Source organism: Heteronotia binoei, chromosome 1 (assembly GCF_032191835.1).
Source record: "Heteronotia binoei isolate CCM8104 ecotype False Entrance Well chromosome 1, APGP_CSIRO_Hbin_v1, whole genome shotgun sequence".
NCBI classification, from domain to species: Eukaryota; Metazoa; Chordata; class Lepidosauria; order Squamata; family Gekkonidae; genus Heteronotia; species Heteronotia binoei.
In genome coordinates this window covers 61,975,169-62,119,347 of record NC_083223.1, presented here as the reverse complement: position 1 = coordinate 62,119,347, position 144,179 = coordinate 61,975,169, and the positions used below count along the sequence as shown (strand labels likewise).

The 144,179-nt window shown below is 43.0% G+C and overlaps 1 protein-coding gene across 1 annotated transcript; it reads right to left on the bottom strand.

Annotated features, from left to right (window-relative positions):
• Window positions 1–86,478: 86,478 nt before the first annotated feature.
• Window positions 86,479–143,032, bottom strand: TINAG (tubulointerstitial nephritis antigen). Its single transcript, XM_060258296.1, has 11 exons — window positions 142,660–143,032; window positions 139,151–139,214; window positions 137,062–137,151; window positions 131,392–131,506; window positions 128,990–129,113; window positions 127,622–127,772; window positions 119,085–119,262; window positions 118,460–118,505; window positions 116,654–116,777; window positions 88,298–88,343; window positions 86,479–86,624 (listed from the first exon to the last, which is right to left on the bottom strand). Exons 1-11 carry the CDS (start codon window positions 143,030–143,032, stop codon window positions 86,508–86,510), a joined length of 1,428 nt encoding a protein of 475 aa, XP_060114279.1. The 3' UTR covers window positions 86,479–86,507.
• Window positions 143,033–144,179: the final 1,147 nt, after the last annotated feature.

Below are 144,179 nucleotides of genomic sequence, written 5' to 3'. Positions count from 1 at the left end.
CTCCCCATTTTGGTCTCTGTCAAATCATATTATAATAATTACTGAACATAATACACAGCGCTAATTGCTAGAATATTAGTTTTTACTAAGATTGAAGTAAGTCTGAAATGGAACCAAACTGAGAAACTTAACAATAAATGGACTAGCTATATACATAAGTCTTCCTATATATCAGCATCCTTTAAAATAAATTTAAAACACTATTCTGATAACTACCATAAAATAATTTTCAGAAATGAACATGTCAAAACTGTTTTGGTAGACTTTAATAAGATAATTTTTAACATTTGTGCTACAAATCAGACTCTTTGTAACCCCTGGATATTTTGCTTTGGTAATATTTTGTGACAGTAATATGTTTTTGTTTTTATTTATTTATTTATTTATTTATTTTATGATTTATATCCCGCCCTTTCCAACAAGTGGCTCAGGGCAGCTCACAACACAAAGTTTCACATAAATAGAATTTAAGCATAAAAACAGTTAAAATAATTAATACATTTAAATTTTAAGACAAAAGTTAAAAACATCCTCTAAAAGTTTCTTGTTTGCCTGCTGCCTGTTGATATATAAAGTGTTAGGGACAAATTAGACATGATAGTGTCCTGGGGTCCAACTAGTGGATACTGCTGCTATTTTAAAAGGATTTAATATGCCACAAAGGCCCAGTCCGTATTTGGCTTACAGTGCAGCAGCCTGAGATGCTCCTGTACCCCACCCCTGTGCCTTCAATTGCAAACACACACACACAAACATGGGTATTCTGGCACTTGAAAAGGGATGTGGGGAGGGGATGACTAGTACCTCAGCCCGCTGCACTGCAGGCTCAGTCAGGATTTTTAATCCTTGTGGCATTTTTAATCTTTTTAAAACAGCAGCAATGTTCGCAAGTTGGACCTGTGTACTCTGTCGTGTCATTCTAGTTGCCCTTTTCTGGACTTTCTCCAATGCTATAAGCACCTCAAAAAGGATATTATAGCATTGAAGAAAGTCCAGAAAAGGGCAACTAGAATGATTAAAGGGCTGGAGCACTTTCCCTTTGAAGAAAGGTTGAAACGCTTGGGACTCTAGCTTGGAGAAACGTCGACTGCGGGGTGACATGATAGAGGTTTACAAGATAATGCATGGGATGGAGAAAGTAGAGAAAGAAGTACTTTTCTCCCTTTCTCACAATACAAGAACTTGTGGGCATTCGATGAAATTGCTGAGCAGACAGGTTAAAACGGATAAAAGGAAGTACTTCTTCACCCAAAGGGTGATTAACATGTGGAATTCACTGTCACAGGAGGTGGTGGCGGCCACAAGTATAGCCACCTTCAAGAGGGGTTTAGATAAAAATATGGAGCACAGGTCCATCAGTGGCTATTAGCCACAGTGTGTGTGTGTATATAAAAATTTTTGCCACTGTGTGACACAGAGTGTTGGACTGGATGGGCCGTTGGCCTGATCCAACATGGCTTCTCTTATGTTCTTATGTTCTAGTTTGGCCCTTACTGAATCCAAAGGATTTTTGCCTGAAGTTGCAACATTGAAAGTTATATGATATATTATAAATCAGGTTGCTGAATTTATTTCTATTCATCACTGGCAGCTCATTTTGTGACTTCGCTTAGCAGCAGCAGAATCCTAATATATGTCTGTCTATCACTGTCTCTCTATTTTCCACAGTATAAAGAGCTACTTTTACCTATAGGGAAGGAAGTTCTGGAAAACACTGGAAGTTTTCAGTTGAAAGGAGAAACTAAAATTTGCAAGGAATCATATTTTCTAGGACTAAAGTTATAAATTCAAACATTTGATTGATTTTTAATTTATAGATTTTTAAAAAAAAAAGTTTAATAAGTGCATTTATTCCTTGAGAAAGAGCAAGGAGGGAGAACACAGCTGATAGCTGTAGCAATGAATGATCATAGGGTTTAAAGAAGTTTCAAGTGATGAAGTTCTATGAAATTATGTAGCATGATTAAACAGTTGACTCAGAGTTCAGTGAGTAATACAAAGCATATATTACCAGTAATTAACTGTCATCCAGAAAAGATGTATTTTTTTTAAAAAAGAAAGAGTAAAGTATTGTTTCAGCACCTTGCTTATAAATTATTGGTGAGGCCACCACTAGCCTTTATACTTGTTGTCTTGTTATCATGTCAAAGTAGACATGTACTCTGGAATGTGACTAGAATATGTTCCCCTTTCCAACTGGAGCCTACACCAAAATTAGAACAAGAAAATCTGCTTCACTGCTGTCCCTCATTCCTTGCTTATTCATTTAAATATCTAGACCTGTGCCTTACCCCTTCAAACTCAAAACAGCTAACAAAACAGCAAAAGTGCAAGGCCCAAACATTGTAAGCAACTAGTAGTGTTAAAACCAAAATACTGTTAAAGCGCACACTTTAAAACAAACACACCATTTTTTAAAAAAGCCAATCTCACTTGTGTAATGAAGTTGATCCTCTTATATCTTTATGCTCCACTACCACACTGAAGAAAACACTGGTGCCTATTCTCCACTAAGTCTCATCTCCCTGGTTTTGTATTGCTGCAATCCAGTAACTGTGCTATGGCATCGCCCTGATTCTCCTGCCCCCACTCAAATCCCTCTTCCTCCTTTTCCATATATTTGGGCTCCATTTCAGTACAGGTTGCAATTCCCTTCCCCCCAATCACCTTGGTTTTGTATTGCCATACTTTAGCAGTTACACTATGATCTTGCCATCCCCCAAAATTAAGAGAAAAAGCTGTTAGGCAGGCATTTCACTGTAAATGCAGAGGATGGGGACAACTCCTTCCATTCAAACACAAGGCATACCTTCTCTTTGGAACACAAGAAGATCACTCTGGCAACCAGGGCTTTTTTTGAGCAGGAATGCAGTTCCGACTGGCTTGGTGTCAGGGGAATGGCCTAATATGTAAATGAGCCACTGCTGGGCTTTTTCTATTAAAAAGCCTTGCACAAAACAATGGTGATGTCAGGGGGTGTGGCCTGATATGCAAATGAGTTCATGCTGGGCTTTTCCTACAAAAATAGCCCTGCTGACAACATTATGCCAGGAAACGTCTTCCACATGCCCTATTTTTTAAAAATGGGATGGGGGTGGGGGGAGGTTGTGGTTCTGCATGACTTGTAAAAGAATGGAAGACAATCTCATGGGAAAATAGGGAAAAACCACTCAAGCTGAGTGGCTAAAAATGAGGAAGTCCTCTAAACTGGGGGCAGCCAAGCACTGAGGGAAAATCAGTGTTTTAATGAACAGATGTGCCAGTTAGCAAGAGAAAAGAGTAGGTGAAAAGGTTCTCAATGACTAAATGTGTAGTATTAAATTTTGCAAGTGGCTAATTAACCAACTTTAGAATTAACAACCAGGCATTAGCAAATATAGCCAGTCTGGTGTTGTGCGTAATGCCTGATGGGATACTTTGCTGGTTTTATTTATAGTTTTAAAAGCACAAAATTCAATGCTGCAGTTGGAAATAACCCTGTCAAGAAATTGGTTGTCACAATTAAAAGTTGCATACATATATTGATGTAATTGCGACCTTAATTCCAATGTTGCTCTTGTCCCAATCTGCTGAGGAAGAGTGTTGGATTTGAAGGAACAAGGGAATGTGTGAATCCACTGAGCCTAAGGCAAGTACCCTACCCCCTTGGATGCACACCTTGATATGGTGAGGGGATTTGTTTGTGTCAATGAAGCATAGCAGAGTCACTCAAGGCAGAATGGTCATAGCTGAGATGCCAGACTAAGATGCTGTGCATCCACTTCCTTAAGGGATCAATGGCTACATTGGAAGAAGAGAACAGACAGTTCCAGTGGTGATTGGGGCAGAGGAATCTTTGAAGGGTAGCAACTGGACAGCAGCAGTAGAGGAAGGTGATAGGATTTTTGGAGGTCATTAATTCTTTAGGGTCGCCACAGGTCAGATGAAACTTGATAGCACTTAGGGAACAAGGCAAGCAAAGTACATGTGATAGTAGAATGGCTTTAGTACTTAAATGGATGCAAAAAACCCCTTCTGCAACTGGAAGGGCTTTGGGTTTTGCCAGAAGTGGAAGCAGTTTTTGCCACTTCCTCCTTCCTGCTGCAGATCTCTTTACTGCATCCATTCCATTCCCAAGAAGAGGAAGGAAGAATCCACTCTGCAAGCTGTAGCTGTTTTGCTTTTGATTGGATTTGTTCCTTCTTTGCTGAAATTTGAATTGTCATGTTGGTTTTTATTTTATTTTTTATAAGTGAACTTGGAAGCCAGTTTGGTTGATTTAATAAATAAACCTCCTGATGGAACCTGGGTTGTGGCTACTGTGTGACACAGACTGTTGGACTGGATGGCCATTGGCCTGATCCAACATGGCTTCTCTTATGTTCTTAATACATAACAAATATTTCTTTAAAAAGCGAAAAATATTCAGTAATGTGGGCTGGGCCTAAATATGTGAGTCCATAGATGTGAGTCCTTGGTCATTTTAAAACAAACAGGTTAAAGCAGGGGTGTCAAACTAATTTGTTATGAGGGCCGGATCTGACATAAAAGAGACCCTGTTGGGCTGGGCCATGTCTGGTTGGGCCATATTTGTACCTATTTAATATTAGGTAGTAGCAGGGCTTTTTTTGAGCAGGAACGCAGTTCCAGCTGGCTTTGTGTCAGGGGGTATGGCATAATATGCAAATGAGTTCCTGATGGGCTTTTTCTACAAAAATGAGCTGTGTGAAGCAATGGTGACATCAGGGAGTGTGGCCTAATATGCAAAGGAGTTCCTGCTAGGCTTTCTTGGGTAGTAGAGATAGAAATTTTATAACGAAAGCGTAACATAAAACTGATGAAACCAGTAGAACTGAAAGAGAATTTATATAAAATGGTCTATAGATGGTACCTTACGCCCGATAGGTTGGCAAAAATCTATCCTACATACTCCAACAAATGTTGGAAATGTCTAGAAGCTAAAGGCTCCTTGTTTCATATATGGTGGAAATGTAAGCATGCTAAAAAATATTGGTCACAAGTTAATATTTGGATCCAAAAAATTTAAAAAATGCAAATTAACCATGTGCCAGAATTGTATTTGTTAAATTATCTGTAGACAAAGCTTGCCTCTTTCTAAATTGAAACTGTTACTGTATATAGTTACCACAGCTAGAATTTTGTATGCCAAATATTGGAAAAATGGGAAAACTCCCAATAGAGATGAATTTATTAACAAATTGTTGGAAGCCGCAGAATCTGACCTAATGTCCACAAGATTAAGAAACGGCAATGTGCAAAAAAGTCAAGAGGAATGGGACCCTATTTATAAATGGGTTAAAAGCAGAGGTGTCGGATCGGAGTAACCATGGGGTTTTTCCCCCTTTGTCTTTTTTGATGCTTAACTCTCTCCATCTCCCAGTGTATATGGTTGGGTAGATGTTAGTTGTTAGATGTTAGATTATAGTTGATTGTTTGTATCTATCTTGTTTGTGGTCTGCGAGAGATAATTGTTTATGTATTCTATGTCTATTTTTTATCTTATTTCTTTGTCTTTTCTTTTACTTGTATTATTTCTTTTCAATAAAACTTTAAAATGCTTGAAAAAAAAAAGAAATTTTATAAAGAACACAAACACAAGTTATTTATATATATATATATATATATATATATATATATATATATATATATATATATATATATATATATATAAACTTAAAACGTTTAAAATGTTAGCACTCATTGGTCTTTAAGGTGCTTTCTTTGTATTTCTCCCATGGGATCCAGGGAACTGGGCAAAAAAGCTCTGGCTCTTTCCTTCCTTCTCCAGGGACTGGGTGGGGAGGAGTCTCAGTCAATAGAAGGAAGAAAGGCTTGGCTCAGTAGCTCTGCTGTGGAATTGAGAGAACCTGGCAAAGCAAGCTATCCCTCCCCCCTTCCTCCCCAAGGGAGGAGCCTCAGCCAGTGGAGAAAATAGAGGTTTTGCTCTGTAGCTCCTGTGCAATTGAGCAAGCCTTGCAAAGCCAGCTGTTATGCAGAAGATATAGGGAGAAGGAAGCAGATGACAACCAGTTTCTCGGGGCCCTGATAGGAGACCTCCAGGGGCCTGATTCAGTCTCCGAACTTCATGTTTGACACCCCTGGGTTAAAGTGTTTTTATCCTATCAGGTTTCTAGAGATTAGTGGGGACTTGTTGCTGAACTTTTTTTTTAATGTTAAATTATCTTGTGAATAAATTTCTGTTCAAAGTAGATTGGTAAATATTGCCAGGAAAAATTATTGGGAAGTTATGCCAAAGCTAGATAATTGTGCAGAGAAAGAATGCTGTAATACAGGCCTGCTTTACTGTTTAAGCTACAGCGTGCATACCATGCAGCTACCAAGAAGACCACTGCCCCAAACAAGATCTTTTTCTAGTTTCCCAGCTTTTCTTTAATTTGACCTGATTTATATCATCAAGATATAACTGCATGGTAATAAGGCTGGTGCTCAGATGAACCTTCCTGTTTCCAATATTTCCTGAACTCCCACGTAACTACACATTCATCAACCAGTCATGCAATTGCCAGGTATCTACTGCTTTTATGCATTGTGAAATTTTCTCTCTGAATACCCAGAGGCAAAGGAGACTATAGGCCAGTTTCAGAACATGTGTTTTAACAGCTCATTCATATTAAATGTTTTTTAGTCAAGAGATAATCCCTTTGACTAAACAACTACATGATCCTTTCTGCCTGGCATTGCCAATGAATAATATTCTTACTTGCAGTGCCATCCTTAGCATACTTACACATTTTTAAGTCTGTTCAGGTCAGTGGACTTATATGGTCATAACTCTTCTTAGGATGGCACTATAAGTCACTAACATATTTGCATGCGTCTCTAAGCTACACAAATCATTATAGATTCTGCTGTGATAGAAAAAGGAAGTTCTCTGATGAGGTTTAGGCTTATTGTTCGGCCCTTAGGAATAAACTAAATTTTCCATAGAGTGTTTCTTTATATACCCAAGAGTATTTTTTACAAAACAGTTGTCAAATTAAATTGATTTTCAGTTTGTTTTCATTTTGAAAGATATGTTTAATGTGAAGTAAAATGTTCTCCATATCATTAACATAAAGCCAATAAAATTGGTGACAAACTGCATAGCTTTGGTTTGGGCCCAGTTGTCCCTAACCTTTCCCCTCAGCACAACAGAGCAGTAAAATCACACCTTCCTTTCCTGAGGTGCCCAACTATCTCACCTCTGTCTCCTTCAGATATCTACCTATGGCATAATATTTTAATCAAGTGTGCATTTGTTGGCCCTGAGGTGTCAGACTATGGCATGAAAGGAGACAATAAAAAATAATAAAAACCCAGGCCAAATCAGAGCTGAATCGCTATCAGTCCAGTCTAGCTGTGGCTGGAGCCAGTTGGGATTAAATCCAATGAAGATAGAGGTCCTTAGGCTTCCCAACCCTCCCGCCCTGGCGGGGGACCCCAGGATTTCCACCCTCCTCCCCCGCTCCCCAAAAAAATGAAAGCGGGGGGAGGGGGAAACGGCGCCGGGGAGCATGGCGAGCCGCCCGATCCTGGTGCCGGCGAGGCCGCCACGCCACTGCCGCCTCTTCTCCGCTTGCCGTGGCTGCTCCTCCGAGATGGGCTCAGGCTGAGCCCATCTCAGAGGAGCAGCCACGGCGAGCAGAGAAGAGGCGGCAGCTGCGGGGTGGCTCGCCACGCTCCCCGGCGCCGTTTCCCCCCTCCCTCCTAGCTCCACCCCAGTGTCTCCTGGCTCCACCCCCAAAGTCTCCTGGCTCCACCCCAAAGTCCCCAGATATTTCTGGGGTTGGACTTGGCAACCCTAGAGGTCCTTTACCTGAGTCATGGGGGCTTGGGATCAAGAATCTTGCTTCCGACGCTTGGTGGAGTGCCACTGATGCCAGCGGCAAGGGCAAGAAACCTTGAGGTAATCCTGGATGCCTTGCTTTCAATGGAGGCCCAAGTCACCACTGTTGCTAGTTCTGCCTTTCATCTGTTCCCTTTCTCGCCTTCCAGGACTTCAATTCAGTGATCTATGCAACAGTCACTTTCAGGCTGGATTATTGTAACTTGCTGTACATGAGACCGCCCTTAAACCTGACCCAGAAACTCCAGCTAGTGCAGAATGCAGAGGCACACTTGCTGACAGTGACATCTGTGGGCACACATTCAGCCAATGCTACACCAACTGCACTGGCTACCAGTTGAGAACCAGATCTGCGTCAAGGTTATGATGCTGACCTTTAAAACCTTATGTGGCCTGGGACAGGCATCCTTTTGGGACCATCTCTCTCCATATATTTTCCAGAGAGCCTTTTGCTCTACAGACCAACATCTACTGGTACCTGACCCAAAAGATGTCTGCTTAGCCTCAGCCAGGGCCTTTTCTCCCCTGGCCCTGGCCTGGTGAAACAATCCCAGTTAAGATCAGGGCCCTATGGGACTTGTTACAGTTCTGTTGGGCCTGCAAAACAGAGCTGTTCTGTCAGGCCTTTGGTTTAGGCAATGGATGTTTCCACCATCTCGGCTTCCCCTGCCCGTAGTAGGCCTACAGATGCCTACTATCCTGGTAACGTCTAACAGGAGGCATATTGGACTGCTCTGGAGTAATGTATGTTTCTTAGCTGCCATCCTGTTTTATTTAACTGGTTTTTAATTGTATATGTCACTTCCCAAGTTCCACCCCATATGATGATGCAACTTCCAGCACACTGGATCAAACCCCACTTCTTCCCGTGATACCGCTTTTCAGGCACTTCCCCAAACCCACCTTTTCCTCTGAAAGCACTTTCTTCTTCCAAAATTAAAATTAAAATACACTGCTGTATATCACTTCCCACCTCTGCCTGGGAGAGGGGACTCTGGCATCGTCCTCCTCCCCAGGCCCCAATGGCTCCAAACAGAGCGGCGGGCCTAGGGACAATGAAACCACCCATCCCCTGCAATTTGGCACCTGGCTGCACTGGCCCAAGCAAGACAGCTTCCTGGGTGGCACAGCAGCAAGGAGGGGCCATGCCTGCCTGCATTTTCTTCTCCCCCATGGCTCCTTGCACTGGCCCCCAACCCCAAGGTAGCTTCCCAATCTTGGATGGGCTGATGACAGTGAGGAGGGACCCAAGCTTGTCATATCTTCCTCACCTCCCAGGCCCCAAAAGGCTCAGCACGGCTTGCTCTGGAGTCCAGGGAAGATGCTGCCTATTTGCCCCTTCTTCAGGGATGGAACGGGACCCAGTGAAGCATGAGGTGGGGCTGGGCAACGGGTAGCTGCAAGTAAAGCTGGGGCAACAGACTGATCTGACCACTAGGCAACAACAACAACAATCTTCAATGACATAACAGCATAGACATGCACAATCAGCAAGGGAGAAAACATACATTACCAATATTTGAAACATTCCTCTCCTCTTAGAAGCACAGCACAGATATTTAGCCACAGTCTCAATAATCTCAGGGTTATGAGTGGACAATAGAAAGAGAATCTTACCACCATCATATTGTCCCATGATTTTGAAGAACAAGATCTAAGTAAATGGCACGAATATCACAGTAAAATGTACAGTGCAGGAGAACATTTTCAGTACTTTCTATATCCCTAGAACCGTAATCACAAAACTTGTTGGAATATGGAATTTTCTTAAACCTCCCATATAGCACAGCAGAAGGAAGGACATTAAAGCAAGCTAACATGTAGGCTCTATGAAGGTTAGGGAAGCAAGAAAGATATTTTGCCAAGGTTCCACTAGAGGAGATCCCCCGCCTCAAAGGGGAACATCTGCCAAAGGCAAGGCTTCTGAGTTCTTGCATTTCAATATCTACAAGTATTTTTTTAATCAAAGCAAATGCTGTCCTCTCAGGGAGGGAGACTAAATCATCAAACTTGAACCCAATTATGGAGATTTTCCCCCCGATATTGGGTAGCCATGCAGATAATTGGGGTTCAGATAGCATGCATGCAATGAGACTATTGGGGCTACTCCTAAAGTGTAAACATAACCCAAATTTAATTGTTATAATCCAGGCTTTTGTCTCTAGGAGTCTTTGATTGGTCTCCAAGCATATAGCTGTATAGGGCACACACACTGGCAGCCCTAATATTTTCCTTAAAAAGTTAGATTGTATTTGTTCTACTGCTTTATTAAGGGCTGTGATACAGATTGGAATGCCATAAAGCAATTAAGCACTGATTTTGTGGTTAAAAACTCTAAGAGCTGCAGGAATGTATTGATTTCCCATAGTATAATAGAAACGAGTGATTGCAAGTATGTTACTATTTACAGATTGTATAGCTTCTTTTTTGTAGGTAATCCTTCCAGCACTATAGTAGAAACAGACTCCTGGATATCTAAAGCTTTTGACCTATTCAATCCTGTTCCCTCTTATATTCCACTTGACAGATTTCCAGGTTTTCCCAAAAGCCATGATTTTGAATTTATCAAAATTTAAGCTGACCACTAGGCTTACTCCAACTGGGGGCCTGCCCAACCCCTTACCACGACCATTCCTGCCTCCTCCAACAAATCTTAGTAATGTTATGTGGTGTAGCAGCTGTGGCAAAACCACAACCACAGCAGCCCCCAGCTTATCCTGGCCCTCATTGACAGCTGCTGGGAGTTGGGGGGCATCTTTGCAGTAGCAGGCGGGGCCACCACAACCCACCACTCTCCAAGCCCAATGAAAACTTGCGGGAAGATTAAACTGGCTGCACAGCACTGAATCCTTCAAGTGACTCTCTAGCCAACACTCTATGGTGACCATAGAGATCAATACCAGAGCATCACTTAACAGATGCCATTTTTGTCTCCCACTGCCAGCATTTTAAAAAGTGGGGAAGGGGCTCAAATTGGGAGAAAACCCGCCCTCATCAAAGGAATAACAAGCCTAGTTGTATTATAGTTTACATAGCTTGTGCAATCAGGGGTGGTGCTGGGGTTTTTACCGTCCCAGGCCGCCCCAATGCCTGTACTCCCCATGGGGGTCAGAGTGAGGCAGCAGCACCTCTTTCCATCCAGGCACTGGGTGGGCAAAAGGGGCCGCAAGGCTGCCATGTCTTGCTCCAGGGCTGTCTTCCCTTGCAAGGGAGGCACCCAGCAGTGAGGCTGTAAGGCCTCTTTCATCTCCCCAGCTACTAGGCGGGCAAAAAGGGCCATGGGGCTGCCATGCCTCACCCCGAGGCTGCCTCCCCTGCAAAAGGAGGCAGCCTCAGAGTGAGGCCATTCTCCTCCAAGCCTGGCTAGAAAGCAGGCTTGGAGGAGAGCACACACTGGCCCACAGTCCTGCCACTCTCAGAGCAGCGGAGCGGTGGGAGAGGACACCTGAAGGCACCCTGTAGTGAGGTGGTGCCTGAGGCAGCCGCCTACCTCGCCTACTCCCAGCCGGTGGCCATGTGTGCAATTTTAGCCCTTTTACAGGGATAGTTGTTAATTGCCATGTTTTACTTTCTTAAATACCAAGACAAAAGCCCCTATAAAATGGTATAGACTCCACCCTGATCAGTTCACCAAATGGTTTGTGTTGCTGTGGCCCTCAGTATGATATATTTGAATGCCTCTTTTCAAATAATACTGTTTAGTCAGCCTGTCCACTTCCCATCTGGGAATCGACATTGAGTGATTGGTATGTATATTTACATAAATTGCATTTTGTATGTGCATATCCTATTTAAACATTATTTTTTTATTTATTTATTTATTTATTTATTTATTTATTTATTTATTTATTTATCTGGGATTTATATCCCACCCTTCCCACCGAGTGGCTCAGGGCGGCTTACAACATATATAAACTAACATAAAAATATAAAATTACACTTTAAAATTAACATTTCATAATATATAATTAAAATCAAACATTTGTTATAACTATACATCATTAAAACAGACAGCGGTCATGGAGCTACACTCTATTCAGCTTCAGATACAAATTCAGTATACAGTATTCAGTAGTCGGTATACAGGGCCGTTAATTGTGGGCCAGCCGGAAGAGGACTGTCTTACAGGCCCTGCGGAATTGGGTGAGATCCCGCAGGGCCCTTACCTCCTCCGGCAGCTGGTTCCACCAAAATGGAGCCATTACAGAGAAGGCCCGGTCCCTTGTGATCTTCAAGCGGGCTTCCTTTGGCCCGGGGACAACCAAAAGATTTTGAGATCCCGATCTCAGTGCTCTCTGGGGAACATGCGGGGAGAGACGGTCCCTCAGGTAGGCAGGTCCTAGGCCATATAGGGCTTTAAAGGTAATAACCAGCACCTTGTACCGAACTCGGTAAGATATTGGCAGCCAGTGCAGCGCCCGAAGTCCCGGCTGAATGTGCTCCCACCTTGGGAGCCCCAATAACAACCGGGCAGCGGCGTTCTGCACCAGCTGCAATTTCCGGGTTCGACACAGGGGCAGCCCCATGTAGAGGGCATTGCAGTAGTCCAGCCTCGAGGTGACCGTAGCATGGATCACCGTTGCTAGATCGTCGCGTTCCAGGAAGGGAGCCAGCTGTCTAGCCCGCCTAAGATGGAAGAATGCGGACTTGGCAGTGGCTGCTATCTGGGCCTCCATAGTTAAGGAAGGCTCCAGAAGTACCCCCAGGCTCTTGACCCTGTGCGCCGCCATCAGCGGCGCACCGTCAAAACCCGGAAGGGGTATTTCCCCCCCCGGGCCACGACGGCCCAAGCAAAGGACCTCTGTCTTCGCTGGGTTTAGCCTCAGCCCACTCTGTTTGAGCCACCCAGCCACAGCCTGTAGCGCCCGGTCCAGATTTTGTGGGGCGGAGACCGGCCAGCCGTCCATAAGCAGATAAAGCTGGGTGTCATCAGCATACTGGTGACAACCCAGCCCGTACCTTCGGGCAATCTGGGCGAGGGGACGCATGTAGATGTTAAATAACATCGGGGAAAGAACCGCACCCTGAGGCACCCCGCAATCAAGCGAGTGCCTCCGGGACAGCTCATCCCCAATCGCGACCCTCTGTCCCCGACCTTCAAGGAAAGAGGAAAGCCATTGCAAGGCCAACCCCTGAATCCCTGCGTCGGCGAGGCGGCGGGCAAGTAACTGATGGTCGACCGTATCGAACGCTGCCAATAGGTCCAACAACATCAGTACCGCCGAGCCGCCCCGTTCCAGATGCCGTTGCAGGTCATCTACTAAGGCGACCAGCACCGTCTCCCTCCCATGGCCCACACACATATGGAAACTGAAATGTTGAGAGTGCCTCACAAGTGGGTCGAGAAGTATGATTTCACTTGATCACTGTGTATAGGAAGAAAGTAGGGGGTGAGAAATATTTGTATAGTGATGAAGCCCCTATTAAGGGATTGATATCGAAAATTTACAAACTGTTACTCCACTCCGTTGACACAAAACCGCACTCCTATCAAGGGGCCTGGCACCGAGATCTGGGCACCGAGCTAACTAAGGAGCAGTGGCAGGTTATTTGGGGCTCCTCCATATATAAAACAAAGGCACTAAATGTGCAACTTCAAGCCATTAAAGTTCTCACGCGCTGGTATATGACTCCAGCAGAATTATCACACTCTTCCTCTACTTCACCTCTTTGTTTTAAGAACTGCGGCCAGAGAGGCACATTTTTCCACTCCCGGTGGCTCTGCCCCGTCATACAAAGCTTTTGGAGGCTAATTTACCAAGAAGTGCATGCCCTCACCTCATACTCTCCACCATTCACGCCAGAGTACGCTCTTCTGAACCTTGCAGGCGCCTCACGCGCTCCTGACCACACAGAAGAACTAGTTTCACACATGTTCGTAGCAGCTAAATTCGCGATTGCCCTGGTTTGGAAGCAACAAACTCCTCCTTCGAGACAGGCATGGTGGCTGAAATTGTGGGATTATTTTGTCTTAGATAAGCTCACCTATGATTTGGATCCTCGTTGCTCCTCCCAAACCGCTTCCCTAGACTTTATGTGCAAATGGCGTCCCTTTATTGATAAAGTCTCGAAGGACAGCAGGAACCCTAATGACTCATACCATGCTATTTTGATGTCATGTCAACTAATGTTGTAATTAGCCTTTAATAGCTAACGTTCTATGTTTCCATTTCCCTATTTTATATTGGTACATTCTACACATCTGTTGATGTCTCATCACTATTGTACCTTGAACTTTATATTAATAAAGCTTTTCAAAATTAAAAAAAAAAAAAGTAGGGGGGAAAGGAGGAAAAGGAGATTGCTTTGCTTCCTCAGCTGGACAGACCTGCTTTCCAGCTGAGGAGACAAAGCAATCTCCTTTTCTTCTGATAATTCAGACAGTTCCAGAAGGGGAAGGAAGCGATTTGCAGTTTCAATGACTTGAAGATTTGCATGACCCCAGTACAAATATCTGATGAAGCCTCTGTGTCAAACGCCTGGCTGCAGCTTGCAGCCCCGTGATCAGGGGTTCAGCATATGCTACAGTTTATCAGGGAAGCTGTTGATACCTAAGCCATTCAGTTTTCACTTATACTGAGAAATCAAACTTTCATTTCATTTCATGCATTCAACATATCCTGCCCTAACCACAAAATGGGCTCATAATGGCTCACATCATAAAACCAACAGCAGCAAAACAATAAATAAGATCAATGATTAATAGCAAAAAAAAGGCTCATATCAGATAAAATAAATGTGTGCATAATCCAAATGAAACAGTGCACATGCACACAAAAGCCGATGCCCAGAATAAAACTTGGTTGGTTCTTAAAGGTGCTGCTGACCTAAAATTTTGTTCTGCTTTTTCAGACCAACATAGCTACACCACCTGAATCCATTAGGAAATTTTTAAGGGCCTCTGATCTTCATGTCCACCCACACTCAATCTCACTTTCCCCCAAAATGTAAATTGGAATCAAGCTAGTATGCTGAATCCACCAAAGAGAGCCTGCAGTCTGACTGTTGGTACATTAAAAGTGGGTGTAGCCAGCCAGGCTTTATTTTCCAACAGACACCAAACTTATAAAGATTGATACGTGCTGGATATCAATACTTTAGTAATTAATCTAGAGAATCCAAAGATACAAGTGAAAACTTTTGCAGATCTCAGTTACCTTACAATATCAAGAGTCCTTCAACACTAGATCGGCTGGATGGATGAAAAAAATAGTCAGTTTTCCTAAATCTCAGAGAGGTCTGTATTTCATGTGTGCTGCAAGAGCTATGCCAGGAAAGAAAGTTACCAGATCTCCTCACCCCCTTGACTCAGGTCTGCCAATGTATTGATTTATCCAATTAGAGCTTCCAACACTGGTTAATATGCACATTGACACCTAGCCTCTGGTGGAAGAAGTTTCTCCATCCCTCTATCTAATTCGTGTTTGTTTTAGCTCAGTTAGCATTTCTAAGAAGCTAAGGTTGTAAAGTCATTTCACCATTGACTTTGCAGCTCAGAGGGAAAATCACACATAGACTTTATCACCCCAGTCATACCTTTGAAGCTCCAAGTCCTGTTGGTTGCCCGGTGGGGGCTCAGCCCCCACCGGGAAAATCCAGGGGGGGCTTGAACCCCCAAGTCCCTGCATAGTTTATGCCTATGTCCGTGATCAATTATTGGAATTGGGGTACAGCTTCATTGCCACTGACAATCTTTGAAAAATGGCACTGGGTTTTGCATCTGAACTTATGGAATGATTGCAGTAGAACCCATTGGATTTTAAAACTGCTGATTTGTTTTCTCCTGGTTGTACCGGGAGTTTGTCGGGTCAAAGTGAAATTTGTATGAACAAACATGTATGAAATTGTTTTTTACTCTTTATATTGCACCTTTGAAATGTTGGATAAATTATACTTTTTGAAATTGTTATACAATTGGTTTGCCCGTAATTGCAGCCATGAGCCTTTGAGGTTTTTTGTGGGCACTACTGTATCATAGCAGCCACTTTATAAAAGCTTATGTGGTGTAGCAGTTACAGTTTCAGACAAGGATCTAGGAAACTAGGGTTTGAATTGTCACTTTGTCATGGAAGCTCACTGTATGGAAAAAGGAAAGGTTCCCTGTGCAAGCACCAGTCGTTTCCGACTCTGGGGTGACATTGCTTTCACAGCATTTTCACAGCAGACTTTTTACGGGGTGGTTTGCCATTGCCTTCCCCAGTCATCTACACTTTTCCCTCAGCAAGCTGGGTACTCATTTGACTGACCTCGGAAGGATGGAAGGCTGAGTCAACCTCGAGCTGGCTACCTGAAAACCCAGCTTCCACCAGGGATCGAACTCAGGTCGTGAGCAGAGCTTAGGACTGCAGTACTGCAGCTTTAACACTCTGCGCCATGGTGCTCTTTCACTGTATGACCTATAGCCTATTACACATTCCCAGCCTAACTTACCGTATTTTTCGGACTATAAGACGCACTTTCCCCCCCCAAAAAAAAGTGGGGGGGGAAGTGTGTGCGTCTTATAGTCCGAAGGTACTTACCTTCAGGGGGGCGATCTGCTGCCTCTTCCTCCGATCCGGTGCTTCCCCCGCGCCTGCCTGCCTGGCTCCATCTTCTTCAGGCAAGCGCTGGGATCGCTCCACGTGGCCCCAGCGCTTCGCAAGCACCGGCTGCGGAGGGGGCAGCGTGCTTCCTCCGCTTTAAACATCACAGCTGAAGGCAGGGACACAGGCAAGGAGGAAGCACGCTGCCCCCTCCGCAGCCGGTGCTTGCGAAGCGCTGGGGCCACATGGAGCGATCCCAGCGCTTGCCTGAAGAAGATGGAGCCAGGCAGGCAGGAGCGGGGGAAGCACCGGATCTGAGGAAGAGGCAGCGGATCGCCCCCCAGGAGGAAGGTGCATCCTATCCTCCGGAGCGCCTTATGGTGCGAAAAATACAGTATTTCACAGGGTTGTTGTGAGAATAAAAAGGAGTAGAGCAGAATAATGGGAGCTTCTTAGAGTTCCCATTGTGGAGAAAGGTGGAGTATAAATGAACTAATAAATATAGTTGAAGGGGAGGCAGCTAAAAGATAGGTTGCTGTTTGAGTGGGAAGAAAATGAGCAAACAAAGGTGAAGATATGGGAGGAGGGAAAGAGGATTTATTGAAGGTCCCCTGTTTCTATTATATTATACATGTCATTTTAAAATTTATTATTACAATAAATTCAGTACATCCATAACACAGAAAAAATGCCAGTGGTTGCAGATTATCTTTAAATGTGCTATGATTCCTGTTGTTAGGGAAGTATACATAAGAGATCCAGGGCATATGTGTGCATGTAACAGAGAACAACAGCCTATGTGGGTCAACTCCGTTATCTCTCTCTTCTATAAAACCTCTCCCCTAACTAAATACAAGAATGTTGATAAAATGTGTAAATATTAGAATATTTTATACTGTACACTTCATATGTATCAAAAATGCATACCATTTGGTTGTTTGATCACTTTCTAACCAACTCATTGTATGCAAAGAAGAACTGGGTAGGGGCCAGGAAGTTGCTAATTTCCAGCTACTTCCACCTACTTCAAAATACACTCTTATCTGCAGATCCTCTATTATTCCCTATGGAGATTTATTCCCATAGAAAATCATAGAGAATTGATCCACGGGTATCTGGGGCTCTGGGGGGGCTGTTTTTTGGGGTAGAGGCACCAAATTTTCAGTATAGCATCTAGGGCCTCTCCCCAACATACCCCCAAAGTTTCAAAAAGATTGGATCGGGGGTCCGATTCTATGAGCCCTAAAAGAAGGTGCCCCTATCCATTATTTCCTATGAAAGGAAGGCATTGAAAAGGTGTGCTGTCCCTTTAAATGTGATGGCCAGAACTCCCTTGGAGTTCAATTATGCTTGACACAGCCTTGATCTTGGCTCCACCCTAATGTCTCCTGGCTCTACCCCCAAAGTCCCCAGATATTTCTTGAATAGGACTTGGCAACCCTATTCTGATTAGATACATTACTGGGAGGATAGGACACAGCCATATGGAAATGACTATACCAGGGGTGTCGAACTCATTTGTTATGAGAGCCAGATCTGGCATAAATGAGACCTTGTTGGGCCAGGCCATGTGTGTACCTATTTAAGATTAGGTAGCAGAGAAATAAACTTAATTAAGGACACACTCAAACACCAGGCCCAGCTTGAGCCCTTCTGGCGACCTAGGCAGCACAGCTCCGCCCGCCTCTGAGTCCCTGCGCCTGCTGCCTACTCTTGAGTAGGCGGCAGGTGCTACTCATGAGTAGGTGACAGGTGCGGGGCTACTCACGAGTAGTCCCGCGCCTGCCAGCCCAAAGGCAGCCCCCCCCCTGCCCGCCACAAGGCGCCCAGCCATACCAGCTCCGAAGTCTGTGTGTTGAATCTTTTTGAAGAGACCTCTGGAGGAAGTTTCTTCCTCTTCCTTTCTGAAAAGGAGGGGGGAGAAACTTCCTCCAGAGATCTCTTCAAAACACACACAGACCTCGAAGCTGATATGGCTTGGGGTGTTTGTGGCGAACTTCTTGGGGCCGGGCAGGATCTGGCTGTGGCACTGCCAGGGTGATCTTTGGGGGGGGACAGGAGGGAGGGAGCTGGCTGTGGAGGTGGCAGGGCAAGCTTTGGGGATGGGGTGGGCAGTGGCAGGACGAGCTTCGGGGGTGGGAGGGAGGGAGCAGGCTGTGCCAGCGGTAGAGCAGAGCAAACTTCGGGGGTGGGGCAGGCAGCAGCAGAGCAAGCTTCTGGGGGGTGGGCAGGAGCATGGCAGATGGGAGGGAGCTGGCAGGGGGAGGGAGGCAAATTAGGCCATTGTCTTGGGTACCAAGAGGGGGGGAGCCCATTTCGGCACCCTCTCGCTCTTGGCACCCTAGGCAACCACTTAGTTTGCCTAGTGGGTGAGCCGGCCCTGCTCTGCCTCCTGCCCTCTTGGGGAGGATCCTCAACCAATGGAGAAAATAGAGGTTTTGCTCTGTAGCACCTGTGCGATTGGGCAAGCCTTGCAAAACAAGCTGTTATGCAGAAGGAAGCAAGAGAGAGGGAGAAGGAAACAGATGACAGCCAGTTGCTCGGAGGCCTGTTAGGAGCCCTCTAGGGGCTTGATTTGGCCCCCGGGCCACATGTTTGACACCCCTGGACTATACTGTTTTTCGAAAGCTCTTGGAAATAACCTTTTCATTCTGGCAAAATGTATGTATCAGTTACTGTAAATGAAGGCACAGAAGATGTACCTTTGGGTCCAGGAGCATAACTGGGGTAGGGGTGCAGTGAGACAGAGGAGTATGACTCTGATCTCAAGGCTTAGGATCCAAGGCATAGTAGCCAGATTCTTGTTTCTGCTATGGGCATGTTGTATATTCCACATATTTAAATTGATCATATGACTATGATCAAATAGTTTGAAAGACATGAAGTCAATGGTGACTTGCTACTGATAGTAAAAACAGTAATGAAAACATCCAACAAACTAACAAACAAACCCCCTTCCTGTTCATTTCTTTCAAAATGTGTTGTATGGACTGAATCTTAAATTACCTCATACTGCCAAGTGGTTCATTCCCTGCTAATATGAATGCTATTACATGTTGTGACTTATTCGGTGATGCAAGTAGATTGCATATTTTGCTAGAACTCTCATAATATTATTTTGATACTTTGTACCTGTCTGTTCCTGTCTTCCCCCCACCCCACTGGCCTTATTCTAAGCAAGATAACTTCATAAATATTTCTACATGCTCTAATGCAACAGTTCCTCATTCCTGAGCACAATGAGAAAAAATATTATTAAATATTATAAAAGCATGGTCATTCCAGACCAGCAAGGATGACCCACACACTGAAAGAGGTCACCTTCTGGATTGTGAACTGTATAAACAAAATGGAGAGTTTAATTGCCATATCCTTTGAAATGAGACTATGCCCAGTAGAAAATGTTCTTTTCCTACTTTAACAGAGTTGACCACTAGCCAAATCCCTTCCTTTCTAACTGTTGACTGCCACTAACCGTGCCTCAGCACTGATGGGGACTTAAAGGGGTTTGCCTCATTCTCCCCTCCTCCATGTTATCCTCAAAACAACCCTGTGAGGTAGGTTAGGATAAGAGTGTGTGACTAACCCAAAGTCACCCAGCAAGTTACCATGGTGGAGGGGGGTTCAAACCGAGATCTCCCAGATCCTAACCTGATACCCTAACCACTACACTGTGCTTGTAGATTGGGGCCAGAGAGAATTGGGGCCAGCTATATTGCATATTTCAATTTTCAAAGTATCGAAGTATTTCATTAGAATGAATTGATAAACAAACTTAGAATTAGTCAGGAGAGGCAGGTAATTTATTTCCTTCTTCTGTGAAGTTTAGTCACTAGGAATATGACTATTTAACAATGCATTAAACTCCAGAACAACAAAAGCAGCCTGCAAGAATAAATTAATCCCATATCAACCGTAAATGTGAAACAAATATTAATGATCACCTGGGTTGGGGTTTGTTCATCTCAATGGGATATTTAAAAACAATTAAATGTCCAGTAAATTTACCAATGTATAGTGCAGGGATGTTCTAGGAATTCACAGAAAACTCTATGGTTCTGTGCAGGGACGCTCTAGCAATGGTACCATATTGTTTTTCCCTAAATTCCTAGGGCGTCCCCATGCAAAAAGCATAGAGTTTCCTGTGAATTCCTAGAGCATCCCTGCATAGGGTTGCCAAGTCCAATTAAGAAAAATCTGGGGACTTTGGGGGTGGAGCCAGGAGACTTTGGGGGTAGAGCCAGGAGACTTTGGGGGTGGAGCCAAGAACAAGGATGTGACAAGCATAATTGAGCTCCAAGGGAGTTCTGGCCATCACATTTAAAGAGACAGCACACCTTTTAAAATGCCTTTCTTCCATAGGAAATAATTAAGGATAGGGGCACCATATTTTGGGGCTCATAGAATTGGACCCTCTGGTCCAATCGTTTTGAACCTTGGGGGGTATTTTGGGGGGAGGCACTAGATGCTATACTAAAAATTTGGTGCCTCTACCTCAAAAAATAGCCCGCCCAGAGCCCCCAATACCTACGGATCAATTTCCTATTATTCCCTATGGGAATCATTCTCCATAGGGAATAATAGAGTGCCTAGTAGACATTTCCCTCCCCCCCACGCTTTCTAAAGGGGGGGAGGGCCTCCAAACTAGGGAATCCCCTGCCCCCTCCCTCTCTCACACACACACTTACCAGATCTTCCTCCGGACAACTCTACTTCCTGTGAAAAGGAAAGCAAAAGAAAGGGAGGGGCCGTTCTCAGAAGCCCTTTCTGCTTCCTGCTTCCTGCCCAGCCTTAAAGGGGCAGACATTTTGCAAATGGCTCAGGAGCTCTACAACATGAAGCCTAAAGGTATGTTCTCCCCCCCTCCACCCCCACCCCCGCTTCCAGAGTTTTGAAGAGCGGGAGATGAGGCTGCGAACCCAGAAGTCTCCCGCCAGAGCGGGAGGTTTAGGAAGCCTATCCCTGCACTACACACTGGTGTCCCAGTGCGACTTGCCAGGTGCAATATGTCACTTCTAGGCGCCACACACACTGCACAGCAATGGGACTCTGGGGGGGGGGTGGCAGGGATCTCCCCCCGGTGGCCTCCTCCCTGCTAGCGAGTTGGGGCCTGCCAAACCACGGGATCCCCCACCCCTGGTAGGAACTTGGCAGCCCTAGAGGACAGCAGGGTTTAGTGAGGTGAGAGGCCTCAGCTGAATATAATACCATAGAGGCCACCTTTCAATGCAGCCATTTTCTCCAGAGAAACTGATACTAGAGTTCAGTTGTACTTCTGGGAGTTCTCAAGGTCCCACCTGTAAGCTGGCAACCCCAGGCCTGGCAGCAACCTCTGAATGATTTGATACCATCTGATTTGCATGATTCAACTAGGCCTAACTGCTTGCTACTGATCAATAGTGATCATCTTATGAAAGCCATTGTTGTGCAGTGGTTAGAGCTTCAGAGTAGAGAAAGGGAGACAAAGGTTCAAACCTCTGTTTTGCTGTGGAAACTCACTGGGTAATTCTGGACCAGTTACATACTTTCATTTTAACCTATTTCACAAGGTCGGCATGTGGATAAAAAGAGGGCAAGGAGAAAAATGTAAGCTGCTTTGGTCCTCACTGTTAATTTGATTTTGTGTTTATTTTTTAATTATTATTTTTTTTAGATTTCACAGTTTTGGGAAAAACTGGAGCCTTTTTCAGGTTTGTAGAAAGATCTACCTTGCCCGCTCACAGCTCCAGTCACCAGATTTAAGTACCATCACATTTGGCCTACTTTACTATTCTCTCTCTCGGCTTGACTTCACGAACGAAGATTTAAGAAGGGTGCAGTAGTCCACGTCTGCTGCAGGCTCGCTGGTGGCTGACAAGACCAACGCGGGACAGGCAGATCCGGCCACAGTGGCTGCAGGGAAAAGTCTGATTTGGGGTTGGTGCTGTAGCAGCGCGATTCTTCCTCAATCTCCTTTTGTCCTCAAGACCAGCTATGCGTGCGTTCTCAAAGGAAGAGACAGCCTGGTGGATGGTGTGCCTCCATGCTTTGCGATCTGAGGCTAGGTCAGACCACTGGTGATGGTTGATGCGACAGGTGCCAAGGGATTTCTTCAAGGAGTCCTTGTACCTCTTCTTTGGTGCCCCTCTATTTCGATGGCCGGTGGAAAGTTTGCCATACAGAGCAATCTTGGGAAGGCGGTGGTTTTCCATCCTAGAAATATGCCCTGCCCAGCGCAGCTGCGTCTTCAACAGCAGTGCCTCAATGCTTGTAACCTCCGCCCTCTTGAGGACTTCAGTGTTGGTCACAAAGTCACTCCAGTGGATGTTGAGGATGGTGCGAAGGCAGCGCTGATGAAAGCGCTCAAGGAGTCACAGGTGATGACGGTATAAAACCCACAATTCGGAGCCGTAGATGAGGGTTGTCATCACAACCGCTTTGTAAACATTGATCTTTGTGCCTTTTTTCAGATGCTTGTTGCTCCACATTCTTTTCTGCAGTCGGCCAAATGCACAGTTTGCCTTTGCCAGCCTGTTGTCAATCTCCTTGTCGATCTTGGCATCTGAGGAGATGATGCACCCCAGGTAGCTGAACTGCTGGACTGTCTTCAGAATTGATTCACCCACAGTGATGCAGGGAGGGTGATAATCTTCCTGGGGTGCAGGCTGGTGGAGAACTTCTGTCTTCTTCAGACTAACTTCTAGGCCGAATAGCTTGGCAGCCTCTGCAAAGCAGGACGTCATATGCTGCAGAGCTGATACCGAGTTGGAGGCGAGTGCAGCATCATCAGCAAACAGTAGCTCGCGGATAAGTTTTTCCATTGTCTTGGAGTGAGCCTTTAGTCGCCTCAGGTTGAACAGGCTGCCATCGGTGCGATAGCGGATGTAGACACCATCGTCATCATCTAGATCTACTGCGGCTCTTTGAAGCATCATGCTAAAGAAGATCGTAAAGAGAGTTGGCGCGAGAACGCAGCCTTGCTTTACACCTGTGCCTATTGGGAAGGGCTCCGAGAGGTCGTTGCAGTGTCTGACTTGGCCTCGCTGGTCTTCATGTAGCTGGATGATCATACTGACGAACCTTGGGGGACATCCTAAAAGTTCCAAGATTTGCCACAGGCCTTTCCTGCTAACGGTATCAAAAGCTTTGGTAAGGTCGACAAAAGTCACATACAGAGCCTTGTTCTGTTCCCTGCATTTCTCTTGGAGCTGCCTGAGAACAAATACCATGTCGGTGGTGCTCCTGTTAGCTCTGAAGCCGCACTGGCTCTCTGGGAGGAGTTCTTCTGCAATGGTGGGCACCAGTCTGTTCAGGAGTATTCTGGCAAGGATTTTGCCTGTGATGGAGAGCAGGGTTATCCCCCGGTAGTTGGAGCAGTCTGACTTTCCCCTTTGTTCTTGTGTAGAGTGATGATGATTGCATCGTGAAAGTCCTGTGGTAGTTTGCCTTGTTCCCAGCAGGTGACAAGTACTTTGTGAAGTGTGCTATGTAGCACTGTGCCCCCATGCTTCCAGATCTCTGGTGGGATTCCATCAACTCCCGCTGCCTTGCCACTTTTCAGTTGCTTGATGGCTTTAACAGTCTCTTCTAGGGTGGGGATCTCATCCAACTCTGTTTTCACTGGTTGAAGTGGGGTGAGGTGGATTGCTGAATCTTGAACTTTACTATTAATGTATAGATAATGTACCTTCATTCTATATCTTTCTATCTTTTGCAATTTTTTATACCATCCTTCCTCCAAAGAGCTTAGGCTCGTATATATGAATCTCCCTTCCTCCACTTTGTTATGAGGGCCAGATCTGATATTAAATGAGACCTTGTTGGGGCGGACCATGTGTGTCAGAAAATGCATGATAGCGGAGATAAAAACTTTATAAAGGACGCAGACAAATACAATTAATTTTTTTAAAAAAAACCCCTCAAAATAAAACAAGCTTAAAAGATTGGCACTCTTGCAATATTTTGTTTATTTAACACTCTGATAACTGATACTTCTTGCTCTGAATTATTACATCAAAATCTGGAGACTATGTCTGTGCTGTAGCAATATTGAGTTTGCTGTTCAGGTGTTGTTCAGGTGTATAACTCTAAGCTGCAAACCTACTTTTGTTTTATTAACAGTCATTACAGAAATCTCATGGTCAATGTTTTGAGCCTAAGACCCAGAAGAAAACATGAAATGGCAGGGCATGGCAAACTTTTGTACAAAAGTTGTTCATGTGGTGGTCAGCCAATGGAGAATATAAAGGATTTGCTCTATAGCTTAACAGAGCAATCCTGGCAATGCAAGCTGTGACACAGAAGGAAGAAAGAGAGGGGAAAGGAAGCAGACAACAGTGAGTTGCTCACAGGCCTGATAGGAGCCCAGGCCCCCGGTCTGCATGTTTGACACCCTTGTTCTAGCCCATTAACCTAACTGCTACACTATATGCCATAACACATTTTAGAAGATATTTTTGAAGGGCCTTGTATGGGGGTAAGAGTCATTCAGGGTGGAGTGTTGCTCAGTAGAGTTTTCTTTTGTTTGGTTTTGGTGGATAGACCTTAACTAGCATAAAACCTGGAGGATGACCCTCCCATGTATTTCTGTTTAGAAATGAAGGAACCAATAGTTTTGTGAATCTCTGAAAAGGATAGACTTTGTATTGATGCAGCTGTTATTCCAGAAGTGGAATTTATTGTTCTCTCACACAGGCTGGAATTATTCTTTTAAGCCTCAGTGTAGTTTCTTGACTATTCTATCTGTCTTATATTTCTGCTAATAAATTTATTTTCATAGAAAATACCTTGCAATACCATTTGTAGCTGTGAAACAGATGCACAGCTTTGCAACTGCCAGTGCTGTTAGCATAGTCCGATGTCACATTGGAGGTAATAGCGAATCCAGGCTGCTCTTTGATGTTGAAGTTCTTCTATGATATACTACCAAATGAATCCCGACAGCATGGGAAAGCAGACAGGTTTGACTAGTCGGGGCTGCTGTCTCAATATCCTCAAGCTAAGCCAAGGTAACATTGGGCTTGCCCCTGCTTTAATTTCATTACAGTTTCAAAAGCCTGGCATTTTGTTCACAGCCTCCTGATTCTTGCCAACTGTAATACAAAGGCTGCTAGCAATCCCTGTCTAATGGAAATCACATAAATCAACCCTTGATTGACACATCGAATGCAGGAAAAAAAATCATTCCAAAAGTTCTTGCAGTGCAGCTCTGTGGAATGAAATCAAATCATCATTGTTTGTTTCAGTAAAGCTGCAGCTGTGTATGATGCCCATAATTCAGAATGGATTATACGAATTTCCAAGCATTTGGCTACTGTCCAACAGCTTTTTATTTTAATTAATCTTATTTGTGGGGGGCCCAAATGATCCTCATTTATCAAGTGGGCATTATTTAACAAATTCTTCCAGAATTTGATTCAAATTTTGAGGAGTTTTTCTACAATTTTAGATCAATTGTACAATTAGATATGAGCAGCTATGGAACAATCATTTGTTAATCTTTTGGAATTCAAAGAATTCTCTTTTCAGAATTCCATAGCACAAGCACTCATGTCAGCTAAGATTATTTGAGATAATCATACTATCCAGACAGGAAAGTCAAGGTCACGTTGCTTAACATAAGATTCACAGAGAATAAACATCATATGTTTGAGAGTTGCAAGACATGAGCACCAGATGTTTGAGAGAGGAAGGAAGATAGATGGGAGGGCAGATGTAGAAAGAAAGCAACTTTTACTTTAAATGCATTCTCCAAGCCAGCCAGTGGGGCCGTGGAGGCTTCCAGAGCCATGTATGAAAGAGCCACATGTGGTTCCCAAGTCACAGTTTAACCATCGCTGGTGAAGGCAAATATTCGTTTAATGAGTTTATTCTCACTAAGTACAACGTTGAAAACCAAGGGCCTGTAGATTTTAGAGGGTCCTTACAGGTAATATATAACCCCTTTTCATTAAGCTATGAACTCCACCTGGGGATGCCAACCTCCAGGTGGGTACAATAAAAAAAGGAGAGAAAAATACAAACCTGTACAATAATGGTAATAAAAAAGGTTGTAACAAAAAGAAAGTAAAATATAAGTACAAATGTACAAAGTATCATATATAATATAACAATCCATTCAGAAGTGCTAAAATATCACTTTAAAACAACAATCCTGTGGTTCAGCACATAGGTACCTAATTTCAATATAAAGACAAATATCCATTTATATAAATACAGGTGTAAAAATACATATTGACCGATTTTGCATTCACCTTATGCCGCTCTCACGTTTGTCTTCTCAGCATGGCTAACTTTTGATTTCCCACTATCTGTGCCAGGGCTGCAGCAAGCATTGGCGTTTTCGCACAGCAAACGGAAACCACTAAAAACCAGTTTCTGTTTGCTGCATGAAAACTCTGATCTTTGCTGCAGCCCCAGCGCAGATAGTGGGAAATTGGAAAGAAGCTGCATTGAGAAGACAAACGTGAGAGCAGCATAAGGTGAGTGCAAAATCGGTCATTGTCTCCATATGCAAGCACCAATATCATTTGTTTCAGTGCTTAGCCTTCCTCAGTGGTACAATTCAAACTGAGCATTCCATTAATGTGACAAAAAATACATAAAACTGATAATACACAGAATCAGGGCCTTTTTTGTAGAAAAAGCCCAGCAGGAACTCATTTATCTATATATCTGTTAATAAACAATATATTTTTTTTTAATCATGGGACCAGGTTAGCTATTTTATTCACACTAAGATGTTCACCCACAGAGTAAGTGGTGCCAAATTGCCTTGTGATACAACATGGGCAACTCAGTAAGATGTAAAATATTTCCTTTGCCCATGGGTCTAAAATACACATAAAACAGCTACTAAGCAATTGCTAATTTAAAATTATCCTAATTGTTTTAGAAAAAAGGGTATGTAGCCGACTGGGGGAAAAACTAAATAGTACAATATTAACTTTCATAGGTCTGAAATGCTCAAAACTCCAATGGAGTACTCAGGTACAGGAGCTTAAGTCCTGGGTCATAGAAAAGCTGCAAGTTCAGTCTTCACAACGAATTCAGCTTTTGAAGAAAAAGGAAATCCTTCTGAATCATCATGTTGGATACTCTGGTGCCAAGAGGTTTGAATGAAGAAATTGATTGGCTGTGTGTCTGATGTACTTGGCTGCTTTTTGGATTGAGGTGTGCAAATAGGCCGATGCAATTTTCCTCTCTCAGGCCCTGCTGATTACGTCTGCATCATTTTTCTGTCTCCTCTGTTGCATCACAATTTCCCCATCCTCACATTTTCCATATATTCAGGCGGGTGGACAACTATGATGATGATTCTTTTCTTGCTGTACCTAAGCACTCCATTGGATGCTTTGGAGGGTGGACTCTCCAGCATTGTACTCCACTAAAGTCCCTGTCCTCTCCAGACTCCACCCCCAAATTTCCAGGAGTTTTTCTAGCGACCGCACACCCCCATCCCCACCCCCCGTAACTCTAGCTTCCCCCCACACCTTATTTATTTATTTTATTTATTCTATGATTTGTATCCCGCCCTTCCCATAAAAATGGCTCAGGGCGGTTCACAACAGACGATAAAACAGAATTTAAATTGACATTTAACATTTTAAAAGTAAGAACATTTAAAACCTAAAAACCTTAAAACCTTAACATCAAATGCAATATAATTAACAGGAGTTTAATAAGCTACATTTATTTCCCAGTCAGGTGTAGGCTAGCCGGAAGAGGGTTGTCTTGCAGGCCCTGCGGAACTGAGTAAGGTCCCACAGGGCCCTCACCTCTTCCGGCAGCTGGTTCCACCATGTAGGGGCCATTATGGAAAAGGCCCTGTCTCTGGTTGTCTTAAGATGGACTTCTTTAGGCCCGGGGATGGTGAGAAGGTTTTGAGTTCCCGACCTCAGTACTCTCTGGGGAACATGTGGGGAGAGACGGTCCTTCAGGTAGACAGGTCCCAGGCCATATAGGGCTTTATAGGGCATAGCCCATGTGGCTCTCTGTACATCAGTCTCTTATGCAGATAGCCATCCCAGATTCCTTCCTTTTGCCTCAGGTATTATTAACACCTCCTCTGAAGCCACTTCCCCTTGCTCTGTCTAAATTGCCTGGAAAATCTCTGGCTTCTTATCTGTTGTGGCTGATAGCTTCATTCTTTCTTTCCCTTTGCCTTGCCATCTTAAGCCTTTAGTCATCTGTGCATATCTTTCTGTGCAGATCATCCATTACATATTCCCTGCCCTCTGCATATTCCATCTTCCTATCTACATCTTCCCCATCCTCTGCATATTCCATCTGTCTCTCTCTGTATCCCCCACCCTCTGCTCTGCTACACATCAGTGACCCAGTTTTAGGCCTGGCTCCAGCTGGCTGTAAGTGATGCCATTCATGTCATTGCTTCCAGCCTGCTCTGACCCCATTTTACCTCTGGACAGTGCCTAGAGACAAATGAGTGATCAGGGTGTGGTGCCACATATTTACCTGCAAAATTCCTAGTGGCTAGTGGAGTAACTGCTATGTTTCTGTCATATTTATTTGTCAGTCCATTCATATTTTCCTGTCCATACATTTATAGTCATAAGTTCCTGACTGTACCCCATGACTTCCTCCCAACATGCTGTTGATTCTGTAAAACCTCAAAATAACCTTCAGAATGATGAAAGCAACTTGATCACATTCATGCGGAATAAGCCAGTATGCATCTATTTAGCCAATCACAACAAATCATTATATGTGATGAATGGGAGTATGCTTGGCTCAGAGCCATGATATCTACTATTCAATTCATTACGACTCAGCCACTTGTTTGTCTGACATAGGTTTGAGGTCTTCAGTTGTTAGACACAACCACCTCCACAATAAGCAGGGTGAAATCCATCCAAGCAATACATTCCATTGGCTAAATGAAAGTACATCTCTGTCTATTAAGAATGGCACAAAGTTGGTTTCAATGTATCTGATGAAGTGTGTGTGCGCACGAAAGCTCACACCCAGAATTAAACTTTGTTGGTCTTAAAGGTGCCACTGGACTCACACTTTGTTCTGTTGCTTCAGACCAACATGGACACCCACGTGAATCTATAAAGAATGGGGATAGGGACTGAGAAGCAGGACAGTGTAAAATATTCTTTTTTAAGCCCACTTTCAGTGTTAAAAGCACTTGTGAGCTAGGAATGAACCACATGCATAATAATGTGAATAATGAGTGTTATGAATGGGCAAGCAAGCAAGCATGACTTCAATAAGCAAAAAAACAGTCAGAGCAGCAACCAATTTCACAGAATTTAAAAGAAACTAATTATTTAGCAGAGAGAAGAAAAACACAAACAGCATGTACCACTACATGATGAAAGCTGTTCAGCCCAGACCTTTAGGCAGTGCCTTGGGGTTCTTCATTTCTATTTAACTATTAACCAAACAGAAGAGTAACAACGAAACAGAAAAGTAACAGCTGAAGATTTTGTTTTGTTTTGTTTGGCATACCTCCGCTCCATAACTGTTTATGGCTCTCGTTTTTAGTTTTGGTATTATGTGTATTTGTGTGTTTATATCAAATTGTATACACACTTTATTTTAAAAGCTGTTTTAATGTTGACATGTTTTGATGTTCACTGCACAGGGGCTAAGTGTATGGAGATGTGGCATACAAAGCTTTTAAATAAATCACAGAAGGGAGGGGTCACCAGTTTGAATTAAATCCCAGAACCCTGTATTTCTCTTTAATACTGTTATTAATTAGGTAAGGTATAGACCAGAGCAATCAAGATGATTCATGAGCTGAGCATATTTCTTATTATTAGACTAGCTGAGTTGCAGGTTCAAGGCACTCTACTGTGGTGGTTCTGCTTCCAGAAATGGCTTCTGGTCAACCCATATAATTTACACTGAAGGTTCTGCAGGGTTCTCTTGTTCCTTAGGTTGCTTACACTTATAAACTCTGCAAAACTAAACTAATCAAGAGGACTTTTCTGTGCAGGTATTAGGGCTGCACTGTACAAAAGAGTTCACAGGCTTGCATAAATGATTGAGACTGCAGTCTGTACTGCTGCAAATTACTGATTGTTAAATAACAATTACATAAATAATAACATGTAAATTCCGCACCAGTTAATGTGTCCTGTTAATACTTATGCTATGCCTCAGTTCTTTCTGGTGATTCCAGACTTCTAAAATCCTCATGCGTTGGTTATCGAACGTCCCATGTTGTTTTACTGACTCGCTATACATACTACATCTTGAATCCCCGAGAGAGAGGAAGATGTACCGTATTTTTTGCTCCATAAAACGCACTTCCCCCCCCAAAAAAAAAAATTGGGGGGGAAAGTGTGTGCGTCTTAAGGAGCGAATACTGCAAAAAAATTCACACAAACGCCTCTAAATTCACACTAACGCCTCTAAAAACCAGGTGCATCTTATGGTCAGGTGCGTCTTATGGAGCGAAAAATAAATTTTAAAAAATTACAAGAAAGTGCTCAGACATGAAATTAAGGAGTTTGGTGCCATCAATGTGCCAGTGACATGCAACTTACTTTCTGCTTAATATCCAATCAGTACACTTATGGATGTTTTGAACAGGAGATTGGAGAAGGTGGTAGAATGGATGCCAGCACTCTAATGCTCATTCCAGACAAAACTGTTTTGTTGGTCACTGGTAGAACCAGTCAGGGAATAAGGAGTCAGCCTCTTATAGGGACCATAAAACTCTTCCTGAGAGAGCAGATCCATAGCATGATATGTTCATTCCGGGCCTATGGCTGCAAATTCAGGTTTTGTTTGTGACTGGTGAAGCTGAGAAGTGAAACTCTGCTGCTATCATACCCAAGTTACATTACTGTTATGTGTTTTATGTAGGGCTGTCCTTGAAACCTGGAAGCCAGGCTATTGTTGGCCATTGAATAAGAGCCCACACCAATCTACTACTATAAGATCTGTCTGTCTAGTGCTGCTCACATGACTATTGCCTTAAGCAGAAGTTAGAACCAAAAAATACTTTAAAAGACCTTACTCTGTATTATTTCTTTTATATTTGATTATTGCAGCTATGAATTTTGTCACTGAAAGGTGATCATTTGTATCTGATAGTAGCCATGACACCTGGGCTCACACATTTAGCAATTCCATATTTTTAAGTAAAGGAGTGACTAAATTATCCTTTAACTCATTAAATATAGGGCACTCCAAAATCATATGTTCAATAGCTTCAATTTTATCATATGAGCATCTGCATGTTCTATTGAAGTATGATACTCTATTATTTCTGTCCTCAAAACCACCAAGGGAAGAGTGCCCATTCTTGCCAAAGTAAAAGCTCTTCTTATATTTGGGACTGTCAATTAATAAAAATATTTTGGCTGGTGCATCAGGAAGGCAAATCCCAAATGTACAATATGCCTGGAGCCTGAACTATATGAATGAAAGGCTGTCTGAATTAATTTCAGTTGAGGTTGTGTGCCCAATTGTAAATTCACAGTCTTTGTCTCTGACATTTTGAGCTTTAAATAGTAATGGACAGTCATGAGTCTCTTTAACCCATACCTCAGCAACATCTGGTTCAACTAACAAAGCATGAGTTTTGCAACCAGAGTCATAAACAGCAAACCCTTGTCCCACAATAAACCTCGTTCCAAGAAAGAATGGAAAAACTTAAATGTTACTACTACATGTTAAATGTCATGTGATTTGACAACAGCTGCTAGAAATTTTGTCACACACACAGGGCAGTTTGTTTGTCTTTGTCTCTAAGCAACCAGGTTGATTTTGTTTCTAGAGAGAGAAAGTCTTGATTAAATAAAAGGGAGAGCAGTTAGCCTCTTAGAACTGAACGTTTGGGGCAATCAAGCAATGATCCACAGAGTTGATTTCATTGCTGCTGCAATTACAGAGTTGATCTGAGTATGAAATCCCTTTTACTCTTCCTGACATCACAGCTGAAGGCAGGACATGAATGTGCTAGCTTGAATGCCCTTCTATACTTTGGAGGAATTATCTTAGAGAAATAGTTTGGCATTGTTATTGGAGGTTCAATGCCTACTGAAACCGGTGAGTATGCTCTGCGGGCTCTAATCAACCTGCTCTCATAGTCAGCCTCATGAGTTCTTGTCTACTTGTGACTTCTATCACATCACCCAGACACAGCCCCAGTGCTAGGGGTTCTGCTGCTCCAGCAGACCCCTGTGCTGCACCCCCCACCCAAGCTCCCTTGAGGGAAATCCTCATACATGCAAAGCACACGCATTGCACGATGACATCACTCAAAGTGACATCATCATACAGGGTGGATGAGTGAGGGACAAGGGAGTGATGGGTGACACACAAGAGTGCTGCCACACCACTGTATTCCCCTAAAGTACGCTCTTCGGGGGCTTCCTCGGACTATGTAGTGCTCCTCCGAGCCTGCCTTGAAGGCAGGCTCGGAGGAGCACTTTGCAGGGGCGAGTAAGGGGGCACCTGGCAGGGCCCCCAAGGCAGGGTAGCACTCTAGGCAGCCATTTACCCTGACTATTCACACATGCTGGCCCTGCGTAGACATAATAGATTATGTTCCAATAATCTGTCCCAATCACTTATGTGATGGTCCAGCTTGACTAGCACTCTACCTATCCTCCCAGGACCTGGCTAAAGTGATCCATGTAACAGTCACTTCCAGGCTAGATTACTGTAACTTGCTCTATGTAGGCTTACCCTTGAGACTGATCTGGAAACTCCAGCTGGTGCAGAATGCAGCAGCTTGGCTGTTGATAACAGTGCCTTTCTGGGCACACATCCGGCTGGTGCAGCGTCAACTGCATTGGATACCAATTGAGTACCGAATCCGTTTCAAGGTTTTAATTCTGACTTTTAAAGCCTTACATGGCCTGGGACTGACATATCTAGATTATGGGACCACCTCTTCCCATATGTACCCTGGAGATCACTATGATCCAGCTCACAACATCTGCTGACTGTCACCGAAGGACATCCATCTTGCCTCAACCAGGGCCAGGGCTTTTTCAGCCTTGGCCCCAGCCTGGTGGAATCAGCTCCCTCTAGAGATCCGGGCCAAACTGTTATCTTTTTGCAGGGCCTGTAAAATGGAGCTATTCTGCCAGGCCTTTGGTTGATGCAGCGGGCGTTCTACTCCACCAACTGACCTTATGTGGCAATCCACCTCTGCTGTAATATAATTTTATTTACTATTTTCGGTTCATATAATATGTGACCAGCTGAACTGCCATTTGTAATTCTGTTATGATTTGTTAAATTGTTTACATTGCTCTAGTTTTAACTGTTGTTTTTAGAATGTTTTTAACTGTTCTGTTTTTAGAATGTTGTGATCCATCCTGGGCCCTTCCCTGTGATGGGGGGACTATAAATTGCCTTAAATATATAAATTAATATAGGTCTGTCAATGTTGTCTGTTACTGCACTGATCCATATCCTGGTGGCATATATCATCTGCCCAGCAACTTTAGTGTTGAATACTTTGACTGCCACAGGAACAGATTGGCCACCTGTGGAATAATAAAAACTTGAGATGGCCTTCCTAGTACTCATAGCAACTCTAACAGAGAATTCAAGTGTATCTTGCAGGAAAGATTTGCTTGAAAGATGGCTCCTAAATATTTAAAATGTTCTACTTGCTCCATAAGTTGGCCTGCTACTGACCATTTATACTTCTTTAACATCCATTTTTTGCTTTTTTAAAAAAAGAACCAATGAACATCTTTCCTTTTTGCTACAAAGGGATTTCTCATCAATTGACTTGAAATATGTAGAAAGGGTTCCAGGATTTATTAAGGGTGAAACATTCAAGTTACATTTCTTTCTCCCAAGAATTCCCTCACTCATACTTACAAAGCAAAAAAAAAATCTTTACTAATATGGAGCCTTTTCAGTCCAGACATGCCTTCATAAGGAAAGAATTCTGCTTGTTAAGGGCTTGGCTCAAAAGAGAGCAGAATTTAATGGTATAGGCAGCACCCTTTCAAATAGAGCTGTCCACTTGCCCTCCTCAATCTTCTGCTGATAATGAACTGCTGATAGACCATATTTCTCTCTTGGTAGAAGAGAGGATGAATCTAGCTAATCACCTGACTAATCTTGCAGTACAGAACCAGTGAAACAGTTCTGCCATTATGAGAGATCTTTCTAAGCGTGATTCCTTTGAAGTGAATCTAATTGCCCCTTTTGGAACTTTGCCCTCCCAAGAACAAGATGCAGGTTCGCCAGTTTACAATCTCTTACTCATGCTCGAACTGCTATAAAAAGCCAAGCACCTGGAACTAAATATGCCGAGCTTACTTATATAAAGGACTTGCCACCTGTGGAGAACAAGCCTTCGATGAACCATTTTGAATCAGATTGCCCTCTAATACCACCAGTATTGAAAGGGAACAGTAGCTTGAGCCCATTTGGGCAACACTACTTAATGGAGTAGGTCATGATTCTTTAACCTCATCAAAAGCTGAAGTGGTTCTGATGCCATCCCATTTGAGAAGGATGACTAATTCAATGTCAGCAAATTAAAACTGAAATTCCTCTCATGGAATTTGGAGGATGGGAAAACAGAATAGGATTCCAAGAAACCAAGAAGTTCCTAACTGATTATGATAAAGTCTTGCTTCCAGAAACCCAGCAGCTTAGCAAAGTCTGTCTTTCTGGCTTCACTGCTTATTCTCTTGAAGCTTTCAAAAGAAATAAACTAGGTTGTCCCTCTGCAGGAATTGCTTGCTTGATCCCTACTAGTTTATTGGTCAATGTTACAGTACTCTGAGCAAACCACCTTATGTAATTGCAGCAAACGTGGACTATTGCACCCTTCTTAAATCTTCGTTCGCGAAGCCAAGCCGAGAGAGAGAGAGAGAGAGAGAGAGAGAGACTCCTGAAATTAAGAAACTTCTCTTTAATTCTGATTAACACATATATTCCTCCAACCACATATAAGCACTGATGTACCACTGGGGCAGATTGAACACCTATATGCAGAAAATTGGAAATATGTATCCATCAGTACCCCCCTTATGCTGGCTGGATCTTAACACTGACTCGTGCAATCTATGGAGAACTTTTCCTTAAAAGCTTTAAAGATCAGTTAATAAATTTTGTTTGGAGCCAAGGAGATTTAAAGACATTAACACTGCTGGGAAAAAGGCTAGCTTCTCTAATTGTTAACAATGGGCTCCTAATTGTTAATGGCTGCTCAAGAGTTGATAGCAAGGGAGACTTTACATGTATTAACCAGCACAGAGCCAGTGTCATTGGTTGTTTTATAGTATCACCTAACATGTTCAGTATGATTGACTGACTGGAGATAAAACATGAGTTGTTCATGGCTGCCTTCTTCCCTTGATGTTTGCAAGCCCAGTATGTAAGCTAGAAAGAAACTACAACTTGTCATTTCATCTGATTTTGGCATACGAAGAGCTTCCCCCCCCCACCCCACCTCAGGCCAAATGAAAAGAGAAAAGAGAGCATGCAAGTCCAGGCCCCAAGAATTTATAAGGCTCATTTTCAGACTATGCTAAACTTGGGTTTGTTTGCTTAGCTGAATGCAACCCTAAGAAAAACAGGTTTCCTACCTGTAACTGATGATCTTCGAGTGGTCATCTGTGCAGTCACACTTGTGGGAGTAGGCGCCAGCTCCGATCTCGATCGGTAAACTTCAAAACTGTGGATTTCCGCGCCTCCGACCCAGTGCGCATGCCCAGAAGCCCCACTGCGCATGCCCACTGGGACGGCCGCGGATATCCCGCCAGTTCCTTCTGGCCGCCGCGATAGCCCCACAGAGGGACCGGCTGCAGCGGGGAAGGCGGGCGGGTAGTGTGACTGCACAGATGACCACTCGAAGATCATCAGTTACAGGTAGGAAACCTGTTTATCTTCTTTGTGGTCTCTGTGCATCACACTTGTGGGAGATTAGCAAGCTCAGGCCTACCTGGTGGAGGGTGCGCCAGTCCATCATGAAGAAACGGACTGCAACACGGCATGGCCCACCGAAGAAGCTTGTCGGCGCCTCAGGTCCAGGGCGTAGTGCGTCACGAAGGTGTGCGCCGAGGACCACGTGGCTGCCCTGCAGATATCCTGCAGGGGAACTCCCTTCATAAACGCCTCTGACGTTGCCACCACCCTCGTCGAGTGGGCCCGCAGCAGTCCTGGAAGAGGCTGCTTCCGAAGAAGGTAACACAAGCGAATGGTCCCTGTAATCCACTTGGACAATCGCTGGGACGAGATACGCTGCCCTAGGGAGGACGTAGCATATGAGACGAACAGCCTGGCATTCTTCCGGGAAGGGCCAGTGCGGTACAGGTAAAAGGAAAGCGCCCTCTTAACATCTAGAGCGTGTAGCACCCGCTCGGAGTCATTGGCTGGAGAGGGGAAGTAAACTGGCAAGTAGATCTCGGAGTTGAGATGAAACGGCGACACCACTTTAGGTAGGAAGGTGATGTCTGGGCGCAACATGACCCCTTCCGCTGAAAATACCAAATATGGAGAGTCGCACCTGAGTGCGGCCAGTTCCCCGACCCGCCTTGCTGAGGTGATTGCCACAAGGGAGGCCGTCTTCCATGCCAGGAGGTGGGACGGGCACGTCGCCATCGGTTCAAATGGTTTGCCCGTCAGCGCCTTAAGAACTAGGGGAAGGTCCCATGCTGGCGCAGGAGCCTTCACCGCCGGGTACAGTCTCGCCATGCCCTTGAGAAAACGTTTAGTGTCTGGGTGCGTAAAGGGCGAGTGGCCGTCAATCGGCATATGTTCTGCAGAGATAGCAGCTAGGTAGACCCGCACCGAGGAGGGAGCCAGGCCTCCATCTAACAAGGTAACTAAAAAGTCCAGGATGATCGATAAGTCCACCCTTTCGGGCACCGCGGAGCGGTCCGTAGCAAACTTGGCAAACCTGGCCCATTTAGCCGCGTACGACCATCTCGTGGAGGACTTCCTGCAGTTCAGGATCACAAACTGGGTTCTGTCTGAGAATCTGGATCCAGATGCCAGGCCGTGAGGCGCAAGTGCGGGATATCATGGTGCAGGACCTGTCCCTGGTGAGAGAGCAGGAGATTCTGCACCTGGGGGAATTGGTGGTAGGTGCTCCCCGACAGGCGGAGGACCAGGGGGAACCAAGGCTGCCGAGGCCACCACGGCGTCACTAGAATTCCCCTCGGCCGTTCCCTCAGGAGCTTCTGTACGACCTTGGTGAGTAGCGGTATAGGAGGGAACAGGTACACTATGTGGTGCCTCCATGGTACCAGGAGCCCGTCCCCCAGTGCTAAGGGGTCCGTGCCTCCCTTGCAGCAAAACAGGTCGCATTTTGCATTTTGTCTTGTAGCGAAAGCATCCAACTCCGGGGTCCCCCAATGGCGGAAGACCGGCCGCAGAAACTCCCAGTTGAGCTCCCACTCGTGAAGGGGAGCTCCGCCCCGACTCAGGAAGTCCGCTTGTACGTTCCAGTCCCCCGGAAGGTGGGTCACTCGGAGAAACACCCCCAGGGAGATGCACATTTCCCAGACCAGGAAGGCTAGCTGGCAGAGCCTCTGAGACACCGTGCCCCCCTGTCGATTGATATAAGCCATTGCTGTGGTGTTGTCTGTCATCACCGCCACCGACCTGCAGTAGAGGTTGAAAAGAGCGAAGCGCATGGAAGATGGCCAGTAGCTCCAGGAAGTTTATGTGGTGGTGGGCGTGATGGCTCGGCCAGCGGTCCCCCACACACATGCCCCCCATGTGAGCCCCCCATCCCCAGAGGGAGGCATCCGTGGTGAGCGTGAGAGCCGGTTCCAGCTTGTGGAAGGGGGCCCCTTCCATCAGGCGACTTTTCAGCCCCCACCAAGAGAGGGACGACAGAATCTCTGCGGGAACCATCAGCAACCGGGAAGAGTGTTCGACGTTGCACCTGAAACTCTGAAGGAACCAGAGCTGTAGAGGCCGCATCCGGAGTCTCGCGAATCTAAGGACAGACGTTGTCGCTGCCATGAGTCCCAGAAGTCGCTGCAGCTTCCGTGCAGGAACAGTTGGGTTCAGTTGGAGTGAGGACACCAGTTGCACTATGGCTTCTGCCCTGTCGGGAGGGAGGAACGCCTTGCAAGCGCGTGTATCCAGAATCGCCCCAATGAATTGTACCCTCTGAGAAGGCATCAGACGAGACTTTTTTAAGTTGATCTGGAGCCCCAATTCGTCCACCAAGATCAGGGTGATGGCAATGTGCCACAACAACTGCTCCCTCGACTCCGCCACCAGGAGCCAGTCGTCGATGTACGGGAAAAGTGTCACTCCTTGCAGCCTCAGGTGGGCGGCAATGACCACCATGGTCTTGGTGAATACCCTTGGGGCTGTACAGAGGCCGAATGGTAGAGCTCGATACTGGAAATGGTCGTCCCCGACCGTGAAGCGCAGATACTTCTGATGGCGGGGATGGATGGAGATATGGAAGTATGCGTCTTTCAGATCGAGGGTCGCCATCCAGTCTCCGCTGCTCAGGAGAGGGAGGATATAAGGTAGTGATGTCATTCTGAACTTGTCGCACCTCACGAAGGCGTTCAGTGCCCGTAGGTCCATAATCGGCCGGAGGCCCCCGTCCCGTTTGGGGACTGCAAAGTAACGGGAGTAAAAACCCCGACCTCTCTGGTCCATGGGGACCTTCTGGATGGCGTGCTTCTGAAGGAGCGACTGGACCTCCTCGCAGAGGGTCTGAGATGGTGCTGTGGAGACGAACCTCGGGGTATCCAGGGGGCGGGAAAACTCTATGCAGTAACCCAGCCGGATTATAGATAAAACCCACCGGTCCGAAGTGATACGGGACCAAGCAGGGAAGAATTTGATAAGGCGGATAGAGTCCGAGTTCAATGGGCCAGGTGTATTGGGGGGAAAGTCAAAGGCCCTGCTTGCCTTGTTTCGCACCTTTCTGGCGGGCCGTCTGGGTGGAAGACGGAGAGTACTTGGGCTTCGACTGGTAGGAGGGTTGAGTGAAAGAGGCCGATTTCGAGCGCCACTGTCTCTCGGGCGACTTAGAGTATGGCTTCTTTTGCCAGGTTTTAGGCCACTGACGCTTGGGTTGAGGACGCGGCCCGGACACCCCCAGGTTTCTGGATGTTTTGATGCTTTTATCCAGCTCCTGGAGGACCGAGTCCGTCGTAGAGCTGAATAATCCCGCCCCATCAAAGGGAAGATCCTCGACATACGCTTGTGTGTCGGGAAGGAGCGCCGTAGACCTCAGCCATGAGTGCCTGCATAAGGAGATAGCCGTTGTAAGGGCCTTCGCGCAGGTGTCCCCTGAATGCCTGGCAGAGTTTAGTTGCTGCTTCGCCAGGATCATACCTTCCTTCTGCAACTTCTTTAGAGCATTGTGGCTCTGTTCAGGGAGGGATCCCATGATGGTGGAGACCTGGTCCCAGAGAGCGTACTGATATCGGCCATAACAGGCCGCATAATTGGTAATCTTAACTCCCAGGGAGCCTGCCGAGTATAGTCGTCTCCCCATGGCGTCTAATTTTCTGCCCTCTTTGTCTGGCGGGGTGGAGTGCGTCTTTTTTGCCTTGGAGGACGATGACACGACCACCGAATTGGGCTTAGGGTGGACGTATAGAAATTCCGCCGAAGCTTCCTGGATTCTATACATATGATCCAGCCTGCGCGAGGAGGCAGGCGTGGAGGCAGGTTTGTTCCAGGAGGCCTTGGCGGTCTGCAACATGACATTTGTAAGGGGTAAAGCAATCGCAGTCGAAGTATCTTGTTGGACGATGTCAAAGACCGTGTCCGTCACTGTAGGTTGTGGCTGTACTGTGGTGAGTGAGAGGGTCTGAGCCATTCTCTTTATGAGATCGCCGTAAGACTTAAGGTCTTCAGATGGTGATATTGGCTGCTCCTCAGATGTCTTCCCGGGAGGCGAAGGTTCACCGCCAGAGGACGCCTCTCTCTCAGGCGATGAGTCAGCCAGAGACCTGGGAGATACCTCCGGGGAGTCAGAAAGTTCAGATAGGTGCCGGGTGGGAGGCTCCTGAACAATTGGAGTAGACTCTTTCACCGATGGGGCATGCTGCTTGGGTTCCCTCTGGACCGGCCTGTCCAGTTCAGGAGGCTTCGATACCGACGCCAACGGCGCGTTTCGCTGCATCCTGTGCGACGTTCGGGATCGATACGAGGTCTCAGAGGCTTGGTCCCAATCCCTCTGGCGTTGTTGGAGCCACGGGAAGGGGGGTTGCATGGGGTAAGCCCCATAAAGGTACTGCCACTGCCTCTGGTCCCAAGGGATTTGGGCCGTCTGACGTCGTGGCGAGGGATCATCTTCTCGGCAGCGAGGGGAATGGCTGCTAGAAGATCGGTCCCGACGGTGGTGTCGGGCCGGTGAACTTCAGGACTGGGAGGCCGATCTGTCGAGTGGACTACTTCCGGTACCGATACGTTGGGCCGACTCAATCTCCGAATCCGAGTCGGAAATAACAAGTTGAGTCGACATCGATGCCAGCTGAGAACTCGGCTGCCGGACAGGGGAGGCGAAGAGTTTCAGTGGCGGAACGACTGGTGCGGTCGGGTCGGCCGGGGATGCCGGTGAAGACTGAGTCACCGATGCACGTTTTGGCTTCTCAGACTTCTTGTGCTTCTCCTTTTCGGAGGGCATCCCTTTGTCCTCTTTGGGCCTTTTGATCCGCACCGAGGACTCCGAAGCAGCTACCAAACCGGGATCGGTCGGTATCGATGATGGGCCGCCCGGTATCGACCGGCGTCGATGGCAACGGATCCGCCTGGCCTGCCGCGGATTCGGCCTGTTCAGCTCACGGGGAAAGCGCTCGCTCCATCAGGGCCGCCGCGAGTCGTGCCGCTCTGTTTTTTCGCGTCTGCTTGGAAAATTTGGCACAGTGCGAACAGGAATCAGGCCTGTGCCGCTCTCCCAGGCACAATAAGCACAGCGAGTGCCCGTCTGGTGGGGCGATCTTACTCCCACACGTGGAGCAGCGGCGAAAAAATCCCCACATTCTTTCCATACAAGGAAGGAAAGGCGGGAAGAAATGGAGAAGGGAGAGGGGTCTCCTCCCCGAAGGGCGGGAAACAAAAAAAACCCCCACTCTCCCGTACTAGAAGAAAAAAACTACTCTATCTACAACTAACTAAACTAGACTAAGAACTATATACAGCTAACTAGATAAATTCCAAATGGAAAGAGAAAAGTTCACCGACCATGGCAGAGAGATCAACCGATCAGCGCGGCGGTCAGAAGAGAACTGGCGGGATGTCCGCGGCTGTCCCAGTGGGCATGTGCAGTGGGGCTTCTGGGAATGCACACTGGGTCGGAGGCGCGGAAATCCACAGCTTTGAAGTTTACCGATCGAGATCGGCGCTGGCGCCTACTCCCACAAGTGTGATGCACAGAGACCATGAAGAAGATTCAATGTAGCACTACAGAAGTCGTCTATACAATTTCATTATATTTGTGTGTTAGGTTTTGCCCTTTACTCCACTTAGCCTGCCTTACATTATGGAGAACTTTAACATTATTTTCAGAATTGGCATAGCTTGCCATGGTTTTCTGTTTCAATCGGTTAACAATGTACTGGTTACCAATTTATAATTCATCAATTTATTTTTTAAAAAATGTGCTTGGATTAAAACATGAGATAGTCAACACATTTGTATAACACTACGGACACCAACGTATTGCAATGATACCAATATGCTATTGCATTAAGACTCCTCTCTCTCTGGTACTGTGCATATGTGCATTGATACAAAAAAGATATAAACTGAAAACTAGCCATTGGAAGTGGTTGAAAGAAACAAAAAAAGTTTATATAGCAAACTGTTAATGCATTAGTGATGCTCCACAAACAAGATCAAGTAATTCAGAATCCTCAAAGCATGCGAGACATTCTTCTCAACATTCCCTATTGAGCTATTCTGCAGAGTTCAAGGAATTCACATTTGAAAAAAAGTCAAATGTCTGCTTTGTCACTGCCTAATTTCCATCAAGATATGAAAGCTCCATGAAAAATTGCTATAAATAGCACATCATAAGGCATGTTGGAAAGATACCCAGCAAACATAAAAGATGCAGATTAAAAACCACTTATCGCAAGCTTTCCATGACTCACCTACTACTTCAGCCACTGCCGTGTAAAGTGCTCAGGCTAACCACTAATTACAAAAGAGTTATCATTTGATTACTCTTTTGTCTCACCAAAACGTGAATTGAGATGTGGATCCTGAATGCAACGCAGCGTGGATGAATTATATTTGCATTTGTACACATACATGACTTATGCTTGCAGTTTTTAAGCCCAGAAAACTAGATTTTCATTTAATACTCTCTAGATTAAAACAAATGGCATAGAGTTTTGTGCTGGTGTTTGTTTGTTTACCATCCTCATATGAAAGGCTACTTTGTTCTGAATTTCAGAATGGCTTTGGCTAGGAAGAGTGGTGTCACCATAGCTATGTCTTTCAGTGGACTTGAAACCATTTTGTTGATGGCAAAACATGTCCTAGTGTTTACAAAGTAAACTGTCCAACAGCCAGTTGCCATCTTACCTTATACAAGCAGCCAGTCATAGGTAAATGAGCAACCTATAATTTAATTGACTGTGAAAGTACAATGACGTTGCTGCCCATTGCTGTGATATAGCAGTATCTCCTAAGAAAATAGTGAACTAACACTGAAATCTGCATAGGTTCATCACTCTTATCCTTATGTTATACGTAGTAGACTATTCTGCTCGAAACCCAATTTGGTTGCAAATTGAGGACAGAACCCTCAATCACATTCTTGAATTATTGTAATTGTATTGCAGCTATTTTACAAATGCTTTTACAAATAGTTGCAATGCTATCTTACTGCTTTCTCAGGGCTCTTCCTGTATCCATTTCCATCCACCCAACTCACCTGACCAAAAAACAACCACCAAATTGTCTCTTCTGATTTTGAAAGGGTGGGGAGAGAAGCTGTGTATTTTGTCTCACTAATATTCCAGCCTTGTCGAGTTTGCCAGCCAGACTCTCAAAGCTCACTGTGTTGGTCATATGTTTTAAATTGTCAATGTTTTAAATTGGATTACACATTCCTGAACATTCTTGCTCTGCTGTCTGAACCTTGTAGTTCAATCCAGTACATTCTGAGCATGTGTCAAGATAAATGTTACTGAGTGTTCCAGTAAAAAACAACATATGTATTCAAAATGCAGCTGATTTTAATTAATTTAGATATGCCCATGAAGATTCAGGCCATACATAATGCAAGTAAATTAGTAAATTGTGAGACAGAATGTGCTAATAAGAGACAACTTCTGTGCTGAAATGCCATCAACTAAACAAACATACATCAAAGTACTGGTTTTCAGTTTTTAACAAATTATTATACCTTCATAAGGAGTGCTCATTTGAAAGCAAGTTAAACTAGTCTTTAAAAGTGCTCTGTGCAAAACACAACTGACTCATTACTAATGTTGCCAAGTCTTTCTGGTCATTGGCAGGTGATGGGGAGTAGAGTTGCCAGATAAAGGCTGGGAAACTCCAGGAAATTTGGGAATGCAGCCTGAGGACAGGGACCTCAGTAGAGAGCCAGTTTGGTGTAGTGGTTAAGTGTGCAGACTCTTATCTGGGAGAACTGGGTTTGATTCCCCACTCCTCCACTTGCACCTGCTGGAATGGCCTTGTTAGCCATTAACTCTGGCAGAGGTTGTCCTTGAAAGGGCAGCTGCTATGAGAGCCCTCTCAGTCCCATCCATCTCACAGGGTATCTGTTGTGGAGGGAGAAGATATAGGAGATTATAAGCCACTCTGAGTCTCTGATTCAGAGAGAAGGGCGGGATATAAATCTGCAGTCTTCTTCTTCTAGAGTACAATGCCACAGAGTTCACCCTCCAAAAATCCATTTTCTCTGAGTCTAGGGGAACTGATACTCTGCAGTATGGAGAAGAGCTTCAATTATGGAAGATCCCCAGGTCCCACCTGAAGGCTGGCTTCCAACTCGTTGCACATCCAAATAGATATTGACAAGTGATACAAGATTGGATCTAGAGTCACGTGTGCTACAGAACTTGCACACAAGTCTTGCTCAATTTTGATTTTGTTTTGTTCTGTAATATTGAAAGTTTATTTTATATATTGCTTTTGAAATTGTAATAAACTTTTTAAAATTAAAAAAGTAGAAATGCGTACAAAAAGACAGTGGTAGCCACATGCACCAGAGCAAATTTATTGTATTCCCACTTGCATTTCTTCTTGCACAAGATCATGTGCAACTAATTTCTGGGCACTATCATATAAAAGGAGGAAATCTTGCGCAAGTGGAACTGTGCAGCCCATTTATATTTCTGCTTGTGTGATGCTGAATCCAAACCCTGGGCAAGTGAGGAGAAGGACAGAAAAGGGGAATAAAGAGCTTATTAGATCTTTGAGAGGAAAACAGAACTGGCAGGCAGCTAGAAGTAGAATGTAAGGAAGGGACGTAGGGAGGAGCCAATGCAAAAGTGAAAGCAGGAAACAATCATCTTCAAGGAATTGGAGGCCAGTGTTGTTGATGTGAAGTGTAAGGAAAGAATAACAGCGGCTAGGACCCCAAAATTAGGAAAACAATTTCAGGGAAAGGTGCAGGCAACAGGGGAATGGAGAACTGGATTTCAATTTGAATTATGAAGTTGACTCATTAGGCTGCAGGTCTCTAGTGTTTCACTGAACAAGAAAATAATTCAAATATGAAATAGAAGTTGTAATGCAGAATGCATATGCTGGCTGAATTGTCCCTTATTATACTGTCATAGTGACAAGGGGCTGGTTTTTTATATGCTACTAAAATATGAACATGGTTTTTTATATGCTACTAAAATGCCGTAGTTAATTTATGAGAACGTTATTTTGAACTGAGCTGAGGGCAGGGAATTTTTGCCTCTTGAAATTTTTCCCCACATTGCCATTTTTTCCCTTCAAGAAGACACAAAAGTGTTTGCAGGGAAGGGATTTAATACATTGCCTTGACAAGAAGACAAACATTTCCTGATTTATCAATGCAAATCAAAGCAGCGCAAGAGCATACACATCAACTGCAATATCCATAGGAATGCGCAGTGTGACATCAGCCAGGGCTAACTGAGCTGTACCAATCTTTTAATTTTGTGATTGTGTTTGGATTCGTTCTTTTACCTGCTGAGTTAGATGGAAACCAAAAAGCCACAAGGGTGTTTTCAGTTGAAAGTAATGGCAAGAAAATTTAAAGTATTAATAAAAATGAAAGAAGTAATAAAATACCAATAATAATGAATACGATGAAATGAATGACTTTTAAAGAATGAAAACAAAAATGAAGAAAACTCATTATTAACATGAAAGCAACTTAATAAAATGAAAAAGGGCAATATTTTTAAAGCATGTGACTGTTTAGATCCACTGAACCATTTCTGTGGATTGAAGGATTTTTATTTATTTATTTATTTATTTATATTGGGATTTATACCCCGCCCTTCGCACCGAAGTGTCTCACTTTCCAGCCCAGGTTGCCCTTGAAATGCAGTTCCTGGAAATCCCCTGTTCTCCAGGAGCGGAAGGGGGGGGGGCACTTGGGAATGCATGTGGAGGGTAAGAAAGTCACATTTTGCAGGTGGAATTTCAAACCATTCTCTTCAGCAGAGGATCAGAAAAGATTAGTAAAGTTTGATTTCTCAAGTAGTATACGTCAGCCTCTGTTAGGACTTGCTTTTAAGTCTCATACAATTGTCCTTATATCAATGTCAATCTCTTACCCCTTTTTTCTTTCATTCAAAAAGAAAAAAAATTTTTTTTAATGGAATGGCTTTCCATTAGGCTTGTCAGCCTCCAGTTTTTTAGGCTTCTCCCTGCTACCAGCCAGCTGGCCAGCAGGGGGAAGCCCTTCCCTGACAGCCATGATGTGCCTTTAGATATGGGCAAGTGTAAAAGAAGCCTGCAACCTGCTTGTGTTTTGGACCGCGTGTGCACCTTTAAATATCAGCAGGACAAAAGCTGCATGGGTGGGGTTGCCAATCCCCAGTTAGGGCAGGGGATCCCAGGGTCTGAAGGCCCTCCTCCCACTTCAGGGTTATCAGAAAGGGGGGTGGTGTTCAATGTCTATTGAGCTCCCCATTATACCCTATGGAGACTAGTTCCCGTAGGGTATAATGGAGAATCAATCCATGGGTACCTGGGGCTCTTGGGGGCTGTTTTCTGAGGTAGAGGCACCAAATTTCAGCATAGTGTCTGGTACCTCTTCTCACCACCACCACCCCCCACAAAGTTTCAAAAAGATTGGGCCAGGGGGTCCAATTTTATGAGCCCCAAAAGAAGTTGCTTCCATCTTCCATTATTTCAGTGAAGGAAAGGCATTTTAAAGGAGTGTGATCCCTTTAAATGTGATTGCCAGAAATCCCTTCAGAGTTGTCATGCTTGTCATAACCTTGCTCTGGCTTCACCCCCAAAATCTTCTGGCTCTACCCCCAAAGTTCCCAGATATTTCCTGAGTCAGACCTGGCAGCCCTAGGGTGAGCACACTGAGCCACGTGGCTCTTCCTGGTGAGTGTGTGATTCAAGTGAGAAAGGAAGAGAAGCTAGCACAGTCCCTCTGTTTGTTTTGCATTCCTTTCATAAGTCATTAGTATAAAAATGGATAATAAATAGTTAACTAGAACCTGATTATGGGATAGATGAAAACTCCACCCCCTAGACTGTTCTGTTTGTTTAGTTTCATTTTCCTTTGTTAGTCTGAAGTTGGTTGAAATACAGCACATAGTTATATTCAGCAACTCCCGTGAGTAAATTACCCCAGTAAGATCACAGAAGTGTGGGTTTTCAAACTGTATTTATTTTGGCTGCATTGTGCGTGAGTGTGTGTGTGTTCATTTTCATTTAGTGGAAGTGCCACTGCTGGGAACCCTTTGAAAGCAAAAAAGAGGAGGAGCAAAAAAACTATTCAAAGGAACTGCATTGCTGTGTTTTTGTTTGTTTATTTTAAGGAATGGGAAAGTCTCCAAGTTGCACCCACAAGGTCCCCAGGTTTTTTCCTGAACTGGACCTGGCAACCTTATTTTCCATTTCAGCATTTCATAATGATAGTAAAAAAAACAACAACTTGAGTTTATGTGATTTCCTGTGGTAAATCAATCTACTTTCAAATCCTCCTGTGTGAAAATGATTTCTTTTTAGAATCAATCAGACCACATTCCTTAGAGCCATATTTGCATTCCCCTGCTGTGTTCCTAATGCAGTTTTGCATCTAGAAGCAGGTTTAATTTCTCTGGAAGGCCCTGCCTTTTGAGGCCACAGCTGATAGGAGGTTTAAACAGGGACTTCCTGATTTGTAGCTCATTTATAACCATTGCATCAGTTCTCAGACTCTTTCCCCCCAGCCATTTCTAAACATACACAACCTTACATTATCCCCTTTGAGGAAGGATTACCAAGCCATTAAATCAAATGTCTTGCAAAACAGAGTGTGTTTCTTTGGAGGGGGGGGGGGGATGCAGAAGTTTCAGTCCCTGCCCATTGAATACTGCAACTAGAATACAGATGCAATATACCATAAAATGAAGTAGAGTACAGCTACATGTAATTGGTGTGTTTCATAACTTCAGGTTTAATGACCATTTTTCATTCTTAATCATTTGCCCAGGGGGTTGGAAACTGGCCAGCGTGATGTCATTGTCATCTTTTTAAAATTACCCTGGAGGCATACTGCTGAAAATTACAGACTGGCTAGTATAATGAAAACAAATAATGAAAAGTTTCTCAGCAAGACAGATTAAATTCATGTGGAAACCTTAAAGTTGCCCTTTTGCTCAGAGCAGTAAATGAGATAGATAAAATACAGCCTAATTCTTCTATCAACGTTATTCCAAATGCTAATTTTATTGCTTAAGGCCAACATACAAGCAAAAGGTCTTCAATAAAATTACATTCAATGGAATATTTTTGTGAAGTTATTTGCTCCATGGTATACTTATAATTGTACGATGTGACTCAATTACTGCAAAGAAATTTTCATTTGCAGTATTCAGGTCCAATATGCAAAATCTACCTTCACCTAGGCATGTTTATAACGAAAATTAGCATCAAGAAAAATCTATGTCTGAGGATTCTATCCAAAGCTACTACCAAGGGCTATTGATAATGGTGGCAGAGTGATCCCAAAGTGAACTCTTCCATGTGCATTGTTCAAAACTGGTTTGGCTTTCACCATCAACAAATGGCATTATCCACAACCACTGTAATACACAGAAATAATAATATACAAAAATAATTTATTAGCCCTCTTAATAACACATGGTGCTATTGCTTGCCTCCCAATCCCAGGTCAGAAAGATGGTCCAAAAGGATACCATGATGGAAGATATCAAACGCCACTGAGAAGTCCAGGAGAATCAACAGAGTCACATTCCATCTATATATCTCGTAGCACAGATGATCCACCAGGGTGACATGGTTGTTTTAGTCCCATAACCAGCCTAAACCCAGATTGGGAAGGATCCAACAATCTGTCTCATCCAGGAAAATTTGAAGTTGTCTAGCCACTACCAGTTCAATCACATTCCTCAAGAATAGAACATATGAGACTAGTCAATAATTATTGAGATCTCCTGGGTCCAGGGTGGCTGTACCACACATCCTTTTTCAAGGTTGGGGTGACCAGTCCCTTCCATAAAACATTAACTTCCTCTTGGACCCAGGGAGACAGGAGGGGGCAGTTGTGGAGTTAAGGAGGAAGGATGAGGCTGGGCCTATCAAGCTTTCCTCTCATGGAAACCAGGAAGGACATTAAAAGCCAGAGTTGCTGAGGAGAGGCTGGCCTTGCCTCTAGGAACAGACAAACACACAGGCCTGTTAATGGGTCCTTTTCCCCCCACCCTAAAAATGATTGATTAATTAATGTATTTATTTATTTACTTTAGATTTATATGCTGCCCACTCCTCAAGCGGACTCTGTACAGCTAACAGTCATAATAAAACATTAAAATTACAATAAAAGATAAAATATATATAAACAATTTAAAACTAACCATATGGTGCTATAAAATTTTTTACTTGCCGCAGGTGATTTATAAATATCTCAGTTCTTCTGTCAACCTGTTAGGGATCTTACAAATGATATTGCTCAGTGACATAGAAGTGGCATTCTCAACGCCCCCCCCTCCCCATTAGTTGTTGTAGTTTTACAGGCCCTGTGGAATTGGCCCTTATGGCCTCTGGGAGAGTATTCCATAACATCAGTGCTGCCACTGAGATGGCCCTAGCTTGTGTAGTGCTTAGCCTGGCCTCCCTTGGTCCAGGAATGGATAATAGATTTTGGGCTCCTGAACGCAGTGCTCTCTGGGGTATATACAGGGAAAGGCGGTCGCTTAGATAGACAGGTCCTTGGCCATGTAGGGTAGCATACAATAAAAGATTAAAATGCAAAAGAATGGCAGCATACAATAAGAGATTAAAATTCAAATAGTTACATATACTGATGGTTATGTACTGTACTGAAGTAAACTGCAGATTAGAATAGAGCAACTTCTGATTTCAAAGGTAAATTATTCTTCCTCCTTTCCCCCAGTGACTTCCACAGACATCTTTAATTTAACCAAACAACAAGTTAATGGTCACTTGGAAGGCCAAGTTGGAAGGCAGTTTCTTTTTGAGTCTTACAGCATCATAGACATACCCCCAAGAGACAGGCTGCTTTGCCATGATGAGACAGGAGTTTTCAGGTTCAATAAAATCTATTCTGTAGCAGACCTATGAGTCCAAAGTAGTCCAATCTTGTCAGAGCTCAGAAGCTAAACAGGGTCGCTACTTACATGGAAGATTCCCAAGGAAGACTGGGGTTTCTGTACAGAAGCAGACAATGGCAAGCCGCCTATGCTAATAAGACATTTTTATAAGACTATCCCCACCTTCTTTTTAAATTACCACCATAAACTGACAAAAGAGTCATTTGCTTCAGAAGATGCCTGATTTCAGGTTTCTTAAAGTCAGTGGCCATCTTGGATAAAGTCCAAAAACCTTTTGAACAAATTCTTTATTACCTCTTGCCTGGTTTGGAGAGTGACTCACAACAACAAAAACCCTTTCACCTTCCACTTTCATGTAATACGGACTGGAAAATTTGTATCTTTCATCTTGTGTTGTCAGGGGCATACACACCCAAAAAGTAAGCGATGAAAAGTTATATAAGGAAAAGATACCTTCAGGATATTTTTAAAATAAATATTATGGAGCTATTTTTCACTCATTATTTTCATTTATTATTTAATAAAAGTGAAATGTTGACAGATTTTTATACTAAAAATTTGCATTCACAAAAAGAAAAAAAATAACTTGGGAAACCTGCTGTACAAATGCTACCTTCTAACATTCAAGGACACTGAGAGACAGTCTAGTTCTCTAGAAAATGAGATCCTATCTTTAGAGTGAATAAGACCTTTGAGGTGGAAGTAATGTTCACTTGTTTTATAAGCAATGCAGACTTAGTGCTTCTTCTGTGAGGTTTTTTTTTTTTGTAAAGACCAGTTGTATATAACAGAGAGTCATTCCAGATGAATTTTAAGAACTAAAATAAAAGTGTAGCTGTTGCTGTTATTGAAGAGCTAAATATCTGTCTTCAAAAAAGCCCTATACCAGATTATTGTAAGGGAATTCAGGTACTTTCTCTCTATTTAATACTTTTCCTGGAGACAATTACCCTTTACTCAAACCAAAACATTTTGTTGGTAGTAGAAATGCTACCCACCCATCCCCTTATGTGTGTGAACACACACATACACCTGCCATGGCTGTTACTCTCCAGGTCCAGCTTGGTTGAAGTGCTTTCCTTTGCTTCAAACAGAGAGGGCTGATCACTACTTATTCCACTTCCTCTTCCCTTGCTCTGCTGCCTTCTGAGCTGGGAACCAGAGCTGACCTCCACCCTTCCCACTTTTAAAGGCCTTAGCTGGGTCTGGAGCATGACCTGTAGCCTCCTCCCCAGAACATTTGTGGTAGGGTTGCCAACTCTGGGTTTGGAAATACCTGGAGATTTGAGGGAAAAACCTGGAAGGGTGGGGTTTAAGGAGGGTAGGGACCTTGCTAAGGTATATTGACATACTGTCCATCCTCAAAAGCAGCCATTTGCTCCAGGAGAACTGGAATAAATGTTTCAAATAATAATAAATGATTAATGTAGCTGGAATCAGTAATAATTCTGGGAAATCTCTGGCTCCTATCTAGAGGTTACAATGAAAACACAACCCTAAAGTTATAGTGACAAATTGACATGTAATGCAAACAATAACAATAACAGTATAATCCCAAGATAAAGTCCAACTTTAACAATACATCTAAAGAATTATAATTAATTGATGGAAGTCCAATCTCATCTTGTTCCTTGAAGAAGAAGAAGAATCTTAGATGTGATGTTGGAAAAAGCTTCTTATATTGATATATCCGCTGTGAAAGGAAAAGTCCTATCGACTTCTGCCACACCTGTTTCAAATCCTTTATCAATGAGGGATATTCCACAGTATCAAATGATAATGTCAATTATTCAACACCATGTAGGGACAAAAAGAAGTCTCCAAAGACATTATCTCATAAGCAGCTCATGCTCACCACTGGCTTAAAGCAATCTTGCCCTATGGGGGCATAACCAAGCCTGTGAGAAACCAACAGTACCTTCTACACCATTTTTGCTCTGTCACTCCTCTTCTGCCTCAGGGTAGAACTTCCCAACAGCTGACTGCAGTTAGCTGAAAGAACGTTTTCAGCCCATGACTGCCTGACCCTTACAGGTCCAGCCGTAAGTCTGAGGATCTTTACAGGAGGCATTTGTGGTTCTGTTGGGTCTGGAGGATTCTAGGCATTAGAATGCGGGCGGCTGAGAAAGAATGGCGATCTTGTGTTGTCTCTGCCACCCCCCCATCCCCCAACAGAACATTTCAAAGAATAATAAAGCTGCCCAAGTACCCCTTGACAGCATCCAGATCACTAGTGGCAGGGGTCATTTTTTTTGTTTTTTTTTAATTTTTAAAATTTTATTGTTATATATTCCAACACCACTACACCTCTGTGAGAGTCCCAGGCCATAGATACATTATAATATTCCATATATTTATAATTATAAACATTTCATCCAAATACAACTCCTTCCCTCTATTTAACCTTCTTATCCATTCATTTCCTTATTAACCAACCAATCGTCTTAAATTGTTTAAACTTTTCCAGATACCTCACCATCTTTCTAAACCAGCCCTCCTCTTGTTCCCTAACCTTTAATCCATTCATTCTTCGTATCTTCATCATTAAATACTCCAATATTATTATATTATTCATTTTATCCCTCCAGTGATTAATTGTCAGTTCCTCAGGTTCTTTCCAATTCCTTGCTATCACTTGTCTTGCTGCTACTAACATCAAATTAATCCATTTACTATCCTCTTTTGATCCTAATCCCACACCATCCAAATTAATAATTGCCATTGCTTTAGATATACTTATTTTCCTTCCCATAATCTTTGTCATCTCTATGCCAACCTGAACCCAGAATTTTTTCACTAAGGGACAATCCCACCACATGTGACTGAAAGTTCCAATTTCTCCACATTTCCTCCAACAATTTTTACTCCCTGATTTAGAAATATAATACATCTTAATGGGTGTATAATACCATTTCTGTATCATCTTCAATCCCTGCTCCTGCATTAACCTAGATGTTGTAACAAAGGGAGGTAATCTAAAAATCCTCTCCCAATCTTCATCTAAAATTTTATCTTCAATATCTGTTTCCCAATATTCCTTCAAAAATTCTCTCGGGGATTTCCCTGTACCTAATAAAATCTTATACAATTTTGAAACTATTTTTGATTTATCTTCTCCATACTCTTTCACCAATTTTTCAAAGGGAGTATTAATTCTTTTACCAATATTTTTAATTTCTTCCTCCTTCAACAATGAGGAGATTTGACTTTTTAACAACCAATTAATATTATTCAAAATATTATACTCCTCTTTCTTCACCCCATCAGTACCCCAAACCTCTTTCAATTCTCGAATCGTAATCCTCTTCAGTTTAACTCCTACTTCCTTTGACAGCGATCCTCTTAATGGAGCAAATTTATCATAATACCACATTTTAGTAATAGATGATATCTCCGGAGCGAGTTCTTTTTTCCACTTCTCCCATACCCTACTGGGCCCCATAAAGGTTGATAATTTATCACCTATCTTCTTCTTCCTTTTCGTTCTATCAAATAAACTTTCCTTTCCTCCTACTACCTCTAAATTTTCCTTTTCTATCCCATTCAGCTCTTCTCCTAACTCTCCCTCCAACCAAGTCATTAAGTGCCTTAATTGATATGCGTCATAATAGTAAATTATATTGGGAATCCCCCATCTTTAATACTATAATATCTATACCTACTAGCTGTCCTTGGTTTCTTTGAAGCAAAAACAAATCTATCTATATCTCCTTGCCACCTCTTCAGTACATGTTCTGGTATATGCCAAGGCAATACATAAAATAAATAAGTCAACCTGGGAACTAGAAACATTTTAACCATAGCATTCCTAGTACTAATTGATTCTTTCCTCTTCCTCCAGTCTCTCATTTTAACTTGAATTCCACTCCAGATTCTTTTATAATTATACTCAAATATTTTTTTAATATTCCTAGGAATATTTACCCCTAGATATTTCACCATTTTATTTGCTATGGGAATACCCAAGATTTTTGAAACTGCTAATTGTAACCCTGGTTTTACATTAACACACATCATCGAAGATTTTGAAAAATTCACTTTTAACCCTGACACTTCCTCAAATTCCTGTAATATCTTTTTTAAGGGTGCCACTGCAGGCTCCACATCCTTAATTGTCACCATCATGTCATCTGCATACATTGTTAAGAGATTCCCATCTATTTTCCCTTTATCTGGAACTTCAAAGCCTATAATTCTTTTGTCCTTTTTTAATTTATTCACTAAAGGTTCCAATGCTAAAATAAATAACATAGGGGACAAAGGGCATCCCTGCTTCGTACCACTCATTACCTGAACATATCCTTCTACTGATCCACCAACTCCTATCAACGCCTTGGATTTAGAATATATTGCCTCAATCACATTTTGAAATTTCTCCCCAAACCTATACTTTTGAAATATAATCTTCATCCACAGAATCAAAGGCCTTATAAATATCCAACGCCAAAAGCGTAAGCGGCAAATCCTGATTTTTAGCTAAATAAACCATACCCATCACCTTCCTAACTGCCTCTACTAAATACTTTTGAGGCATAAACCCAAATTGATCTTTCCCAATCAATTGTGTTATACATTTTTTAAGTCTCATTGCCATAACCTTGGCAAATATTCGATAATCCATATTGGTGATAGAAATTGGCCTATATGAATCCCTTAGAGTCTGATCTTTCCCAGGTTTCGGAATTAACACCAATCTCGACTCCAACCATGTAGGCGGTGTAGGAGATCCATCCAAAATTCCTTGGAACAATTCAGTCACATGAGGCACCAATATATCCTTAAAATGCTTATAAAATACCGCATTAAAACCGTCCAGTCCAGGTGCAGATTGCATATTCATAGAATCTATAGCCATTTTAACTTCTTCTTCCGTTATATCCTTATCTAATTCTTTCCTACTATCTTCCCTTAATTCTAAAAATTCCAACACCTCACAGAATTTTTCTATATCATCATTTTCAATCCCTTTGTTTGCATACAATTTATTATAAAATTCTATAAAATTCTCCAGTATCATTTTAGGTTCAGTTTCCCAAAACCCTGTATCATTCCTGATTGCCTTAATATTTTTCCTTACCTGAAAATTCTTAATTTTATTTGCTAAAATTCTTCCTCCTTTCCCTTCGAACTCATAATACTTCTGTCTATTATACCATAATTTTAACGTAGTCCTATTAACATCCAATAGATTCAATTCTTCCCTTTTCCTAACTACTTGTTCTTTATCCTCCTTCTTCTTAGATTTCCTAAATTTCTCCTCCAATACTCTAACTTCTTCTTCCACATCTTTAATCTTCCTATCTTTACCTTTCTTCAATCTCACCAAATTCTGTATACACACCCCTCTAATAGTGGCTTTCATTGCTTCCCATATTATTGTTAATGAAGTATCTGATTTCCTATTCTCCTCAAAATATCTTTCCATTGCATTTTTAATATTACACTTACTTACTTCATCGGCCACTAACCATGGGTTAAACTTCCAATGATAAGATCTGTTACAATGACCTATTTGCAAAAGGCTGAAACAGGGGCATGATCAGTAATCTTAATCATTCCAATCTCCATATCTTTTACCCAATTCCTCATTTCTTGAGAGACTAAGATTCCATCCAATCTTGAATAAGTTCCATGAACGGCAGAGTAAAAAGAATACACATCATTATTAGGAAACATTTCCATCCATAATTCTAGCAGACCAAATTTCCCGCACACTCTTTTAAATTTCTCTGCCTTTCTTTTTTTAACATTGCCTTTCCCTTGCAAGTTAATATTAAAATCCCCCCCTATTATTTTAGTATAGGGCGAAAATTTTTCAAATTTCTGCAAATATCTGTACAATACATTCAACTGATGCACATTAGGGAGGTACAGAGAAGCTAAAGCCACCGACTCTCCCTCCAAATGACCCTGTACAAAAATAAACCTTCCATCCTTATCTCTCATTACTTTATCTTCAACAAAATCTATTTTGGAATTAAATACTATTCCCACCCCTCTGCTCTTCGAGGAGCCTGGAGCAATAAATTTCTTACCTTTCCCAAATCCAGGAAAATTCATCTCTCTTTCCCCCCCATTATATACCTCCTGCAAAAACACCACATCTGCTTTTAATTCTTGAATATATCTCCCAACTCTTGCCCGTTTCACTGGATTTCCTAGCCCTCTAACATTAAGAGTTGTACATATAACATTAACATTTTTTGTCATATTATACCTAACCATAGCTCATCCCCATATCTCTTCTGCTCTCTACCAGCCTGGAATTCTAAACCCCAACAACCCTTAACCAACCCCACCTGATGTTGCTTATCTACCCACCACCTACAATCCATTACCGATTCTACCCATCCAAGAGAAATGCAATATGCCAATGCTCGTGGCATATCTCTTGTATAAAGAATTCTTCCCAATATGCATTCACACACCTTCTTACTCCATTCATAATCCACCCATTCACCCCTTAGATCCCAATCATCCAACCACACCCCAATCACACCATCCAAACATACCAACATCATCCCAATCAGCCACCATATACCCCTCTTCTTCCCATTCATACCACCAAACACATCAGACATCCAGCTACCACTGACATCCATATTGGGGGGGGGGGGGAGAAAAAGACAACTCTCCCACACTGTAAGCTCAAAAAGAGCAACAACAACAAAACAAAAAAAAAACTGTTCATGTTGAGCTATTCCGGTCCTTTTATCTTCTTTCCTTCTTTCTTAGTCCATCTTTCCTTAATCATTAATCATTTTTTAGTCTTAGTCCTTTCCCTGAAGTCCCAAGTCTTTTTTTCATCCTTCTTTTTCTTCTTCTTCTGTTTCTGAGTGTTCCCCAATTCCTCTTCCAAACTATTTTCCCCTTCTGTCTCCAAGTCAGGGAATTGCTTGTAATCCTTAGGCAGCTGCAGTCCCACACGTTTAAATAGCTCCTCCATCTGCTTCTGATCTTCTGCAAACAACTCTACTCCTTCATGCACCATTTTCAGAGCAAAGGGTGCCATTCTCCAGCTGTATTTCATTCCTTTATCTTGCAGCACCTTGGTAAACACTCTTAACTTTTTCTTCCTGTTAATTGTTTCCTGTGATAAATCTTCAAAAACCAACACTTTTTTATCATTATACAGTAACTTATCATGCCTATCCAAGGCCTTCATGCCTTTAAGCACCTGCTCCTTTAATATATATTTACCAAAGCACATTACCACATCTCTTGGCCACCTCCACTCAGCTGTATGCTTCCCAACTCGATGAATACGATCAAAAACTTCCCTTGAAATTCCTAAGTCCGGGAGCATTTTAGCCATCCATTCAATCACATTATCCATGTCCTCCGTTTCTGGAATATTTTTCAACCGCAAATTTGACCTTCTGGCCCGATTTTCCAAGTCCATCAGTTTATCTTTAAAGTATTTATTTTGCTTTTTCAACTGTCTGGACTGTTTTTGCAACAAGTTAATTTTCTTCTCATTTAGCTGCGCCATTTCCCATGCACTATTCACAGTCTCTGCCATGGCTTCAACGGCATCTGCTAAATTAGTTATTTTTTCATCCACTATCTTAGTAACTGCCTTAATAATGCTATGTTTGGCAGCTTCCACCGCTTTTTTAACTTCTAATTGAAAGTCTTTTGGTTTCATTACCTTAACTTCACTTTCAGCTTCTGAGTCCGAGGTCGCCATTGCCGTTTCTCTCAGCACCAATTAGTTTAAAACTTTATCCTCTAGCCAACTTCCAGACTCCCACTTCACAATTATCACCAGCTTATATTAAGGTCTTCAAGGCTTTGTTATTTTTATCACCAGAAGAAGGAATACTTAATTCCCTTTAGCATTCAACCGGGAGCTCAAACAAAACACATCTTCCTCTCAGCTGAGCATGCCACGCCCCCCGGCAGGGGTCATTTTGTAAAAAAAAGAGGTGCAGGAGCTCATTAGCATAACTCATTTGCATATTAGGGGTGTGGCATATGTAAATATGTTGCTAATGAGAAAATCAGAGAGAGAATGCAAATAGATGGGGAAGGAAGGAAGGAAGGAAGGAAAGAAGGAAGAAAGGAAGGAACCACCCTGCAAGAGAAGCTGGAGCCAGGATTTCCATGCAGCAAGGAGAGATCTCCCCACTGCGGAGAGACCCTGCTTACAGGCTTCTCTTACCGGGTGGTTTAAGCTGCCCGGGAAGAGAAGCCAGCTCCAGGATCCATGTTCAGTCTCTCCCCACTGCATGCAGACCTTGCCTGAAGGCTTATCTTCCAGGGCAGCTTAAACTTCCTGGGAAGAGAAGCAGGCCCAGGATCTGTGTACCGCAGAGAGGTCTCTCCCAGCTGCATGCAGACCCCACCTGGAGGCTTCTTGTCCCGGGCAGCTTTAACCACCCAGGAAAAGAAGCTAGCATCACATTGGCTGTGTTGTTTGAGAGAAGCTGGACAACATGGCCAGTGTGGGGCCAGCTTCTCTTCTAGAGTGCTGCTCTGTGGAGCTCCACCTCCATATGAGGCCTGACTACTGGCAAATAGGATTGTCGGGGGACTCTGGGGGTAGAGCAAGGAGAGTTTGGGAGTGTAACCATGACCAAGGTTGTGACTCTGAAGGCATTTCTAGCCATCACATTTAAAGGGAGTGTGCTTTTTTAAAATGCCTTCCTTTTGTTGGAAATAATGTAGGTTAGGAGACAGCTTCTTTTGAGGCTCAGAGAATTGGACCCCCTGGGTCTTTTTGAAATTTGGGGAACTTTTTGAGGGGAGGCATCAGATGATATGCTGAAAAATTTGTGCCTCTACCTCAAAAAACACCCCCCCCAAGCCCCAGATACCCACAGATCAATTCTCCACTGTACCCTATGGGAACCCCCTCCCCCACTTTCTGGTAACCATGAAGAAGGGTGAGGGACTGTAAATCTGGGGATCCCCTGCCCCCAACTGGGGATAGGCAACGCTAGTGGCAAATGACTTGTTGGTGGCATTTTGTGTGTTTTTCTTTTGCTTCTAGCCATAGCACTGAGCTATCCTGTCTAATCTCATCCTTTAGAATTCCAGTCTGCGATAATCATCTAGTTAACAGGAGCTTAATTACGTGCTGCTTAATTTATCTTTAGTAATCCCAAATAAAATTTTAAAACAACATCAATTTATGGTAAATTAATTTGTGTGGGATAGCAAGAAATCTAATAAACTGGGCCCATAACTCAGTTTATGTATAACAAAGGGGGTCTCAGCATGCCCAACATTATGTTATATCATACTAATGGAGGCGCCCAGTACTTCACCACCCCACAGCATCAATATCTATCTCGACCCTAGACAGAAACATAAGGCACTTAATAACATCTAATAACACTACAGCAAACAGCGCTAACCAAGAATTAACAGCAATGCTATCTAGGGACTAAAATTGTATATGTTAAGATGTTTGAATGATTTTTATGATTTTAATGTAGAAATTTATTCTTGTGTGTTTAACAGTTGAAATTTATTCAACTGTTGTTAGCCGCCCTGAGCCTGATAGGGGAGGGCAGGATAGAAATAAAATAAATAAATAAATCATGATGCTGCAAAGCTGATATGGATATCAAAATGGAACTGTGGAAGACATGACTCCTCAGAGTTAGCTATTGAACAAATTTATGTGACAGTGCCACTAAAAATGCTTTTGTGGCTTTGGAAAATTGAGAGGCAAAAAGTTTATAAGAATGATAATTGGATTATAAATGGTTTATTCAGGCTCTGGGGAAGATATAGGAACAAATTATCTCCTAGCGTTTCTCCGTTAGCTTCAGCAGTTAGAGTCTTAAACAGAATACAAAACTCTGAATTTAAATCTGTGACAAAGTAGGAATTATACAGCATCGATACCTATAATTTACTAATAGATAACCATAAAATATTGGGCTTTGATGTAGTGCAACAAATTAGTAATGGTAACCTAAAATGGTTTGGATATATACAGCTCAAAAGTTTTTTGTGTAGGTGCATATACATAGAAAACTAACAACATTTGAAGAAATTGTAATGCAGGAGTGTGACCGTATGTTCTCTAAAGCTTATGGAATTGTTCAAAGTGTAACTGTTAATCATAGTGTAAATTACTCTTTCTAACTCAGATAGGGAAAGAAATCTCAATTATATAATTCCAGAAGACATATGGAATTTCATTTTCCCCCAAGGTCTTGTATTCTCTATTATTTAGACAAAATTTACAGCGAATGCTTTACCAATGGCATTAGACTCCACATAAATTGGCAAAAATATATAGAAACACTTGCAATACTTGCCAGCTCTGTGGGTCATATGGTGGTCTTGCCTGAGGGCAAAAAAAATATATTGGTCATCAGTGGTGGAATGTATTTTTAAAAAGTGAGAATTTCCTTATATCCCAGAGGTCATTATGTTAAACTATACACCTATGTTTCAAAAAAAGTAGTGTAATGTAATCTGGAATTTAATAATAGCAGCTAGAACAGTATATGCATGTTACTGGGAAAGAATGCTACTCCTGGTATAACAGAATGGATTATTAAATGCAAACAAAATGTAATGGCTGTTAAACTGACTGCCATATCTCAATTAGGTAAGATTTGACCATCATTTTTTCTTTCAAAATTTGTTAAACATGTCTTTCTTTCTTTCTTTCTTTCTTTCTTTCTTTCTTTCTTTCTTTCTTTCTTTCTTTCTCATTTGTCTCTTCTCTTAAATGTGCATGTGTTTTTGTTTCTCTTCAGTTATTATTTTTTTCTAAATAAAAATGATAAAAATATTGAAAGCTTCAGATCACATATACATAAGAATAACAGTTAATCCCCTCTCCAGCAAACTGTTGTTGTTGTTTTTTAAAAAGTACCCCACACACATACACATTCATGCATGTGCACCACTTAAGTATTCCAAAACCAGCAGAGAACTCACATAATGTTCTCAAGTGATAATTTTAACTCTTTCTAAAACAGAGACACGTTATCTGCCCACAGTTTGACAATGACCTTAAGTTAGGGGTACCCTTGAGAATGTCAGCCTGTTGTATGGAAGAAAGGAGTTAGACCCAGGAGAAAAAATAGTAATAGAAACTATTATCAGACAAACTAATGTATTTTGCTTTAATTCCAATATAAACAGGCCTACTCAAATTTAAAATAAAAAAACCTTTTTTTACACAACCATCTAAACTCAGATTTAGGTATCATGAACAAAGCTCAGATGTGAAGCCAGAAACTCCTTCAGGTGTTTGAATACAGCTTTAAAAAGACTTTCACCAAGCAAACAGATTCTGAATAATGAGCAAGAGATGAAGAATTTTGCCTAAGACCAAGGCAGGGTTAATGATTTGTTACATAGATTTTTGAAAGAGTCAGATGCCACTCCTTGATGCCTTTGTAACACTGCCTAACTTCTGGAGATGTCAGTTGTTTGCTTCTGCCCTCCCAACAATAAAGAAGCCTAATTGCTTATAAAACTTTATCCTTTATCCTGTCTTCCTGAAACTGGCAGGCATGGTGCCTTCAGTGAACAGTAAAGTTCCAGAAGATGTCTTCCATATTGATGGGAAACAAAGATCTTAAACCCAGAAATCCATTTTCCATTGACTTCAAGAGAAAACCTACAACAAAGGAAATTAAATGAACTTAAATGTTGTAAACAATCCATCTCCTTCAATTCAGTTTGTACACCTCTACTTGCTGGTCAGGACAGTAATATTCAAAAGATGTGGATGTGAACACACTGTTTTCTCCAGGTGTTGCAATTAATTTTGTAGTCAGACAATGTAATATTGCTTAGATGATAAATAGTACCCCTAAAGAATGAATCAGAAAAGGTCTTCTAGGGAGCGTTCAGATGTACCATTAGTGGTGACACAGCTCCGTCTCACTGATGGATTAAATATGTTCGTCCAGACATCCACATCTGGTAATTGAGCTTCATCTGGGGTTATCCCGGCTTGCTCCAGATCAATGCCGCGTTAATTTGATAGTGCAGGAAGTCCAGCCCTTTGTCACAAAAGTTTTTTTCTGTTTGGACAGCACATGCGCAATACTGCCCCTTGGAATGTTTACTGCCCCTCCCACCTTTTTTTTTTAAAGCCCCAGCATTGCCAGATCATCAGGGAATCTGAGGTGACACTTCTGCTTCTCCGATCAACACAGGATCAGAGGGGAGGGTGAAATGTTATCCCACTATTCAGAACAGGAAAAAAATCTTTTATTTCCAATGTGGAGGATTTCCAGATCTCATTGTCACTGCCAATTTCCAGGAAAGTAGTTCCTGGCAGTCCCCTGGTTTGAATCGGCAATGTTAATTCTGGAAACTTTCCCCCCATTCCTCCCCCCCCCCCGCCTCTGAAGCAACGTTTGATTTCCCACCTCCAAACAGTTGGGCACATGTTCAGTGGACCCCTCCCCCTCCCCAGGAATCACCATCTGATCACGCATGCTCCAAGAAAAGAGTGTGATACTATTGGATGTCTGATTGCCCAACAACAGGATGAGTTGCATTCTTGCATGCTCGTCTGATCGGCCCTGCATCAAATCAATATTCAGCGGTTCAAATTTGAGCGCTACACACCTGCTTTTAATGTGATGTGTGACCGCACCCCTGTTCTACTGGGCTGGATACCAAACACTTCTCTGTGTTATACAGCTATGGGCTAGACACAAAAGCTGATACAGAGCCAAAAACACTTGGATGTCAAACAATTTGGCCACTGCCATTTGTCTCTCTAATTAAACAATGCTTCTGGCTTTTTATCTCTCTGCTTACTAAATTAACTGCCACAACCCTTGCTCTTGAGCATCTTGAACAAATTTATCTTTGCCATAAGGAAATAATTATCCAAGCTGAACCATCAGGAAATGAATCAAACGGGCATTAAGTAAAGTGCTGAGGATGTCATAATACCAGTATTCTGTAGTGCCACTTTTGCTCCCAAATTTCAAGCAGTCAACCTGTTTTCTGCAAGGAGCAGGATTATCTAGACCACTTGCATCACCACAGTTTGTTTTATTTCCCCAAAAATAGACAAACAAAAGTGCTGTACCCAATGTGGAAAGGAACTTGGGTCTGCCATTCAAGTAGGGTTATGAACCTCAATGAACCTCAAGGATCCTAGAGTTCTCTTGGAATTATGTGTGACCCCCAGATTACATAAATCAGCTCCTCAGAAGGAAATGGCAGCTTTGAAGGGCAAAATTATGCCATCATACCCTCACTGAGCTTCCACCCTTTCCAACTTCTCCCTTCTTGGGCACTGTCCCCAAATCTCTAGGAATTTTCCAAAGCCAGAGTTAAGAACCCTACATTCAAGAGAACATTCAGCTGTCTAGTGCCCATGGAAAGGCATATTTGCAAGGGTTGAGGTGTTCTCCCAAATGAATCTTTGTTCAGTAGTGTTGCTTTGTGTATATGATGAAGTCTGCTCTGATGATTTACTGCTTATATTGACATTTGGCTAGTCTCTAAGGTTCCTCTAGGTTCCTGTATCATTTATTACTACAGACTGACATGGTAAGATAAGGTAAGGTAAAATTTTATTTGTATCCCGCCCTCCCCGCCTAGGCAGGCTCAGGGCGGCTAACAACATCTTATACATATACAATAATAAGTGTAAAAACTTTAAATTTAACAATAAAACTTAAATTTAACATCATAAAAACCCGTTAATGTATTTAAAAGTTCATAATTTAGTTTAATCTGGCAGCAATGGTGACATTCTGACGCTAATTTCTGCTAAAGTGATTAATTCCATGTTGACACAGGTCCTTGGACAGGACCATGTTGGCGGATCTTTAATTAACAGCAATTCAGCAGTCGATGTATGCTTGTTTAAAGAGGGCAGTCTTGCAGGCCCTGCGGAACTAATCAAGGTTCCGCAGGGCCCGCACCTCCTCAGGAAGCTGATTCCATAGGGCGGGGGCCGCTATTGAAAAGGCCCGTGCTCGGGTATTCTGAAGCTTGATCTCTTTCGGCCCAGGGATAGTCATTTTATTTTTTCCAACTGACCTCAGTGCCCTCTGGGGTTCATATGGGGAGAGACGGTCCCTCTAACAGTCTGGAATCTGGCTAACAGTCTGGAATCAATTTCCAGGAGATGATGAAAGTACCTTTGGGGAAGCAAAAAAAGAAATCAGATATCCCACTGTCCCTTCCACTTTCCCCACAAAGTATACCCAATGTCTCCATGGTAGCAATCCAGGTGGATTCAGATGATGGCCAGTTTCACCAGTCCTTGGGAATGATCGATAATAAGTATTCTAAAAATGAACCATTAGAAATTACATGTTATGTTGTTATCATATCATTATACATATGTCAAGCAGCATTTCATCTAACTGATGCAGAAGCAGAAGTTGGGCATGTTGCAGAGAGAAATGCGGGTTCTTGAAATTGTTCCAATAACACAAATGTTTTGGAAGAAGTCTTTCTGATTTACTTAGAAGGTTTAACCCAGAGTTCAGCTGGTTTTTCACACTAGGGATGGGCACAGACCCAAATTCTGAGTAGGGTTGCCAAGTCCAATTCAAGAAATATCTGGGGACTTTGGGGGAGGAGCCAGGAGACTTTGGGGGTGGAGCCAGGAGACATTGGGGCGGAGCCAAGAACAAGGGTGTGACAAGCATAATTGAACTCCAAGAGAGTTCTGGCCATCACATTTAAAGGGACAGCACACTTTTTAAAATGTCTTCCTTCTATAGGAAATAACAAAGAATAGGGGCACCTTCTTTTGGGGCTCATAGAATTGGACCCCCTGGTCCAATCGTTTTGAAACTTGGAGGGTACTTTGGGGAGAGGCACTAGATACTATATTGAAAATTTGGTGCCTCTACCTCAAAAAACAGCTCCCCCAGAGCCCCCAAAACCTCCAGATTAATTCCCCATTATACCCTATGAGAATTGATCTCCACATAGGGAATAATGAAGACGTTTCCCTCTCCTCCTCCCTCCCCCCCCCCCCTTTCTGGCAACTGAAGCGAGGGACTGGCCTTTCTACTCACGAGTTGCTGCCAGCTTCTTTACAGCAGCAGTCACACCATCCCAAAGTGGAGCCTTGCAATCAAGCCTCCGGAGGTGCAAAGGCACATGGTCCTTTGCAGGCGGGGCTTCTCTCCTCCCCCCCCCCCCAGCCAGCTGACTGGGCGCGGGAAGCAGCTTGCGAAAAGGAAGAACAGCTGCTGCAACGGGGCTGGGTGGGAAGGGAAGGGAGGAGGAGAAGCATCGGGCATTGGAGTCCGTCAAGACCCGCCTGCGTTCGGCAGCCACCTCCACCCGCTCGCTGGCGAGCCAGCCTCCCTTCTCAAGATTTCCCTTGCCAGGCTCAGCACCTCCTCCCCGGACGACGCAAATGCTCCTTGGCGCCATTCCCCCCTCCTCCCCCCCCGCTTCCAGAGTTATGGAAAGCGGGAAAAGAGGCTGAAAATCCAGTATTCTCCCGCCAGGGCGGGAGGCTTGGGAAGGCTAATTCTGAGCCAAAATCTGACCTGGACTTTGCCCGGTTTAGAGTTCATGAGCCAAGGTCCAGGGAAGGTGCCTTCCTCAGACACACCCTGAACTTTTTAGGCAGGTTCAGGATTCCGTTCAGCATGATGCATGCCCACCACTTCTGGGTGGTATTGGGTCCCACCCCCAGCATGCCCACATTTTCCAGAAGTGACACAAGCACATCACTGACATGCTTGTGTCACTTCCAGAAAACACAGGCATGCCAGGGCAGGGCTGAATGCCACCCAGAAGTGGTGGCCATGCATTGCTTCTGGGTAACACAAGCACACCAAAGGCAGGGCCTGACTCTACTCAAATTGGTTCTGTTTGGGCAGGGTTTGGGGATTGGGGATTCAGTCCGGGGTTTGTTCCAGGGTTGCCTGGCTTGTGAGCCCCAGACTGAACCAGGATTTTCCCGTCTGTGTCCATCCCTACTTCACACCATTCACAATTCCATAATCATTTTCTTAGTTTAAGTATTCAAGCAAGCCAGGATGACAAACTTAACTTTGGATATTGATTCTTCCCTTTCCCTTAGTAACTCTTTGAGGGAAGAGCAATATTTCTGTGTACCTCTTCTCAGGTCACTAGAAGTGAGACAATGATGGGAGCTGCTCTGCAAAGTTCATAGATAGACAACAAAAGCCTTTTCTCTATAATTGCTGTTTCCACTTCTGTCCCCCCCCATTAATTGCTATCCACATTCATACATATTCATTTGTATTCGTACACGCTTTCACTTACATAATAACACATCAAAAAGATAAATCAGTTAGACATCTATTCCCCCCCCCCCCTTCTAACAAAGTTTTCCTCTATTCGAATTTCATACTGTAGGGCACAGTTCACCACTCTGACTTAACAGCCATGTATTTGGAAAGAAATGGCACTTGGTGTACAAAGAATCTATTTATGCTTCAACCCTTGATCACTATATTCAACCTTTAACTACTGTCTTTAGCAGTGGCGTAGGAAGGGGGGGGCGGGAGGGGCGGCTTGCCCCAGGTCTGGGGGCTCTGGGGGGCCCCTTGGCAACCGAGATGCAGCAAAGCAAAGCAAAACTAAAGAAAAAAAAGACAAGCCCTCCTTCTCGCCCTTCTTAGTCAGTTTCCTGGAGTTGCAACTTAGGCGCTCACAAGAGTCCCCGTTGCGAAGCGAGGCAGATGGCCAGGGCTGCAGGAGGAGGAGCGAGCGGGTCATCAGCATAATGAGAGCCCCTGGGCCAATCACAGGCAGCGGAGGAAAGGCGCCTTCCAGCCCTCGTTAGCAGAAAGCAGCCCTCGTTAGCAGAAAGGACTCCTCGGAAGGCGCAGCTGCCGCCGCGGCAGGACTTTCCACGCTATTTGCATCAGCCTTGAGCAAGGGGCCAGGCAGAGTCGCTCGGAACGGTGGGATGCTGGCCTGGCTCTGCAAAGCACGTGGGTTGCATATCATTAGAGAGCTCCAGCCCCGATCCGGCTTCATGATTACTGAGAAGTCCCATGGGGTGGGCCAGACTTGCTTCACGTAAGAGCAGCACAGAATGAACATCAGATGTTTGAGAGCAGGGAGGAGAGAGGGATTGAAAGAAAGCAACTTTAACTTTAAATGCATTATTCAAGCTGCTGGCTGGTTTGGATAAGTGATTTCAAGAGAGAAATGATTTCTCCAAGCCAGCCAATGGGTGGTAGGGGCTTTGGAAGCCACACAATATGTTTGGTGTAGTGGTTAAGTGTGCGGATTCTTATCTGGGAGAACCGGGTTGGAGTCCCCATTCCTCCTCTTGCAGCTGCTGGAATGGCCTTGGGTCAGCCATAGCTCTCGTAGGAGTTGTCCTTGAAAGGGCAGCTGCTGTGAGAGCTCTCTTAGCCCCAGGTACCCCACAAGATGTCTTGTGGTGGTGGTGGGGGGGGGGCAGTAAAGGAGATAGTGAGCCGCTCTGAGATTCAGAATATAGGGCGGGAATATAAATCCAATATCATCCAATATCACCAATATCATGTGTAAAAGAGCCGCACATGGCTCCTGAGCCACAGTTTGGCCACCCCTGTGCTAGAGTGTTGAACTAGGATCTTGGCGATCAGGGTTTGAATCCCACTCTTTGTGCTTCCTCCAAAGCAAATCCCATGGATGTCTCTGAAACTTATTCCTAAGTAAGATGTACAGACTTTTGAGCAAAAGAGCTTGGAAGGAAAAAAAATAGGGTCCAAGACATGGGATGTCCTCATTTAAATTTTCTGCCATGGGAACCCACATATTTTGTGCCCTTTTGCGACTGTTTGAAAAAAAAAAAGAAACCTGGCTGCAATATTTCTCCTGTCAGGTTACTGTTGAAAATGTAGATGCAGTTCCCAGTGAAAAAATGCTGCCAAACTGAGTTACATTGCTCTTGCGTTCTTTATGAGAGAGTGAGCATTGAAGTCCGTTGAAACGCTGCTAAAGCTGCAGTACTGCAAAGCTCTCTGCTCATGACCTGAGTTCGATCCTGGCGGAAGCTGGGTTCAGGTAGCCACAAAATAAGAGTGGCTGCACAGCAACAGACCAAAACAAAAACAATTGTGCCAAAAACAATTACAAACAGTCTCTATTTCATTAGAAAAGATGCCACTCGGCGTCTTAAGGCAGGGAAGCCCCCCCCCTCCCCTCAGCCACACACATAGGGGGGCCCACATAAATCTTGGGCCCCAGGCCCCCAAAGCCCTAGCTACGCCCCTGGTCTTTAGCCCACTTGCTCTTAATGGAGCCTGTGAGACTCAGGGTCAAACTCAATGTGAGAAGGGGAGCAGCCACTTTTGGGAGGTCCATCGCTGTGTGCCTGCAGCAAGGGGTGAATGATCTGATTTTTGTAGTAGCACGGGTGCTTACCTCCCCTGGTGTTGCTGCTTCTCCTATGGGAAGAAAGCCACACTGGGATAGAAGAACCTATAACAATGACCCACAAGTAAGGCAGCTAAAAAATACAGTCCTCTGCCCATGCAGACAGACTAAGCGAAATGGCTTCTCCTATCATAGCTAGATTATCAGAAATGGAGTGGTGTGTGTGGCAAGATAGGGGTTACATATTACAATTTAGTTACTGTTTTTAGATTCTCAGTGCATGTAAATATTAGGCTTCATTTTTCATTGTTTACAAGGAAATAGATGTGAGGAATTTTCCAGGGGAATAATAGATAATTCCATCCAGTGTGGCTGAAGCTGTTCATGTTCTGCATGGTTCCCTTTAAGTATTCACTTCAGCCCACTTGGCTCTCAATGGAGCTGGGTGGGTCTGGGTCCCAGCTTCTGTTTTACAGACATAATGTCCTTGACAGATAAATACAATAATCACGCTGAGATATTCTTGGCTCTACAGTTGATGTAATGAGAAATAATATCACAGTTCTTCTGCTTCTCTGTCCATAGAATTCTGTGCTGCTCCATCTAAAACATGCCTAATTATCCTTCCAATGACGTCCTACTGAACATCAATCTTACACTTCAGTGCAATTGACTTTAGGCAGTGCTGGATTGTTAGGAGCTCAGAACACCACAGTAGTATCTGGTAATTCTGCTGGATAGGCACAAAACTTGTACAAGAAACAGTCATAATTCAAGATTCTTACTCTTGAAGCTGTAGAATAACTATAAATCTATCAAATGGATTCCGTTGCATATATTCAGCATCTGCTTTGTTGCGTTTTGTGAAGCTTTATGCTTTCTCTTGAACAAAAATGGCCTTACACATTGACTATTCATGTCTTCTATTCATGTTCTTTCTTATTTTCTTTGCTTTATGAGTCTTAATGGCAGTAGAAAATGCCACACCATTGAGAATTGCCTTCAAGAGCAGATCTGTTTTAAGTTTTTAAAGTCATTGTGCCCTTGAAGTCAAACTATATCATTAGTTTCCTTATATTGTTTACTAGTCCTGGTATGTCTTTGCTTCATTGACTAGTTCTAGTACATCTTTTCTGTGTTCTCTGTTGAAATAGTAATTTCACAATGAGTTGCATTTCTGTCATGCTACAGTCCTTACTAAGGAGCCCCATGGCACAGAGTAGTAAGCTGCAGTACTGCATTCCAAGCTCTGCTCACAACCTGAGTTCAATCCCAATGGAAGCTGGTTTCAGGTAGCTGGCTCAAGGTTGACTCAGCCTTCCATTCTTCTGAGGTCGGTAAAATGAATACCCAGCTTGCTGGGGATAAAGCATAGATGACTGGGGCAGGCAATGGCAAACCACTCCATAAAAAGTGTGCAGTGAAAACGTTGTGATGAGAAGTTACCCCAGAGTTGGAAATGACTGGTACTCACAGAGGAGACTACCTATACCTTTTACAGTCCTTAACATTTGAAGCAGCCCTTATTTGTTTCTGAATTATCATTATGACAGACTCCCGAAGTTATCAGGGAATGCAAATCAAAATCAATACTAAATATCTTAACCTTTCATTGAAAATGCATTTTTGCCAAATAAAGTGTAGAAATGCAGCAGCGCATATCTCTTCCTTAAACTCTAATGCAGTGCAATTCTAAGCAGAGTCTAAATCAATTGGTCTTAAGATTGCACTGTTGGCTTGGCCATCCATGGCATAAACAATAAACAAGTTCATCATGGTTTGAAACCTTCAAAACATTATTACAGTTCTCCTGCCCCCCCTTTTTGGGGGTATTTTTGTATTTGTGTGTGTGTGTGCGCGCACACCTGGAAGTCATAGTGACCTCTGGTGACTGACCCCTACTGAGAGCCTGGAGGACATTCAGGGAGATGGCTGAATAAAGCCTCCCCCATCCTCCCAACTCCTGGTATTCCAAGGAGGTCTTCCATCCAAGTACTTGCCAGAGTCGACCCTGCTTAGCTTCTGAGATCTGACAAGATCGGGTTTGCCTGGGCTGTCCAGATTATTATAATTCTTGAAAGATAATTCATAGTATCTGTTATCATTATGGCCTTTCACCCAAAAGTTGTAGCAAATGCAGGTAAATCATTGCCAGTTCACCTGTTTTTTTAATTAATACAAAAGCTGATAATGGTAACATCAAGTCTAGTCTGCTATAATACAATCTGCAAAGGTCTGCCCTTAAGTCATCTCAGAGACTCCAGTTGGTACAAAATGCCACAATTTGGCTACTGTCAAGAGCTAGGTGGGGTGTGCACATTACATCCAGTCTGCAGAGATTCCATTGCCTGTCCTTCGGTTAATCAGCTCATCTCAAGGTTATCATTCGTTGTCACATACAAAACCCTCCATGGTCTTGGACCTTCATATCGGCAAGATATGAAGCAAATGTAGGTAAATCACTGTACCTACATCTCTGCATATGTAGGTAAATGCACTGCATTAGAGCTTTAGGAAAAGATATGTGCTGCTCTATTTCTACACTTTATTTGGTAAAAATGCATTTTCAATGAAAGGTTAAGGTATTTAGTATTGATTTTGATTTGCATTCCCTGATAATTTCAGGAGTCTGTCATAATGATAATTCAGAAACAAATAAGGGCTGCTTCAAATGTTAAGGACTGTAAGTATAGGTAGTCCCCTGTGTGAGTACCAAGGTAGTCCCCTGTGTACCAAGGTCCAAGGAGTTTTAATAAAGAGAGTGGAACTATGGGCTACACTACTTTGTATAGTATATACTGTTTGCCATATATATTATGTTGCTCTTGCTAAACTGGTTTCTGTCTATGCAGTTCTATTTTTTGGCATTAAGGTGTCATATTTGATACATACTTTATTTTCAGATGACTGCTATCATTTTCATGGTGTAAACTGCCTTGAGTCTCAATGGGAAAGGTGATCTATGAATAATGCAAATAAATAACGCACCATTTATAACTTGAGGAAGTACCAGTGTCTACCACCAGAAGAAAGAAAACATAAGCATTTCCAGTATAGCGTCTGGCCATGGATTATTCTAAAGTGCAGCTAGAGACATTTTGCACTGTGGAAACAGTGAAAGCTAGATTTTTGTACAATTAGACTCCAGCATCAGGAGTCCAGGGCAGTCTCCACTGCCAGAGTACCTTTAGTAGGGCTTGCCCTGAGAGGAAAAAAACCTCAGAAGAAAGCAAAGAGGGGAGTTTACAGTACCTTCTTCCCACTCCTGCCAGTAACCTCTCCCTAGTCGCCTTAGGTGAGGTCTGACCCTTCTTTCCTGGTTCTCTCAGGGTGTACTAGGGTTGCTAGGTCTGTGCTGCAAAATACCTGGAGACTTTGGGGGTGGAACCAGGAGAGGCCGGGGTTTTGAGAGAGAAGGAGCCTCAGCATAGTATAATGCCATAGAGTCCACCCTTCAAAGCAGCCACTTTCTCCAGGGAAGCTGACCTCAGCCAGCTGGAGATCAGTTGTAAAAGTGGGAGATCTCTAGGCCCCATCTGGAGGTTGGCAACCCTAGGGTTTATCTTTTAAAGGAATGCCTGGTGGTGGAACAACTCTGGCCTCACCCACTCCCTCTGTTCTGAGAAATGGGCCTACAGGAGTGATGGGCCTTAGGCCCAATGGGCTGTTGCCTCCCTGAGATCATATTTGTTTATTTATTTTAGTTAATGGATTTTTATTCCCCCTTACCCCACAAACGGGCTCAGGGTGGATCACAACAGGTGCATGGTATTATAGTTAAAATCAATAATTAAAATAATTAAAACATCTAACTTTGGAGCAGGGGACATCTCAAAGTGGAGCTGTGGCAATGGCAAGATGCCATCAAACTCTGATCAGACTGCCCAAAGATGGAGTACTTCAGTAATAGAGGCCGATTTAATTTGGATGCCTGCTGCCTCATTTGACAGCTCTGTTTTGCAGGCCCTGTGGAATGGTAGCAGATCTGGCAGGGCCCTGATCTCTAATGGGAGCATGTTCTACCAGGCCGGGCCAGGGCAGAGGAAGTCCTGGCCCTAGTCAAGGCTAGGCAGATATCCCTTGGGCTGGGGACAACCAGCAGATATTGATTTACTGACCATAAAGCTTTTCAGTGCATGTATTTCCCCTGCCCCTTTCCCTGAAAAGCCTTATAGGTAGTAAAGGTGCAACCTGGGGTTGCCAATCCCCAGGTGGGGGCAGGGGATCCCCCGGTTTGGAGGCCCTCCCCCCGCTTCAGGGTTGGGGGGGGAGGGGAGGGAAATGTCTGCTGGCAACTCTGTTATTCCCTATGAAGATTTATTCCCATAGAAAATAATGGAGAATTGATCCGCGGGTATCTGAAGCTCTGGGGTGGCTGTTTTTTGAGGTAGAAGCACCAAATTTTCAGTACAGCATCTAGTGCCTCTCCCCAAAATATTCCCCAAGTTTCAAAACGATTGGACCAGGGGGTCCAATTCTATGAGCCCCAAAAGAAGGTGCCCCTATCCTTCATTATTTCCTATGGAAGGAAGGCATTGAAAAGGTGTGCCGTCCCTTTAAATGTGATGGCCAGAACTCCCTTTGGAGTTCAGTTATGCTTGTCACACCCAGGTTCCTGGCTCCACCCCTAATGTCTCCTGGCTCCACCCCCAAAGTCTCCTGGCTCCACCCCCAAAGTCCCCAGATATTTCTTAAATTGGACTTGGCAACCCTAGTGCAACCTTTAGCCCCTGCTGGTCTAAGAAGACCACTGCAGCCTGTTGCCTGCCCCGCCCTTCCAAACAAGCCTTCCTGGCTGCTACAACCAGTGTGGACCTGTGGTGGGTTCCACTGCTCCTTTGTCACCCTTGTTGCTTCATAACTCTGCTAGCTGGCCCTGACTAACCCACTGTCTCTGAGTGTTGTTGCAAGCTGGGAAGCTCCAATTCAAGAAATATCTGAGGACTTTGGGGGAAAGCCAGGAGACATTGGGGGTGGAGCCAGGAGACATTGGGGGTGGAGCCAGGAGCAAGGCTGTAGCAAGCACAATTGAACTCCAAAGGGAGTTCTGGCCATCACATTTAAAGGGACAACACACCTTTTAAATGCCTTCCCTCCTTTAGAAATAATGAAGGATAGAGCCACCTCCTTTTGGGGCTCATAGAATTGGACCTCCTGGTCCAATCCTTTTGAAACTTGGAGGATGTTTTGATGCTACGCTGCAAATTTGGTGCATCTACCTCAAAAAAAACAGCCCCCCAGAGCCCCAGATACCCGCAGATCTATTCTCCATTATTCTCTATGGGAATCGGTCTTCATAGCAAATAATGGAGTGTGCAGCAGGCATTTCCCTCCCCTCCCCCTCCGCTTTCTGATTACCCTGAAGTGGGGGGAGAGCCTCCAACCAGAGGATCCCCTGCCCTCACCTGGGGATTGGGAGCCCTATGGGAAGCTGTTCCTGTGGTATCACGTTTGTGGTCCTCTAGTCACAGCTCCCCCATCACCATCTGAAGACCTTCATCTCTTTAGAGATATGTGCAAGACTGGGAGATCTAACTCTGGACATGAGTGTATAGAGTTTGGATAAGGAATTATATGCTTTTATAAAAACAAGGGAAAAGATGATAAAAGAAAATGAAGATGAATGCTTTCAATGGCATTTTCCCATCCTTCCCCTCTCTCCTTCCTTATCATTCTTTCTTCATGTTGATCTTTCTTCTTCCCACTTTTTCCCCATTGTTTTTTCTGCCATTTCACTTTCCTTTTTCAATCCAGTCCTCTTTGTTTTTCCTTCCTTCTGATTATAAAAAGTTCCAGTGTGTATGTTCACAGACTGGAGTGGTGGTAATGATACAATCATGGCCAAAGGTGTAGTGGGGAGGGGGGGGCTTAAATCCTGTCTCTGGCCATAAATAGTTGTAGTCTGCTTATTTATTATCAGCAGTCATTTCCAATGATGTCTTAACGACTATTTTGCTGTGAGGTGGGTTTGGCTAAGTTATCAACTTTTTTTTTCTGAGTACAAAAATGTTTCCCTTTGCAATTTGTTCAAGGTAAACATAGAAAAACACTTCAGAACATTTTGTACATTTTTGAGCACTGATTTAAAAGAACAGAGGAGTTGCAGATGAACTCTGGAAGCCTGATACATGTTTTGTCTACATGATCATTCTTAGCTGATTGCAAACTAGTTGTGCAAGCGACGGCACCACATGCCCTTGGTCTTACCTCCATCACCTATGGTTGCCAGGTCATCCCTGGCCACCAGCGGGGGATGGGGGATAGGGTTGTCAGACCCAGACTGGGAAACTTTTGGAAATTAGGAGGTGGAGCCTGGGGAGAACAGGGTCCTCAGTGGAATACTATGCAATAGAGTATTCCTTCCAGAGCATCCATTTTCTCCAGGGGAGCTGTTCTCTGTAGTCTGGACATGAGCTGTAATTCTGGGGGATCTCCAGGTCACACCTGGAGGCTTACTATCCAATCACCTTTAACTAAGAAGCAGGGAAAATATGTCATTTTTTTTTAAAAAAAGTAGACCACCTTGGTTCACACAGCTTGACCTAATCCTGTATGAATTTATAACAGTTTACTAATCAATTTAAGATCTAGCCCCAGAAAGATATTTTTGTCAATGTTCATGACATTCTAATGCTTTGTCAGTGTTCCTTACATTCCAAATAGTCTTATTATTATTAGAATCTTTGGTATTTCCGTAATATGTTTGAACATTTATCCTTGAAACAGATTTGATTTTTTTTTTTTTGCTCATAAGCAAAGAATATCAAAGAAAATACCAAAGAAAGTTTCATAAAGTACTTGGATAAGAAAATAACAGCAAGGTAATGAGTCTATTTGATTTCAAGCAGTTTAAAACCTCATCCTGACAGGCAATTATTCCTAAACTGGCCTCAGACTGATAACTGCCAGACTTCAGTTCATGCTGCCAGGAATATTATTTAAACATGATTAGAACAACAACACTGAAGAAATATTCCAAGAATTTTTCTGCTGCAGGAGTACTCCGTTCAATACCCATGCATTTGTATTCAGAGATGAGAAGAAGCAGAGTGGGTTGTTGCTGTTTCTTATCTGCCCCTTTAGGAGGAAAGGCAGTAAGAATGTCATCTTAGAAATGGAACATCATTATAATCACAACCGCAATTAATCCCTTGCTTGACAATCTGGTCCCTCAAAGCTTCAGACCATCCCCCTTAGATCTTTTGCATACTAATCATGTGCTCAATGACTAAGCTACAACCCCTTCCCAACGTATGATTATTTTATGAATCTATAATTCTTCACTTTCTATAAGCCATTTTGACATGCACAACAAAAATTCTATGATGATGTGATAAAAACTTCAGTTATAACCAAAAAAACATGCAATAGGAAGAGTAGCTTGTACATTTTCCCCACAGGCAAAAAAGAAAGCACCAGTGTATTTGTAACAGCAGAAGATGGATAACAGCAGAAGATAGAGAGGTGAAGTCAAAATCCAAAACCATTTCTGACTGATGGTATTTGACCTCCCGAAGACTAAAGCATATATTTATAGGCTGGCTTCAGCACAGTGTTGGCTGAAATTGAGGGTATGATGTATATTTATTAGAAGAGATAAGGTGTACCTTTTTGGGATCAGATATGAACCATGAGTTATGAGACACCAAAAGGTCATATAGTATTGTTAGCAAGGGTTGCAAAATGGTGAGTCAGACCCAATGATAGAGAATTAGAAATGACACTGATAACAGTACATAATGTGAGAAAAAGACCCCTAATTTCAGAACATCGTAGTCAACCGTTTGGTTGCCAGGGTGCCTGGAGACTCAACTCACACACATCTGCCAGGAGAACGTGGGTTTTGTCTACCAGAATGAAGGGACTTATGTGTGAGTACTAACAGCCACATCCTTGCAGCAACACTCTGTCAGAACTTGTATCTGCTATGTATGCTGAGCTTGGTGCTCTTAGCCTAACCGACTCCATATTGTAACTGCCTACTAATCCTATGTCCTTGTTGTCAGGCCTACTAACCAAATGCTTTGCATTTCAAACAAACTGTAACCACTGAAGGGTGACAGATAGCCTCTGGGAAACATCTGCAGGTGTCCTTTGAAGCTAGCCTGCCAGAGCATCACAGCAGGGCTCCTTCCTCCTCCATGGAGATAAGGGACCCTGGGAACAGACAACTGTCTCCCAGAGTGTGAGAAATGGTTTTATTGTTTCTGTTACACTGCATAAAGAATGTATTGATAGCTGAACCCGTTATCAGAGTTAACTTGTGCTTTCCCTGAACACAGTTCTCAATAAACGTCTTATACTTTTGCAACAAAGTAATGAGTTTCGTTTGAAGTTCTTCAAGTTCTGACATTTTGACTCTGATCCTTTTTGGAGCTTATCCGAACTGGCAACTTAGCTGAATGGCAGCGAAGGCTCCAGATAACGGAGAGCCCAGCACCCCACCAAGGGAGCGACCGGTCGAGCCTGGAGTGACGGTGGTGAGGCGCAAGGTGAAGGAACCGGCGCACTTCTCCACGCTCATCTTTACCCCAAGGAGCTGGAGCCCGCGAAAGTCAACTACGCTCATGGACGAAGCGGACGAACGCTACAAGACGTTGGTGACGGGCACCGGGACCGAGACCGGGCAAGACCCCGAGAGACAGGAGGGCCCGATCCCGCAAGGGGAGGACTATGCCCAGGCGCTGCGGAACAAGTTGTTCCAGTGGGTGAGAGAGATCCACGATGAGGTCCATGCGAGCCGCGTACAACTCGCCGGGGAGATGCACCGGCAGATGGACGCCATCCAAGAGCAGATCCGGGTGCTACAGGGAGCTGGGGCGCCCGGCGAAGGGGCACCGGCCGGGCCACCCGACGGAGCACCAGGCCAGCCGGCAGCGCCGCCCGACGGGGGGCCGGGGCAACCGGCGGCACCGGACGGCGGAGCGCCGGGCCAACCGGCGGCCCCGCCCGGAGATGGGGGTCCCCGGCAGCCAACCAGCGGGACCTCCGGCGGGGCAATCGCCGGTGCAACCGGCGGGGCCGCTGCCGGGGCCAGGCCCAGCACCCGCAGGCCCGGCGGCACTGGGTGCACCGGGAGCCGGAGAGGGGGCACGAAACCGGGAACTTCAGATCACCTTCGACGGGGATGCGGAGGAGGTGGAATATTTCACCATCCAATGCAACAACTTCATGACCCACTGGGGAGCGAGTTTCCTGTCGGAGGCGAGCCGGGTAGACCACATAGCCTCTAAACTGAAGGGGGCCGCGAGAAAATGGTACGTGGGATTATACACCGGGAGGAAGCCGGAGCTGACGACCGTGGCGGAGTTCCTCCAGGCGATGCTGCGGCAGTACGGCGACCCGCTAAAAGAGGTGAAGGCCATAGAAGCCCTCCAGAGGATCGGGCAGGGGAATCGCACCATCCGAGAGTACGCCACCGAGTTCATGGCGCACTGCTCCGCGGTGAGGGGTTGGAGCGAACTGATGAAGTACACCGCGTTCAAGAACGGGCTGAACGCTAACATCCTAGACAGGTGCTACCATCAGGGGAGGCCCAACACCCTGGTAGGTGGATCCAGCTAGCCGGTGAAGTGGAGGCGAACCTACAACACGTAGGGATCCGCCGCCAGCAGCAACTGGTGAAGAAAGGGGAAAAACCGTGCCCCTCCCCCGCCAAACCCGAAGGGAAAAAAGCTTCGGCGGCCCCAATGCCACCAGGACCACCGGGTGGGAGGAGATGCTTCCGATGCGGAGACCCGGGGCACCTAGCCGCCAACTGCCCGGAGAAGCCACGGCTCGCGACCCCACCACCCAAGCCGCTCGCCCCAGCGCCAAAGAAAGCAGGGGGGAGAGCGAAAGAGCCCAGTCGGGGCGCCGTCGCCACATCCATGGCGATTGACGAGGATGTTATAACCATCGAGTGAAGAGTCCTGGGACCCCGAGCTGGCGGGAAACGACAGAGACCTGCTTTAATGGATGCCGCGAAGCAGGTCAAAGAAACGACGGCACCGATGACGGTGAGAGTAACCAGGGAACTATTATTTATGGCCATGACTCTATTGAACCCCAAATTAAAACGATTTATGCACGCCCGGGCCCTAATAGACTCGGGGTGCACCCGAGACATCATCACCCCCCGCCTGGTAGAGGCGCTAGGGCTGGCCAAGTCCCGTCTGCCCCACCCAATCCAATTCGAACAGATGGACGGGACGGTGATGAAGAGGGAGCCCTGCACCGAAGAGACACAGGCGGTGCCGGTGGGGACGAAAGAACACTGGGGGATAGAGGTGTTTGTAATAGCCCCATCCTCCCCATTCGATGTAGTGGTGGGGGCGGGATGGCTAGCGAGGCACCAGCCCGACATACAGTGGAAAGCGCAAATTGTCAACTTCCCAGACTGGAGGTGCGAGCACCACCATTGGCGGGGGGAATGGGGCCCCAACCCCCCGCCGCAGAACGAGAGACTGTGCCTAACCATAGAGGAAGTTAAGTCAATCCCCAGAGAGTACCGGGACTTGAAACGGGTGTTTAGTGAGGAAGAGGCCAACGAACTGCCCCCGCACCGCCCCACTGACTGTGCTATTGAGCTTATACCCGGTCAAGAGCTACCAAAGGCCAAGCTCTACTCCATGGGGTGGGCGGAGAAGGCGGAATTAAAGAAATTCATAGACAAAAACCTGAAACGGGGCTTCATACGCCCTGCAACCGCATCACACGCAGCCCCGGTCCTGTTCCGGAAGAAGGACGGGAGCCTGAGACTTTGTACCGATTTTCGCGGAATAAACGGGATTTCTATGTCCAACGCTTACCCGATCCCGCTGATAAAAGATTTACTAAGCACGGTGGCGGAGGGCAAGGTGTTCATGAAGCTCGACCTCAGGGATGCATATTTTAGAGTGCGGATCAAGGAGGGGGACGAATGGAAAACGGCGTTTAACACCCCCATGGGGCAGTTCGAATACCTGGTGATGCCGTTCGGACTACAGGGGGCGCCGGGGGTGTTTATGAACTTTATAAATGAAGTGCTGAGAGAATACCTATACAAGGGGGTGGTGGTGTACCTGGATGACATCATTATTTATTCAAAAGACTTAGAATCGCACGTACCCTTGGTCAGGAAAGTACTGACAACCTTGTACCAGAACAAACTGTATGCTAAGTTGACTAAATGCGAGTTCCACCAAACGGAACTAGATTACTTGGGGTTCCGGGTGTCCGGGGAAGGGCTGACGATGGACCCCGCCAAAATCCAAGCGGTGCTGGACTGGGAAGCGCCCCGAACCTGACGGCAGCTACAATCTTTCTTGGGGTTCGCAAATTTTTACCGCGGGTTTATAAAGAGGTTCGCCAGGGTGATGTTGCCACTCACTGAACTCCTAAAGACCAAGGGGAAGGGGGAGGAGGCAAAGAAACCCGGGGCCCGCCTGGACTGGTCGCCCAAATGCCAAGAGGCGTTCGGTGAGTTGAAAAGGTTGTTCACGAGCGAGCCCGTGCTAGCCCACCCCAACGAACTTAAACCGTTCGTGGTACAATGTGACGCCTCTGACGTTGCCGTCGGGGCAATACTGATGCAGAGGGACGAGGAGGGGGGATTGAGGCCTTGCGTGTACATCTCCTGCAAATTTTCCAATGAGCAGCGAAATTGGTCAGTATGGGACAAAGAAGCATTCGCCGTCACCTTCGCCCTAAAGACCTGGCGGTCGTGGCTGGAAGGTGCGCGGGTCCCCTTTGAAATCTGGACCGACCACAAAAACCTAGAGGCGCTGACCGGGCGGCGCAAGCTCACAGCGAAGCAAATCCGGTGGGTGGGGTTTTTTGCCAAATTCGATTTCGTGCTGAAGCACATACCCGGAACTAAAAACTTTTTGGCCGACGCCCTCTCCCGCATGCCCCAGCATGAAAGTCAAAAGGAAGAGGTGATAGACTCGCTCATCCCTCCCTTCCAGATTGCAGGGGGGGTCACTACCCGGTCGGGGAAGAAGACGGGTGCCCCGGAACCGAAAGAGAAGGAACGCCTAGTGGCCGAATCAGAAGCAGAGGGAGAGGAGAGACCCGAGGGCGTGGAGAAGGGGGAGGGTGGGCTTTGGTATTACAATGGGAAGATATATGTACCAAAATGCTTGAGGGGGGAGATCCTGACGCAATGTCACTCCAGCCGCCTAGCAGGGCATTTCGGCTACGTGAAAACATTGCACTTAGTAGCACGACAATTCTGGTGGCCACAGATGAAAAAAGATGTCTCAGAGTTTGTGAGCTCCTGCCCCACTTGCATCATGGCCAAGCGAAGGGGGGGGAACCACCCGGGCTTCTTCAACCATTGCCTACTGCCACGAGGCCATGGGCGGTGGTTTCGACGGACTTTATAGTTGAACTGCCACCTTCCCAGGGAAAAACCGTGATTCTGGTGGTGGTGGACACCTTCTCAAAGCAGGCCCACTTTATTCCATGCAAAAGGTTGCCCACGGCTAAGAAGTTGGCCTATTTATTCTTTCACCACGTGGTCCGCCTTCACTCATTTCCAGACAAGGTGATTAGTGACCGCGGGCCTCAGTCCGTTGCCAACTTCTGGCGGGAGCTCTGCAGAATCACGGGCATGGAACAGGGGCTCAGCTCCGCCTACCACCCTCAGACTGACGGGCAGACTGAGAGAGTGAACGGGTTATTAGAGCAGTACCTCAGGTGCTACGTCAACTACCAGCAGACTAACTGGGTGGAGCTCCTGCCCTTCGCGGAGTACGGATACAACAACAGCCTGCATAGCTCCACCAAGTCCTCCCCTTTCCAGATCGTTAATGGCTAGGAAGGGAAACCCTTCCCACTCCTACCAGCACCGCCTGGGGCCCCGGAACCGACCTCGTGCCAGCAATGGTGGGAGGGAATTCGGGAGGGGTGGAAGGTGATACAGGAGAACTTAGAGAGTGCCAAAGAGGACTATAAAAAACACTTCGACCAAAAGCACTCCCCCCAGTGGACTTTCAAGGAGGGGGAAAGCGTATTCCTCTCCACCAAGAACCTCCCCCTTCGCCAGACATGTCGGAAACTGGCGTACAAGTACTTGGGCCCCTTCAAAATAAAACGGGTGATCAATGAGGTTACCGTAGAACTGGAACTACCCAAAATGTTTAGTAAGATCCACCCTGTTTTTCATTGCAGCCTTCTTCGCAAGGATCCTGGAGCTACATCCTGGCACCCTCGCCCTCCAGAGCCACCACCTACTCAAGTGAAGGGCCAGAGCCACCATGAGGTGCAGGAGATCCTGGACTCCAGGGTCCAACGGGGGGTACTGTACTACCTAATAAGGTGGAAGTACTTTCCCCCTAGCTGCGACGAATGGGTCAAAGCTAGTGATGTGTCTGCTCCGCAACTGCTTAAGAAATTCCACCTACTGTAGCCGCACAAGCCCCGAGCGAAAGCTAGGGGGGGGCAGTATGTCAGAACTTGCATCTGCTATGTATGCTGAGCTTGGTGCTCTTAGCCTAACCGACTCCATATTGTAACTGCCTACTAATCCTATGTCCTTGTAGTCAGGCCTACTAACCAAATGCTTTGCATTTCAAACAAACTGTAACCACTGAAGGGTGACAGATAGCCTCTGGGAAACATCTGCAGGTGTCCTTTGAAGCTAGCCTGCCAGAGCATCACAGCAGGGCTCCTTCCTCCTCCATGGAGATAAGGGACCCTGGGAACAGACAACTGTCTCCCAGAGTGTGAGAAATGGTTTTATTGTTTCTGTTACAACTGCATAAAGAACGTATTGATAGCTGAACCCGTTATCAGAGTCAACTTGTTCAAGCAGGCCTTTGATGCTTGATGGAAAGATGGCTGCCACCAGACATCACACAGAATGCCGGTGATCACTGTTTGGAATTTTAACGCCGCTTATAATGTATAGATTCAGCACTATATAATGGTTTTAAAATTTGTAATTGTAATATGTTTTAAATTGGAAAATGTAAATTATGGTTTTATATATTTTATTGGTTTAATTGTGTAGATGATACTGTGAGCCGCCCTGAGTCCGCTTGCAGAGAGGGCGGGATATAAGTCAAATGTAATAAATAAATAAATAAATAAATAAATTTCCCTGAACACAGTTCTCAATAAATGTCTTATACTTTTGCAACAAAGTAATGAGTTTCGTTTGAAGTTCTTCAAGTTCTGACACACTCTGTGTCTCTGAAGGAGTGCTAACCAAGAGAACAGATGGATTTCCAGTCGCTCCATGCGATCACCATCTCGGCCGTTGCAGCGGAAGAAGGTGCGCCTCCAGGAACTGTCCAGGCAAGCGGTTTCCAGCCTTGACTATAGAATCCATATGGGAAGGCTAACATCACCAGCAGCTATCTTCCTGCAGTGCCAGACCATTACAGCGAAGCGAGAGGCTCAAGTACTCAACAGATGTCACCTGTGCACAAGACCATCAAGCTTATCTTAGGCATGGATCCTGCCAGACTGCCTAAGCCTTTTTTTCAACAGAACCCAAGACAAAGACTGGTGCCAGTAGAGGGATAAAGAAGAGGAACATCTTCACCTAGAGCCAAGTGTCTTTGTATAGACCGGGTGTTACCTTAGGTAGCAATTTGGCCATCTATTGTCACCTTTTTAGAGAAGTTTGATAGTTTTAATCACCCCCACCCCAATAATTTCTCCCATTCTTTCCCTTAATGGTTATCCTGGAGCCTCCCTCTTTGGCCCATTGTTACCTGGAAGTCCAATTAGGTAACTAAGGCCAAGTCTCCTCATTGGCCAGGTATGTGCATCCAATCAGGTGCCCCCCAAAAAACTGGCTATTGGCTACTGCATAAGTCCAGCCCTTATGGTCATTGCAGAGCCTCCCGTTTTCTGAGGTCATGTATGAGCTGACCACCTGTCATCCACCCCTGTACCTCCAATTCCCTAAGGGCCCAAGGTAGTCCTTATAACTTGTGGTCCAGCTCCCCACAGGTGTGCATCTAGCAGTACCCCAGTTCCGCTGTCTAGATACATCCCTGATTCCTGATCAGTTGAGGGTCCCTTCCCCCTAGTCCTCGTTCATCGCCATTGGAGCCTTCCTTGAAGACTACGATCGGTAATTATCACCCTGTTTGTCCATCCTTATGTTACCTCTATGCATTTCTCTCTATTTTTATTAGGACTGTATGTATGTTGTATGTATTCATTACCTTATATGTGTGTTCTATATTTTTCTGTAATAAATTTTTAATTGTTTTACTTAATTAGTGTCCTTGGCAAATTTAAGCAATAATTTCTAGAAGTGGAATCCTGTATACATAGATTCTAGATCCTTTTTAAGCCGTAGGTGCTCATCTGTCAATTCCCCAACCTCGTTTTGAGGGATTTTGGCTTACAGTAGTCCATGTGTGGAAATAAAAACAACATTGGCCCTAATGGATTGGTACAAAAAGATATGGGCAGTTATCTTTTTAACTAACAACTTGCTACAGAAGAGGATGAGGAGAACCCAATTAAATAAGTTTGTTAAAAATTGGGTATTATTTATTGAATATTGGAAAACACATGTGGCTGTTTTTATGAGACTGAATGTATTGCTTTCCCTGAATAAATAAATTTGAATAAAACATACCTTTCAAAAAAATTGTCTGATGACCTTTCTGTGCTAGCATTATATAGTGCAGAGCTACAAGACGAACAAGATATTCAGCTGCTTGCATCTGTTTAGGCTCCAATGGACTTTAGCAAATGTTTGTCAACAGATGTATGCCAAAAACATTCTCAAATAGAATGCCAGATCTCTTCTGCCCAGTGATTTGGAATATGAGTAGGGGTTAGCTCTAGGATGTCATTCTTTTCTTCCCCATTAAACATATAATGGTTAATTTCATAGGATAATTATCCATGCCACAGTAATACAAATGATGCAACCTGACCTTAGACCTGATAATGACATTTGACTACAATCTGGCACAGGTGATTGTATGATGTGGCCTCACACATGAGAGCAAAAAAGTTATCAGAAATGCCACACACAGAAAGAATCTATTGGTGTCAAAAATGTTATGTGTGAGTAGCCACATCATATTCATGCATGATGTCATCTCTGAGTGGAGGCATAACAAACAATATATCACTCCATGAAAGATAGCCTCAGTTTTTGAACCAACATAAGAACATAAGAGAAGCCATGTTGGATCAGGCCAATGACCATCCAGTCCAACACTCTGTGTCACACAGTGGCCAATATATGTGTGTGTATATATATATATATATATAGATACAGGCACACACATATACATACATACATACATATACACACATACACACACACATATATATACTGTGGCTAATAGCCACTGATGGACCTCTGCTCCATATTTTTATCCAATCCCCTCTTAAAGCTGGCTATGCTTGTAGCTGCCACCACCTCCTGTGGCAGTGAATTCCACATGTTAATCACCCTTTGGGTGACGAAGTACTTTTTATCCGTTTTAACTCGATTGCTCAGCAATTTCATTGAATGCCCACAAATTCTTGTATTGTGAGAAAGGGAGAAAAGTACTTCTTTCTCTACTTTCTCTATCCCATGAGTAATCTTGCAAATCTCTATCATCTCACCCCTCAGTCGACGTTTCTCCAAGCTAGAACCCCAAGCGTTTTAGCCTTTCTTCATAGGGAAAGTGTTCCAAAGCTTTAATCATTCTAGTTGCCCTTTTCTGCACTTTTTCCAATGCTATAATATCTTTTTTGAGGTGCGGTGACCAGAATTGTACACAGTATTCCAAATGAGACGGCACCATCAATTTATACAGGGGCATTATGATACTGGCTGATTTGTTTTCAATTCCTTTCCTAATAATTCCCAGCATGGCGTTGGCCTTTTTTATTGCAATCGCACACTGTCTTGACATTTTCAGTGAGTTATCTACCACGACCCCAAGATCTCTCTCTTGGTCAGTCTCTGCCAGTTCACACCCCATCAACTTGTATTTGTAGCTGGGATTCTTGGCCCCAATGTGCATTACTTTGCATTTGGCCACATTGAACCTCATCTGCCACGTTGACGCCCACTCACTCAGCCTCAACAGATCCCTTTGGAGTGCCTCACAATCCTCTCTGGTTCTCACCATCCTGAACAATTTAGTGTCATCTGCAAACTTGGCCACTTCACTGCTTACTCCCAACACTAGATCATTAATGAACAAGTTAAAGAGAATGTGACCCAGTACTGAGCCCTGCGGCACCCCACTGCTTACCGTCCTCCACTGTGAAGACTGCCCATTTATACTCACTCTCTGCTTCCTATTAATTAGCCAGTTTTTAATCCACAAGAGGACCTGTCCTTTTACTCTCGAGCTTACTAAGGAGCCTTTGATGAGGAACTTTATCAAAAGCTTTCTGGAAGTCAAGGTAAACAGTATCTATTGGGTCCCCTTTGTCCACATGTTTGTTCACCGCCTCAAAGAACTATAACAGGTTAGTGAGGCAAGATCTTCCCTTACAGAACCCATGCTGAGTAACCATAAGTTTGCTCCCTCAGCTATACTGTTTAACCATCCAAGTGTTTTGTAGACAAAGGAAATAACTTTTCATTATGTCATTTTATTGATGAACAAAAGCTTGTGCATACCATTCAAAACAGAATTTTGCAAGGATGAATCTATGTTTGTATGTCTGCTTAATTCAAAACTTAATAACTCATGGGCAAACGTGCTCATAAAACGCAGATCATCCATCTTTGCATAAAAGTGTCAGTAATGATCACTGTTGTCTTCACTAGAAGATGTGCATGAAAGATTTCTGCTTCTGAAATGTTCCAGAATCCTGAAATGTTCCAATTTTTTCATATAATTAGAAACTCATGAGAGCTAGATAAGATCCATTAGTCACCATCCAGAAAAAGCTGATACATCCAATGTTCTCATTTCACCAAAAGGAATGGGACATAATTTGTTTTTAAGCATGACAAAGGTATCTATCTCGATATGTAGCAATAGTTAAAATTCAGTGCATATTCTCTAAAAAAAAAAAAACCATACACAAAAAAACATAATGAGAACTAATTCTCATGGACACTTACTGATATTTGGATTGTTTCAGTAATTACAAAAACCATTACCAGAAAGAAAGACAAGTAACAAAGCTAGATACTGCTGGATATATTCCATGTTGCAGTTTCCACCAAAACATACTTTTAGTTAGGATAAAGCAATTATTTAAAAAAACAAAGCACAGGGGTGCATATGGATGATTATACATCACATTGTGTTGAGGAATATCAAAAAGGGGAACTTTCTAAAGGTGGCACTTGGTAGTTATAATCAGGTTTTCAATATCACATTCATTTTGTCCACGTACAGTCCTGAAGTAGCCATTTTCTCCCCAGATCTTTCCCCAGGAATTTGCAGCAATCTGGGGAGATGAGAAGAAGAGATGTAACACATTATGTTATGGGGGAGCACAGTGGAAGGGCTTCTAGTCCCACTGGTGACTGGTCCAACATCATCGAGTAAGCTTCCCTGCCAAATGGGGGTACCAGCTGGGATCACCTGGTCCCAGAGTCTACAGTAGACCAATAATCTAACCTCTATGTCACACTGTCTCTGTCAATGCTCATATTGTAACACTGCAGTGAAAGATGCTGTGATATATCCCTAACATAAGTGATGAGATATTGGTGTCCTTTGAATGGGTTGGCAGTGTGGCACTTTCCCATGCTTCTTACAAGGGGCTACTTTACATTAAGCCTAACTAAATTAGACTTTATAAGAGACATGAAGTTATCACCACTGTGCTGCTTTCCTTGTCAGAACAAGTACAAACATGTAATACATTATCAAAGTGTTCCCCCCACTCACTCAGTTGGCCAATGACATATGAGAGATGTAAGGGAGTAACAGCCTGTGCAGGCAGTGATTTGGAACTGATGAAAGGCAGGTGAGTAGTGGGTATTTATCTTTGTCCTCTGATTTTTAAGAGTAAAATCACTCTGGACCAGGAGTGGCCAAAACTGCTTAATGTAAGAGCCACATAGAATAAAAGTCAGATATCTGAGAGTTGCAAGACATGAACATCAGATGTTTGAGGGGAGGGAGGGAGGAGGAAAGAAAGTGAACAGATGATGGAAGAGGTGGAAAGAAAGCAACTTGAACTTTAAATGCATTCTCCAAGCTGCTGCCTGACTTGACTTGGAGAAATGATTTACAGAGAGACAAATGCCTTCTCCAAGCTGGCCACGGCCTTTGAGAGCCACACAGTATCTTTGAAAGAGCCACATGTGGTTCCCAAGCCACAGTTTGGCCACCCCTGCTTTGTACAAGCTGTTTTTTTACTTAAAGGAGAAGGGGTAAAATGCAACAGATACCCTTTTCCCCATGAGCAAAACTACAACCCAAGGAAGGTGATTTTGAGTGGTAAAAGGTCCAGAGAAGGAGAGGTTAAGTAGCCACAGTGGGTAAAGAATTCCACATCATATTGTCATTTCAGCACTGAGTCGCTGGTACAATCATTAGAGCTTTCATTTGATCATCAGACTGCCTGCACTGAAGGTGACTATGCTCTTGCTAACACAGGAAGAAGGCAAAACTCACATTGCTGTTAACCCAAACTCTATGTGTGAATACTGATGGCCCCAGTCATGAAAGATTAAGGTGACAGATATAGAGCAATGGAGGAGCTCCAACAATCTGGATAAATGTAAAAAGGTAAAAGTTGTTTCCAACTCTGGGATAACGTCACATCACGTTTTCATGGCAGACTTTTTATGGAGTGGTTTGCCATTGCCTTCCCCAGTCTACACTCCCCCCCCCCCCAAAAAAAAGCTGAGTACTCATTTTACTGACCTCGGATGGATGGAAGGCTGAGTCAACCTTGAGCTGCCGGGATCGAGCTCAGGTCATGAGCAGAGTTTAGGACTGCAGCACTGCAGCTTTACCACTCTGCGACATGGGGCTGCATTTCTGGCTTCTTTAAAACCCATTGAAATCAATGGTGATCATTTTGTCTGCAATCACCTTGTTTTTGTTGGTCTCAGTGGGATAATTTCATCACAATTGTTCTTTTCTCTGTTGCAAATCTCAACTTACCCAATATTTCTGCCTTTGCTCTTCTGCATCTTGCATTACACCCCACCTAATAAAAGAGATGGCATTAGTGATATATGCTACATTTATTTTTCTTATATATCCTGGTTGGGGGGGGGGAGAGAGAACTGAACAAAACAAACATTAACAAGAGAACTTTATTGAAGTGATTTTTAAAAAACCTGTAAGTAATCAATATGAATAATAATAAATAGGAGTGCAAGTTTTAAAGTCTTTGGAGGACGTTTCTGCTATGCTGACTGAGACATGACACAAACCATGACGTGGCGCAAACCATAAAGATACTTCCTGACTTTCAAGAAAACAGCCTAACTATCCCTTAATGGGTGTTCTTCTGTAGAAAGCCTGCAAGTTAGCTGAACAATGTGGAATGAGACGAAATAAAAGTAAACATATTTTCCTTGAGCATCCTGCCTATGTGTTTAATTTATTTCCAAAACTATCTCTTGTTTTGCTCAGAATTTAATTTGTAGAACTGAGACTATGGGTATTATCATGGATTTTTTTTGTAGAAAAAGCCCAGCGGGAACTCTTGCATATTAGGCCACACACACCCGATGCCAAGCCAGCCAGAACTGCATTCCTGCTTTTAAAAAAAAAAGCCCTGGATACTGGTGATAGCTCTTAATTGTAGCTTTTTAACTAAAGGTGAAGAAACTTCAGGTAATGAGCTACGCACACAGAGCTGTGATTTTTGCAGTCATCTGGCCAATGAACTTTTAAAAAAATAGATTGTGTGAAGGGGGGAGAGGGGATAGACTGCAGAATTTCCACTAAGCTACATTTTTTTAGACATATCCAAAGATTTCTATCTGTGGCCTGTAAGTCAGACCCATCTTTTCTATGCAGTGACCTTTGTTCAAAAAATAAAAAACAAACACTGAAGAATGTACAGTTGCAAGGTGGATATGGAAAAATTCAGGGCTGGATCACTAAGTCTCACTAGGCAAGTGGGACCAGTGGGAAGAAGCTTGCTCACTGGACAAAACTTTGTTTCAACAGAGAAAAACTCCTCTCTTATTGGAAGGGTGTCACTGGATCCATCCCAGATAATTTTACTAGAGTATAACCACATCTGGCATTGTTTCTGGGTTTGTCACAGGTTGTATCAAACAAAATGTGAATGGCAAGTTATGATTTCAGAGCTCCCAGTGGTTTTTGAAATCAATTCAATTCAATAACCTTTATTGGCATGATATTTTTGAAATCAATTTGGACTGGAATGATGGAATGCAGGGCTTTTTGGTGCTTTTTTTAAAGCAGGAACGCAATTCCGGCTGGTTTGGCACCAGGGGTGTGACTTAATATGCAAATGAGTTCCTGCTGGGCTTTTTCTGCAAAAAAAGCCCTGATGGTACACATAGAGAGGGAGCTTAAGCCTTCCCCCTCCAACGTTGTTTTCCCAACCTGAAATGATCCAGGGGAGCTGCTCTTTGCCCTGTTGGGGGAAGTGCGTCCTGAAGAGCTACCTGCAAGCTTCTCAAAGGTGGTCAAATAGCAGCTCCCAAGAGCCATTTCAGACCAGAAAAATTGTATGAGGGGAAACCATAAGTCCCCCTTCCTGCAGTCCAAATTTGAATTTGAATTTGGACTCCTCCCACATGTCTGAGTCTATGCCAGAAAGTTGCTATCTTTATCACAACAGAAACAAAAAAAAAATAAGCTAACTGTTGCTGAAAGACTAAATGGTTCATTTTCATGGGACAAAGTTTACCATCTTATGGATGTTTTCCCCTCCCCTCTAAGCCTCTGCAGCTCTAACCTCATTTGGCAGATAAATATGAACAGCACAGTGTGGGGGGGGGGGTCTCTTTTGGCATTGGTACTTATATCCATATTTGATTATGTATAAACTACTGAGCAAGTAGAAGCTTAAAAGAGCAGTTTAAATTTTTGTTGAAACACACACACACGAGTATACATGAAGCTGCATTACATTGAATCAGACCATTGGTCCATCAGTGTCTACTTAGACTGGCAGCAGCTTTTCATGGTCTTAAAGCAAACGTCTTTCACATCACCTGCAACCAGATTCTTTTAACTAGATATGCCAGGAATCAAACCTGGGAGCTTCTGCATGCTGAGCAGATGCCCCACCACTGAGCCACAACCAGTTCTCAAACCCATTAGTATGTAGCAACCATGAGAACCTGTAGAAACTGTGAGAAATGGGTGAAGTTTGTAATTTCCTGCCCAAATGGTAATTTGTTGCTGTCAACAATTTCCTAAAACTTTCATTGCAATATGTGGAAAAACATTCAAGTCAACATGGTAGAAGTTATAGACATTTCACAGTATCCCTTGACCAGGGCTTTTTTTTGTAGATGGAACTCCTTTGCATATTAGGCCACACACCCTGATGTAGCCTCTTCCAGGAGTTTACAGGGCCCTTAGTACAGGGCCTACTGTAAGCTCCAGGAGGACTGGCTACATCAGAGGGGCATGGCCTAATATGCAAAGAAGTTCCTGCTACAAAAAAAGCCCTGCCCTTGACCAATTCTATTTGTAAAATTCACTGTTATTTATAACTAAATAGCAATAAATGGTCACAATACCAAATATTACTAAATAGTCACAATGCCAAAAAGGCACATAATATCACAATAGCAGCTGAAATATTTTTTTCCTACAAAGGAAGGTGACATACAACCATAATCAAATAGCATCTCTACAAGTCTCCAGCACTTTTTCTTCCTAGGAAAACATGATTATAATAATAATGTTTGGAAATAACATGCTAAGGACCTGCCTTATGTTGTTATTCCTCTAAAAATAGCGTTCTTGACCTCATTTGTTTCATCACTTGACACTTTGACGTATATCCTCTCAGCTTGAGTTCTCGACCATAAGCATCCATTTTATCTGATTTAATATTACTAAGGCAAATAAATTCTGAAGCACTCTGGTTAATGCTGAAACCAATCCACTGAAAAAATGCTCATAGCTTCTCTTGCTATTAATCTGTATATTGAGCCAGCGTGGTGTAGTGGTTAAGAGCGGCACACTCTAATCTGGAGAACCAGGTTCAGTTCTGCACTCCTCCACTTGAAGCCAGCGGGGTGACCCTGAGTCAGTCACAGCTCTTTCAGAGCTCTCTCAGCCCAAAAAATAAGTCTAATTTACCACCTAGCGATGCATAATTCTAAAACAGCTAAAAATTAAGGCTGCCAGACAAGCTTAGGATCTCCTGGATAAACTACACACAATGCCACATCATCATCATCACTGTTGTCTGTATATATAAATTAGTGCTTAACAACACATTCAGATTGGAGTTTAGTTACAAATATACAAAATCAAAAAGGGAAGTGGCTTGGAATCAAAAAGGGAAGAAACCTACATGGCTTGGACATTCCTTAAATGATTTTTTTTTCTCCCAATGTTTGAAGATGTGTAGTAAGGAAAGAGCATATTAGTGCAAAAACACACTCATTTTATTGCTGCAAGATTGAAGCCCAGGTTGTGCCCTATTCCAGGACAACAGCAGTTTTTACTAGGACTTCTACGTTGTTATTGGGATTGTATGTGCCTAATGGTGCAAAGGATGCCTTTTTTAAAGACATTACACAACAGTGTAGCCTCTCCTCTCCCGGTGTAGTGAACGCCGCGTGGTCACTGTCTGGCTATGCCTGGCAGATGGTCACTGCAATGGCCTCTCCTGCATTACTGCATCCGTAGCAACACCTTCTCGCTGGTCCCCCCCGTTTTTCACAGAGTTTGCTACGTCATGGTGCGACCGAATTGTCCGGCAGTATAACCGGATGGGCAGGCTGGGCCCACCAACCTCACCAGCCTAAGAGAAGGAAAACTCTAACATCAAACCCGGGCAGATAGAGCTCGTTAATGTAACACCTACCACCTGGAGGACTCGCTGCCGGCGTCCCGGCTTACTGGGCCATGGCAGATGACCCCCAGGTGAAAGGGTGGAGCCAGTACCGCGCACACTGCGCTTCACCTAAAAAATTCCTCTGCGCAGGCCTGAAGGGCATATCCACATACACAACCCACAACTCATCAAGTCCTGCAGCGATGGGCTAGGGGCGAAACGGCAGGTGGAAGGTGCCACTGGAAGCCGCAGTCCCGATCCTGCATGTAGGCGGTTCAGGGTATTGGTCGCCTGATGCTAACCCGGAGACGAAAGCATTTTTCAGCAGCACCCTGAACGACCAAGCAGCCTTATCTAGGGACAGCACTGCTTGCTCCACACGGAGAGGGGCCTAGAAAAGGTGGCCTAAACAAAGCTCGTCTCCCCCACTCCAGTTGGCTAGCCGCGGTCAACGGGCATCCTTACTTGCGGTCAAAAAAATAACAACAAAGAAAAGGCATGCACCTGCCTCACAAAGTGTGCAAAGACTAAAGCTTGCGTGTTGGAACATCAGAACCATGCTTGACACAGTAGACAGTGGTCACCCTGAACGACACTCTGCTCTAGTTGCCCACGAACTTCTCAGGTTGAATATTGACATAGCAGCTCTCAGTGAGGTCCGTTTCCCTGAGGAAGGTAGTCTTCAAGAACACGGTGCTGGCTATACCCTCTACTGGTCAGGTAAGTCAAAGGCTGAGAGCCGCCTTTCTGGCGTTGGCTTCATGGTCAGGAACTCCATTGCCTCCAAACTCGAAAACCTGCCAACAGGTCACTCAGATCGCATCATGTCCATGCGCCTCCCACTTCAAAGAGCAGCATGCAACACTCTTCAGTGTGTATGCCCCAACCCTTCAAGCAGATCCTGCAGAAAAGAACAAGTTCTATGCTGATCTACGCAACCTCGTACGGAAGACCCCTACAGAGGACAAGGTGATCATCCTTGGCGACTTCAATGCCAGAGTAGGTAAAGACTCGGAAGCCTGGAAAGGAGTACTTGGCAAACATGGCATTGGCAACTGCAATGACAACGGACGCCTCCTGCTAGAATTCTGCATGGAGCACCAGCTCACCGTCACCAACACTATCTTCCAGCAGAAGAACAGTCTGAAGACAACCTGGATGCACCCACGGTCCAAGCACTGGCACCTTATAGACTACATTCTGGTGCGCCAGAGAGACCTTCGAGATGTCTTACACACCCGAGTAATGCCCAGTGCAGAATGTCATACGGATCATCGTCTTGTACGCTGCAATCTCCGTCTTCACTTTAAACCCACACCCAGGAGAGGAGGTATCCCTCGGAGGAAGTTTCAGGTTGGCAGTCTCCAGTCAGCCGAAGTTAAAGCTGCCTTCCAGGCAAAACTCCAGTCAAGAATTGAGGACCCCAGTTGCCCCACAGACCCTTCTCCAGAAGCACTCTGAGAACACCTAAAAACTACCATCCTGCAGATCTCTGAAGAAGTCCTCGGGTTCCCCACAAGGAAGAAGGACTGGTTTGATGAGAACAATCAAGAGATCCAAGGTTTACTGGCGAAAAAGAGATCTGCCTACCAAGCACATCTTGCTCAGCCCTCCTGTCCTGGGAAAAAAGCAACCTTTCGCGCTGCATGTAGCAACCTCCAGCGCAAGCTTCGAGACATTCAGAACGATTGGTAGACCAAGCTTGCAGAGAGAACCCAGCTGTGTGCAGACACTGGTGATTTAAGAGGGTTCTACGAAGCCCTGAAGGCAGCATATGGTCCATCATATCAGGTTCAGAGTCCCTTGCGTAGTGCAGACGGCCAAGTGCTCCTCACAGACAAGGCATCCATACTGAACCGGTGGTCAGAGTATTTTCAGGTTCTCTTCAGTGCCAACCGCGTAGTTCAAGATTCAGCAATCCACCTCACCCCACTTCAACCAGTGAAAACAGAGTTGGATGAGATCCCCACCCTAGAAGAGACTGTTAAAGCCATCAAGCAACTGAAAAGTGGCAAGGCAGCAGGAGTTGATGGAATTCCACCAGAGATCTGGAAGCATGGGGGCACAGTACTACATAGCTCACTTCACAAAGTACTTGTCACCTGCTGGGAACAAGGCAAATTACCACAGGACTTTCGCGATGCAATCATCATCACCCTATACAAGAACAAAGGGGAAAAGTCAGACTGCTCCAACTACCGGGGGATAACCCTGCTCTCCATCGCAGGCAAAATCCTTGCCAGAATACTCCTGAACAGACTGGTGCCCACCATTGCAGAAGAACTCCTCCCAGAGAGCCAGTGCGGCTTCAGAGCTAACAGGAGCACCACCGACATGGTATTTGTTCTCAGGCAGCTCCAAGAGAAATGCAGGGAACAGAACAAGGCTCTGTATGTGACTTTTGTCGACCTTACCAAAGCTTTTGATACCGTTAGCAGGAAAGGCCTGTGGCAAATCTTGGAACGTTTAGGATGTCCCCCAAGGTTCCTCAGCATGATCATCCAGCTACACGAAGACCAGCGAGGCCAAGTCAGACACTGCAACGACCTCTCGGAGCCCTTCCCAATAGGCACAGGTGTAAAGCAAGGCTGCATTCTCGCGCCAACTCTCTTTACGATCTTCTTTAGCATGATGCTTCAAAGAGCCACAGTAGATCTAGATGATGACGATGGTGTCTATATCCGCTATCGCACCGATGGCAGTCTGTTCAACCTGAGGCGACTAAGGGCCCACTCCAAGACAATGGAAAAACTCATCCGAGAGCTACTGTTTGCTGATGATGCTGCACTCGTCTCCCACTCGGTATCAGCTCTGCAGCATATGACGTCCTGCTTTGCAGAGGCTGCCAAGCTATTCGGCCTAGAAGTTAGTCTGAAGAAGACAGAAGTTCTCCACCAGCCTGCACCCCAGGAAGATTATCACCCTCCCTGCATCACTGTGGGTGAATCAGTTCTGAAGACAATCCAGCAGTTCAGCTACCTGGGGTGCATCATCTCAGATGCCAAGATCGACAAGGAGATTGACAACAGGCTGGCAAAGGCAAACCGTGCATTTGGCCGACTGCACAAAAGAGTGTGGAGCAACAAGCATCTGAAAAGAGGCACAAAGATCAATGTTTACAAAGCGGTTGTGATGACAACCCTCATCTACGGCTCTGAATCGTGGGTTATATACCGCCATCACCTGCGACTCCTCGAGCGCTTTCATCAGCGCTGCCTTCGCACCATCCTCAACATCCACTGGAGTGACTTTGTGACCAACACTGAAGTCCTCAAGCGGGCGGAGGTTACCAGTATCGAGGCACTGCTGCTGAAGATGCAGCTGCGCTGGGCAGGGCATATTTCTAGGATGGAAAACCACTGCCTTCCCAAGATTGCCCTGTATGGCGAACTCTCCACCGGCCATCGAAATAGAGGGGCACCAAAGAAGAGGTACAAGGACTCCTTGAAGAAATCCCTTGGCACCTGTCGCATCAACCATCACCAGTGGTCTGACCTAGCCTCAGATCGCAAAGCACGGAGGCACACCATCCACCAGGCTGTCTCTTCCTTTGAGAATGCACGCATAGCTGGTCTTGAGGACAAAAGGAGATTGAGGAAGAATCGCACTGCTACAGCACCAACCCTAAATCAGACTTTTCCCTGCAGCCACTGTGGCCGGACCTGCCTGTCCCGCATTGGTCTTGTCAGCCACCAGCGAGCCTGCAGCAGATGTGGACTATTGCACCCTTCTTAAATCTTCGTTCGCGAAGCCAAGCCGAGAGAGAGAGAGAGAGAGAGAGACAACAGTTGGATGAGCTGACTTATGATCAAGTATTGTTAATGGGAGACTTTAATGGAACAGTTAAGAACTCATTGGATAGATCTGGAGGGGGGAAAATGATGGAAAAGAAGGGAAATTGCCAAAGTCTTTCTTTGAATTGGCTAAACAAGAAAATTTAGAAGATATATGGAGGAAATTTAATCCAGAAGTACGGGATTACACTTTTTTTTTTCAGCAAGACATAAAACATTTTCTAGAATTGACATGCTGTGGGGAACTAAAGACTTAAGTCTTATAACAAGGAAGATAGAGATTTTACCTAAAATTAGGGCCAACCATAACCCAATAATGTGGATTACAAAACTGTCCAAGAAATTGAGAAGATGGAGATTGAATGAAGATTTGCTACAGAATAAAGAAACAGTGACATTCCTAGAAAAGAAAACTAAAGCTTTTTTCCAAGTGAATGATAAGATATTGATTTTCAGCTGGTCTGGGATGCTTATAAAGCAGTAATGAGAGGGGTGTTAATTACTTTGAATAATAAAGACAAAAGAAAAAAAGAAAAACAGCTGTTGGACATTCAAAATGAAATAAAGAAAAAAGAAGGAGAGCTGAGAAAAAGACCAGGGAAAAAGACAATTCTAAGGGAAATTTCAATATTACAAACTCAATTGAGACATTTGTTAAATAAAGAAGTGGAATGGAATTTGAAAAGACTTCAGCAGAAATCGTTTGAAGGGGCAAATAAAACGGGAAAGTATTTGGCTTGGCAATTGAAGAAAAAGAGAGAAAATAAAATTATTAATAGAATTGTGATAGATGGAAGAGAAGTGGTTACTCAAGAGGGAATAAAAAGAGAATTTTTAAGTACTATGCCAAACTGTTTAAAGGTGTTAAAGTAAAGAAAGAGAAAATGGATAAATATTTACAAAAGTTAAAAATAGAGCCCCTAACTGAAAATATGCGAAAAGTTTGAATGATCCAATTGAAAAGACAGAAATTGAAGTAGCAATCAACGCAATGAAAAATGGGAAAGCTCCCGGGCCAGATGGATATACAGCTAAATATTTTAAATCTTTTAAGGATGAATTAATACCAAAATTGCAGAAGTTAATGAATATAATAAGAATAAAAGGGAATGTACCAAATACATGGAAAGAAGCTGTTATTTCCTTGATACCTAAAGAAGATAGAGATGCCACGAATGTAAAAAATTACAGACCAATTTCGTTACTAAATAATGACTATAAAATATTTACAAGAATCTTGGCAGAACGGCTTAAGCAACATTTGATAAACTTTATAAAGGAAGATCAAGCAGGGTTTCTTCCCAAAAGACAAATAAGAGACAATATTAGGACTGTTGTAAATATTGTAGAATATTATGAAAGACATCCAGAAAAAGAAGTAGCGTTATTCTTTGCAGATGCAGAGAAAGCATTTGACAATTTAAACTGGGACTTTATGTTTGCGGTAATGGATAAGATGGAGCTGGGAGAAAGTTTTATAAGAATGATAAAAGCAATATACTCTGAACAAAGGGCAAGGCTGTGTGTTAATGCAGATCTCACAGAAGAAATGAAAATTAGGCAAAGGTACTAGACAAGGTTGGCCACTCTCACCATTGTTGTTTATAATGACTCTTGAAATTTTATTGATGCAGATTCAAGAAGAAAAAGATATAGAAGGCTTACAAATAAAAGGATGTACTTACAAATATAGAGCATTTGCTGACGATATAATGTTTATAAATGAAAACCCCATACAAGTTACACCTTTGTTGTTAACAAAAATACAAGAATATGGGGAGTTGGCGGGACTTTCTATAAATAGAGAAAAATCTAAAATTCTGTGTAAGAATATGCAGATGAACAGACAACAAGAATTACAAAGACTAATGGGCTGTGAAGTTACCTCCAAGGTAAAGTACTTAGGGGTGGAGATAACAATGAAAAATATTGATCTGTTCAAAATTAATTATGAGAAGTTATGGCATAAAATGGATGAAGATATGCTAAAATGGAACAAGTTTAATTTGTCATTGCTGGGCAGAATAGCTGCAATAAAAATGAATATTCTACCAAGGATAATGTATTTGTTTCAAACTATTCCTATTGTGAAGGATGCCAAACAATTTGATAAATGGCATAGGAAAATTTCAGAATTTGTGTGGGCTGGGAAGAAGCCAAGGATTAAAATGAAAATTCTTTCAGATGCAAGAGAGAGAGGCGGATTTCAACTACCAGATTTAAAATTGTATCATGAAGCAGTTTGTTTAGTATGGATGAAAAAATGGATAACATTGTTAAACAAAAAACTTTTAGTGTTGGAAGGTCACAGAAATAAATTTGGCTGGCACGCATATTTATATTATGGAAAAAAGAGGATGGATGGTCTTTTCTCTCACCATTATATAAGAAGTAACCTATTAAATACATGGATAAAATATAAGAAATATGGAGATGAGAAAAGACCTTTATGGATAGGGCCAGCTGAAGTGATAAAGATAACGGCTAAGACAGGCGAAGAAAAGTGGCTGTCATATAATCAATTATTAAAAATACAAAGTGGGAAAATAGAACCGAAAACTGCTGAAGAATTGAGTTATAAATATGATTGGTTTCAAATGCAACAAATAAAAAGTTTGGTGGAGAATGATATCAAAACTGAAGGAATAAGGAAAGAACAAACAGAAATGGAAAAAGTTCTGCTTGGAGACAATGAGAAACTAATTTCAAAAGTATACAAATTACTTTTACAATGGTCTACAGAAGATTAAGTATTGAAATCTCAAATGATAAAATGGGCAATTAATGTAAATAAAGAAATAAAGATGGAATCTTGGGAATATTTGTGGAAGAATTCTATGAAACTCGCAACATGTCAAAGTATTAAAGAAAACTGTTTTAAGATGATGTATAGATGGTATCTGACTCCTAAAAAATTAGCAAAGATGAATAACAAGATGCCAGACAGGTGTTGGAAATGTAAAAAGTCCATATGTGGTGGACTTGTGAAAGTTAAAATGTTTTGGCAGATGATCCAGCAAGAGATGTCTAATATCTTGGGATATGAGTTTAACAAAGTTGCAGAGACTTTTCTGTTGGGATTACAAATGGAAAAATTTCCAAAAGAAGATAGAACTTTAATCTGGTACTTGCTCTCAGCTGCTAGGACATTGTATGCGCAGTTGAAAGCAAGTGGAAGCAAGAAAAAATACCAGAGAAATGGGATTGGATTATAAAAGTTATGTCATGGAGTGAAATGGACATATTAACAAGAATATTAAGAGACTATGATTTAGAAGTTTTTAAGATGGAGTGGAAGAAGTTTAGAAGATATGTAGAAAAAGAGTGGAAAATAAAAGGACATTGGACAATCTTTGATAATGATTAAGTTTTTTAAAACAAGAATATAACTTTTGGTTTTTTAATAGTTAAGGGTACCTTTAATATTTGTTTTTCTTTAAGTAAATAACACTGGCGGGGGTCAAGTAACGGGGGGAGGGGTGGGGGAAAAAAGTAAGATATGGGGTAGATAAATCTTTCCTTTTTTAAGTTGTAAGATATAGACAGAGATTTGCTACCATATGTTACCAATAAAATTGTTTATCAGCAATCACTCCAAAGAAGTCTCTACAGGGGACAGAACTGGAGACTGGGTGAGCTGGTAGGATGATAAAGCATATAGAAGAATATATGCCCTATATGATAAAGCATATAGAAGACTGCCATGCCCTTGGTCAATGCTGATCGGGGATTCAGCCCATCCTGGAGGGGGTTGCATCCCCCTTGAAGGAACAGGTTCATAGCTTGAGGGTGCTACTGGATCCTGGCCTACAGCTGGAGGCTCAGATCTCCTCGATGGCATGTAACACCTTTTATCAGCTCAGGCTGGTATGTCAGCTATGACTTTATGATCTGGCCACAGTAATCCATGCTGCGATCACATCCAAGTTAGAAATGTGCTTTACATGTGGCTGCCTTTGAAAACTGCCCAGAAACTTCAGTTGGCTCCAAATGCAAAAGCTGGGCTATACTCAGGGGCTGGTTACAGTGATTAGATCACCTCTATGCTGAAAGAGCTGCACTGGCTGCCTATTCATTTCTGGGCACAATTGAAAATGTCAGTTCTTCCCTTTAAAACCCTACATGGCTTGGAGCCAGGGTACACACAAGACCATCTCCTCCCCTACTATATAGGCTGCCAGTCCAGATAGTCTGCAAAGTGAAAATGGCCCTGGAGCAAGCCAAGCGGAGTTACCTTTGCAGTGTTACAAGCCAGCACTGCAGGGCCACTCAGTTCAGATTTGCTTTCTCAAGCCCTGCTCTCTGTGCCCCACCTTTGGATGTAAGGCAGGTGATGACTAGAGGCAGGGCATTTGCTATAGTTGCACTTTACCTCTGGAACATCCTCCCCTTTGAGGCTGACTTGGCACCTAAGGGAATGTACATAGTCCTATGCCACTTCCTTTTTTGATTTTGTATATTTGTAAGTTATTTAAAATAAAAATGTACAGCTTTTTAGTTTAGTTATCTGTTTTCTAAACAGGGACATGTTAGCAGTTCACACTTTACGTGGGCCTACCCTTGAGGGTGACCCAGCAACTCCAGCTGATTCGGAATGCAGCAGCTCGGGTTCTTACAGAAACTCCATGCATGGCTCTCTTCTCTCAGGTGCTGCGAGAGCTGCATTGGCTTCCAGTGGAGGATCGGATCAGGTTCAAGGTGCTGGTGTTGGCCTTTAAGGCCTTTATCAGCCAGGTACCTTCAGGACCACCTCTTCTAGTATACCCCTGGGAGAGCATTGTGTACTTGTCCTCTGGTGATCAACATCTGCTGGTGGTCCCCGGCCTGAAAGATATCCTTTTCCACCCTGGCCCCAATGTGGTGGAACTCTCAGCCAAATCCCACCCAGACCTTGCAGGATGTACTATCTTTCCGCAGGGCCTGTAAGACAGAGATGTTCCGGCAGGCATTTGGTTAAAGGCAGCTAACGTTCAACTTGGCACCCCCACCCCACAAGATAGCAGCACTACCAGGATATAAATAGTGCCACGAGATGGCAATATTATTGAAATTCTGACATAATCTGTTTTTTAAGGAACCTGATGCTTACTGTTTTATATTGGTTTTAATCTGTTTTTGTGTGTACCTGATGTAAACCACCCTGAGCCCAATCATCAGGAATGGCAGTCAAGAATCTAATAATCAACAACAACAACAGTATGCACTATATACAGAATCTAGATAGTGTACACTTTTTCTCCCCCATAAATTGGGGACACTGGATAAAGCAGAAGATTAGGGAGACACCACAGGAGGTACTTCACTCAAGGAATGGCTTATAGAACTTGCTCCCACAGGATATAGATAGCTTTAAAGGAGAATTAGGCAAATCCATGGTTGAAAATGCATAAATGACTGTTTGCCATTATGGGTAATTAGAACCTCCATGATCAGAAGCAGTGTACCCCAAATACCAGTTGTTGGTTACATCAACAGGAGAAGGCTTTGGTTTCCCATGACATGCTTGCAGGTTTTCCAAGGACCTCTAGTAGCCATCCAAGGTGACAGGATGCTGAACTAATGAACCTTCAGCCTGATCCAGCAGTACTTTTGTACATTTTGGGATGATGGGGTAGCAAGGTCACCAACATTTTCATTCAGAGATGCATCAGAGTGGCTTCATCTCTCTAATGAAATTTTGCATCCAAAAATAATGTTGTAACAGAAGTAGAAATTGATAAAAGCAAATCAGCATGATGATGCATTGTTCTGTTCTGCCTGCCCTTGCCCTCAATGATATTTTTAGCTGTAACATCACAAGCCTCTGCAATAGCTAAAGAAGGCAGACAGGATTACCTTCAGAAACAGACATCCATTTTCATAAATTAGAAATGAAACATTGTAGCAGTATTTTAAAAGTATTACAGTGGGAATGTGAAGAAATTTAGCCGCATTAAAAATGTATTTTCAACGAATGGTCTATAATTTAATATTTCATGGGCTGCTGAATGATCCGCCAAGCTCCACTTAACCTCAAATAATTAAAAATGTCAATTACTTCTACAACGTTTATTTAGCTTTTTATCTATGTATTGGAAAACAAATCCTAACAGTAAAAAAAGGGAACTATAAACTTCCATTAAAAATGATGGAAAGTCAATACAATTGGATTAAGTAACCAACCAGTCCTATAAATTATATCAGCATCAATAATTAAAAAAACGGATACAACTGATAGTGAAGTAGGGATATGATTCCTAGTACTGAAATTCATTCAAGATTTGACCTTGATAGCACAGCAGACATTTTTAGTGCAAGGTAATATAGAAAAATGCATTATGATGACGGGTGGTTGACTTGAGTGGGTAGAAAGAAATTTTGCACGATTACTGGATTGATACCTGACTTTTCACAAGGAATAAAGAAATCAGAACTTGCCAATAGAAGCAAAAGAATGAATGTCTTCAGGCATAAAACTGTGTACCCTTCTGTTACCTGCAATGCTTTGAGGCTCTTATGTTTAATGGGGAAATTTGCTAAGAGACTTGGTAGAGCAAATTAGGAGCGAAGGATCTTTGCTTTCAATGATACTGAGTTTAGGTTTTCAGCCAAGAATAGTCCAAGCAGTGGTATTTTATGTTTTACTCAAGTATGTAATAAAAGGATTCACACTCACAGATATACAAACAAGCACTCAAGAAACTAGGAAAAACAGAGGTTATGAACAGAGGAATTTAAGGGTCGTTGAAGCGGGTAATAGTCACCTGATCCAGAAGAGGAGACGTCCTTTCAGTGGAAATACAGAGAGAGGGACACGCACGGCCAGCATGACACACCCTATAGACCCAATTACAGGAGTAACAGGGGTACAGACTGCAAATGGCGCCCTACAGAATGCACACCGAAATGGGGTTTTTGACCCATATGGTGCGAGATGGTGCGAGCCTTCCAGAGATGGTGCGAGCCCTGCGGGACTTGAATCAGTTCCGCAGGGCTTGCAAAACCTTTCTCTTTCAGCTCGCATTTAAGTCAGGACCAGACCAAATTGACTAAATTGTTTGTAGCCTTAACCATCTTATGCATAACTGTAACTGACAGTAATGATTGTATGACAGTATGTATAATTGTGATTGATAGTAGTTATAGCACCTGTTTTATCTATTTTAATTAATTTATGTAATTGAACTGTATTTTAAATCATTGTTTATTTTGTATTTTATCTAAATCATGGCACGCCATGTCTGTGAGCCGCCCTGAGCCCGCCTTTGGTGGGGGTGGGCGGGATATAAGAATAAAACTTACCTTACCTTACCATATTATATAGGGATCTGTCAGATGGGGATCATTGTTACTAAGGAGTCATAGATGGCCCGGTGATTGCTTTCTTGAATGGATACTTAATTAAAACACTAGATCGGAAATTCCATGTGTTTACTAGAATGATGGGCTAGGACGTGACTGAATGGTTTGTTACCAATTTTGGCTGACACTCAGGAAGGGATCCTTTAGGAAAGACAAAGACCTTGAGTGGTAGGATGTGTCATATCATGAATTTGAATGGAGGTGGCAGAGTGGAAATGATGGGTCGAAGGAAGGAGCCATCGACAGGTAGCAGAAGATCAGAGTGAAAATGACACTTATCAGCAGTTCCCATGTTATTATGCATCCTGTTTGGGTGGGGGCGTTGGGGGTGGAATATGTGAGATTATACTTGAGAGGCAGACTTCAGGCGCCAACCAGAACAAGCTCTCTGCAGGGTCCACTCCACTTTAGATGGAGTGTTTTCTTGGCCTGTTTCTGATCAGACTCCATTTTGTTTAACAGAAATAGGAGCCCCACTCTCTCTCTTTAGGTATTGGGGTGCTCCGTATTAACAGGCAGCGCCTCTCAGTAACACTTTAGGTATAAAACTGGGTACTTTGGTTGATGCTCTTAATTGAGCTGAACCTTTCATTTCAAGACCAGCCCGAGTCACTTCATGTTCATTTTATTTCAATTGTATGTTTTAAAAATTATATTTTCATTTTATTTTATTAAGCCACTTTGGATTCCTTCAAGCAGGAAAGCATTTAAGGTGACAAAAACAGCTTATGCATGATTTGGAGTGAGTGAGAAAGCCTCGGCTGCTCCTGTGCTGCCTGAGTGGGGAAATTATCTGGGGAAATTATCAGTAGGACTCACATTTTTTGCAGGTACCACACAGATTCTCCTCCAAAGGTTACAAATGGTGTTTTCACACACCAGAGATGGGTAAACCCCTAAATTCTAGAGAATCTGAAAAAGCCTTGTCTCCTATGCAATTCTGATTCATTTCTTTGTACTGTGTTCCAGATTACTTTGCCCTGGGAGAAGAGATGGGTGATGATTGAAAATATGGTTTTCAGGATGGCTGTGCCCTCTCTTTGGAAGGCACACAGAGGATGTTTTTCAGGACAAGATATGATACCAGGCCGCAGATTTAGCAGGAGCTCACAGGAGCACAGGGCTCTCCTTTCTTTAGGGCTGCCAAGCCCCCGGTCCAGGTGGGGAATCTCCTGCTCAGGAGGGCCGGTGGGGGGAACCTTCCCCTGCGTTGCTGGCGTGATGACATCACCCAGAAGTGATGTCATCAAAATAGCGGCGCCCGTGCGGGACAGCTTTAGGCATTTCCAGGGAATCTCTATGGTTTTCCCAGATACTCTAGCCATTTGGGAGGTAAAACTCTATGGTACATGGAGTTTTAACCTCCCAAATGGCTAGAGCATCTGGGAAAACCATAGAGTTTTCCCAGAAACACCTAAAATGGCCCCACATGGGCGCCATCATTTTGATGATGCCACTTCTGAGTTATGTAATTTCGTCACGTGCGCACGCATCACACACACAAATGTCCCCTGCCGGGGGATGAAGAAGACAAGCCTACCTTTCTTGCATTGAGTTGCTTTTGTCTGGGGGGAGGCAGCATATGCTAATGAACTCCATCACTTATTTTCCTACAAAATGACCCCTGTATGATACTAAACTTTTAAAGTTCCTTTCCAATCCTATGACAGGGTTAGCAACATAATCAAAACCTTACTTGCAGTGTGTACTCTTGAGTCACTGTAGCAGAAGCTCTATTTCTAGAAAGCCAGTAAACCACCTTCTAAAATGGTAGCTACTTTCATTGTAGCATATGTGAGAACCCATAATAAAAGCACCTTTATTACATATTTTCATTTTTTACTTAAGATTTTCAATCCGGTGACAAAAGCAAATTACCCTTCCTACAAACCAAAGGTTGAGTACCCAGAAAAGCAATTTAACATTTTAATATGACATTTTCCATATACATAGCCTGATTTCTATTACAGAACTAAATGGCAAAACAAAAGCAAAAGGAAAGAACTGAATTTTGTGTATGGAAGTTGTTAGGATAGGAAAGGCCAATTACAGCTATTAGAATGACATCTGTGCTGTACTTACCTGCGTAGTTTTGCATAAAAATGTCAAAAACCAGAATTCATTTCATGCCCCTGATGAGGTAGCCTTGACTCCACAAAAACTTAAGTGCAACCATAAATGTGTTAACTTTTAAGGTTAGTCTGTTGTTCTACCAGGCTAACTCAGGATCAAACTACATGTTGCCTGTGACAAAAGCTGGGCTGTGGTTTACCTGACACAACTGTGTGCCTTTTGCAGATAGACAAGACATCAGGAAGCTAATGCTCATAAGTGTGCTGGGGCCCAATTCAGCTCAGGAGCAGGGGGAGAAAGGGCATCAGCCTTCACACCTGCAACATTTGCTTGTGCTGAAACAGCCATGGGGCCATATTTGCCCTGCTGTGGGGCTCCATTTGCACTAACTGCAACACATAGAGCCCCACATAAATAGTTCTTCAACATTGTATCTTTGTGATGCAAAATCATGCTATTTGTGATCTTCTCAGTACATGAGGTTGACATTTTGTGTGAACAGGACAATATGCATCTTTTTCAGTGTTGGTACACTTTAGTCAAAACCCAGGTTTTTGACACTGCAGGCCTGCACATACCCCAGCTGGCAAATGTGTGTGTTGCCCTGTTTACACAAATTGGCAACCATGCATATCAGGAGAATCGCTGGTAAAGTGCTGTTTTGTTCAGTGGACTGCCAAATCGCAGGGCAAGAACAGTACTTCAATTATTTTGTTCACTTCTGTAGCAGGAAAGTTATCCATGGACATTAAGCCATTAACCAATTATAAATTTATTATCAACAAAGTTCAGTGACATTTTCCCAATGAACATTTGATTGTTCTGTCTGCCATCCATACTGATCTAATGACTCACAACCATGGTGCCTGCTGTCCCAGAATATCCAGATCTTTTTTGAGCAGGAACATACAGGAATGCAGTTCCAGCTGGTTTGGTGTCAGGGGGTGTGGCCTAATATGCAAATGAGTTCCTGCTGGGCTTCTGCAAAAAAAGTCCTGTGTGAAACAATGGTAACATCAGGGGAGTGGCCTTGTATGCAAATGAGTTTCCGCTGGTTTTTTTCTACAAAAAAAGCCCTGAGAAAATCCTTCTCAAAGTCTACACCCAGCTGGTTCTCTCCATGGCTCATAAGTTCAGCCAACACAGGTAACAATTTTTAGCTGCTTTCACAGATGGGGGGGGAAATGCTCCAGAAGGATACAAAACTCTTTGACAGTTGGACTTTTATAAAGTAGACAGCCCTCAAATTACAGAGCACAGCTAAAACCTTTACATTGAATGCAACACTTTACAACCTTCAAAATCCATTAGTCCATTAAAAGTTGTAGAGATACAGTGGATGCCATTTTTGTAAGCTGTTACGATATTTACTTCTTCACATCACTCTTCTACTTTTTAAGGCAATCTGTTGCTAGAGTTGATTAAAATATTTTCTATGGACAATGTTTTAGAAATAATCCCTCAGTGAGGTAATTTTGATTTATGCAGTCATCAATTGTTAATACCCTGCTCCTGTATGTACACTGTGATGAAGCAAATGCATACTCCAGAAACTTATGCCAACATAATTATGTTGTGCAGGGCAAATCCATTTTCCTAGACTTCCTGTGGATCAAAATTCCATGTTAAAAGCTTGCTGCATTTTGGCAGTGTTCACATGCACAAAGGTATTAGGTACTCCTGTTGGGTTATTCAGAAGAGTTGCCACTTCTGAACCATTTATATATTTTATAATCCTCCTTGTGTGGGGAAAGTGAGGATTTCATTCAGTTAAGCCAACTCTCTGTAGCAAAGGCAGCCTGAAACTGCCTTACACAAAGTCACTATTGCCTCCTCCAACAGGCAGCAGATCTGTAGAATTTCAGGTCAAGGTATTTCACATTATCGAGTACCTGAACTTTTAAAGAGGAAGTGCTGGGCATTGAACTTGGAAGCTTATTTCATTTCATTTGATTTATATCCTACCCTCCCCACCCAAGCGGCTCAGGGCGGCTCACAACATAAAATTCTAACAATAAGATTAATGAATATTAAAATACATTAAATAGTTTACAGCAGTTAAAACAATAAAACAAGAACGATCTATCAATGTGCTATCCTACAACCTTCCTTTGGGGTTTTTCAGGTACCGGTCAGTTATATGCCAACCGGAAGAGGACTGTCTTACAGGAATGCAAAGCTGTTGTGTCACCACTGAGCCTAATGTTGAGATTGTAAAACAGGACTGGGATTCTGTGGGTATGTGAGCCCAAGCCCCCTCCTCCATCTTTAATGGACTATGTTCACTCTGGCCCTGGTGCCAGACTCCCTGGACTCTTAGTTATCATGGACTATGTATCCTTATAAGCAGGGCTGTTTTTTGTAGCAGGAATTCCTTTGCATATTAGGCCACAGACCCCTGATGTAGCCAATCCTCCAAGAGCTTACAGGGCTCTTAGTACAGGGCCTACTATAAGTTCCAGAAGAATTGGCTACATCAGAGGGTTGTGGCCTAATATGCAAAGGAGTTACTGCTACAAAAAAAGCTCTGCTTATAAGCACATGTATCCTGATATATTGGACTCAGCCTTATTTGTGTCCAAGCAATTACGTGGGCACCAGCCCACTATGGGTATTTTACTCTGTGTGGAGCCAAGCAGCAAGCACTCCAGCCAAGCTAAGGAGGACTCTCTGCCTGATCCTGCCGTTGAAGTGACTGTGTGCATCCCCTTGCATAGAAGGACTCTAGATCAGGCTTCCCCAAGAAGTGGCCAAGCCACGCAGAACACAACTGTGATCCTGTCAACAGAAGACAGTGCCCAAGAGCAGCCTTCACTAGAAGCCATGATGGAAGAGATCCTGGGTCCATCTTGTTCCTACTCAACACCATGAAGGCAAAGCAACAGCACCACATACTCTGGGTGTGTCAATGCAGATGCAAATGAAGTAGCCAGCCGCTAACAATAGAGCTTGCTGTCACGCTCGTGCATAATAACAGACTGTTCCTGTCTTCTATTTGGAAGGGCCCCATACACAAAAGGAGAAGCCCAAAGTTGCTAACGACTTAGTCCTATCTGTCAGATCACCCCATTGTGTTAGCTGTGGTGTTACAGTAGATTACAGTGTGGCTCTATACTGAGCAATTCTTTTTCTTTGTTAAATGTAGTTTACATTAAGTAAACCCATTATAACCCACAAATCTTGTCAAAACTCCTGGGAGCCTGCCCCCACAATGACATCAGGAGTCACATGTAACTGTGTCATAGGTCATTTGACATCTATGTCATCGGTCACGTGATATCATCGCCTGGGGACACAAATTTGGTAATATAAGGCCATGTGGTTGACCAGTTCAGTGTGTCTTGTCTTGCCCTACCACAGACTTGCACCCCCAAACTCTGGACCACTTTCCACATATCTTCAGCTTCATGGATCCTTGGACCACACCTGGAACAGGTAATATCACCCTCTTCAACAATCCCTACAAATCCCTATCAATCATCTCTATTTTTCCTGGCTCTGGATTGTGTGTATTTTGATTACTTGTGTGGGATTGTATTCTTACATATTTTTCTAAGTAACATTTTAAAAACTATTTTACCTTTGGAGTTTTTATTTTGATACTGGAGCTTCATATTATAGGGGGAAGATCCCTGCTAGCTCTACCTATGGCATACCTCTTGCTAATCCCCCCATCAAAAGAGGAGACCCCAGCAAATTGGCTAACAGGTGTATCACCCACTTCATTGCTAAATTCTCACTGCCTGAGCTGATATAGGTGGTCTCAGGGATGGGACTGAAGCCTCCCTAGTCTGGTTGGCCTGGAGGATCTCAACATTATTGAGGCTGTCTTCTCAGGAGCACTAGTTTGAGTTAATTTGTTTGGATGATTGAAGTAATGAGACCACACTGGATCTTTCCATATTTGCCGTGGCTACCACTTGCCAATTTTTTGTCAGTCTCCTTCTCCCACCAAAGCAAACTTGCTGTTGTGATGGGACAGAGAACCAATGATAGAGAAAGCAGCTGGGGGCTAGAGAGAGCTTCTAGGCTTTGTCTTAACAGATCTAGATTACCAAGATCAGGCCTCAGATTCAGCAGAAGCTCACAGGAGCATAGCTCCTGAACCTTTCTGAGAGTTCCACCTCTTTGCCACCTTGTCCACATTTTAAGAAGGATATAGACAAGCTGGAATGGGTCCAGAGGAGGGCAACGAAGATGGTAAGGGGTCTGGAGACCAAGTCCTATGAAGAAAGGTTGAAGGAGCTGGGCATGTTTAGCCTGGAGAGGAGGCGTCTGAGAGGTGATATGGTCACCATCTTCAAGTACCTGAAGGGCTGTCATATAGAGGATGGTGTGGAATTGTTTTCTGTGGCCCCAGAAAGTAGGACCAGAACTAATAGGTTGAAATTAAATCAAAAGTGGACTTCCGGGGAAGGAAAATGCCGAGCTGAGCTGTCTCTCATAACGGGAGCAGGCTGAAACTTTTGTTCGGGGTAGTAGAGGGCAAATTAATGCCTACTGCCTACTTTTCTCAGTGAGAGAAAGGTCCAAGACTTGCACGGAAACTTTAAAGAGATTTACCTTGGCTGAAAGGAAGCCCTGGAGAGGTCTTCTTTGAGGGGTCTCATGGAGTCTGCATAGTCAACGTCTGCAAAAGTTCTCAGAGTAATTGATTTGACATAAGCTCGTCAGGATCCTAACCTTCTTGGACATTTCTAAATAATTAAAGCTTTGAAAGACCAGTGGAAACTTGGATAACTGGAACAAAAGGTACAGAAGTTTTCTTTTCATTCCGGAGCTATTTATAGCTTAAAGGGACAAAATTAAAAGGTGGGAAAAAGAAAAATAGAAAGCTTGCAAGAAGAAGAAGGAAGGGGTGAAGTTTGGATTGTTTTAATATATAGAGGACAGTGCTAAAAACTGCTAAAAAGTGAAAAGGAACATTGTTTAGTCTATCTGTGGTTTTGAAGAAAAAGCAACTGCGTCACATTGGAACAGACCTGCAGCACTTCTGAGCAAGACAGGAAGTACGTCAAGTATTGTGAGATCTCCATGAGAGTTGATGGTGATGGAGACAGGAAGCAGTAAAGAAAAAAGCCTACTCTATACCATAGAGAAACATTGGCAGCCATTGCTGGGAGGCTAAATCCAAAACATCGTTTTTAAAAGAATCTGGGACTTTAAAAATTGTCAGAATCAACTGGAAAAAGGGTAAGAAGACAAGAACTATTGGCTACATTATTTCTGGGCTCCTAGGGTGATTTTAAAAGGAAAATATTTATTTGAAGAAGTAAAAAATCACGGCCGCCATTTTGGAAGTTTTAGAGACTTCTTTGATAAATATCTTGACTTTGGGGGCTCAGAAACCAGCGAAATTGGGCTTGCTGGAAAGGGCAAGTCCTACTCTATTGAACCTGACTGTCAGATTGCAAATTGGTGAGGTCAAAAATTTCATCATTTTTTAAAGGGGAATTTTTTTTAAAAAAAAATTATATCTTGGCCTAGGAAGCCCAGAAGAAGATAGAATAAAATTTAACTAAAAGAGTAAATTCAGATCTTTTGAATTTGGAAGTTAAACTTATAATTTGTGAGACCGAAATTTTTGGTATTTTTATTTTTTTAATTTCTTCTATCCCTTTGTTTTTTGCCTAAATGTCTGAACCCAGGCAGACCCGACAAAGGGCTCTTTCATTAGAGAAATGCAGGACCAATTGGATGCCATGGAAGCCAGAATAATGAAAGGAGTTAGGAGAATGATAGATGAATTAAAGGTAGAAATTATCACAGAGATTAAAAAAGAAGTGGATGATCTAAAAAAAAAAAAAACCCTGAGGAAACAGATAAGAAAGTGCAGGGGGTAGAAGAGAAAGTAAAAGTACATGACACCACCTTGTTGAAAATTCAAGAAAAAGTGACAATCCATGACTGTAAATTAATGGAAACTCAGATACGTCTGAGAGGAGTACCTGAAGCAGAGAATGGTGATTTGAAAGGATATATAATAAAAATAATTGCAGAATTTTTAGAAGAAGACCCTGATGAGACAAAAACATGTATGATCACATGTATAGAGTTAATTCACTTTTTGCCAAGAAAAACAATTTACCAAGAGATGTTGTTATAAGATATATGACAAAGGAAATGGTGGGAAGAATCATGAACAAAAACTTTGAAAAATCACTGATAGTAGGAGGCAGTAAAGTGAGAATCATGAAGGAGCTGCCAAGACAAGTGATAAACGACAGGAGAACATACAAAAAGTTGACAGAAAAACTGAAAGACAATGGCACGAGGTTCAGGTGGATAATACCCGAAGGTTTGAGTTTTGAACTTCAGGGGAAGAGAGTTACAATTACAAATGCTCAGGAGTTGAGTAGATTTTTTGAAGAAAATAAAGAATTTGCACCATGATGGATTACAAATTACTGTCTTGGAACGTTAATGGACTAAATTCACCACAAAAAAGAAGGGCAACATTTCATTGGATCAAGAAGCAAAATTGTAATATAATTTGTTTGCAAGAAGTACACATTGAACAAAAGGATTATAAATTTTTATGGAACAAACAATTGGGAACGGAATTTTTTTCATTAGCTGAACAGAAGAAAAGGGGAGTAGTTTTCTATATTAAACAAGAATTGGAGCCAAAGTTAATATTTAAAGATAAAGATGGAAGATTTGTAGCAGTTGAGATAATATTAAGTGGGAAAAAACGTTATTGGGACTATATGCACCTAACAGTGCAAAGGATGACTTTTTTAAAGACATTACACAACAGTTGGATAAGTTGACTTATGATCAAATACTCTTAATGGGAGATCTTAATGGAACAGTCGAGAACTCATTGGATAGATCTGGAGGGGAAAAAAACGATGGGAAAGAAGGGAAACTGCCAAAGTCTTTCTTCGAATTAGTTAAAGAAGAAAATTTAGAAGATATATGGAGGAAGTTTAATCCTGAAGTGCAGGACTATACTTTTTTTTCTGCAAGACATAAGACTTTTTCCAGAATTGACATGCTGTGGGGAACTAGAGACTTAGGTCTCATAACAAGGAAGATAGAGATTTTACCTAAAATTGGGGCTGATCATAACCCAATAATATGGATTACAAAATTGTCTAAAAGACTGAGGAAATGGAGACTGAATGAAGATTTGCTACAGAGCAAAGAAACAGTGACATTTCTAGAAAAAGAAACTAAGGACTTTTTCCAAGTGAATGATAAAGAAGATATTGACTTTCAGATGGTCTGGGATGCTTATAAAGCAGTAATGAGAGGGTTGTTGATTACTCTAAACAATAAAGACAAAAGGAAAAAAGAAAAACAATTATTGGACATTCAAAATGAAATAAAGAAAAAAGATGGGGAGCTGAGAAAAAGACCAGGGAAAAAGAAAATTCTAAGGGAAATTTCAATATTACAAACTCAGTTGAGACATCTGTTAAACAAAGAAGTGGAATGGAATCTGAAAAGGCTTCAGCAGAAATCATTTGAAGGGGCAAATAAGACGGGAAAGTATTTGGCGTGGCAATTGAAGAAAAAGAGAGAAAACAAAATAATTAGTAGAATTGTGATAGATGGAAAAGAAGTAGTTTCTCAAGAGGGAATAAAAAGAGAATTTTTTAAGTACTATGCCAAGCTGTTTAAAGGTGCTGAAGTAAAGAGAGAGAAGGTAGATGGATATCTACAAAAATTAAAAATTGAGCCCCTAACTGAAAATATGAGAAAAGTCTTAAATGACCCAATTGAAAAAATAGAAATTGAAGCAGCAATCAATGCGATGAAAAATGAGAAAGCTCCCAGGCCAGATGGATATACAGCTAAATATTTTAAAACTTTTAAGGATGAATTAATACCAAAATTGCAGAAGTTGATGAATGTAATAAGAACAAAAGGGAATGTACCAAATGCATGGAAAGAAGCCATTATTTCCTTGATACCTAAAGAAGATAGAGATGCCACGAATGTGAAAAACTACAAACCAATTTCACTTTTGAATAACGATTACAAAATATTTACAAGAATTCTGGCAGAACGACTTAAACAATATTTGATAAATTTTATAAAGGAAGATCAAGCTGGTTTCCTCCCCAAAAGACAAATAAGAGACAATATTAGGACTGTTGTAAATATTGTAGAATATTATGAAAGACATCCAGAAAAAGAAGTAGCATTATTCTTTGCGGATGCAGAGAAAGCATTTGACAATTTAAACTGGGACTTTATGTTTGCAGTAATGGATAAGATGGAGCTTGGAGAAAGCTTTATAAGAATGATAAAAGCAATATATTCTGAAAAAAGGGCAAGGCTGTGTGTTAATGCAGATCTTACAGATGAAATGAAAATCAGCAAAGGTACTAGACAAGGCTGCCCGCTTTCACCATTGTTGTTCATAATGACTCTTGAAATTTTATTGATGCAGATTCAAGAAGAAAAAGATCTAGAAGGATTACAAATAAAAGGATATACCTACAAGTACAGAGCATTTGCTGATGACATAATGTTTATAAATGAAAACCCCATACAAGTTACACCTTTGTTATTAATGAAAATACAAGAGTTTGGGGAGTTGGTGGGACTTTATATAAATAAAGAAAAATCTAAAATTTTGTGCAAGAATATGCAGAGAAATAGACAACAAGAATTACAAAGACTAATGGGCTGTGAAGTTACCTCTAAGGTAAAGTACCTGGGGGTAGAGATAACAATGAAAAATATTGATTTGTTTAAGAATAATTATGAGAAGTTATGGTGTAGAATAGAGGAAGATGTGCTAAAATGGAACAAGCTCAATTTGTCATTGCTGGGAAGAATAGCTGCAATAAAAATGAATATTCTACCAAGGATAATGTATCTGTTTCAAACTATTCCTATTGTGAAAGATGCTAAACAGTTCGATAAATGGCGAAGGAAAATTTCTGAATTTGTGTGGGCTGGGAAGAAACCAAGGATTAAAATGAAAATCTTGACAGATGCAAAAGAGAGAGATGGATTCCAATTACCAGATTTGAAATTGTATCATGAAGCAGTTTGTTTAGTATGGATGAAAGAATGGATAACGTTGTTAAATAAAAAACTTTTAGTGTTGGAAGGCCATGGAAAAAAATTTGGCTGGCATGCATACTTATATTACGGAAAAAAGATGGATGGCCTTTTCTCTCACCATTATATAAGAAGTAATCTACTAAATGCATGGATAAAGTATAAGAAATATGGTGATGACAGGAGACCTTTGTGAATAGTGCCAGCTGAAGTGATAAAGATAACGGCTAAAACAGCCAAAGAAAAACGGCTATCTTACAATCAGCTACTAAAAATACAAAGTGGAAAAATAGAACTGAAAACTGCAGAAGAACTGAGTTACAAATATGACTGGTTTCAAATGCAACAAATAAAAAGTTTGGTGGAGAATGATATCAAAACTGAAGGAATAAGTAAGGAGCAAACAGAAATGGAAAGAGTTCTGCTTGGAGATAATGAGAAATTAATTTCAAAAGTATACAAATTACTCTTACAATGGTCTACAGAAGATGAAGTAGTGAAATCTCAAATGATAAAATGGGCAATTAATGTAAATAAAGAAGTAAAGATGGAATCTTGGGAATATTTGTGGAAGAATTCTATGAAACTCGCAACATGTCATAGTATTAAAGAAAACTGTTTTAAGATGATGTATAGATGGTATATGACTCCAAAAAAATTAGCAAAGATGAACAACAAGATGCCAGATAGGTGTTGGAAATGTAAAAAGCATGAAGGTTCTTTCTACCATATGTGGTGGACTTGTGAAAGGGCTAAAATGTTTTGGCAAATGATTCAGCAAGAGATTTCTAAGATTTTGGGATATGAATTCAATAAAGTGGCAGAGACTTTTCTGCTGGGATTACAAATGGAAAAATTTCCAAAAGAAGACAGAACTTTAATATGGTACTTGCTCTCAGCTGCTAGGACATTGTATGCGCAGCTGTGGAAGCAAGAAAAAATACCAGAGAAATGGGATTGGATTACAAAAGTTATGTTATGGAGTGAAATGGACAAACTAACATAAAATTAAGAGACTATGATTTGGAACTTTTTAAGTTGGAGTGGAAGAAATTCAGAAGATACGTAGAAAAAGAGTGGAAAATAAAAGGACATTGGACAATCCTTTATAATGATTAAGGTTTTTAAAATAAGAATATAACTTTTGGGTTTTTCTTAACAGTTAAGGGTACCTTTAATATTTGTTTCCTTTAAGTAAATAACACTGGCGGGGGGTCAAGTAATGGGGGGAGGGGTGGGGGAAAAGTAAGATATGGGGTAGAAAGTTTCTTCTTTTACTTTAAGTTTTTATAAGTTGTAGATATAGTTTTGCTACCATATGTTACTAATAAAAATCATTTATTCCAAAATTAAATCAAAAGTTTCTGGCTCAACATTAGGAAGAACTTCCTGACCGTTAGAGCAGTTCCTCAGTGGAACAGACTCCTTCGAGAGGTGGTGGGCTCTCCTTCCTTGGAGGTTTTTAAACAGAGGCTAGATGGCCATTTGGCAGCAATGAAATCCTTTGAATTTAGGGGGAGGTATTCGTGAGTTTCCTGCATTGTGCAGGGGGTTGGACTAGATGACCCTGGAGGTCTCTTCCAACTCTATGTTTCCATGATTCTATGGATGAGCTCCACCACCTATTTTTCTACAAAATGACCCATGTCCAAGATGATGCTCTGGAGCATTAGCTCCTATTGAGGTACGTAAATTTTCATTAATTTTTATGAATAAATATATTGAATTGTGAAAGCCAGAAAAATAAAACCTTGTAGCCTAGCAGAAAGTGATACTTCAGGACACGCCTCTGCTACCAGTTTCTCTTCTTCCGCCTTTTCTTCATAAGATTATGTTTAACTGGAAGAGAAGGTGGAAGAGTGTTACTTGGTTTTTCCAAGCAGTCTTAGAAAAAGTTTGCAAAAACCTAAGTATTTTAAAGAATTTTCAAATAATTTTGGGTCAGGCTCTGTGTGTGCGCACATGCTTATCTGCCTGCCTACTAGACTCATCAAATAAACACTTAAGGTACTCATAGCATTGACCCATCTATAGGCAGACTGGCACCACCCCTCCAAGACATCAGGCAGAGAAAGGCTTTTCCAAGCAACTACTGCCTAAGAGACTTTCCCTGAGATTCAAATGAAGCAGTTATGAAACCATTTTTGCATTCCCCAAATTGCCACTTCAATCATAATAGAAACAATCAAGTTCTCTCCATATTTTATTAGGTACATCCACTGCATGTCCACGATAGATTATGGAAAAAGCTGAAGTAAAAATGGCCATGATTTTACTCACCCAACAATTTTGACAGAATGCGTTTTGGTGTGATGATCTTGCTGTTGTGAGCCTCCTGCATTCCTCTGGTACTTATAAATTCCGCTTTTGTAAAGGAAGAAATCATGATGTACTTGCATGACAGCTAAATACAAAGGAGGCAAAGCTGGTGATTGTTTTCTTTGTTCTTCTCCTGTCAAGTGGTTTTCATTACAGATTTATCTCTTTACTATACAAAATACTGGTGATAAAGTATCATGACTGAAACATAAAACATAAGCAATAATAAATTAATGTCAATTGTCACCAATAGTGCTAAGCTGAAGCAAAGGTTAGTTCAAATTTATTGTTTACAACCTAAGATTATTACAATGTAAAAGCCAAAAAGTAATATCACTGATCTATAATGTATTTTTGTGTGTCCTTCCCATTGCCATCTAATATTGCAGCTGCCTTCTCCATACAGTTTTATACAGTTTCATGCACCCACTGTATCTACTTATCTCAAAGCTAAAATAGATGTGATCTTGGGATCCATAATCAGATTCATTCACTCACTCACTCATTCATTCAAAACATTTTCACACCACCTTTCCATCCAGTCAGGGTCCACAAGGCAGGAAACATAAATATATTTAAACAATTAAAATACAATTAAAGTTATACAATTCAATTAAATGTGGAATTTAGCCTTAAGAAGCAGATGACTGGGGCACAGTTTGGTTTTTAGCCCTAGTAAAAGGGTGGGGGGAGAGACAGGCACCTTCTCTTGCTGGTCTTTTTTCCCTCTCTGTGGGTGTTAACAGCAGCCCAGGGATAGCTTTTGATCAGGAACCCAGAGCAGAAGATGATAATATAACCTTATAACCTCCCACCCCAAACAGTCTCTCAGTGCTTCCCCAATCTCAGATCTGTGAAATACGAACATGACCCACAAAAATGATTAACGTGATCACTTCTAGCCACCTATTCTTTCTTGCATGACCCATTTATCTCTGGTTTATGAAGCAACTAGGGGCAATGGAGCAAATCAAACAGCAACTAGAGCAAAAGTTGAGGAAGACCTGGAATAAATCCGAATGAATATTTTTTTTTATTTGTCTTCTGTTCTGTCTTGCTTTGTTTTTGCTTTTTTATTGTTCCACTGCTTTTATAACCTTGTGTGGTTTTTATTTGGAAACTGTCAAGCAACTATTTGGAGAGCATGGCCTGTAAGGATATTAAATATAAAATATAAAATGAATGCCCCCTGGAGCTGCTATTTAGCTACTTAGGAAATGTACAGAAGAATCAAGGTGATGGTGTTTCATATTGAAAGGGGTCCCTGATCCAGGGCTGTTGTATGGAAGAAAAATGGTTTGAAGAATGCCGAAGCATAGAAATTGAAAGGGGCAGGATAGGGTTCTTATGCCAATATGTGTGTCATACACATGCCTTATAATGAATCAGACCACTGGTCCATCAGGGTCAGTACTGTCTACTCAGACTGGCAGCAGCTCTCCAGGGTCTCAGGTAGAGGTCTTTCACATCACCTGTGGCCTAGTCCTTTTGACTGGAGATGGCAGGAATTAAACCTGGAACCTTCTGCCTGCAAAGCAGAGGTTCTTTCACTGGGCCAGGGCCCCTCTCCAATGTGAGAATGGAAATCCTAAAAGGCATGGACATTTTCCATTGTTCTGGGGAAGATGAGATCAGATGTAATCAACACTCTGAGGATAACAGCTCCAATCATATATTTGATGGAAAAGGAATATAAAGAAGCAGAAAAAAATGGGTACAGAATTTTCTCTGAAGTAGGGACAATAAGGCCAGTTTTTGCCCCTTTACCTTGGACTGGTCCATTTTTTAAAATTTCTTCCATTATGTCAGTCTCCTAAAAATGAGAGGAAAGAAACTTTCTTTACTTTCTTTTGGAATACATTTTTCTGCACTGAACATTTCACAATATGTTAGGTGTAATAATAATGTTACAACATGTTAATGTTAATATGGTTTGGTTTTAAGACGGTGCTGGCAAATTAAGATGAGATGTATTAGTGGCCATGCCAATCAATGTCATACAGAAATATAATTATAGAACTAAAGGCAAACATAGTGGAGAAAATGTTTCTGATCTAGTATCAACTGCTTAACATATATCCTGAAAATCAGTCATACACTAGTCAAACATTGATCAATATCTAATTACTAAGATAATGCACAACTAAATGATAATTGTGAAGGACTATTGTGAAGCAACAATGAGACATTTTTTTAGAACAGGTTCATAGCAAATACTGAATAGGTGGGTGTTCAAAGCCAAACAGTTCATCTACTCTTCTAAAGATGCACATTTTTAGGATGTCCTGCCATGGGCTGAGTGAACCATCAAAGCTACAAGTGTGAAATAAAATGGCAAATAGAAAAAGTAAATTGATGGATCTGAAAACCTGCACCTGCATTGTGCACTTACTCTTGAGGAGATCCTGTAGGGAGAACTACACTGATAAAGACGATTTGATGGTTCCACATTATTCGGACATGGCTGCGTGGCACATCTTTTCCCACTGGTATCAATTATACTCGAAATGGCACAAGTATTGTGGGGATGGTGGCTCCAGAATAATGGATAGCATGCATGAGAAACCAGCCTATTTCAATGAAATAATATGCTTTGTTACAAAAAGATTATTCTAAATTAACATGAATTCTTAACTTTATGAAGGTAATTGTTACCTTCATTTCAGGCTAATCTGGAAGTCATTTTGCCTGCTTTTATCCAACACAAGCTATATTTCTCCACAAGTCACTTAATGCTTTCATGGATGTCTACTTCTTGGCCCCTCAGACAGGAGATCATCTCCCAGACCCTAGTCTGACACTCCAACCTCTGCATCACACTCTGTTTAAAGGTATTTGAGCTGCTTTCATATGCTGCTTTTATATTTAAAACGTGGTTTTTATCTTGCTGCTTACTAGTTTTGATTTATTGGCAGGATCTAGTGCTGCGTTCGTATTAATTTGAGAAACATCTTGCATTTCCTGAAATTTACACTTAAGGTGTCACTGCAAAATCATGTTGTAAGTCAAATTGAAGATCAGCCTTTTAAAAAATTGTAATTCCTCTCCCATGGATTACATTTTGGCTTCTGAGATTTATAAGGATTCAATATGTCTCTAGATTACCCCTGGACTGCATTCAGACATCACAGTAAATCACAGTTTTAATTTGTGACTTGATCAAACCTGGGTTGGATGCCAATACAGATAACCAATAAACTAGAGCTTGTTTGGCATAAAGCAGAATTTTGAACTAGGATTTGTAGATGGATTTGTATATTTTGTTGTGCCTCACTCCCTTGCTGCAGCCTAATCTTGGATAAGTACAGGGAGGATGGTCTCCTGTCTGGGGGGCCAAGAAATAGAAAAAAACAAGGCTTGCACTCAAACTGGTATGTGTTACTTAAAACTAACTAGACCTTTTGGCACCAATTACTGTTTCATCAATATGTGGTTCATTGTGATACCTGAATGCAGGCTAGCACTTGAAAAATTATGTTTGAGATCTCAGAAGATGATTTAAAATACTTTCATTCCTGAATGCATCTCTTGAATGAAGAATGTATCTTTGGGAAAGGGCTGTGGCTTTGTGGTAGAGCATCTGCTTTTCACACCAGAGGTCCTCCCAAGTTCAATCCCCAGCATCTCCAGTTGCCAAAAGGATCAGGCAGAAGTTGATATGAAAGACCTCTGTCTCAGAGTGTGGAGAGCTGCTGCCAGTCTGAGTAAACTGCACTGCCCTTGATGGACCAGAGGTCTGATTCAGTACAAGGCAGCTTCATGAGTTCAAAAATGCAGGGGTCTGAACTAAGACATTTAGGATTCTGTCCAGCTGCCTGCAGCTAAATACTGTTCTGCCTTTTGTTATGAACAGTTACCTCCTCTTATCTTATACCTTGCACACCACCATGTCTCCTGTACTCTGAAATGTACACTGATCACAGGTATCCTGAGTCATACATATGTAAAGAATGTGGTTGCCTGGTGACCTATGGACCTCCCATTCCAGTTAGCCTTAAAAAGCTGGTTGCTTAGACAAAAATATATGCAGATGTCTGGAGTGATCAGAGTCCTGCTATAAAACAAGGATAGAAAGAGGTGCATACTAACATGGGGGGTGAAGTTTCATGTTGTTATCACATCCTCAATGACTTCAACCTAAAAGCATGTGGTCAATGGAGTTTAGCAAAGTACTCAAGGCACATAGAGCAGTAGAGCCCAACTGGAGTGTGTGTTCCTGTTCTATATTGTGTTGGATAAACTCTCATTAGAAGCCATGTGCACTTCCTCATTCAGTGCGTTGTTCTCTAATGAAGGATGCTTTGATGCTATACTCTGGAAATCTTGTAGGTCTTTAAGGGGCTTCTGGTTTCAGATCTTACTTTTCTACTGTAGACCAACATGGTTATCCACCTGAAACTGTCCACATCTCACTATCTAGTAGCTTGCTCTTCTATACTTCCACATGAATATCTCTTATCATTTTTGTTGTGAAAGCATCTGGACTACAGCAGATAGAACATTTTCAAATGTGCACCATCAATCATGGCTGGCCATGTTGGATTATTTGAGTACTCAAGGCACATAGCACAGTAGAGCCCATCTGGAGTGTGTGTGCTGCAAGAAACACAGCTACACACAGAGCCTATTTTTCTTTGCAAAACTAATAAGAGTCCTTTATTGCAAGGAACTCCATTCAAGACAGGATAGAGTAAAGATAATGTAGCCTCACTAGCTAAGATGGATGGAAATACAGGAAGTATGTCCTGCTATCATGGTGTCAAGATGGGAAAAGTTGGCATAGTGTGGAAAGGAAGTGTCAAGACTGGAAGGAAGGAAGCTTCCCTAAGAGTAGCAGTCTACATCAAAGGGATAGCATCAGAGAGTAAAGGGAAGGATAGTCAGTGTCCTGGTCTCTCTGACTTTCTTTTAACCCCCCTCTGAAGACTGAGGCTAGGAGACAGCGTAAACTCCTTCACTTCCAACAAACCCACCCACAATATTTTACCACTGGCTTTTGGGCTGCTAGGAACAGGCATATCAAATTGGAAATCAAAGTAGTATTTCTGTCTTTATGCTCAGTTTCACAGTTTGCATTCACACTGCTCCCAAAAAGCTGTCACTCATGGATGCTAGCCAAGTCAGTCAGTAGGCACAAACAGGGGCACTTCCTCCTCATAAATTACATGCCCACTTCAGGTGTTGTTTTTTACAATACAGCAGAAAATTTTCAGTTGGCTGCAAATTAAACCATATGGAGAAGAAGAAGGTTTTTGGATATCCTAAGGTGAGGCAAGGATAGGCTTCTGTTGAGAAAAGTGGGTTTACCAAATTGCAGCCTCTCAGCATAACAGCAGGATGGCCCTGGCTTCTTATGAGAGTCCATTCATGCAAGATGGCATTCTTAGGCTTAAGCAACTTTTTCTTCTCATCTTCATAGGCTTTTTCTTTTCCAAATGCCATTGCTGAAGTTGCTTTTCCCAAAAGAATGGTGCAGGGTAAAAAACCCAACAAATATATTGTTCCCTGCTTTTTCCCTCAGACAACAAATTCTGGGGCTGCTTTTTACCTTCCCACCCTGGGGAAAATATATGGGTGCTCACATTTCCTCCAACAAAGAAACAAAGGCATGAGGGGGGCTTTTTAATTGGAGATTAGAGGCAGGGAAATAGAGGGCTGTAGTGTATATCCCTATTCCCTCATGCCCCCCCACCCTCTCAAAGGGGCCTGGAAACTCCATCTATGAAATTGCTCATACAGGTGAAAAGTAACATGTACTTTGAGTGTTAGATACCAACATGTTGGTATAAGGGACTACTTTTGGATACATCAGATATTTTGTAACATATAATCTTTTCTTTTGTTTTATGAACCACGTCAAACCAACCGAGAAATTAGTCCCCCACTGGCCCCAAATCTATTCCTGTGTTTATCATACTGTGGTAATGACAAGGTATTTTCCTTTAATCACCATTTGAACCACAATGAACAAGCAAGCACAGTTCTTCTTGGAAAAGTACTTTTAATTTTCTTCAACCATTACCTGGCAAATCATCACAGTTAACTACCAGCATCATGAGCTCTTGTCACTAGCATCAGATTGCTTTGATAACAAATGTTGGCAAAAATACTGCAGCTAATCATTTCCCAGATAAAGATGGAGGAGATGATCCACGTGATTTGCTAATGTTTCTCCTTCATATTCTTATGAGCGTCCTGACAGAATATTTAAACTTTATGGGATTATTGCTCTGTAAAAAAGTTTTTTTTTTCCTCCTGGATGAAGAGAGTTGTTTAATAAAGAGAGAGAGAGAAATCTAGCAGATGCCCTTATTACAGAAGGAATATGTACTCCACAGGGATTCTAACGATTTCGGCTTAGGTTCATATATAGCAATCAAGCCGCAACTGAATCCCAATTTGCCACCGTAGGCAGAAATACAGTTCTGCAGTTTGTTTGTCCTGCCCACATTCTCAGCATTCCTCCTCTGGAATGCAGAGTACAACAGAAGCTTTCCAGATTTCAAATCCCTGTTGTCCGCAGTGTCCAAATGCAGGCGCCTAGGCAAACTGGGATTTAAATCCCCCACAAAGGCATTAGTAAGCAAACTCCACTTTGCCCCGGTACCTGCATTCAGATGGGATGGGAAGACTGGGTTTGTTTAAAAGCCAGAAACCTTCTGCCACACGTAACATGATAGGATGGAGTTGAGGGTCTATGCAGCTATGACAAACAGACCATGCTTGAGCTCATCTCAACATTTTGTCATGGATATAGCCAGAAATATATAGGGGAAGAGTTGCTAGGCTTGACCAAAAAGCCATAAAAGATGTCTCTGTGCACAAAAATAAAGCTAGCTTGACCTCCCAGCTAAAGCATGCCAAAAAGTGCATTTAGAGACCCAGAATGTCACTTCAAAGAAGTGGAGCTATTGTTCAAAGATGGATCCATTGGTTGAAAGCCAAAATAGATTTGTATGTGTGAGAAACTATGACTATCAGACTTTTAATCCAACTGTTCACAAATGTGTCCTTGTTATGTATACAGATATTCTGATTATTCGCTTCACATATCTAGTAAAGTGGTCTTGAGGCAATGAACGCTTATGTTAGAGTACATCCATCTTTAAGGTACCACTAGTCTCCTTTTCTTTTTACTTTTACACTAATAAGTTCAAATTCCAAAAGGGTGCTTTTTTTGTAGCAGGAACTCCTTTGCATATTAGGCCACACACCCCTGATGTAGCCAATCCTCCAAGAGTTTACAGTAGGCCCTGTAAAAAGAGCCCTATAAGCTCTTGGACGATTGGCTACATCAGATATGCAAAGGAGTTGCCTAATATGCAAAGCCCTGATAGTAAGTGACACCTAACTGAATAATGTTTGGAGAATATTGCTTAATCCTCATATCATATCAGAAATTTGCTTCAGTCTCTGTGGTAGCTTTGATTTAAAATTCTAGCATCCTAAACCAAGAACAGGATCTTGCTATATATTCCTCAACAAATATAACAAAATCCATGAGTGAACAAAATAACAATGATCTTTGTAGCAACACTATATGTAAATTTATGTTGTAGGATTATCCGGATATCTTGAGCTAGCACAAGCTCACATAATTGCTTCACTTTAGTATTAATCTGAGAAACAAATAGTCAAGCTATGTTCTATTCCAAGGAAAATAAAAGGATTGTCTTAGCAATAATTACATATAAGCCTAAACAATATATGGAAATATTTTCAAAGTAGAATCTCAGAGGATCTTTAAATCTGTTTCCCTGACAGTCCTAGGATGCAGACAGATGCTGCAGCAGTATCTTTGTTTTAAATAAGCTGCTTGAGTTTGGGGCTGTTTCTATTGATTAGACCGGGGTGTCAAACATGTGGTCCAGGGGCCAAATCAGGCCACAGGAGGGCTCCTATCAGGTCCCTGAGCAACTGACTGTCATCTGCTTTCTTTTCCCCATATCTTACTTCCTTCTGCATAACAGTTTGCTTTGCAAGGCTTGCTCAACTGCATAGAAGCTACACAGTAAAACCTCTATTTTCTCCATTGGCTGAGGCTCCTCCCTTGGGGAGGAAGGGAGGGGGAGGCAGAGCTTGTTTTTCTAGGCTCTCTCAAATGCACAGCAGAGCTACTGAGCTAATCCTCTCTTCGTTCTATTGGTTGAGGCTCCCCCCACCCAGTCCCCTGGGGAAGGAAGGAAAGAACCAGAGCTTCCTTTGCCCAGTTCCCTGGATCCTACAAAGAAAGCACCTTTAAGAGCAATGAGTGCTAATGTTGTAAGCATGGGGTAAGTTTTTAAATATATATATTTAATTGTGTTTGTGTCCTTTATAAAGTTTATATCTCTGCTACCTAATTTTAATAGGTACACACATGGCCTGGCCTGACATGGCCCAGCCTGACCTGACATGGCCCAACCCGACATGGCCCAGCCCAACAAGGTCATTTATATCAGATCCAGCCCTCATAACAAATGAGTTCAACACCCACTAAGCCGGCATTGTTGTGGTTGGTCATTCACATCACTAACACACCACAACCATGGATCCTCAGCTGGGTTGGGTTTTTTCCCTAAGTCCTGCTGTACATGCATAGAAGCAGACAAACACGCATGCACTTTTGGCCATGTTCTATGGGACGCTGATGTGCACGTCGGAGTGGGGTTGCAAAAAGCAGGATGCACCTGAAATGGAGTGGAACGATCACACTGCTCATGCATTTCCTTGGTGCACCCAGGCAGTCAGATGCCCAGAAACCCACCATGGAAGCACTTTGCTGAGGTAGCCACTGGAGTTTGTGGAGGCTATTTAATCTGTGTGGGAGTCATTTTAGAATGAGGTAGGGACCAGTGGGGCATGGGAGCCAGATGTGCACTTTTGATCATGCCCATTTGATCCAGAGGGGAGGGGTGACTATGTTGGACCAAACTGCTCCTACAATTGCACCCTCAGGCACATATGTGTACAATGGTTTCGTCACATATCTATGTCATCTTTAAATTGAACAAATATGACCTGATATCTCTAGAAAAGGAAGTTGCAACAATGCATATTTTGATTGTTAGATAGACTGGTTTATGCTGTTTGGTCAGAAGAAGTTCATACCAGGCAAACCAAACCTAGATTTGTCACCAAGGAACTGTTAGCATCTGCACACAGTACTGTTTTTTCCAGGATAAAAAGAAGCAATTTTTTGTGTGTGGACACACATACACCATTTCTAGTATATGTATGTATCAAAAGCTGTTCTGCAGCAATAGTGCTAAAAGCTAAACATTGATGGTGGGCACCTAATGTTTACTGCCTCAGTCCCCAAAGAACTGAGATGTATATCACAGGGGTTAAGGTAAGTAGATTGGTTGGCATCTAGTGATCATCATCTACCCCTGAAAAAACCTAGCAATGCTGACCAACTTTCACATTTGATTCTAATTTCAAATTTGATTATGACAGTTATTTCAGAGTTCTAACCTGATAACAGCCCCCAAGACATATTTCCATTATTTCATCAGTCAGGATGCTTGGTTTTTTTTCTGCTGAGTGAGGAATCTTATATCAAGGGTCCCCAACCCCCGGGCTGTGGACCAGTCCCGGTCCATGGCCTGTTACAACCAGGTTGTGAGTTGTATAATTATTTCATTATATATTACAATGTAGTAATGATAATAATAAGACAACATTGGATTTATATCCTGCCCTCCACTCTGAATTTCAGAGTCTCAGAGTGGCTCACAATCTCCTTTTCCTTTCTTCCCCACAACAGATATCCGGTGAGGTGGGTGGGTCTGAGAGAGCTCTCCACAGAAGCTGCTCTTTCAAGGACAACTCTGAGAGAACTATGGGTGACCCAAGGTCATTCCAGCAGCTGCAAGTGGAGGAGTGGGAAATCAAACCTGGTTCTCCCAGATAAGAACCCGCACACTTAACCACCACACCAACAAAAACAAAGTGCACAATTGTATTATCCCAAAAGCATCATGCCCCCCCCCCACTCCCCAGTGGGAAAATTGTCTTCCACAAAACTGGTCCCTGGTGCCGAAAAGGTTGGGGACCACAGTCTTATATTAATGGAAGGAGTAAAAAAATGGCCTTCTATCAAGATCTTTCATCAAGTTTGGATTCAAAGTATGACTTCATATTGTTTAACTTCTCAACACCACAAGGGGGCGAAGAGAGAAAGGACAATGGTTCACTTTACAGATCAAACATGAAAACAGATGTTATGAAGCTCATGGATCTAAGTTGCTAAAAGGTAAATCTGTTCACATGCACACCCATGATTCAGTTTGGAGCAGGGTAGAAAGGGGAGAGGAGATAAAATTCTTCAACACTGGGCTTCCTGCATTGTTACTGGTTTTTTAAAGGAAAAATGGGTCTCAAGGACATGTCTTTTTTTTCTATTTAAAATTACAACAGCAGTGTGAAATGCCCAGTTTTGAATAGTAAACTAAAGGATGATTGAAGGGCTAAATCCCCTCTCCTCTCCATGTGGCCATAATTCAAACTGGAGTCGAATGTGCATGCAGTTCACCTTTTACAGGCTGAGAGATCCATGATGTTCATCCCTCCTCTTTTAACCCTAAAGTCATGAGAGCGATATCACCAGTGAATCCATGGATGAACCTGTCTCTGTCAAACAAATGTCACCTTCTATGGTATCTCTGAGAGTATGCAAATATCTACTGCCTATAGAGTCGATATACAATACATATTAAATAAATGCCATTGTTTTGTTTTGTCAGCTTTATATTGTCATTTCGCTGCTTGCACTAACTTTATATACCTGCATTTCAGTAACAGCTTACCATGATTTTATTCATATTTACTTTAGATTTAATTTTGCTTCCCATTGGTTGCATATATGTTTGCTTTTCTTACAATGCGTTTGACATTATTACTAATTCTAAAAAGCACAGTAAGTAATATAGAGAGTTAGATATTTACCCATAATTTTTTAGGTAAGACCAAGCACCATTTAGGCTGCCTCCTTTACATCCATATTGATTCCTGGTGTCACAAGAGATCAAATTTTGGGGGGAGAGGTTGTCTGTGAAACGGCCTTTGGAATGAATTGCCATTCGATCTGCAGCAACACCTGTTTTATGGGAAATGAAGATAGAATAAGACCAGTTCATGAATGCTGCAACCTTAAGTTCCACTTTGAAGGATATAAGTGGGGACACTCCTGAGACCACCGGTCTAATATCAGTGCTCCCCACAAAAGCAATCCTAATGCCCACATTTCCTCTCCTCAGGAACTTTTTTGTGTGTGCTTAATATATTGAGCCCCTCATAAAATGTATTTTATAGAAGCATTAATATTTTAAATTAAAAGACAAAAACCAGGCCTTCTTCCTTGCTAGGAGGAACAATGAACACCTTCTGATATCTCTTTCTCTGCTTGGTGATGGGGGACCAGAATATTGTTCCCTCCGCCTCTGTAGCTACAAGGCAACTGACCATAGCAGCAGAAGCTTCTTCTTAGGAAAGGAGGAAGGGAAGAAAGAGTTGCTGAGCCTCTGATGCTCTGCTCACTGTTGTTTTTGTCTGGGAGGCAGTAGGGGGCTTCCTCCAACAGCCCTTCTGTGCCAAACTACTATGTAGTCAAAATGAGCCTAGCATTAGTCATTTGATCTAAGCCTTGAGCTTGTCTGTGTATCAGGGCTTTGATGGAGGCATCGGGAGGGGAGGGAGGTATTGGGGGGGGGGGGAGGTGATTTTACTTGGTGTTAGTCTGTAATGTTTTAAGTATTGCAAGCTGCCTTGAGACAAGAGAAGAGATGGGTATAAATGCCTTAATCAATCAATAAATAGATTTTGCAAAACTCTAGACCAAAGTAGAGATTTCTGAAAATAACGAGAGTACTCCATTGCCAGGGGCACCTGTATGTCCACAGAAAACTCACACCTCACAAGGAGGACCCATTCTAGCACATATTCGCCTGTACTTCTGTTTAAAAGGGGATGATGCCCATGCTATCCTGTCTATGGGGAGGAACAAATGCCTAGGGGCTCTTTTGGCTCATCCCTGTGCACATGGGCCCTGGGAACTCATCTTACTATTCTCTCTTTAAGAGATCTGAGAGGAAATTGTATCAAGCCACTTTATATAAACATGAAATCCGCCAGGAGAATGCCTTCCAAAATACATTACATAAGAAAAGAGTGAATCCTTTGAGACATCTCCTGGCACACAAACATTTTTTTAAAAAAATTTCCGCAAGAAGTTAACTTTTAATGAAAGGTTTTGTGAGGCAAGCACAGTCAGCCTCTTTGGGGAGAACGAGAAAGGTAGTAAAAGCAACAAATTACTTGCAGTTGAAAAAGCCCAAGATGCGGCACAGTTCCTTTGGTCGAGTGGGTCATGAATCCACCCTGGCCATTCATGCCAGGCCACAAAATGCTCCGGGAAATTTCCTTCTGTCATCAAGTTTCCCTTTAAAAAAGCAAAGAGAGAACATGTTGTTTATCTCTGTTTAGGGAGAGAGGCAGGGTATGAGCTTTCCCTATGTGGGCTCACCACACCCACAGAGGAATCCCCCAAAGGGCATAGCCTCTGTGACAGTGTGCACTCTTGGGCATGCAGCCTACCAGGTCACTGCTGAGCGCAGGCCTGCAAACACCTCTCATAGTTCTGACCAACTTGCTACTTTTACATCAACACTTCATTCATACATTGTGACCAAACTGTGATTTGTTTAGCCCATTGTGTACATATAGGGCTAGCTTCAGGGTGTCTGGCAGCTGAGGCAAGGCCCTGCCCCACCCCCACACCCTTTCTCCCTCCACCCTCGCCCCTGGCGAGGGTGAGTGCCATGGCAGCAGTGCAGCGCTGCTCATGCATCTCAGAGCACATGCGCTGCCTGGCTGCTGTTGCTCAGCCTCCTAGGTCTGTGCTTCTGAAAGCTTCCGGAAGCACAGATCCAGGAGGCTGAACGATGGCAGCCAAGTGGCACATGCGCCCTGAGGCACAGGAGCTGCACTGCGCCATCACACTCACCTATTTCCCTTGCTGAGGAGGCAAGGGCGGGGGGAGGGCCCAAATCAGTGCCCCCCAGGGCTGTGCCCTAGGCAGCCACCTAGGACTGTCTAATAGACAGGCTGGACCTGTGTACATAACAAATTTTAGTCAATATGACCAGATTGGGTACCGGTACTTGGTCTGTGCATAAACCCTGCTTGTCTGGTTCTTTCCTTTTGCATTGCCAGGTGGTCATGAGGATCACTGGACTGGATCCTACCCCATCTTACCACTCCATTGGAGGAAGAGCCACTTTAACTGCAGGACATTTCCTTGGAGGATGGTTGCATCCACTCCGGTGTTACTCAACAAACTCTGAACCCCTTCACATCATCAAGCTACTGCTAGCACAAACTGCAGTTAATAAACAACCTACAAAAGTGTATGAAATCCCAAAAGGATGCTGATTTCTTCAACTGCCTGGGTGCCAACCTGATGGAACTCTCTGCTGAATAACATCCATGCATTGTGGAACCTAACGGAATTCCACAGGGCATGTACAGCAAAGATGTCCCACCCAGGTGTATGGTTGAGGACAGTGATGGTTTTCCATCCGGTTGGCTCTCCTGTTTTTCCCGTCTTCCTTCCCATGAGGCAGTGGCATATTCCTGGTAGTCTTATTGCCATCTGTTACTTATAAGTCTAGTTCCTGTTTTAGTAATTGTAAATGCATATTATGAATTTTATTTTTAAATATGAATTTAAATGAATACACCACCCTGAGCCGTATTTTATAGGGAAGGGTGGTTTTAGATTTTAATTTAATAAATAACTTCTTATGCTGCAAGTAACTTGAATTTAATCACACCATGGTGTATTGTGGCAGCCTGAGCTTGTATTCCTTGACCAAGTGGAAGAAGAAGAAGATTATATTGGATTTATATCCTGCCCTCCAATCCAAATTTCAGAGTCTCAGAGCGACTCACAATCTCCTTTACCTTCCTCCCCTACAACAGACACCCTGTGAGGTGGGTGGGGCTGAGAGGACTCTCACAGCAGCTGCCCTTTCAAGGACAACTCCTGAGATAGCTATGGCTGACCCAAGGCCATTCCAGCAGGTGCAAGTGGAGGAGTGGGGAATCAAACCCAGTTCTCCCAGATAAGAGTCCGCACACTTAACCACTAAACCAAACTGGCTCTCTCCTGTAGGGGCTCTACAATGGAGGGGTGGAGAGGGTTGAATGGGAAATTCACCAATGGGAAATTATCAATGTACCAATGGGGCAGATGCAGAAGAGATTCAGTAATGCCCCACGAAGATCTGGGCCTGAGAAGGGAAAGATTTTATTCAGTGTAATTACATTCAAACACACCTAAGCACAGAGGGAAACTGTTTGGGCAGGCCCAGGCAACAACATGGAATTGAACTTTCAGAAGAAAATGAAATGTTATTCATGACAGGGGATGGTAAATGACATGGCTGATTTTTTTAAAGATCACTTTTATTCCTTAAAAGAAATAGGGAGTCATGGTCATTGTTACTAACATTGGTCTGAGAAAGGAGCATTATTTTTGCAAGTTAGAGTTTGTTTGCCTGTCCCAGTGAGTAGACCTGACACAGCCTTCAGGGCAGAGTGCAGCATGATGAGAAGATTCCATTCAGTTTTTTAAAGCATAGCATTAGGACAACAGCTGAGGTTATTTGTGGTTTGAAAAGAATGTTTTCTTTTTAAAAAAAAAAATGGAAACCTACTGCAATTGGTGTCATGTCCCGTAGGGCTGGAGATGGGGGAAACGTGCCAAGACGATAACTGAAACCTTCCTGCAGGCTCATTCCCCAAAACTGGCTGTAGTTACTCGCTTTCCATCTGCCTCACAAATACAAGAACAAAGCAAACCTCTCATCATTGCATTGCTCCAACATTGCAAATGTTCTTGCATTCATTCCAGTTCTTAGATCTTGCCTGTTTTATTATTTGAATTTTCCTTCAAAGTTTCCCTTATTTAATGTTAATATACATATAAAGAAGGTATTTTTTTTCTCATCACTGTATTTGAAATGTGTGTAATTTCTGCTTCCAAGGTCTGGCTCACCAAGGATTTCCTTGACCATCTCTCCATGCCTCTCTCTCCATCCCATTACAATTTATAAGTTATATGGCATATACAGAAACAAATTAGTTAAGAACAGAATTCAAAGCCATAGTCTCAACTAGTAGCGTCCTATACATTTCTACCAATTTGGGTCCATGGCAGAATATAAACATTCATGTCCCTAAAAGAAAGAATTAATGTTATCACCTCTTAAATATTGTTTTGACTCAACAGTTTTATCACTGTATCTGAGGATGTGTGCTTGTACACAAAAGCTTATACTTTGAATAATAATAATAATAATAGATTGGATTTATACCCTGCCCTTCACTACCCAAAAGAGTCTCAGAGCAGTTTACAATCTGCTTTTCCTTCCCCTCCTCACAACAGACACCCTGTAAGGTAGGTGGAGCTGAGAGAGCTCTGACAGAAACTGCTCCTGAGAGGAGCAGCTCTGTGAGAACTTGTGACTGACTCAAGGTCACATCAGCAAGCGCATGCAGAGGAGTGGGGAATCTGACCCAGTTCTCCCAGATAAGAGTTTGCATATTAAACCACTGCACCACATTGACTCCCGACTTTGTTCATCTTAAAGGTGCCACTGGACTCAAACTTTGTTCTACAGTTTTATCATCAATATTGTTTATTTTCTTTCATGAACTCTGGTGTTTTGTTTTTTATCTGTTGCTTTAAAATTATGATGAAGTGTGGCAGGCAGGGGGATGGTTACTTTAACACCCACATCAACTCATGGTAATTTCTCTCCTTTCAAGGCACAGGTGTTGAATAAAATACTGCACTACCTTGTCATCCCTTGACTTGGATAGCTCAAGCTACCCCAATCTCATCAGATCTTGGCTGCTAAGCAATGACAGCCCTGTTTAGTATTTGGATGTGAGACCATCAAAGAATTCTATGAAGAGGCAGGCAATGGTAAACCATCTCTGAAAATCTCTTGGCTTGAAAATCCTTCGGGGTTCCTATGAGTCAGCTGCAACTTGATGGCAAAAGAATCTCATAAGTTAATAATTTATAATTAGTATAAGTTATCAGCTAACAGTACATGGAAGTATAGAGAGACACTCTTAGAAGATCAAGTTAACCATAGCCATGGATATCCACCCCTGAGTGTTCAAGCTGCTAAAGTATTTCTATGCAAACAGTGGACCACCAAGAATTCACAAGGAGCATCTCCTTCCCCCCTCCTCCTGTTTCTTCTTTCCCTTCCCTAACTGTCCCCATAGCCTCGCCTTTATTTCTTCTTCCTTATGTCCTTTCCATCCACTAACCAATATATATTTACCCCCTCCATCTTCAGCTTAGCCTTCATAGGCAGCCTCTCCCTGGGAAAACTCTAGTCAAGTTGTCCAGTGCCAGCTGAGCCTGGCCTAGTTGCAAGTAGGGAATCTGCAAGGACTTGCGGGGTATCTTACTTTCCCTCATATTCCTCCCCCAAATGATTTCCTCCTTCCTGGCAGCCCTCAGGTCCATATCTTTTCCTTCTTCTTTCTCTCCACTGTACCTGCCAGGGGTGGAATTCTAGCAGGAGCTCCTTTGCATATTAGGCCACACACCCCTGATGTGTGGCCTAATATGCAAATGTGGGCCTAATATGCCAATCTTTCAAGAACTTACAAAGCTCTTTTTTGTAAACTCTTGGAGGATTGGTTACATTAGAGGTATGTGGTCTAATATACAAAGGAGCTCCTGCTAGAATTCCAGCCCTGGTACCCGCCCACCATTGCAGCCACCCAGTTTCACCTAGATTTACTATTATTTTCATCATAGATATCCCTCTTTTCTCCTCAATGGGGACCCAAAGAAACCTACATAATTCTCCTCTCCTCCATTCTCCTCATGACAGCCCTGTGAGGTAGGTTGAGAATATGTCACAAGCACAAAGTTACCCAGTGACCTTCTAAAGCAGAGTGTGGATTCGAACTTGGGTATGGCAGTTCTTAATCTGACATGCTAACCACTACAAAACACTGATTTTCATAAGGTGGCTCTGTTAAACAGTAGTCAGCAGCCAAGCATGCAAGGTGCACAATGCCAAGTCACACAGTGGTTGCTGTCAGGCCAGGCCCCATGAATTATCTCTCAAAGGCCAAAATACCTTGGAAGGGGCTTTGCCCCTCTGTAGCAGAGGGGCTCAGGGCTCACTGCCCTCCTGCACAGAGTGTGGCTACAGCACAGTTATGTGAGAACCTTGCCCCCTGAGCCAGCCAAGACCCCCTTGGATAGTAGGGTCCCCTTATTTTGGACTTAGTTGATTTAATAGGCACCCCTTTTACCGCCAGTACTAAGGGGATCTGAAACTTGGGGAGTCTCATAAAGACACCTGGGTACAGCTATGGCATTGGAAAATCCCAGGAAAGAAGATAATAGTTGTGCTATTTAGAATGGGATTAAGTGCCATCCCCCCAGCTCAGTGGCATATCACTCTCAATAGCAAAATACTTAAGCAATGGAGACATCATTCAATATGCTGGCATACCTCAGAGGTGTCTGCCAGCTCAATGAAGTTGCTATTTCATTAACTCCCGGTTCCTCTTTCCCTTTTTTCACTCCATCATAAGGAGCACTCAAGTCATTAATTTGCCCATCATCCTATTTCAGAAGGTATCTTGACTCCCCCATACTTTGGTGTCCATTGCAGATCTGGCTCACTCCAGCCAAATTGCAGTATGCTAATCATGTCACCTCACCCAGGCTTTTTGTACCCATGCAAATTTGGCTCACAATAGCTCAATCAGGATATTTCCCCCAAAATGTTAATGCCAAAGTCTGTCAGCCATTAACTTTAAAACAGCCAGTGAGATTAAAACTTTTTAATATGAACCCAATCCAAAGCCAGGACAACTAAACCCCACCTACTCTTGGGATCTTCTCTCCATAAAAGAAGGACCCCATGCAATAGCAATTGGTTCCTCAGAGCCCTGATCCACATCTCTGCTGGTCAGAACTCTGGTTTCCTACTGAGAACCCCTGCTGCACTTCACAGGCCGTTCTCCTCACTCTGCTCCTTGGACCTCAGCTGTGTCTGTCCCTGGATTTCTCTAGACCTCAAGGCCTGGATTTAAGGTTGCATGTCCCTTCCCTAAAACGTTGCAGTTTCTTTTCTACCTTTTATAACTGTGCCTGCGTATACATTTGTGATTACTTATGGAATCGGAGTACTTTTAAACATTTTTTTGCTTTTTATTTTATTTTGTATACAATAAAGCTATCTGTTTGTGTTGGCAATTACTCTACCTCACTCTCTTCATTTTTGGGGGGATCTCCCTCTCTATATCCACCCTGGTATACACAGTCCACAAGGTCCTGAGGTATTCCTCTCTGGAACCCCTTTCAAAGCTAATTTCCCCTTCCCAGGGTCCAGTTTGCATAATAGTTAGAGATCTGAAGAACACAGGCAAGGAAAAGACAAAAGAAGGTGGCTGTCCCATAGGGGGTATATGACCAGGCAAGAGCACCCATCAGAAGAGGCTGGCTAGCGGTCTCTGCCCCCCATGGTGGAGAAGGAGTGTTGCTAGAACTGCATGACTGTTGAGTCCAGTGGGTAGAGGATGGAATAAGAGGGCAGGTCCCACTCCTGTGTTAGAGCTGAGCCAGAGGTGGTTGGCAACACATGCATGCAAAGAGGGAGTAGAAATGACAGAGTGAAGTGAGCTGCCTGTGCAAATTTGTAAAAAGCCCAGCTGGCCCAAATAAAGCAGAAGTTCTCCAACAATATGAATGCAGTGTGCATTTGGGAGGCGGTTGCCCATGGAAGGCAGACTCCCAACCAGCCTGCTGAATCCCCCAACTCTACAAATAGCCTGAGCATGTGCCATGATCCTGCCGACCATCCCCCAACCCTCTCCTTGCCTTTTCCTGACAGAAATAAAGGCTGGAAGGCTGGCAATACGATTATGGTTTCCTAGCCTAATGGCCACTGAAGATATTTGTTTCTTAAAGTTACAGGTTCAGCTTCTATTATGTGGGAAGGAAGATTAAGCCTGCGGTGTCTGGGGGGGGGGGGGATACATTTCAGATTTTTCTGCAAATGTAGGGCATTTTTCAGGTTTGTAGAAAGATCTTTCTAGTCTGTTCCAGGCTCAGATTTTTCCATGTTGAGAATTAGATATATTTACAAGCAAAAACCTGTAAGAAATTGTGGTGCAAACTTTCTTCTCCCCCACTATTTCCAAATTTTCTCTTCCTTCCCATCCATCAGCCAACCAACCTTTATCTTTTTTGTGTGTGCCCTACCCCCGACAACCTCTGTCCAAGGAAAATAATGGCCCAAGTATATGGTGCCAGTTGCCAGGGTAGGCGCAATAGGGAACCTGTGTAGGTATTATGACCCTACCAACCAGTTCAGAGACTCAGACTTGGAATCCTCAGGGGAAAAGACTGAGGAGCTGAGGCCACCAGCCAAGTAGGACCAGCAGGACCACGAAGAGCCTAACATAGCTGAGGCTTCTGCTGACATTGGTCCAGCAGCACCAGAAGCCATCCTGCCTGAGCCTGCAATAGAAGGATGAAATAGTCACCAAGGCTCTACTAAGCGGGACCTGAGCCCATAGACTTCAAGGGGACATCTCACTCTGCAGGAATGGCAATGGCAGAAGGCCTGGGTCAAGGTAGCCCAGAGAAGGCAAATTGTTCAAATGGCTCACACAACCCCATCCTGAAGCCAGAGAATGAAAACAATAATTCTTTGCAGGATCTTGGCCCAAGGACCCCGCAGCAGGAGGAGTTCAACACCTGTCAGCATGGCAGCTGAACCTGATCACTTTCCAGCCTTTTAAAGCCAAGACTTGGGAAAGCTGCCTTGCTGGATCAATTGGTCCACCATGTGCAAGCTTGTGTGAGCCTCAACTTCCTACAGGAAGTGATATGGGCACATTGGTGATATGGGGGTGAGATGCTCTGGTTTTGGGCAAAACTGTGTTTGAACGTAATTCTACCATATTGCTCAAAAAATAGAGTGTTGCCCCGATGTCACTGATGTGCCTACATCACTTTGTGGTTACACAGGCACATCGTGCTTATTTTCTGCCTATTGGGGGGGGGAGGTGTAATTCCTACCATGGAGAGGAACACCCCATGGCCATTTTCCCCCACTTTCTGATAGCTCTAAAGCAGGGGGGGGGACTCCATACCAGGGGATCCCTCACCCCCAGTTGGGGATTGGCAACTCTACTAGTGAGTCCTCCCTCAAAAGCTAAAGCAGTCCTGAAAAGGGCTCTGTTAGTAAGCTCTAACAAGTGCACAAAGCATTGCCTACAAGCAGAATGGCAGCTATTTGCATCTCATTAATGCTGCCAAACAAGATTCTTACCCATGGCTCCCACTGTTGATCTGTTTAATTAAACTGGGCCTCACAAGGCATGTTTCATCTGAACATATCCAATGACTGTTTATGCACTTGCTGAAATGAATAGAACAGAAAATTAAATTGACAGAGATAATCACACCAGACAAACAGCTTGTTCGTGGTCCTGAAATTTCTGAGTTGGTGTTTATTTTCATGTGCAGCAAAACCATCCCCTCCACCAGAAGCATTTTTAGCACTGACATGAACAAGCAGGAAGGAAAGAAGAAAGGATGCTTCTTATTGGTTTGGGAGCTGACCTATGAGCTGAAGCCACTCTGGGAAGCAGAGTCCTGGACTGTTATTATATATACATGAGTAACCTTCAGTATAAACTCCTGTAACATCCTAATTAGGCTGGTTGTCCTTAAATTCCCTCTGGTTCAGAATGTAGCGGCTGTCTTGACTGGTGGGAATAAGCCAAAGGGAATACATTGAGAAGGTTTGTGATAAAGGTCTTAACTTCATTCCAGCTGGTTTCCAGGCAAAAGTTAAGGTGCTGTTTTTATCATTTAAGTGACATGGTTCCAGGGTGTCTCAGAAAATTCCTCTACCTATATAAGTTTAACCCCTACCCCACCACTCTGGGAACTCCAGTTATCAGGTGGGCCCTTTATCTGAATGCCAGCATCATGTGATGGTGTTAACAGCTTAGATGCCTGACACAAGGGGTAAGGTAGCCCCACCTGGATGAAACTTCCTCCTTCCAGTGGCTCAAAAGGCTCCATGGTTTGGGTTTTTAGGAGGCTGATTTACTTATTTGTCTGCAGGGCCAGCACATGGGGTTCTGCCGCCCATGGCAGAACCCCGACGTGTGCCCAACTCCCCCCCCCAAAAAAAAACTTTTTGCGCATGCACAAAATCCATGCATGTGACATGATGACGTCACACAGAAGTGACATCATCACATCAGTTCCAAAAGTGTCATTATTTCTGGGCACTGAGGGGCCAGGGGAGTTCCTCCGACCCCTCTGCACCCAGAAACAATGTGACACTTTCAGTCCTTGGTGCTCTCTAAGTTCGGAGAGCGCCGAGGACTGAAAGCACCATTGGTTTTGGCCGCTGAGGGGCCGGGGGAGTTCCTCAGACCCCTCCGTACCCAGAAACAACGCCCCCCAGGGCCGGTGCCCCAGGCAATTGCTGAATGTGGCCTAATGGACGTGCCAGCTCTGTTTGTCTGACAAACATTATTAAGTCAGACTTTACAAGGTTTTGATGGAATCTACCACTATTATGGATATGAAATTGCTTCCTAAGTTGCTTTCTGTTTTTAATGAGTTTTATTGTATTGTGGCAGCTAGATCTGCCTGGATTCCCCCCCCACACAAGCCAGCCTGAAGGTTTTATTTATTTATTTAATTCATCTATGTTCTGCTTTTTTGCACTTCATTAAAGAAAGATAAAATCTAGTCGACATGAACCAAATCCTCAGTTGACCAGCCACTGGTGGTATTTGTTTGCTCAAGATACCAACAGTGATAAAGCTGTAGATCTCTGATCAAAATCCTATTCAGAGCCCTGCCTGGGATTTCATTAAGCAACTGTTAATAAGCACTTTCCTCTAGGCTGGCTACTGAGTTCCTCCTGTGCTAGTCTTGCAAGGAGGATAATTGAGGGAAAGCAAGTTATGCCAAATACTCAAATCGTTTGTATATTAAAAAAATAGCAGCATATGCTGTTTGTCAGGATGAGGCAGAAAATCACAGTGGCACAGAACAATCTAGCATCCCACACTGCTTTTGTACAAAAATGACTTGAGGATCTAGTATAGCACAGCTTCCTCCTTCAAATCCTCCCCCACCACTCTTACTAGAGTAAATACTCATGCAGCACCAGTCCAGATCAAAGCATCCTGCGGCTGGGTCAGCAAAACTATACACACGCATGCACTTGCAGAAGACAGACTGTGCAGGTGCAGCTGCACTGTAGACAACGGAGCGGGCAATCTCTTTAAGTATGTATCTGTAATTCAAGTCATTAAAAGTTGCGAATGAGAGTTATCTGCCAAGCTTCTTTAAACTGAAGAAGTTCCCTTTGTTCCTCTCTTGGCTATTACCAGGAGTTGCAGTTGTCTTTAAAGGTCACCCCTTCACCATAATGCCGTCCATCTTTGGAACAACCTGCCAATATAATACATAGTTGTATGTATAATACATAGTTGTATAATACATAGTTGTAAAGACAGAGAAAAACATTTTGAAAATCTTGTTTGTAGCTAAATAGTGCAATGTTCAGTAATTTTTAAAAAAATGTTTCTGCATCTATGAACCTGATTAATAAATGAATCGTGTTAGCCAAATCCAGAAAGATTTTCAGAATAAATGCTCTAAATGGTCCTTGTAATTATTGCTTTCCAGTCCGTCTTCTTCTAATATAATTATTCACATTTCTACAAAGCTTTAATGATCCCTTATCTGCTTGCCTGAAGTGTTTATGTTCCGTACTTCACTTACACAGAGCATACAAGCCCCATAAGAATGAAATGAAACATTGAACGAAACAAGTATTTTGTCAGCAAATTCTAAATATATAAAATTAGACCTGCATTAGTTATAACCTTCAGTCCTATCCAAGCAGAGTTATATTCTTCTAAGCAGGGCCATAGTCAGGATTTCAAGTTTGGGGGGGGGGGGGGCACACAGCAGAATTGTTGTTGGGGGGGGCATGGGACCAGGGGGACTCCCAGTTTGGGGTCTTGGCACCATAATCTGTTTTGAGTTCTGCAAGCTAACCCCCCTCACCTGGGCAGCCACAGCAGCTCTAATCCTGGGAACAAAGGAGACACCCACCACCCCCTTTCTTCTCTGCCTCTCTTCTGCACAAATGCAGTGCAGTGTAGCATTGCCTGCTGGCCAGGTAATGGTTCTAAACTCCACTTCACCACCTGTCCAGCTATTAAACTTAAGCTTAATCCCAACAAGACAGAGGTATTACTGGTGGATGGAAGGTCTGACCCCAGATTTAAACTGTCGGCTGTTCTGGGTGGGGTTGTACTCCCCTTGAAAGAATAAGATCATAGTGGGGGGAGGGGGATTTGAACTTAGCCCTCCTGCTGGATAAGCATGTGGCCACTGTGACCAGGAGTTCCTTTTAGCAGCTTTGATTGGTTAGCCAGCTATAGCTCTTCCTGGGCAGGAAAGATCTGGCCACAGTGGCGCATGCTTTGGATACATTGGGATTAGATTACTGTGGTGTAGATCTGACCTTGACAATTATTTGGAAATTTCAACTAGTGTGGAATGCTGCAGCCAGGAGTGGGTTACAGGAATCATATTACTCCAGTCTTGACCAATCTACAGTGTCTCCCAGTTTACTTCTGGGCTCAATTCAACATGTTCTTGATCCTCAGTGACCTATATGGCTTGGGTCCAACATACGTAAAAGACATTGTACTCCCATACAAACCTGCCTGACCACTACAGTCATCTTTGGAGGCCCTGCTTTGGGTGCCCTTGCTTTCTGAGATTAGGTGGTGGCCACCTGGAAGAGGGCCTTTTCAAAACTCTGGAATTCTCTCCTCAGGGAGATTCATCTGTCCTCTTCTGTTGCCCTCTTCTGTCTGTGGGTAAATACTTTTGTTTCATTTGGCAATGAGAGTGTTTGGTGGGGAGTTGCTTTTAATGGTTTGAAAATGGGATATTATGTACGGTATGTTTTAAACTGTTAGCTGCCTTATGAGGATAGAAAGGCAGGACATAGCATTGCGTAAAAATAAATAAGTAAATAAAACAAAACAGATCTCCACAATGAAAAGAAGGGAAAGAAAGTTGCCCATAGGATTCTTCAGCCAACAGCCTAGGTCTGATTCTGTCCTGATGTGACTTCAATTAGACTTCAATGAGAGAAAACCTCCCACCACTGGTTACAGTTTAATACCTTCCAGTGGCTTTACTTGGCAAGGAGGACATCTTGGCAAGAGAGAGAAAGAGTAATGATGGTGCTTGGCTGCTATTTAACCAAAAGGAGCCAAATGCAATTTGTACTCAGTGGGATTACTCTTTCTTGGGAAAATACTAAATATAAAGAAAGGTTCGATCATGAAAAAATTTCCTGCTAACTTTTCTTTGCTTCTCATCATGATCTTCCAGTTTGAACAGAATGCTTCTGGGCATCTATAGTTTTCTCTGTGCTGCAATTTGAAGTTAAAAATTTAATTCCCCCCCCCCCCACACTGGAGATTAAACTTCACTGTTGAAATTGACAAGAAATAAACTAAAGCTCGTTACTCAGATCTTATGCAAACATCTCTTCAACAACAGTGCTGAAGTGGAAATATATCACTGGATGGTGAAGCTCTTGTCACCCTTCAGAGTGTCAAAAAGTGCTGGAAAATGCAAGACGCTTTAAAGGCACACCACAATGGAGCTACAGTACCTCCAAATGCAGACTGTAACTCAAGTTTGGCACTATCAGTGAATTTTTAAATTAACTTTTTCTTTGATTTGGGCACTAAACAAAATAGTCCTGGACAATGGTTGACACCTATATAATTGGAAGACCAAAGAGCTATAAGTAAAGGGCCTATTTATCAAGAGGGAGTACTTATCCTATCCCTGACTCTTCCACCCTTCTCACAGTAGCTCAGGTATGTCACCCAATGGTGTATTTCCCTTCCTTTGTCCATCTACATAATCAGCCAGTTCTCCCTAGTACCTGCCCAATTTTCCATTTTGTTCCTCTCCTGTTTAAGAGGAACCTCCCCTACTTTTGCTCCTCACACACTCATCTGCCCAAGAGTCCCTTTCCAACCCCACAACCACCGCTGCCACTACCTTGCCAATTTACCATCTTCTTCCCTCTTTTTACTTATCTGTCCAATAGTCCAGTTCTTCCCTGGTCACCTGAGCAATCACTCATTCATTTCTACCTCACCCCAGCCATCTATCCAGTTCTCCCTTCCCCAGTCTGTTCATCTACTTTCTCTTCCTTTCCCCCCTCTTCTTCCTCTAGCACCCTGAATTGTACCCATGAACAGATTCTGCTGTTTACTTTTTATTTTCATATTTTTCCCCCTGCAAACATCTGCCCTACCCCTGGGTAGTACTCTCCTTTGAAGATTTCTTTAACTGCATGGTGGCATCACCCACCACTATTTGATATTGGATGTCATTCGTGACTATGGATAGTTGAGTAAATAATCATTCCCTTATGTCAGAGAGGAACTAGAAGCAGCTGACATAAAATCCATACCAATTTCTGAAAGCCAACTAAACTGCTTTAAATTTTACAGCAACATGAGAAACTTCTTCTTTAAACCCTCCACCCTACTAGAATCTAAAAAAATCCAAATGCAACACAATATCATGAATTTTTGCAAGCTCAAATATTATCTCTCTTGCATGATCCTACAATCTCCTGCAGCTTAAAAAAATTACCTAGTAGCATTTGCTCCATAGCTTTCCAGAGAAGATTTATGTCTCATCAGTCTTGGGCTAATGCTGAAGCAACTTTGAAAATCACTAATAGGCAAATCACCAATGTTATCTTTTCTGTTTCCACCAGCAGAAAGCAGAGAGCTATGAGAAGATTGCCTCTTCCCAGTTGGGCAAGCTTTTTAACACTTACCCCCTTGCTGTAATGGGAGTGTCCTTATGTGTGCTGGTTGCCTGGTAGGACGTCCATAGCAGGTAACCCAGAAATCAGGGCAGCAGTCTATGGAAGCAGGAGACCCCGAAGTACAGAAGGCATCACAGTAGCATGTGGCATTTCTGGCATTATACTGAAAGTTGCAGCCATCATCCCTGCCTGGGCAGCAGCCTCGTAGTCTACAGTAACCTCCCCTGGATACTGTCCTTTTAGGTCTTCCTCTTGCAGAATTACTGGCATCTTCCCCAGGATAGTCTTTTCGCAGCAAATTACATCCAGAGACAAATTGCTCCATTATGCAACCCAAAGTAGCAAAGTAACATAAGATTAAAATCTGGAGCTCGAGCCACATTCTTGAATATCCAGCAGACGACTTCCAGGTTTTCTGTATGGGATTTAACATATTACTGAAGGGAAATTTTATTTAAAAATATGCATCTGCCCAGTGTTGCTGCTAAAAGCCTTCATGATTCAGAAAGCAATCATAACACAAACTGGAAAAATAACATTCTCTGTGATGTGGAAAACATTTGCACATTAAACATTAGTCAGGGATGCTATAAAATGCCTTGTTTATGTAAGATAAAAAAAATCCTCATATATTGTGAACACAGAGTACAAGCACGTTCTTAAATAAAAGCAAGCAGAAATCTTTTAAAGCCATTGAAGCTAAACAACTAAGCTAATGTGAAGAGGTGATTATGAATAATCTTTCTGGGACTAAACCAGCTTGGCTCCGTCGCCACTAGAAACAAAGGCAAGAAACCCATTTAGCACAAGTGGAGAGGGATTCACAGAAGCTGGGCGTGGGGCGGGGGATGGAAAATTGGACAGATGGCCAACAAAAGACTAATGAATCTTCCTTATCCACAGTATCCAGCTGTACCATCAAAACCATGCCTCTGAGGGTGGAAACAGCATGGAAGTGCATTGTATGTGTGCATCATGTGTGCATGTGCATGCAGGTCTATAATGGGAAGAGGCAATCTTCTCATAGCTCTCTGCTTTCTGCTGGTGGAAACAGAAAAGATAACAATAATACCGGAGTCTTTTGCTCTTTCAGGTGCAGGGGTCCCCAGTGCAGTGCCCATGGGTGCCATGATGCTCACTGACACTTTTCCTGGCACCTACCTAGCACCTTTAGAAAGCAGGCCAGGCCAGGTGGGGCACTGGTGATTTGCCTATTAGTGATTTTCAAAGTTGCTTCAGCAGGAGCTGCCACCCCAGCACAAGGATTGTCACTGTGTGACTGAAGGTAAGATACAGCAGCCATTTTGTGGCCAGCTCCACCTTCTACAGTACCCATTTTGTGGCTGCACCCATCACCACCTATCAGAATTCCAAAGGTGCCCCCAGGCCCAAAAAAGTCGGGAACTACTAATGTATCACATCTTGAAATATATAGAACTCCTGCTAGTTTCTTTTTGTCTGGCTGGAAAATATGCTACTTAAGCCTGAAAAAAGGAACATACTTTTGAGGGTATCAATCTTTTGATTGG

What these genes read in the sequence shown, in the direction of transcription:
- TINAG (XM_060258296.1), bottom strand. Translation starts at nt 143,032, where the DNA reads ATGTGGCTCGAGCTCCAGATTTTAATCTTATGTTACTTTGCTACTTTG. An exon ending in AAAGACAACTGCAACTCCTG is followed by an intron (nt 137,152 to 139,150) that starts GTAATAGCCAAG and finishes TATTCATTTCAG; the next exon opens with CAAGTGCATAAACAGTCATT. An exon ending in AGCAAAGGCAGAAATATTGG is followed by an intron (nt 86,625 to 88,297) that starts GTAAGTTGAGAT and finishes TCATCTCCCCAG; the next exon opens with ATTGCTGCAAATTCCTGGGG.